Consider the following 144179-nt stretch of genomic DNA (forward strand, 5'->3'; position numbering starts at 1 on the left):
CCCCTCTGGTGCCTGAACAGCATGTCAGAGCCTGGCAGCTGGAGCAGTGCTGCATTCACTTTGGGTTTACTGCCCCCTCATGAGCTGGACAAAGCAATTTTAGGGCTGAGAAAGCAGCTAAATGATGTATGGTGTCCAGGGGAGGTTGTGTTGTCTGTTCCCTTGCTGTCCTCCACACTTCACTGTATGAAGAAAACAGCACCTTCTAGAGGGTTTTTTTTTTTTTTTTTTTTTTTTCAACACACAACTTTATTTCATTTTCACAAAATACAGGTCCAATGCAGTGTGTAATGTTACAAAATAATATTTTGATTTAGTTTGGAACTTTCCATTTTTAAAACTGATACAAAAATTTAATTAAAATTTGATGTAAAATGTGATGGAAATTACTATCTATTTGAAATTTCATTCTATTTATTACATTTGTTGATCTTTGATGGAAAATTCTAGATACAAAATGCAAATGAAGCAAAGAAAAAAATATTCTTACTATTTAAAATCTGGTTTAGTTATACTAAAATGACTTTATTATTTAAAAAATAATAATAATGCAATGAAAGCCCTTAGTATATGTGAGACTTTATGTATTTTTTAGTATATATGTTCTTATATCCGTTTGTTTGTTTGCTTGCTTTTATGTTTTCCTATTATGAGAGCAAACACATGCAGTGCGCAATGTCTTGTGGGTAAGCGGTGTTTCCTAACAGCTGTGTAAAGCTAGAACATGAGACCGCTAGAAAGACATTGTTGCTTTCAAAATAAAGCACAAAGCCAAAAAAGCTGTATGACTAGGAATACATATATTCCTGGTCATACAGTTTACAGCTTATATACAGTATATACACAGTAAATACAAAGTTTCAGACAAAATAAAAACTGTAAGACTTTACGATGGTGGACTGCATTACACGCAAAAACATTGTATCCGTTCATCAATAGAGGTGCTAGTTTTTTTTTTAACTGAAGTAAGCGGAAGTTGTATGTTTTTTCAGCTAACTTGACGTTGGTCACACGCGACTTTGGAGCGGAGCGGACGGGCCGGCAGGACAGGTGAGGACACACAAATGATCATTTTATCATCAGGTCTCTCCAGGAGGAACGTGTCTCTGTGTGTGACAGTTGGAACAGCCGTGGACTGAGCTCAGTTTTTAGCCTGCTTGCAAAGCAGTGAGGTAACTGCCATGCTCGGGTCTTGTTGATGTCGGCTCTGTCACCTTGATGTAACAGCTAGTGTTAAAGCCAACTAACCGCTCGTTAGCTCTGCTGTATGGATGGAGAGAGCGCCAGTCACCGTGGTTTTGCTGTCGAGCTAACTTTAGGGGTGTCCCTTTGGCTCGGCATACACACACGCTGTGTTGGCTAACGTTGAGGAGGACAGTCAGTCCGCTGTTAGTCGCTGCAGCTGCTCCGTGTTCAGGTTTCTGGAGCTCAGCAAGTGTCAGCGCCGGGCACCAGAGCCTAGCTTCCCAGGGGACATCTTCACTGCACTGCCCGGGGTCAGTGCCGTGCTCCGGGGCAGCCCGGTGCTGCTCACCGGAGGGAGGCAGCACTTTTGCCACTTTCGAGAGAAAGACACTGTTTCAAAATACTCATAACTTATAATAACGTAACTTGTAATTAAAATTTTTGATTTGGACTCTAAAGAACTTGAACAAAACCATCTGGCCAACTTAAAATGAAGAGTGACCGAATGGAAGTCAAAGTTAAGAGGCTGCATATAGTAGGGTTGGGACAGTATGCTTATCTCCTGATTCAGTACTGTCATGATACTTGGGTGCCAATTTGGTATGTATTGTGATTCTACAAGTATTGCAATTCGATATTACAGTTTATTGCAATTTTTCAAAATTGTCCTCTAGTTTGTGGCTGTAAAGTTTGATGAGGCTGTGATTATCCTAGAGGTCACTATAGGTCATTTTATATTGTGATGTCCAGTTTGAAAAAATGGTCTGCCTGCAGTGAACTGGCTGCTATGGGGGCCAACATCATCACACAGGAATCAAATGTGGCTCACTGAATCCACAAGAGTCTCAGCTTTCCAGTCAAAGCCAACTGATGCAGCTCCAAGACTGTTTAGGCCCCAGTCTGCACACACACACCATTTTACAACAGGCCACAAGAACACATGTGGACTGCAGGCTTTGGGGCCCAAACTGCATGGGATCAGTCAAGTGATCCTGCTGAAAATAGCCATGCTAGTTTTTCCTTCATGAAATTCTAGCCAAATTTTGGAACAATATTTCACCCGCTTGTTGACAAACTAGCATGACATGCTTGGTAACAGCAGATTCCTTAGGTCATCTAGTTTAATTCAGTTCAGTTCTAAAAAATATCACATTGGTCTTTTTCCATATGAAATTCTGTCCCATTTATCATTGAAAAAAACTGATTCTGCTCATGCAGTGAGCCTTTGACTGGCCATCTCAATTAATGCATGCAAAAAAAACAAAACAAACAAAAAAAAAAACTTGTCACTTATAGTAAGTATAGTAAGGACTTGACAACAATGGAAGGAAGAACTGTTTTAATTCTCCCAGCTGGTGGAGGGGCTCAGCTTCTGCTTAGCTGCCCCTCTCCAGCCTTATATAACATTAGGTGGTGTTCTTATTTATTAATTTATGTATTTTCAGGTACAATGGCAGCACCAATTCCCACCGTAACAGCAGAGGGTCTCATAGCCCCATCCCATGGCTGTCCCATCATGCACCAGGAGGCCAAAAGCACCAGTATGACAACACGCTCCTGAACTCCTGCCTTCTCCTCTCTTTCACCCTTCCTGTCCTCACTTTGACCTCTCCTCTGACTGTAGTCATGGTTTTATTTCAAATATTATCAGCTAACCTATCCCAGTATGGTATGGAACACAGTAGCTTGAGAGCCAGGAGCCGGACTCATGTGTCTGTTTTTGACTTGCCAGGTGCTCCTCCATCAGAATGTCCCATGCACCAATCAGCAGCGGCCTCCTCGAATCCAAACTCCTCCTCCAGTGTAAGTCTCTCTCTTTCTGTTGTGTAAGATCAAGGTCAGGGTTTTTTTTCCAGAAGGAAACACTGTTCAGCAGAGGATACATGGATAGTTTGCTCAAAGTGACCTTGTTTTAAAAGTGTAATATGAGCTATAAAAACCCATCACACCCTGGCAGACAGTGCTGCTCTTTTTGCCCCATGTGTCTGTCGTTATTCCTGGCCTCATTTTACTGGAAAGCACTTGCAAGAAGCAGAAAGACGAAAGCACTGGTATATTATTTAGAGTATTATTTTTGTCAATACTTAACTCCAACAGAAAAAAGAAACTATCCACTAAGTCATGTCTTTTTTGATTCATTGTTGGTAATTTATTTTAGCCTATATACAGTGTTTTTCATTAATTTATTTGATTTTATATATTCCATGTTTTATCTCTTGTGTTATGTTGCTATCTTGGTTCCAGAGCCCTGCGGTCCCAGCTCACCAGGAGAGAGCCTATGACTTTGTTGAATGTCCCATGAAGGCTGCTAATAGAGACAAGTACAAATCTACAGACATTAACCCAGACAATATGGTAAATACACATCTAACACACACGGCAGCATACAACCAAAACCCATGAACGTGGATAATATAAAAAAAAGGCACAAATAAAACAAACACACAGACATTAAACAGATTTGAGTATGGATACCCGACAACGGGCTTGGGCAAAAATTTAGATATTATGTTGGTGTTCGGTCATGTCAGCATTATTTTAGTGAAACTTTAGTGTAAAATAACTAAAAATGATGGACCTTCCTCTGTTCTGGGCAACTTCCTGTATATTGCTGGAGTTTACATGATGACACTGAAGGCAACTCAAAGGATATTTCAGGCGGAAAATGTAACCTATCAATAGAGGACAAGCAAAATCTCAGGCTCAGGTCAGGTTCAGACACAAAAAACAATGCCTGTTGGGTTTGAGTGGGGCTCAGTTACTATGAATATGTGGCTTGATCTGCACTCTGATACAGATACAGTATGCACCAAACAGCAACTATCAGCCCAATAGCGGCCCAACAACAGTGCCGTCCCTAGATGTTTGGGGGCCCTGGGCAAATTAATCATTTGAGGGCCCTTGTGCTTTACTGCAAATAGACCAATGTAGGTCCAAAAGATGCGTGATCATTGTATACTGTGATCATTTTATAGCTTTTTTGCTTGAAGTCATTCAGAGAAACAGTTGCCGAGATAATCAAGCCACAAATGGAGATTTCTCCATTCATAGTCAGATGATCGCCAATGACTTACATAAATAAAGCCACCAATAAAACACCTTCAGCCCCTGACCAATCAGTTCTCACTGCCGCTTCTCTTCAGATGCCTCCACCCAATCAGCAGCCGTCTCCAGGCCAGCCTTTCCCTCTGTCTGTGGGCAGACAGGAGTCTGCGATCCCACGAGCCGGCTCACACCAGAACTGGGTTTACCCATCGGAGCAAATGTTCTGGAACGCCATGCTGAGGAAAGGGTAAGCATCAAGGGTCGAGAAACATTTGTGATCCTTTTTTTATTTTTCCCCCCCAAAAAAAAGAAAAGAAAAAAAAATTGTGAAAACTAAGTATGACAAGAAAACCATATTACTATTACATCTTTAAATAGAAATTATAATATAATCACCAGAAAATTAGCCCAACATTTGAAATAAATAAATACATATAAATAAATAAAAAAATAAATGTAAATTAACACAAAATTACTGAAATTGGAAAAAAAAATGATTAAAATTTAAGGCTATGAGAAGTATTCATATGTCTTGAATCAAATTTTTGGATTTTTTTTTTTTATTTATAATACTACCTGTTACTGAATTTACAAAACAGACTTATGGGAAAGACTGTCCTACTCCATTCAAATCTATGCTCTCATCAGTGACCTAAAATTATCAGAGAGATGATCTGCCAAAAATCCAGGTCATGCATTGAACATCAGTAGTAAGTAAGTAAGTATGGTCCCAGCAGTGGATTTGTGTGTTTAATGATTCATTTCTGTGTAGATGGCGTTGGAATGAGGGAGACCTGAGTCAACAGGACATGAGCAACATCATCAGAATCCACAACCACAACAATGAGGCCGCCTGGCAGGAAATACTGAGATGGGAGGCTCTGCATAAGAGGTACTCACACACACACACACACACACACACACACACACACACATACTATGGCCAAACAGATACAGCACTCAACATAGAGCACCACACTTTGCTCTTTTGGCTTCCTGACAGTGTTTAGTTGTCACCACTGGGTGGCTGCACTATCTGATTCCTGAAAAACATCAGTCCAGCTGGTGTGGACACTGAGGCACTGCTCACTGTGTCCATGTTAACCAAGTGGACTGTTGAGGCTGGGCCCGCCGCAGTACAGAGCTCCACGGGCTGCTCGCCACCTGAAGTACCAGTTTTGCCATCTAGTCTGTTTTTTCAGCGCAGAACAAGTGAATTCACAAGAAAACACACTGAAAATACACGATTGATGCATCCGATGCTGCCAACTCTGTTTTCCTGCCCCTCTCCGATTTACCCTAATTGTCTCCCACGTTTTGATGAAATTTCAAAATCTATGTCATATTTGTTAGAAACAGTAGGTTATTATTATTATTATTATTATTATTGTTATCATCATCATCATCATCATTAGTACTAGTAGTAGTGGTGTTTTTTCATGTTTTTGATTTCTTTTACCTGTAAATTGTATTGAGTTTGTAGTTGGAATAAGTTGTACTGTTCTTGCATAACTCAAAATATTAAAATATTCCAAAAAAAAAAAAAAAAAAAGAAATGGTAGGCCATCACCGCTGTTTCTCAGTGGTCATCAGAATACATGAGAAACCAGAGTCTGCATGGTCTCCTTATTGGCAGGTCTCTCTTCCATCTCCACTGAAAACACATTGTTTCCTGTCAGAGGCGGAACAGCTTCATGACTACAGCTCCAAGAACTGAAATCATGCTTAGAACAGAAGTCTGACCCTGAGAACCATGTGAATTCAAATATTAAATTATGCACTTATTCCTCACATACAACAGTTGTGTCAAAGCTGTCACACACACAGGACACACAGAGAGACAGACAGAGAGAGAGAGACGGGGGTACGGTGGGGTGGGGTTGGTGTTGGGAAATAAGCTTCTGTTGTGAATAGCCAAGCTCCTGTTTCTTACCAAATCACTCAGCAGGGACAATCACCATTAAGATAATCTTATGATGAGCTTATGATAAATTTGTGAGGGAAAGTAACAGCTGTGATGTGCATTAGTTCGGTGTAAAAACTCAGTTATCAGAGTGTTTTTCGTTACTTCACAGAGTAGTTTAAGGTCAAATGTAACCAAGGAACTGTCGGTGTTGGTGGGAACACCGAAGTACTGACCAGCACCTCTGTATTCTTACATTGTGTCCAGAAATAGAATAAGATCATATAAAATAATACACTGCAATAATAGAAAGTATGTTTTCATCCAAAGGGAATGTCCATGTGGTCCATCTCTGCTGCGGTTTGGGGGAAAAGCCAAAGAGCTGACACCCAGAGCAAGGCTCAGACACTGGATGGGGTGAGTGTGGCTTTGTATCTGTGTGTGTGTGTGTGTGTGTGTGTGTGTGTTTGTTTGTGGCTCCAGTTCACACATATGATTAGTAATCTGCGACACAGTGGAGTGTGAACTGACCTTAACTTAGTGTAACTGCCTTTTTATTTATGTTGGAGAGTTTACTACCATTTAAGGATGATGAAATAAATCTTGTTTCATATGATGTAAGTCATATAAAGAACAGGTCCTGGTAGACCTTGTGAAACCTGACTAAATTCATTCTAAATTCATTCTTTCAAAAACATCTCACATTCAAAATGAAATTACTAGAAAATTGCTACAGAGTACCACAAATTAACAGAAAATTACAAGAAAACTACCAGAAAATTGCAACGAAATTACTGCAAATACCAAAGAGAAAAGCCCAGAAAGCTTGCAAGAAATTAGTTACAAAATAAATTAATAACTCCAAGAAAATGACCACAAAATTAGCCAAAAAAGGTCAAAAATAAGAAAAAATTTAAGAAAATTACCTAAAAATTACCAGAACATTACCTCAAATTAGTTAACAAAAGTGCCAGAGAATAGCAAAACATTACCGTAAAATTACCAAGAATTACTAGAAATTTTGCTCAAAGGAATTGTGTGAGAAGAAACAAAATTTATAATCATTTGTAATTATAACAAATACATATTTGAATTTAAATCACAAAATAATTACCATAAAACTACCCAAGGGCATAGAGAGAGCCCTCAGGTGACATAACACCTTGTCCTGTCCTGTCTCCAGCTATGAGCTTCCGTTTGACCGGCATGACTGGATTGTGGACCGCTGTGGGACGGAGGTGCGTTACGTTATAGATTACTACGACGCCGCTTCAGTGGACCAGCGAGACCAGAACAAAACCATCCTGGATGTCCGGCCCGCTCTGGACTCTCTCAGCGCCGTCTGGGACCGCATGAGAGTCACATGGTGGCGCTGGACACATTAACACCTGGCCTCTCACTTTCATGCCTGCTGTGTGTCGGCAGTAACATGGATGAATTCTGAAAGGACGATACCAGTGATCCTGCATGATTAGCGTAATATCTACAAAATGTATAAAATTATGTTTCTGTTAATCTTTTCCCTAAGCAAGCAGTCCTATTTTAGAGCTCCAATATCATTTTTCCACCGCTTTATCCAGCCGTTGGTTTCCACTCATTCCACTGTAATATGAAAATGAACTTTCAGAGAGTTCAACCTTTCTTCACACCAGTTTTCCATCACTGTAATAAAGTCATCCACATCAGTTTTCCTAAAAGCAGCAGCACTGTTGTGTTTTGATGACTTGAAGTTAGGCAGAGAGAAACAGTCTCTCCACCAGGGAAAACAGCCCCTGGGGAAACGTTTGCTTTCCACAGCCAATTATCCGTTCTGTGCTTTAAGAATGTTGATGACTTTGTTAGCCACAGAGGCAGAACATTATAAAGTGGCTGTTTCAACCATAAATTCAAATTTGCAAATCAAGAGAGTTTGACTATATGTTGTGAAATCTTTAGTACCCCTGCATGATTTGCAGAATAGTTTGGTGCAATGTCAAATGTGGGTAAACTGTGGGAAACATTCAAAGTCACTGATGTGGTCCTTCAGTGGGAGCCAGTCCTCTGTAGGCTCAAACCAGGCCTGGGCTGCTCACTGTCATCAGACATTCGGTTATCTCCTAGTCACCAAGAGTGTTTTTCATCACACAGCTATTTGATGTTTCCTTGATATTTGACATAAAGCTGAGCAAGGTTCCAATAGTGCCACACTTTTCTCTGTAAAATGTTCAATAAGACATTGATGATTGGCTAAATAAATTCTAGTCAGTATGTAGAGTTCAACAAAATTCAATCTTGATGTGGTTTCAGTGTATCTGCTCCTCCTTCCTGTCTGAACACACACACACACACACACACACAGCTGCTTTAGTGCCCAACTGCACATTACTCTTTACTGTAAAAAGTCTTATGAACCATGATATTGTGCAATGATGCTTCCAGTGATTAAACATATTTATTTTGGTGCCTCTGGTGTTCAAGTGGTTTATTGATGTTACATCAATAAGAGTTAATTTTTTGGTTGTAGTTATAGGGGCTTGAATAAACATTAGGGTTAAGTTAGGGTATTTTTTCCAGTTTGTACTGATTGTGTTTTTCTTGTTTGGAGGTCGGCAGGGGTGGGCGATGATGATTCAGGTCTTCTTGGAACTTCTTGGGAAAGAAAAATTGCCATAAAATTACCCACACAAATTGTGAAAAAAAAAAAAAAAAAATTCAATCAAATTGCCAACGTTCATTTTTGCACGTATTCATGGTACAATGCAAGGGCTCCCAACTGATTACACACGCATTTAAATTATCTTGGCATTTGAGTTTCATCAAAACTATGAGCAGCAGTGTGTGGTCTGATCCAAGACAGGCGTTGGACTGTGGCACAGAGGTTAAGATGTGGTCAGAGGAGAGAGAGGGAGAGAGAGAGAGAGAGAGAGAAAGTGAGAGAAAGCTTTTTAGGTCAATTATCCCCTGCATGACTGATCCTTGCAGGACCCTGGGCTGCTGGGACTCCCACACACACACACACAGTTTCCATGCAACATGTCCACGTGTAAGAGGTACCACAATGGAAATCAGTTTAATTCACTGCATGCTATCATTTTTGCTCTGATCAGTGAGAAGCAAAAGAGACCCAAAAATTTGCAAGAAATTAGTGAAAGGTCACAAGGTTAAAATGACCTGTAAATTTACAAAAACATTAACAAAGAAGAAAAGAAAGAACACGACCTGAAAATTGGAAATAGAGAGTGAGAGTTATTTAAAAAAAAAAAATGATCAAAGAAAAAAATGTATTTATAATTATTATAACCATATATAGAAATTATGTTACGGGGGGAAAAAAATCTTTTTGGGGTATTTTTATTTATTTATTTTTTTAATTTTCAGGATTTTTTTTTTCTTTAAATTTGCTCATTGCCGTTCTCCCATTAAATCAAATGAATGGGCTCAGGGTGGTATAGGGTTAAATACAGTTTGAACACACTTGTATGTCTAGGACTGCCCAGCCAGAAGTGATTAGTGAGGTCATAGGTTAAACAACTGCTTGATCATACATTTCATATATAAAACATTTCAGAAGTACTTCTACGTGTAGAGGAAATGTATTTACATCTAATCAAGTAACACACAGAAACATTCAGTATATAGTCAGTAAGTGCCTTACACCAAACCCAGGGCATATACATTAAAAGTTAACTACATGAACTGAATAGAACATGGTCTACAATTAATAAAATCATAATTGTATCAATAAGTGTAGCTCTTCTCTTTCAAACCACAGCAGTAGTGCACATAAAAATGGCCGCCACTACGTCCATTCTGGTATGTCGATTTGCATGGGAAAGACTTTTACTCCATTCACATTCTGTCTGCCAGTGGCCAGGAGATGGTGCCCTTGAGCAAGGCCTCTCAAACTTTTTCATGTTCTGAACCTCCAAGTTGACTTTGACAAAGCCCCGCAACACCATTTGAAGTCGTTTTGCTCTATCGACCCTAATGTAAAAAGACAGTATGGTTTATTTGAAGTGTTAAATTGCTCCGATGTTGAACACTGGCAAAAACAGAATCATAGTGGTATACACTGTCTTGAAACATTTTCTGCTGAATTAACTGAGTGAATTTCTTTCAAAAAGACGTGGAAAAGGCAGTTAATAAATGAGAAAAAAACAGAGGGGGAAAAATACAAGTAAATGACCAAATATAAAAAAAAAAAAAAAAAAAAACATTTCCTGAAAATTAGAAAAAAGGATAGAAAATTAGAAAAAGGATATACAGTAGTTAAGTGCATTCAAATTTTTGTGAAAAGTGTCTGAGGTATCTGCTGAGAAACCCCTAGAAGCCCTTCAAGGACCCCTGGGGGACTAGATGGCACATGGTGCATGGTAATGCAATTTTTGAAATATATATGACCAGGTAATCTAGTAATCTACAAATTTAACCATTCTGAATGTATTGTGAATCATGTCAGTACAAAACTAGATTTGTGTTTCCTAGGTTGCCATGTTTGCATGCCTGCTAGGAGTGCTGGACATAAACGAAATATATCACATATTAAATGTAGTCAAAAAATGTCCTGCTTCCTTATCACTCACTGTCAGTGATCATCCATCCCATTATGATGTAACGAATAGATTTATTTAGCACTGGTAAGAAAAAAAAAAAAAAACCAAAATGACTTGCCAGTTTTTAATTGACTGTAGTTTGGTAGCTTTCCCTTTTAATTGCATGGTTTCTCTTCATGGTTTACTGCTAACTCAGTGAAAATAAACTGCTGCTACTCGACCCATAAACTAGGTGCTGGAATAATGAACAGCAGAAAAACAAATGAATTCAGCAACACCAGCTGGTAGACCTGGAAGACATCTAAAGCTTTTATTACACCAACATGTTTCAGCACTTGGTCTTCTTCAGGTTTTTTTTGTTTTGTTTTGTTTTGTTTTACAGAATGAAGAAAAACCACAAATTATTTACTCTACAAGCTGGTCATCTGTCAACTGTCAAATGTGGACAATTATACCCCTCCAAAAAGAACCTTGACACAGGTTTTATGGATTTATTAACCAAGAGGCTCACCTGTGATTGTTTCTGACATTTTTTCTGACATACTGCAATGTCTCTCGCTTAATGAACCCATAAAACCTACGTCAGGGTCTTTTTTTGTCAATTCTTTTTTTCACCTGAGACTGTCCTCCGGCCAAAAACCACTCCATCGGTCGTCGGCACACCAGCTTATTACGAGCTAATCTGGTGAAAACCAAATAAAATCGTGACCATATCATCAGAAATGTTCTGCTGTTCTACTGTTCAGACGCAGCCTCGCTGCGTCTGAACAGTTTTTATTTCAGCCATCATGTAAATCAAAATTACAATATCAACTACACTTTTCTAAAGTTTCTGAAGAAACTTTAAACGTGCTTGCCACCGTTGCCGACCGCGTGCCCATGTGGTAAACCACCAGCCCTATGCTGTTTGTAGGTTGTCTAGGGTTGTTTGCTGGCTAAAAGGCAGTTACTGGGGTCCGGGTATTTTCCAGGGTATTTGCACTTTCCCTTTCCGATGAAGGTTTTGTGGGACACCCGCCCACCATGGGACCTGGAGGAGGGACCAAGCATTTGGTCCCGGCCCGACTGAGCGGCAGCCCGCGGCCAAATAGTTGGTCGGGGCTGAACCAACAAACTTGCACACTTTCTGGCATCGCAGCTCACTGGATCAGTGTGGAACCTGAACCAAACTCTCTCTTTGTGCTTTCTCTTTCCGATGAAGGCTTTGTGGGACACCTGCCCACTGTGGGAGATGGAGGAGGGACCAAGTTTTCGCTTTCTTGAGTGCATGCCTGGAAGACAGGGGAGCAGTGGTTGAAAAAGCAGTAGAAACTGCTATTCAAGTAGTAGTCAAGAAGTAGACGTAACGTTGTAAAAGTGAGAAGTAGATCATTGATATGACAGCATATTAGGACTATTGTAGGGACAAAAAATTACTGAGCTGTAGAGCTGTAGAGCTGTACGGTGTAATATCAGAAGACAAAATGTCAGGCTAGAATTCAGGCTGCCCGTGCTGTAGCATCATCACTTAAAACAGGTAACCGTCATCACATGTTTCCCCAATGTTAGGATCTCATTATTATTCAGAGAGACCATTTCTTCACTTTAGTGCAATTGCTAGTTAGGTAGTTTATTTGTTTGTTTATTAAGGGGCCCACATAATTTTTCAAATTATGTGGAATCAAATCAGAAAAGCAGATTTAAAAAAAAGAATTTCATCAATATTTCACTGTTGTAATAAAACCTAGACTTAGCTAAAGTTTCTGAAGAAACTTTAAATGTGCTTGCCACCGTTGCGACCACGCGGCCATGTGGTAAACCGCCAGCCCTATGTAGGTTGTGTAGTGTTGTTAGAGTTACAGTTACTGTGGTCCGGGTATGTTCCAGGCAGTTTTTATCATCTTTTCAGGGGCCACTAGGATGTCTGTGGGTAGCTGCTATCGTGTATTGGGCGGTTGCTATGGCATTGCTAGGCAGTTGCTATGGTGTTACTGATGGTTGCCAAGGCATTGCTAGATAGTTGCTATGATATTCTGGGTGGTTGCAAAACGGTTGCTATGGTGTTCCTGGTGGTTGCTAAGGCATTGCTAGACGGTTGCTATGGTGTCCTGGGTGGTTGTTAGGCAGTTGCTATGGTGTTCTTGATGGTTGCTAAGGTGCTGCTAGGCGGTTGCTATGGTGTTCTTGGTGGTTGCTACGGCCTTGCTAGGCGGTTGCTATGGTGTTCTTTGTTGTTCCTAGGGTTTTGCTAGGTGGTTGCTATGGTGTTCCTGATGGTTGCTAGGGTGTTGCTAGGCAGTTGCTATTGTGTTCTTGGTGGTTGCTAGGCGGTTGCTATGGTGTTCCTAATGGTTGCTAAGGTGTTTCTAGGCAGTTGCTATGGTGTTCTGGATGGTTGCTATGGTATTCGGGGTGGTTTCTATGGGATTGTTAGGGTGTTTGGGGTGATTGCTAGGGATCTGCTTTGGTGTTTAGGGCAAAGGCTGGGATGTAGTGGCAGCAGTGCTAGTGGCCCTTGAGTATGGTGGCTGAGAGAGGTCACCACACTGCAAACACCACAAAGCAAACAAAAAGCAGTGATGCAAATAAAAGGCAGCAGCGATGCAAATAAAAGCACCACAACGCAAATAAAAACCAGCGATGCAAATAAAAACAACAGCAGCGATACAAATAAAAGAGCCCACAGTGGAAGTGAATGGTCCGATTCTATAATTGGTCCGGGGACTATTATTGCGGATGGACAGGCGGGGAGAAAGAGGAGAGAAGAAGAGAGAAAACGGTGGAAAAAGACGTGAAACCTTGATTTTATAAAACTTTCAGTGTGTTATATTTATATAACATTAGTCGGCCGTTTATCATCAGGTTTGACGTGAAGCTAATTATACGGCCATTGCATTAACCTAACGTTACTTACTTTGTTACTTTGGTTACTACTTTAGTCATTCAGATTAATGTAAATTTAAAGCAGCATGGGGTTGTCAGCGATGTTTGAAAATGTCAGATTGAATCCTAAACTTAACTCTCTTTGCTTTGCCATTTACCAGGTGATGTTTTGTCCATTTTGTGGAGTGAACATTGAAACGATCATTGTAAATTATCATATTATTCCAACGTTTTCTCACGATATCACTTTTTCTTGTAATACTAGTAGTTTTTTCTCATAATATTCTGACTTTTTGTTGTAATATTGTTTTTTCTCGTAATTTTCCAACTTTTTCTTATATTATTTACATTTTCTCATAATATACAACTTTTTCTGCTAATATTAGATTTTTTTTCTTATAATTTTAAGGCTTTTTAATAGCAGAATTCCTTAAACTTTAAATATAAATAAAGAACAAGGCAAAAAACAAGGCTCTCTTTCTGTTTGTTGGCAGCCTCAATTCGATCACGTTTTTATGAAAACAAAACTTATGTGACTTGAAGTCTGCCAATGATATTTGTCCAAATAGGAAGTAAATACAGCTACAGAAGTGACAATAATGCTGTCTGGTAAGGCTGAAATTTCTTAAATCCATAATTTCATGTTGTAGCAATACTCAATTTACATAACTAAATCACTACTGGACCCGCACAAAGCACTTTCATTGTATTTAAATAGCCTACTATACGTTGTCTTGTTACAATTGGCCGTATAGTTCAATGTTTCTTGCATTATCCAATGTATTACATAGTTAAGGGCAGCTTGGCTGCTAAGCAGAGGACAGACACAGCAGGAGCCAGATGTACTTTCTCTATCTTGTTATTTAGGTCTGTTGCATTAGATACACGCCCAGTCAACATTCACACACACAGCATCACACATTCCAGAAACAAGGCATGGACAGTGGTTGGCCTGTCCATGTCCGGGTAACTGGCCAATTATTCTCGGTTGCGTTTAAGTCCAACCTATGTACGGGGCAGGCCCAAGCCCAAGAACATAAATGTGTATCATTTCCTGATATCGAGGCTCACTCTGACTGAGATCCTGCGGGAGCTCTGTCACTCTGAGACCAGCGCTGCCTTGCTTTATATGTGACCATAATAAATGTTGCATCAGAAAATGGAAGACTGACTCCGGTCTGTTCTTGGGCTTTCAACAAAAGAATCGGGAGCTAACAGTCTAATGTAACGATAGCATGCTAGCATGTTGTAACATTTGGCCGTAAATTAGGATCTTTGGTTTGTAGCTCTGTGGAATTAAACTGTGGACATGTCCAGACAAAACCCAAGACTGTATTTCAGCAAAGTTAGTTTTATCCTCACTTATATAAGTGACCAGACAAGACAGAGATTGAAGTGATAAAGATAATATTTGTACACAATTTAACTTCAACTGAATATCACTTAACTCACTTCCTGAGACAGTTCACCTTTCACTATTTCAGCAAACAGAAAAATAACAACAATAACAATCTTAACTGCCAAAAGGCAAAAAAGCACGCCTACACACTATAGGCTTAGCTTGAAATGTTCTCCCTGTCTAAACAAAGACATATGTCTGTGCATGGCAGCTCATTCATTTTGCATGTACATCTCCCTTCCACACATTGTATTTTTTACAGGAGCGGTACACAAGCTCCAAGATGCCAACAGGGGCTGGGGGTAGTGTCATCCAGTCAATCCCAAAGAAGTCTACCTCGATCTTCCAGCCATGGGCCATTGGTGGGGGTATATCTGGCTGACTCTGCAAGCACCTCCTGTATATGGCCGCCTGGTAGTTTGGCTGCAGAGAGTGTTTCTGTAAGCAGTAGCGGTTTTAGGCATGGGCGGAGCGGGCAGCCGCCCGGGGCGGCATATTTTCATGTCACGTGGGGGGCGGCATGAGCGCAAAAAAAAAAAAAAAAAAAAAAAATCATCCTCGCTGCAAAGCAGTTTTCTATTACTGTATTCATCTGAATATAAGACAATATTTTTTTCCATTGAAAATGCCCTGAAAAAACGCCCTCGTCTAATATTGGGGTCTAAGCAAATACACATGTATTGTGCTTGCATATAAACCAGTAGATAGGCTCGCCTGATGCCGCAATTACCGGCGAATGGCCGCATTGCGCCGTCAATAATCAACCATGTTGTCTGTGTCATTGTCTGTTGTGCTGCTGCAGCCACGTATGAACAAAAGTTGATTTATAATGAGAGGATGGCAGTATGTGTGCGCCGCTCACCTGTCAGATCCGGCAGACCTGACCGGGTGGGCGCGGCACCTGTAAGCATCAAGCCGGTGCCGCGGCCGGCCCGCCTGATGCTGACCGGTGGCTTTTTTTTTTTTTTATACAAACAAGATTTTGTCCATATAAAAAGTATTTTTCCAAAAAAGGTATTTGTGCAGGTGTTGGCGCCCCTGCTCTGGGAGGGGCGCGTGTAGCCGCCAGAGGGGCACCGGTAGCGGCCGTTATCGCTTGGAAGTTCTCGCTGCGCGCGCGCGCACGGCTAGAACGTAAGGGCGCAAGGCAGTAATTTCGCCCAGGGCGGCAACATGGGCAGAACCGCCACTGTCTGTAAGGCATCCCTGTTTGGTGGTAGACTTCTGTCTGTGCACTTTCCGCCCTTGTACATTTGACCTCTTGCGTAGTTAACATCTGTACAGCCTTTCAGGTCACAGAGGGCCAGTGTTGGGACCAATTACTCACAAAACTAATAAGTTACAATTACTAATTACTTCTGTAAAAAAGTAATTTTGATTACTACTCAATTACTGCTGCAGAAGAGTAATTCAGTTACTGGGGAAAGTAATTTTTATGATTACTTTTTTCTTTTCTTAAATCCTCTTATTAATGCACATATTTTTGCGTTGCTGTTGCAGTGTGGACATTGCTGTCAAATTTCATCTATCATTGTCAGTGTTGGGCACGTTACTTTGAAAAAGTCATTCATTATAGTTTAAAGTAGTGATGTCAGTTAGTCAGGATGGGGAATTGAACCCGTGGTCTTCTGTACGACAGGCAGCAAAACTATCCGCTCTGCCGTCGGAGAACACAGATGATGCTTCTAATTTGTGCTCAGTCATTCTCCATGCATGTTGCTAAGTTACGAAAAACTGCAAAGTCCGACCGGTTTGAAAATTGACACACCGCTTTTTCTCCACAAAACGCACATTTAGTAGTAAGTAACGGCAAGTAACGGCGCATTTTATTATCAGTAACGGTAACGGCGTTACAACGGGGGAAACAGTAATTTCTTTGATTACTCGTTACTGATAAAAGTAACGCCGTTAGTAACGCCGTTACTCCCATCACTGCAGAGGGCACATGTAAAAGCTTCAGTTGCTTCATACAGTTCTGTTGTGGGTTGAAAAGATGTTCCGAACTTCCAGGTTTCCTCTGATTTCTTTGCAGAAACTAGGGATGCCAATTATCTATTAATTCATTAATCGATAGTTGATTCACCTTGTCGATCGATTATCGATTAATTGACAAGCAGCGTCCCCTCGCTCCTGCAGCACGGCTGAATGTGAGGAATTTAGGTGGTAATTCAGCGAAGTTGTGGACCTGCTGTACTTTAAAGTACAACCACATATCATGCATTTGCTGCCTTTGTCATCATTTATCAAGTTAAAATGGTCCCAAACTCCACTTCGTTTTGACCGCTTCATGTTTGTTTTGTTCTCTTGTGTGCGTCCCAGTACGTCCGGCGTCAGCACTCAATACAAAGGCGCCCTCGCGTGGACTGGTGGGGCACTACTACCCCCGTTCAAATGGACCGCGGAATGTTCAATTAATTGTAATCAATTTAATTTAATCGAGTAAATTCTTATCGATAATGAATCGATAATCGATTAATTGTTTGCATCTCTAGCAGAAACTGAAGGCTAGTACAAACATCAGGAATTTCAACTGTCACTGGTGGATTTACTGATCCGTCCACAAAGTGCATTAATTTGGCTTTGTCTGTTTTCACGAGAGCCATCAATATTAGCAATTGCTGCAGGCAAGGGACCCATACTGACGACCAGCATCTCCTCTGTGTCTATCTTCCTTGCCGTTCTGACCACAATAAGCCTTGCAAAAAGATCTCTGTCTGCTTTGAGGGCTATCTCCCAGTCTCTCACTTTGGTTACACTTGAAGTTCATTGTCAGAGGAGGGATCTGTTGTCATGGCTGTACTCCAGGCGATGAAATTGAAGAGCTTATTTGGGATCAGATTTGAGGCAGCTGACATTGTAAGTTGCTGTGCTGTTGGTGGCCATCTGAGTTTAGGGGTTGTTTTACACATGTCCACCATGGCATCTTTCAGTGTCATGGCTGCATGGTACAAGAGTCTTGGCTCATCTGTGTCATCTGTTTCATGTGTTCTTGTGTCATCTTCATCTGATGATGATGATGAGGATGATGATGTTGAAAAAGATGATCCAGCTGTGGCAACTTCATCTTAGAGCACTTCATGTGGTGTCAATTCCTCAATATAGACAAAAGTCCTGTCCTTCAGAAAACAACAGGACTTTTGTAGTCTCATTTTTAATGAAGAAGACTTATAAGTAGAGTTGTCACTTCCCTCTGTTTCATGGACACATTTCTTGAAAAGTGCATTTAGCTTTGAAAGCTTGAATACCTTTCGTTTCCTCAGAAACCTCTCCTCCACGACTACTGTACAAAAATGATAGTATGCAGTCTGAACTGGTTGTTCCCTGTGCAGTCATGTTCATCTTTTTTGTACAGAAATACAGTGTAATTTCTGTAACATCTGAAATGGTAAATTGCTTCTGAGGCAACAAGATCTATTCCATGTATTTGTCGTAGCAGGTTTTTGCGTTCTTCAGCTGCAAGAAGCAGCTTACCAGCTGTCAGTGTTTCACATTGTTGGAGATTCTCTTTAACCCTCTTCCGGTTATGTTTTTGGGTGAAGTATTTCTCACGTTTGCAGATTATGCACTGCCTTGGAAGGAGATGGGGTGCTCTGTTTAGGTAACTGGGAACTGATTTTTATGATCAGAAAAGTGAATGTGCTGTCCAAAGTAAAATCTATGATGTTGTACAGACCTTCAATCTGCTGTACTGCCCTTTCTTTCCTCTTGCGAGCTCTCTCAATGTTCCTTTTGTTGGCATATTGCATATAACACTCTTGGTGGTAACCAATTTTCTAAAGCTATTGCTGCTACTTGGCTTTCCTTAGCATTACGGTCGACCCACTCCAAAGAACTTTTTACAAATGTTGTCCAACTTTCAGCTGAAAATTGTATGATTTTTGGGGTTGTACTCCCTGCTACATGCATACAGCACTCGATATTCTTCCAGGTAAGGTATACAAGTGTGGTTTTATGGTATGTAGATGAGATGACAAATAAAAATGGCGAAGAAGAAGTAGAAGAAAAACTCGGACTCATCAGTTGTAGGATAGGCTATAGTAGTTTATTATTAAGTCATGCTTCTGAAAAGATCAAGTTACACACCAAAAGCTTATAAACTAGTCAGTTTATGGTCTATAATAAATAAATTACGAAAATTAATCTTGAATATTAGAGCAATATGAGAAGATTACATAGAAAAATCACAGCACTGGCGATTATAAGCACCTGCAAAAGAGTTTACAGTCTGGTTATACAATTATATTACATACATGTATTGATGATGATGATGATGATTCTATACCATATATATATGAACATAGTCATTCATTTTGACCATAGACTGTATGATTTTGACACAAGAAGTAAATAAGACGAGCTGTCAGTCTGCTAACCAAAACATACCTGGGTTACCAGCTATGGCTACTAGTTGCTTCGTTGCTACTGTTAGCTAAATTTATAGCCGCTTTTATATTTTCATTGTTAATTTAGACAATTCCTGCAAGTCATCTCATCATGGCCAAGCCACTTTTTTATACGAGATGCTTGCAGGAATTGCCTAAATTAACCACGTCAGATGTCCATCGCATTAGCAGGGCGACGTCCACAACTCCAGCCACCAAAATGGACAAGGGATTTAAGTTGTACGCGGCCTCCTATATTTTTGACTATGAGGGTATGTATGAGACTGTATCGTTTGTGTATTTCTTGTCCAAATAAGCTAAATGAAAGTGTGTTACGTATGTTACTAGGTTTACTAACTTCGGCTTGGTAACTTAGCTATCTTACAGCCGAACAGGCATCATGAAACCCTAATATGGGAGAATATACTATGATTATATGGGAAGCCATATTATGATCATACATATAAATACATATAGTCAATATGAAAGATGTACTATCTATAATATGGGATAAAATCAGTACAGCAGAACATATTATACAAGAACTTGTGGTGGTAATATATGAGAAAGCATAATCAAACACAACATTATAGTTAGACTATCAGAGGAGCCTAATGCATCATCAGTCTAGTTGCTGGGTATTTTTCAGATTTGCTTTTTCATTTTAATGGCTGAATATAATATAAACACAATCTACTCTGCAACAAAGCCATAACCAGAGTTATGCAGTAGGCACACTTAATATCATATTCCAACATACCTTATATAAAATCTAATATATATAATCTAACCCTAACCCTAATCTGATGCACATGACCTCTGCAGGCTAAACCTTTGCTCCAGTGACAGTTCAGCTGTTCGTTTCTGCAACTCCTCTATCACCAGCTGTTGAGCCTGTATTTCCTCCACTGCCATGTCCTCCAAAGCAGCTGGATCTGGTCAGTGGTCGTAGTCATGGCACTGCACCAGCAAATGGGGCTCCATCTCCTCTTCTGGCTCATTCTCTGACTCAACATTTCTCGTTTTTTTGTCCCAAACACTTTGTCTTACCGGTGGAAGACGGTACTCGTTCCAGTCGAACAAGACAGGCACTGCTCCGGCTACCAGCCACCTGTTCCCTCCTTGGATTACATCGGTCGGGGGGAAGTGTCGACAATAGACGATGGTGCTCCTCTTGATTACTTGGTTCTTTCTTTTAATATTATGTATCCAGATCTTTTTTATTTTGTCGTCTTTTGGGAAAGTGTGGAAACTTACGGAGCTATTGCATCTCCCTGATACAGCGCACTCGGGAACACAACAGAAGCTGTGGTTGCTACTTTCCTGCCTTGACTGGTACTTTAATTTCTTCTCCCTGTCTTTACTTGACATATTAAAAATATGTAATAACACGGCGATCAAATAAAGGGTACATTAGATTTAATCTAACAGCGACAATAATGTTACATTTAGCAACAGGAGCAGGTAGTAGACGTATCTAGTCGGTCTGTTTTGTTTTTACTGCGCAGTCGAGCTGGTCGGGAAAAGCTGAAGTGGGGTTCGCCGTTTACCGGTTTGGTCACGTGACCGTTTTCATAGAGCGTATTCCGACTTCAAACTGGAATTGCGAAAAAATGGAACGTTGGATCGTCTTGAAAATTGACATGCCGCTTCTTTTCCACAAGACACACGTTTTTCGTATTTTGTGCGTTGATGTAGCGCAAAATCTCTGTGCCTGAGAGCCTTGTGAAAATTTGGCCATTCGTTTCCTATGGCCAAATTTTTCGTTAAGGTGGAATTGCGAAAAATCGGTAAGTCAGATTGCTTATAAAAGTAATAGATAGATAACTTTATTGTCATTTCAAGGACACGTGTAAAAAACAGTGCACTGAAACAAAATTTTGTTGCAACTGGCTCAAAACAGCAGTTAAAAAGTACAATTGTCAAACATAAAAGTGCAATAAAAGTTCTTTGTTTCAAGCATGAAAGTGCTTTGTTTGCACATTTTTCTAATTTATCGTGTGGGGCTAATACGAAAGCTGTGGGAGGAGTAGCACACTGAAAAATTTGCAGAATAATAATAAAAATAATAAGTGTGCAAGAGAATAAGATGTGTTGCCTTTTCAAGGCAAGCACATAATAAGTGAATCATCCTGAATATCGGCTCCAACAATCAGCCAGGACTGATAATGGGTCCATCTCTACTCATGTGCACAGGCCATGACATTAAATTGCTAATTCAGTCTAATTATTTTAAAGTATACTGGTACGGGGAAACAATGAATCAGGGATAAATATACAGTAGATGGCAGCAACAGCAGGGTTGATTATTGTAGTTGTGGCAGAAATTCATGTTATTAGTGGCACAGGCTTTAGCTCAGTTGTTGCCATTGGCTGCTCATTTGCATATTCATATGTTTAACTCAGTCCAGGCGCCTCTGCAGGCCCCAGACCAAATTATGTTTAGTTATAGTAAGTGATGTTTTTGTTATTAATATCTTACTCATAACTTCATGTGATAGTCTCATGAGGTATGATATTAAAGTAGCGCTTAACCCTTACAAGTCCATACCTCTTAATGTGACAATAACAGGCTTGCGCACACACACACACACACACACACACACACACACACACACACACACACAGACAGACACAGAGTAACCTTGTCTACTGGGTAAGTATGCCAGTGCCACTTGGTTTCCATGACTACCATAAAACCCTGTCACCACATTAATCTCTTGCTGTATCCTCCAGCGTCAAGAAACACTTATGGAGGAGCAGCTAGGATGTATGAATGTATGAGCTGTCTGCCAAATACACAGAACCACACACACGCATACACACACAAGCACCCACACACACACACACACTCACACTCATACACACACAAACACACTCAGGTAGGTATTCATAGATGTACAGGCCCATGCAAACACAACATCTGCACTGTGATATAGCCTTGTCTATTATGATTAGTTCTTTCCAATTACCTTTAATATTAATATTCTGTGTGTGTACTCTTTGTACTACAACTCAAATAATATCGGTGTAATATCTCAGTAACCTCTGAATGAGACGAAAAGGACCATCCGGGGGTGAAACATTTGACTTCACAACACATAATCATCATCCTCTGATTTTCAAATATGAATTCATGGTTGATACAGCCACCTTATAATGTTCTGCTTCTGCAGCTGACAAAGTCATTGCTATTCATAAGCCACAAAACTCATAATTGATTGTGGAGAGCAAAGTTTCCCCCGAGGACTATTTTCCCTCAAAACATCAAAACGCAACAGTGCTGCTGCTTTGAGGAAGACTAATGTGGACGACTTTATTACAGTGATGGAATACTGGTGTGAACAAAGTCTGAATCAAAGGTAAGAAAAATTATATTAGCGTTTTAAAATACAACTGCTTGCTTTGGGAAAGGATTAGCAGAAATTAAATTCTGTACTCAACATTGCAAAATCACTGGCATGGCCCTTTAATAACCTTCCATCCACTCATCCATTTTCAGCCAGTTTGTCCAGTGCCAGCAGCACAGAGGCAGCACTCTAAGGTGGGCTGCCGAGACGTCTTTTTCCTTTTTCATCTTCTGAAGGCCTTCCCAGGCTAGCCAGGATTTGCAGTCCCACCAGGCACCAGATCTACAGGTCTACTCCAGGGTCTCCTTCCAGCCACACATGTATGGAACAGTTGTTCAGGGGGGCATCCTAACTAGATGCCTGAACCACCTCAACCAGCAGCGACTTTACTCCAACCTTCTCCCAGATATCGGAGCTTCTCATTTCCACCCCTTGTATCCATGATCTCATTTTTCAGTTTGTGACCACAGGTGAGAGCTGTAACAAAGGTTGTCCGGTAAATTGAGAGTTTTGGATTTAGGTGTAGCTACCTCTTCACCATGATGGTCCAGTACAACAACAGCATAAGTGTGGTCGCTACCCCAATTTGTCTGTCAATCTCTGGTTCAGTTTTACTTCAGTTTTACAGATACACACTGGAGTTTTCATTTCCATGACTGCCGAAGATGCAGCCGCTCTGACCTGCTGGCACTTGCTCCAGACCTGTCCGGAGTCCCTAACAAACAAACCTGGAAGGCCTCCTAATTCAGCCTGTCCAGCAGTCTCCTGCACCATCTGATCCGGTTCACCACCAGGTGGTGATCAGTTAGTAGCTGTACACCCGAGTCTCCAAAACATTCAGCTACAGGTCTGATGAAATGATCTGCAATGATCAGCAAATGCTGACCTGAGGAGTAACAAGCGTTCCGGGATGTGAGCTGCCTCATGCTGGAACATGCTGTTCTTTCTGGACAATCCACAACTCGTGCTGAAGTCCAGCAACAAAGCACCTCTCGGATTCAGATCAGGTTCCTCCATTCCTTCCAGTCACCCTCCTCAAAGCTTCTCTGTCATTGCTAATGTATGTGTTGACTCTGAAATGTGATTATTTGGACATGTCATGCAGAAAATTGTGGTTCACATTGCAAAATTACAACAGAAGGAAAGGATGAGGACACATACCTAAGCAGGAGGTGTAGGTTGCCAAGCAAACACAATTCAATTATAAACAGAGGGAAGCCAAACACTCCAACCCCTTTCCTCTGGTTTATTTTAAGCATCCAACCAACATTTGGTTCCTCAGGGCAAAGACGGCTCTGCCCATTGATTGTTCATCATAAACCTAAGAAAAGGAGTTAGAGTTGGTGACTTTTCCTTGTTTCTCACAGTGCACAATTGTCACAATATTGAGGTGATTGGTTCAGTTTGCACTTGGAATCTCAAAACTGCATATTCCTGAAGGAAATGCATATATTGTTCGACCCTGTGTTCACAAAGTCATAAAAGCAGAAGATTTTTGTGTAAATCCTATGTGTGTCCTGCTGTCACCATCTACACTGTGCATGGGGCAGAAATGGTTAATCATCTGAACAAGACTGTATCACCCATTTCCTCTCATGTGTCCTCTGGTTACAGCAGGTCTGTCTATCAATAGCAACATCCACAGTGGCCTCATACGGCTTTTACACCTTGCTTCCACAATAACCGTGATATCAACAGCCTGCTTTTGTGTGTGTGTGTGTGTGTGTGTGTGAGAGAGAGAGAGAGAGAGAGAGAGAGAGAGAGAGAGAGAGAGAGAGAGAGATGACAAGGATGCTGTCTTTGTAGCCTGGTTTTCAATGTTGCCAGGCAACAGTGTGGGGGTTTGCCCACGACAACGCAAACCCTCATAGGCTCTGTGTGCATGTGTGTGTGTGTGTGTGTGTGTGTGTGTGTGTGTGTGTGTGTGTGTGTGTGTGTGTCATGGCACAGAGGCAGCGCTGTCTTGCAGTGCAGCAAGCATGTACTTAATGACTCTCAACACGTTCCCCTGTCTTTCTTCCTCTCCATCTGAGGAAACCACACTAGCCAGTCAAATTTTTGATAGTTGATAAATCATGAGGGGAAGCTTTGCCTCTGCCGTATTGGACAGTGTACATCAGGGCTGAAAGTTGAATGCATTCTCACTCTATCTTTTCAAAGTACAGCTGGGATGGGCAGTAATTAAAATTATTTGAAATATGGGAAATACCTGGGAGAAGTGTTTTGTGTTTTAATACTTTTCAGCAGACTAAACTTGATATAAAAGAAGGGGGTGACTTTCTCCAGCTGAAGAAAAAGCAGTGCTGTTGTGTTTTCTTTTGACTATTGTCCCCTAAAACAATGAGTAATCTAATGATCTGCTGTGTCAGTTCAAAATTCAAGTAACTAACATAATCATAATTCGCTGATGATCACTGATGGTCGCTAATCAATCCGTGCATCCCGCCTGATCAGGACTGTGCATGTGCAACTGTCAACACAGATGGGACGGAAGTGAAAAGTCCTCAAACCCATTTGACCACATGGGTTTGTTTGCTGCTCTAACACGACCCACAGGAGCATTTCCTATATTAGCGCCCCCTACCAGCAGCAGAACATATGCCACAAGCCGTGGTGCACATACAGTACAGGCCAAAAGTTTGGACAAACCTTCTCATTCAATGGGTTTTCTTTATTTTCATGACTATTTACATTGTAGATTCTCACTGAAGGAATCAAAACTATGAATGAACACATGTGGAGTTATGTACTTAACAAAAAAAGGTGAAATAACTGAAAACATGTTTTATATTCTAGTTTCTTCAAAATAGCCACCCTTTGCTCTGATTACTGCTTTGCACACTCTTGGCATTCTCTCGATGAGCTTCAAGAGGTAGTCACCTGAAATGGTTTTCACTTCACAGGTGTGCCTTATCAGGGTTAATTAGTGGAATTTCTTGCTTTATCAATGGGGTTGGGACCATCAGTTGTGTTGTGCAGAAGTCAGGTTACTACACAGCCGACAGCCCTATTGGACAACTGTTAAAATTCATATTATGGCAAGAACCAATCAGCTAACTAAAGAAAAACGAGTGGCCATCATTACTTTAACAAATGAAGGTCAGTCAGTCTGGAAAATTGCAAAAACTTTAAATGTGTCCCCAAGTGGAGTCGCAAAAACCATCAAGCGCTACAACGAAACTGGCACACATGAGGACTGACCCAGGAAAGGAAGACCTAGAGTCACCTCTGCTTCTGAGGACAAGTTCATCCGAGTCACCAGCCTCAGAAATGGCAAGTTAACAGCAGCTCAGATCAGAGACCAGATAAATGCCACACAGAGTTCTAGCAGCAGACCCATCTCTAGAACGACTGTTAAGAGGAGACTGCGCCAATCAGGCCTTCATGGTCAAATAGCTGCTAGGAAACCACTGCTAAGGAGAGGCAACAAGCAGAAGAGATTTGTTTGGGCCAAGAAACACAAGGAATGGACATTAGACCAGTGGAAATCTGTGCTTTGGTCTGATGAGTCCAAATTTGAGATCTTTGGTTCCACCCGCCATGTCTTTGTGAGACGCAGAAAAGGTGAACGGATGGATTCCACATGCCTGGTTCCCACTGTGAAGCATGGAGGAGGAGGTGTGATGGTGTGGGGGTGTTTTGCTGGTGACACTGTTGGGGATTTATTCAAAATTGAAGGCACACTGAACCAGCATGGCTACCACAGCATCCTGCAGCGACATGCCATCCCATCCGGTTTGCGTTTAGTTGGACGATCATTTATTTTTCAACAGGACAATGAGCCCAAACACACCTCCAGGCTGTGTAAGGGCTATTTGACCAAGAAGGAGAGTGATGGAGTGCTGCGGCAGATGACCTGGCCTCCACAGTCACCGGACCTGAACCCAATCCAGATGGTTTGGGGTGAGCTGGACCGCAGAGTGAAGGCAAAGGGGCCAACAAGTGCTAAACACCTCTGGGAACTACTTCAAGACTGTTGGAAAACCATTTCAGGTGACTACCTCTTGAAGCTCATGGAGAGAATGCCAAGAGTGTGCAAAGCAGTAATCAGAGCAAAGGGTGGCTATTTTGAAGAAACTAGAATATAAAACATCTTTTCAGTTATTTCACCTTTTTTTGTTAAGTACATAACTCCACATGTGTTCATTCATAGTTTTGATTCCTTCAGTGAGAATCTACAATGTAAATAGTCATGAAAATAAAGAAAACGCATTGAATGAGAAGGTGTGTCCAAACTTTTGGCCTGTACTGTACATCGAAACATATAGTGGCAGTTTACGTGCCAAAAATGCTTGGTTAAGGTTAGGCTAAGTTTAAGGTTAAGGTTAGAGGACCTTTGGTCATCATGGTAACAATAATAAACAAATCTACCAAAACCCAGAAGTTGAAAGTCCTCTCTAGGGGTGACCCATCCACCACTGCAACCACTCCCCAATGTGGATTTTGTGGCTTGTTATAGTACGGCACGTCACCTCACTTCCTGACACACACATTGTTATTATTTCCACAACCGTAACAGCTGTGTTTGACATATGTTGTAATAAACTGGTTGCATAAACAACCTATGGGGTCATTTTTTGGTGGACAGTCTCAAAATGTCTCATCATCAGCAGTGCACCTTTCATTAAATTGTTTTGAAAACTATTTTTAAAATCATCACCAACCTTCACCAGACTGCACCCAGAATATTTTAAAAATTGTTTTCAGAAAAACATTGAATGAATCATGTTCATATGCAGATGCAGGTCCTAGGAGGTGCTTTCAAGTAAATTTGCATATCAGTGGCCTTTTGGTTTCTAGGAGAAGCAAGAAACATCACTGGTCCTTAAAGAACATAAATCTACCAAACATGGTTTATTTTTGCAGAAATCATTTTTGAGGTGCCCAGATCCTCCTGTGATAAAGCACAAGTCCGGCACAGCGTCTGCTCATAGATACAGATTCCCAGCAAACTGGAGAGGGTCAGTGAGTGGCGTGGGCTGGTGCATTAATAAAACAGCAACTTTCCCTGTGAGTGGTTTAACAATTTATTCTTTCAAATTCAATAATAGTATTATTGTGATGGCCACGGCTACCAGGCAGGACTGTACATCGGGAGATACATCGCTGGCCAGGCCAATCAGCTGTTAGGCCGGTCCGGTCCGGCTGGCCTGGCCAGTCTGACCTTTTATTTTTTTTAAGTCAGAGAGACAGGCCAGGCCAATCAGAGGCCAGCTGGGAAGAGATCAAGACATGATTGGTTTGTTTTGATTAACACCCGCCCCAACAGTCCGAGTGCGCTGAAAACACAGGCAGCATGTTGAGGAGGGGGTGTCGCGACTCGCGTGTGTGTGTCTGACTGTGGAGGAGAGGAGAGGAGGCGGAAGAAGAGGTTGCGTGATTGAATTGAAGTTAATAAATTAATTCCCCAAATCCAGGGAAAAAAAGAGGAAATGTGGTGTGGAAAGGGAGAAAGGAAAGAAAGCACTCGAGAAAGACACAGTCCCACAGTGCACCCGACTCACTCTGCATTACGAAAGAAAACCTGTTTTTTCATGTACAAAGCCTGTCTCCTCATTGTCTTACTACTTAGACCCTAACAATTATACATATACATGTACAAAAAATGTATGAGAAATAACAATGAAGTTGTCTGGGTGGAGGTTTTCCCGCTACTTGATGAGAAGTCATGAGAAGCCAAATTAGTATCAGCTAAACTGATGTATAAATGCTGCAAAGGTCTAAATGGGCCTTAAAGTGAAAGATCGGATTCTTGCCCCCAGATTCTTTCAGCCATCTTTGCTGCTCTATGCAAATCTAATATATCCACAAGTCTGGTCCGTTAATTCCTTCCAAAATGTTGGAAACTGCATTTGTGTCACCATGTAGCAGAGTTCCGGTCCCATATTCCTCCTCTATGTGGAGATTTTTTGACCGTTCTCTGAAATAGTCCAGAGGCCATATTGGAGAATTACAGCCACCTAAAAAAGAACCTGGTCATAACAAAATGTTGACACTTCTGTTATGCAGTGGTATTGAGTAATTAATTAGAAAACTTTGCTCCAGTTCATTATTTACATATCAGGCCATTGTTTCTTTAAAGGACCCCAGCATTGATTTTAGTGATGGTTAGTGTAATATCTACAAAATGTATACACTTACATGGAGTACAGCGGTTTCCAGAAAATAGTCCCTGGGGAAACATTTGCTTTGCACAGCAAATTATCAGCTCCATGGTTTATGAATGGACATGACTTTGTTGGCTGCAGAGGCAGAGCATTATAAGGTGAGTGTTTCAACCAAAACGTCAAATTTGAAATTGAGCCATTTTGATTATATGTTGTGAAATGTATTGACAAAAGGTAAAAGGTAGACAGGGGCAAAGTAACCACAGACAGTCCTATGGAAGTAACAGCTGTGTTTGACAGACACTGTGAAATCATGTGGGAGGCACTTTTAGACTTGATGTGCATCTGTTTTTTGAACCCAGAGCTGCATTAAGTGCCCCTCTCCATGGTGCTGAATGAGCAAATTGCAAGGAACCAGCCAGATATACATTTAACTCACGTTATACATATTCCTGTGTTCTGGTGATGTTATGCACTGCGTCTAACACTATCACAGCCTTTTAGGATACACACAAGCAGCTGTGTATCAGGCCTGCATTATTTTACCCCCTCCCCAGCTCCATAATTTTTATACAATGGCATTAATATGCAGTCAATGCCAATACTAACATGAAACATATGCTGATTTGTCTGAGAGACCCTCTCAGTGCTCAGTGTATTGAAAAATGAAAATGGACAACAAACAGGAATACAAATCTTAAATATTACATTTTTGAAAGCATTAAAATTTAATGAGAGCATAGTGCCGAATATTTTCTCATTGGACCAGTAACCATGTAGTTTCCTATTCTGTATGCATTAAACACTTTACAGCTACCTGTGCTCAGTGGCAGACTATCCTCAGGGTGCTTGAAGGGCAGAGGTGAAAAAAGAAAAATGGCACCTGCTGCATGACACATGGTCCCACCAGCACACAAAAAGCTATGATACATCATGTGTTAAGAAATAGTCTTCATCCACAACAAATAATATTTGTATTATGATAACTGACCATAATTGTATTGTATATTACGCTGTGTTATAACCGTATTACAAAAGAACACAGCACTAGCAGTAGCCCTCTTGCCCTGAATGGAATTAACCCCCAAACATCTCACAAACAAAATATATTCTTCTTCAATTTAAAAGGATAGTTTAGTTTAGTTTTTTGTTTTTCCAAATTCCAGTTACAGAACCCAAATATAAGAATTTAAGGCACTTTTTAATGAGCATTCTTGACTATGTTACTGATACATATGCTCTAGACACCCAGTGCTAATCTAAACTGAGGCTCTGCAAGACAAACCGATACACTGCTAGCAGTGAGAGGACTTGCAGCCATTTATACCTTTGTCTTTCTCTCCAGCCTTACTGCTGCAGCTTTGGAGCCGTCCTGTCAGAGACAAGCTGCCTCTGTTCCTTTTGCATCTGTTTTAGTTTTCTCTCTCTCCCTGGCATTCTGTAACCACAGGGGAGCTCAATACTAAAACCACTCTTAAATGGAAAACCAATTCACACCAAACTTTAAGTCCTATAGGCTTTTTGTGCAAATGGAAGGATTTTTACATTTTCTCACATTTGTACATGATTTCCAAATTGAGGTTAGCACAGAATCAGCTCAGCTGAGGTACCTGTTCAGTGAGCTATGGTAAATGGACTCTGTTATGCGTTTCTCAAAGCACTTTACAGTGTTTGCCTCACATTCAGCACACTCACACACTGATGGCAGAGGCTGCCATGCAAGGTGCCAAGCTGCCCATCAGAGGTGGTTAGGGGTTCAGTGTCTTGCTCGTAGACACTTCAACACACTCTCTGGAGGAGCTGGGGATCGCATCCGGAAACCTCTGATTACTAGACGACCACTCTGCCTGAGCTGCGTCGCCCCACACTGTCCTTAGTAAGCACCTAAGCTAAAAATGGGATAGAGCTATCTATAGAAGCGCTTGCAGTGTATGTACATTTGTCTTGGGTAATTGGTAAGACTGTACCACTTGAAGACAGTCTGCTGTATTGCCTCCCTCCCAGGTCCCACACTGTAGCAGGATGCCAGGGTCACAGCTCAGACTGTGTGAGCCCCTCTGACATCTGGACATTCAAAAGCTTGTGTGGCTAAACCTGAAAACCTGTACAGGTGGAATTGATGTAAGTTTTAACAACTGACCTAAAGGCTACTTTGAAAAATAAAACAACAGGGACAGTGCAGATTACAGAGATTACGTCAAAATGCCAGCAAGATATAAGCCTTATTTCCCAGCCCTTTGGAAAAAGGTATACTGAACACTTTGCACAGTATTTGGTGGCAGCCCCACCCTGTTGTCCCAGCCTCAGTTTGGGAAAGCCTGCTCTACAGGACACCTGGAATGGGAGACTACAAAGCGCTGCATCTCTTTATTCCATTCCATTTCTGTATTTTTTTCTTTCCATTGCACGGACACTTCATGGTGTTATCTCCCTTGGAAGGGCATCTCAGGTGGCACCTTCTGACGGACACCTGGGGAACCTCCCGTTTCTCCCTTGTAAGGGCTCCTGTCCTGTAGCAGCACATCACATCTCATCCATGAGGAAACTTCCACACACTCACACATGTGGAGACAGCCTTTACAGCACTGAGCACATTTTATCCACTGGAGGGCCACTTTCACCTCATTTACTATAATTTATTATTCTTATTCTTATTCTTATTAATTGCGTGAAGGGACATCCTAGGGGGCATTCAGCCTTTTTTGCCCATGTGGGGAAACAATGGGGCACTTCCTCTTGTTTTTGGTACTCGAGAGGGCACTTCAGTATATGCTTTTTCGAACATAGGGGCAACACACACACACACACACACACACTCCCAAGTCCTCCACTCTCTATTTTTTTATGTCATGTTTTATGTTCTGGTAAATGTTTCTGCTGATTTGGCTTTTTTCCTTATGAAAGAATTCAAGTGAATTAGCACAGGTTTCGAAGCGCAACCACAAACCAAAATGTCTTTTTTTTTTTCATATTAGGTTTCCAATCGGACAAGATCACTTCAAGTGGGGGTCCATGGCTTCATGACAGTCAACTTGAGGGTGCGGCACATGAACAAATCTGCATCATCTGACAATCCAATATACAATGGTAGCCTAGTATTGGTACAGAACTGGCACAGGGCTTACAGTCCAGTCTTTGAAATGGTGATTTGTGAGGCCCAGTTCCACAGCTTCTAGTCATGTGTTCCCTACAGATATCTGCAGAGACAAAGAGAGGCAAGGCAGAGGTCAGCACAGAAGCTAACTAATCTTGTTGCCTGTCCATTAGTCTTAAAATAATTAACATCAAACACACACACAGAGGAACACACACAATAGGCCAGATGGGCTATACTGCTGGACTGACGACAAAGAGAGAGAGATGTGTTGGTCGGGATGTTACTTTTAAAGGGATAGTTCAACAAAAAATGTGATATTATGTTATTTCCCCCCCAGCTGTTCTGTAGGACAGTAGTGGTGCTATCTTCCTCTCATTGTTACTGAGTGCTGGATACTGGCTGGATGCTCCAGATGCTAACTGTTAGCCTCCTTCCATTCAGGTGGACTTCCCCCCAGCTAACATTCTTAAGAACAACCACCTGAATTGAACCAAGTGATTAAATAAACAAAGTTTTGCATTTGATGATGTGTGACAGAATTTTTGCAGCCCAAAATGGTGTAAAAATTCCTCCTGCTCCTCTGGCGCAGAGTGATACAGGAAGTACAGAAATGACCAGATCTTTTTGGGTGCTGGTAATAGGAAAAACACAGTTATAAACAGCCATTTGAGCAAACATATCATCTGTGTGTACTCAGTAGTTGTGTGTGCATTTTAATTTCACAAAGCGACTCCTGCATAGTGATGTTAATCCTTCTTTGAGGAGTGGATTAAGGCAGTTATTTTTCAGAATGTTAGCCGGGGGGAAGTCCACCTCGATGGCAGGAGGCTAACAGTTAGCATTTGAAGCATCCAGCCAGTATCCAGCACTCAGTAACAATGAGAGGAAGATAGCACCACTACTGTCCTACAGAACAGCTTGGGGGGGAGTGAAATAATATCACAGGTTTCAAAATGGGTGAACTGTCCCTTTAAGGACACCAACCTCTCGCTCTGTCTCTCGGTCTATACGTCTCTCTGCCTGTCTCTGTAATTCATTTGCAGGCCTGAGTGTGAAGTCAGTTCCATTTCCTCTTTGCAGTGACTGATCTCTTTGATTAGACAGAGTCGAAAAACACACACCACTCCCCACGGGCACACACTTGATCTCATGCGCACACACACACATACACACACACACGCACACATGCAGACAGGCATGCACAATGGTTATTAATTGTGACTACAGATGGAAGGAGGCGATTTGATGAATGAAATCAGTCAGATTAAAGTAACAGGACTGGAAACAATGTTGTCGCTCTGTTTTCCTTTGTGTTTCTGTGTGTGTGTGTGTGTGTGTGTATGTGAGAGGGAGAGAGAGACAGATACTTGATATGGGCTGTAAATTATTAAAAATTATAGCCTTAACTAGCACGTAAAGCCACTGGCTGTTAAGCTTCTCCATATCTCAAACTGAGGATGAAGACTACAGATGAAGCACAGTACGAGATGCTGATATTATAAAACCAACTTGTAGTAATTTCGCTTTTGGCCCCCAAGGATCTATATTTACATCTTTACCTTTTATTTCTTTTTGACTTTCTTCTGTACACCTCTTTTTATTTATTATTTTATCTTGCTATCCTCAGCTTTTATGCGCTTTTAATCTGTTTATCAGTTTTTCTTTTTCTTCCCTCACCCTTTCATTATGGTATTTTATTTTGCTCTTTTAGATTGTTATCCATTTCTCATTGGTTTTAATTTTGACTCCAGTGTTTCCTCAGTTCAATTTGTTGAGATTTACTAAAGTGTTTCCTCTGTTTTATCGACAGATTTATTAACAATTTCGTCTGTTTCTTATATTGTTTTATTGTGTGTAGCATTGTGTGTAGCATTATATGTTGCATTTGCTTGCAAAAAAAGTGCTATACAAATAAACTCTGATGAATTGCTTGACTGGTTGTAAGAACACAGATAAAAATCAACCCAACACACAACAATATGCATGTTGTAGTCTAGAAACACCGAGATCAAATAACAGAGAAAAATGGCCATGGCCAAAATAAAGTTCAGAATCAGAATCAGAAATACTTTATTGGTTCATAGGTGAAGCTGGGCAAACAGAGGAACTGAACATTGTAGTTTTTTAATAAAAACACAGTGTCGTCCTGGCTACTAATCAAAATTGAGGGGTTGCTCTTTCCTATTACCATGATGAATGGGAAGCTGTCAGTGTGATCTGGCCAGCTGTCAAAAGCGAGAGTTGCAGTGGCCCTTTAAGACTGGACGGACCGCTCCATTCACTTCCACAGGGGAAGACTGGCTGACAAACAGCTACATAGCCTCAACTTTCAAAAGACAGCTGGAGAATCATGAGAAAACACCCCCAGCCCGTCCTGATAAACACCTGGCTATTAAGGTGAAAAACTTTAAATGAATCTAAAATACAAAAAACGAAGTGTCACTCCTCCTCCGGCCTCCCGCTGCTCCACTGCAAATCTGTCAGTGCGCTGCAGACAGTGCGTCTGGCAGCTGCGTCAATTTAGCCACAGTTAGCGGAAGAAAAACCGGAAATCTGCAACTTAGTCTTCAAAATAAAAGCGTGGCAGAATTGGGTAGTCATGGCAGTTGTTTTCAAAATGGGGTCCGGGGCCCCGCGGTTTAATCTCACTGTAAATTAAACAGCACGAGAAATCTGACCCCAAAACATCTGACCTTCGGCTATTACATAAATATGATAAATATGATTTTAATCAAAATAAATGTTTTTAAATTTGTGTGTGTGTGTGTGTGTGTGTGTGTGTGTGTGTGTGTGTGTGCGAATATTTTGTCTTTTTAACACGATTTGATTATTTATTATCTTGCCATTTTATAGTAATTTTGTATTGATTGCTTTCTCATTTTCAATTCATTTCTTGCGTATTTTCCATGTTTTTGAATAAAATCCAGTGACTTTGTTCAGATTTCAACGCATTAACTCACCAGACAGCACTACAACACAACAGTATGCACAAATTTAACTTAATGTTTTAACCTAAGCATGCTGAATTTATTTGACATGTACAACACCTAGACAATTCCAGAACCAACACAATCCAATATCTCTTGTTATATCAGAGTCCCGAGAGCAAAATCACCCCAGGAGAGGATCCAGGGCTTCATGAGAGTCTTGATTAGAAAAAAAATGTCTAACGTAGGCGAAAAAGAAGTATTACTTAATGTTCAGATATATGTAGTAAAACGTGTTATGATTGACGCTGATTCAGGGTCAGCATAACAATATAAAAATCATCATATCAAAAAAAATGAATAAAAGTAAAAATAAAATGAGTGAATTGTAATTGAATTTAAATGTAACTCAATTAAGTTAAATTTTATTTTTATTTAACTGAGTTGAATTTTTTGATTTTTTTTTGGAAATTACAGACAAAATACCGACTCAGGATTGATATGTCGATATAAAAAAACATCCAAATAAATAAATAAATAAAAATAACACCTACAAAATTGAGGAACTGTAATTGAATTTCAACATAATAAAAATTTCTATTTTAATTTAATTTAATTGAGTTTTTAATGATTTTTTTGAATGATGAAAATCGAATTTAAATCCCAAACAAAACACTGATTCAGGGTCAACATGACTGTAAAAATCATTATCGTCAAAAAAAAAAAAAAAAAAAAAAAAAATTGCGATCTGCAACTGAGTCGATTTTCTCCATCCCGTGTCTTTACAGAGCCATAAAGCGACACTTCAATCACCACATTATAAATGGGGAATTGATGAAATTTTCAAGTAACAAAATGAAGGGCTTGCTATGTTGTGCAGGGAAACCTGCCCTGCCTCTCTCGTCCTTCATGCTTTTCCTGGGAAAGGTCACGTAGCAGCCGGAGCCGTGGCCGGAAGTGCGGCGTAGCTCCGTGCGGCTTGACGGCAGACAGCGGTGCCGCTGCTCGGGAGAACAGGATGCTGTCAGGCCGAGCACACGCACCGACTAACGGATAGACGCCGCAGCAGCAGCATCCTTTGTTCGCTGGCGCAGGGTACCAAGGTAAGGACGACTGCCTCGGCTTTAGCCGCCATGCTAGCTCGGCTGCCCGCCACACCTGAAATGCTATTTTCTCCGCTGACGATCCCCAGCGAGCTGCCTTTATCCCTCTTTTCAGCCGCGTCGAAAACACGGCTATTGTTCGGCATATTGTCACCCGAAAGCAGCCGCTCACTGCCGGTTCATCTCGGGGACAGAGCGCAGGGTTTGTCAGTGTAGGAAAAGGAAGAAATGGACCGTAAAGTCATGATAACGTGGCCTGCTGTTGAACGAATCGTTAGCCGTTAATGCGTGTTTGTGTGCAGAGAGCTGCCATGCAAGCCAGCACACACACACACACACACACACACGCACTTCATGTTGTACCGTTCACACTGATCACATTGCACCACCAGCACACACACACGCACACACACACACACACACACACACACACACACACACACACACACACACACACACACACACACGCACACACACACACACACACACGCAGGTCTGTAGTTAATGAATGTGTCAGCTGGCCAGGTTTAAAACGTGCAGCTCCTAATAGATGTAATCAAATGGTTATGCAGCAAACAATGGATTGCCAGCATTTGTTTTCCATGTTAAGGAATGGATTTCTTTTCTGTCCTTTTTTGGCTAAAGGGAGGGGGGTGGTCGGGGGGCAAAACAAGGATTTGCAGTCCTATTTTCTCGGCTTTCACCTCCACTCGCATTATTCCTGCTGATGATCTTGCTCATTGGTGTTTTTTATCTCGGTTGTGAGCAGGAATCGAGGGGGTTTGTGTTTTTAGAACAGGCTGGCTTGTGTGCCTCACCGGGATGGGAGATGGGAATGCACCGTCAGCGCTGTTATTATGCCAGGATTATGAAATGTGACATGATTTTGTGTAATACAGGACTCCTGCCGCTCATGGAATTCCTGAGCTATCATGGAATGTGGACAGGTGCAGTCAGGCGCTCTATGGGAATGGAGTTGTAATGTTTGTTCCCTAGTTGTTTCACACGTTGCATTAGACAGGGTTTTCAGGCCAGCTGGAAGTGGAGACCTAGACTGAAAAACATCATTAACGACCACGATGGAGGAAGTGTTTTAGGTGATGGCTGCAGTGTAAGTTAGTTGTGAAAAGTCCTGGAGGGGTCATGTGATTTTGCATCAGAGCATGCACACCAGTAAGCCAGCTTCCAGTCTGCAGCGTTGATGACTAATACTGGACATTGTTGCTGTGGACATGAATCACATTTCCATGGATTGAGAGGTTATGGTTGGGGACAAGGAAATTCACGTTACATTTTGGAATGACTCAGTGATGCAGACGTCTTCATTTAAAGACTTTATGCATCACTAATAAATTCAAGTGGTGATCTCCAGATTCCTCTTCATTTTGCGTCCATCTGTGACGCTCAGTGCCCACTGCTGTGTTGATTCTGCACCACGTTTCCCAGAGTTCCCAGAGAGCTGGAGAGGTAACTGTGACGACAACAAGAGTGGGCATGTCTTAATTTACAAAAATGGAGAGGATGGAGAAATGGAAAAGCACTGGGAAAAAATGCATCTTGAAATTGCTTCGGAGTTGGTGTTGGCTGGGTTTGTTGGAAACAAAGACCAAATGATCAACAAGTTTAAAACTGAAGGAATATAGAGACTCCACAAAGTGCAAAGTGGTGCTGGCCGAGGCAACGTGGCAGTGTTGAGACGTCCTCAGCCAGGGTATCCGCGGGGTCTTGAAAAGTATTAAAAGGTGATAAATCAATGTTGGGAAAAAGTATTAAAAGTCTTATCACGACTTTATAAAGTCTTAAATTTTGAAAGTATTTTTTCAGAATTAGCTGCCCAAGAGTTTGAGTCCCAAAAACATAGTAAAAGTGTGTGAATTGATTCATTTTTATTAGAAAACAAAGATGAACAGGTACATAAAAAAAACTAGGCTATTGTGGGTGCGTTCGTAAATTGTCTCTGAGAGTGCCAGAGCGAGCGGGCGGGTGGAAATTCAGAAGCACAAAGTACACTCTGGCGCTCCCAGTGCATATTATGAACGCACGGAAATGTGACATGAATCTATGCGTTCAACTTAACTAGGGCCGAAGTGCGGATGGAATCGCAGAATTAGCCAAATAAAAAGGAATCTATTTTTAACACGGAATTTGACATAATTTGAATGAAATGTTGTTTTTGTGTGGAATATGAACGTATGTCTGGGGAGAATTACATGGAGGGAAGCAAATCTGAGTGGCACCTTTGATAATTAATTTACAAATTGTTTAATTTAATTGTTTTTAAAACAAATAATAATTTAGCATCTACTCCTTCAAGATAATTTATTATGTTCTACAAGTCATAAACATACACTAACACTACATACCGAGTGTTTGAGCAACATATCTCCTCTGTGCTACAAAAGATCCGTGGTAAAAAAGTACTCTGTTGTTGTGCGGTGAGGTATTAAAAATTATTGAAAGGGTCTTGAAAAAGTCTTAAAAAGGTATTAAAATTAACTTCAAGATTCATGCATATACCCTGTCAGCGGTGTGCTGGGTCTTGGACCTGTGGCCCGGCCTCAGCCATGGTGGCTATCACTGCTCATACCCACTTCTTCTTCGGTTCCTTCCAAACAAAGCCATGCATCACTTGCTGTGTGCCTCCCCACCAGACACCAGGTGTTTGATGAAGCTTTAATGGAACCGACTGTGGATGTAATATCACGTTATAGCCGTCAGATAGAGAGCAGCCAAACAGATGTGTATTTATATGAGAGTGTTGTGAATTATTACTTTAAAAACCTCCGCCAGATGTGGTTTGGTTTTTCGGTGCATGTACACTAGGATTTGATGTGTTTTGTTCTGATTCACTGTAAGCAACTGTTAAAATTGGTGTTTTGTAGTTTTGGACATCTTACCAGTAACTATGCTTTTTTGAATGCAGTCAGTGGGTTTGGAAGAGGTTTTATAGGGCTGACAGTCATGAGTTTTACATTTTGTACCTGACAACAGTGCTGTGTTCAATGCATGGTTATGACACTCATAAACACTCTAAGTCATGTGCATAGCAGTCGCAGTCCTCCGCTCGCAGACATCCAAAATGCACACTTTTGATTCCAGAGGGGTATGTGAGAGAATTTTTCTATCCATCCCCAGCCAAACCATACAACGCAACAGTCTGACTGCGGCCGGATCGATACGTTGGATTGCCATTATTGACCTTGGGCTGTGATCTAATGGAGGGCCCTCCCCAATCACATCCAGTCAACATCATTTTGTTGCTATTTATTATATCAGACGTCTGAGCAGAGATATCATTTTAAACAGTCTGCACAAGTGTCAGTGAGACGTGCTGCTGGCCAGGCTGTTCCACCCTGCTAACAGTGCAGCTCTTACGCTTAAAAGTGGTCTGATAAAATATGAGCACAAAATATTGGGCATTTGGCAGCTTCATTCCAGAAGGATCTTCAGAAAGCCAAATTGTCAAAGCTAACTTTTAGTAGAATGTTATGTAATTGTTGAATCTTTGGTGGTAGGTTTTGGTGTAAACGTCTCTCTGGCATGACAGGAAAGTCGAGCTTATTTCCCCAGGATCAAATGGTTAGATGGTTTCATCATTTATTGGTCCAATAATAGCAGTGATAGTTTTTCACTTTTCCTCATGTAAATAATAATTTTAATCTATATGTTTATTTCTGAATCATGAGCCACACTGGGCAGTTGGTATGTAGGTTAACGTGTATTGATTTATTATATTCTCTTATGGACTGCACAAAAGCCATTAACTCCACCAGCCTCTGGTCCACTGTCTGCTCTCTCTGTCCAGTTGTTACTGACTCTATGATGTGTTTGTGTGTGTGTGTGTGTGTGTGTGTGTGTGTGTGTGTGTGTGTATACTGCCCCCCATTGAAATACTTGAAAGAATATATTTTATTTCAGCATGAATTTTCATGTTTACACACAAACTACTTGAATCAGCTCAACTTGCTGTTCTTTTCACTACCAGCCCCGTCCCCCCTGAGATTCACACAAACACACACGTACGCACACACACACACACACAATCATGCACACACACACAATCACGCACACCTCCACTTGACCAGCTGGCCCCGCCCTGCCTCTTCCTGTTTCTCCCTGCAGGTGTCTGCTCTGTTGACTCTGTTGGTCAGCAGACACTCCCCGGCGTTTGTATTTGAACTTTTGGAAGGAAAAATTTTGCGGGGAGCAAAATCTGTTTCGCTGGAATGCCCGTATTGTATGGAAAACTCTGCAGACCTCTAAATTAAAGTAAATAAAAGGACAAAAATCACGCAAAACTCAAACACAGATTGGACTCAACCAGTCGCCAGTTGCCCATGTATTCATCCAATTGCCCCAGCCTTGTGTGTGTGTGTTTGTTTGTAGGGTCTGCTGTTTAGGGATACTTGAACATGTAGGACATGTAACTAAATAGTTGTTGACACATGTATAAAGCTTGTTATGGGTGACCGACACAACTACAGAACTGGGATAAATCCCACTTCCTACATGGAAAAGGGCAAAGGAAAGCCAGTTAAGTCAGAACTCCGAGTCAGGATTACGTAGAAGTTGCTCCGAGTTTGCCAAAATACGCATATGTCATGTCACTCCAAAATTGGCGGACAAGACAGACAATGATAAAGAGATGTTTTCTGTCTGCCCAGATTTGTATTTGAAATCACGCTCACCTTCAGTCAAGGCTTCTCTGTAGTCTTTATTTTACAGTGCTACAGATGTACAGTGGTCCCTCGCTATAACGCGGTTAACCTTTCGCGGCCTCGCAGTTTCGCGGATTTTTTTAGTGCAATTTTGCATGCTTTTTTTTTTTAATTTTTTTTACTGGACTTCTTTTTCTACGAAGGTTTGAACTTTGAGAGTTTAAACAAGAGAGAAAAGTGAGAAAATGATAATACCTGTCTGAGAAAAGTGTATAAAGTGTGTAGTGAGGGGTTTTACAGCCTTAAAACATCTAGAATAATTGTAAAAAATAAAGCTGACTACTTTGCGGATTTCTCCTATTGCGGGTTATTTTTAGAACGTAACTCCCGCGATAAACGAGGGACCACTGTATAGCACTCTTAGTTTGATAAGCAGACCTAGCACTGACAGTTAACTTATTTAGCTAGGCTAAAGCTAGCCTAGCTAACATTAGCTACTGCTATTGAGTGTCGAGAGATTTGTTGTCAGTGCACAGATCAATGTTTTTCTATCTTGTTGTGGGCTTCCATGTTGGTTGCAGTGGAATGCATTCAGCATGGAAGGGGGGAATTCCATCTTGGAAGTGGGAACATCCGACAGCCAGTGGAAAGCTTTCATGTTGCTCTTCATCCTTTCTCATGTCTTTTGACTCTGGAGCACTGGCAGGGTTTGGAAACTAAAACAAATAGTTTTGCTTTGGACCTGCCAAATGTCTATGTTTGTGCCACTATTTAATATTTTTTAAAATTTGACCACTGTCAGACTTACCAAACAGTACTTAATGTGTCCACCAGAGTTCTATTGGCGTCATGTTGTAAATGTCTCTGAAACAGCGTTTACAGTCATGTGACCCAAAATGTCTCCTCTGAAGCCCAGGATGATCATAGTGGAGGTGGAGTCCACACTGAGGTGGTCTTCTGTCAAAAACATAGCAGTTTTTTCTTGGCCTACAAGCTTCCATTCGGTTCACTGAGGTAGTCTGTAGAGCTGTCTCCATCCCAGCGGCATTAGTAACAGTGATGAAACTATGGGAGCAAGTTTTTTGGCTGGGCTGAGAGTCGGAGCGAGCGGCCGGCACACCACAGATGCTGGCTGTGTTGGCTACCATTGGTGGGCCGCGTGTTTGACTCTCCCTATTGGCTGTTGCTCTTTCAGAACCAATCAGCACACTGTAGCTCATTCCACATTTGCTGAACAGAGACAGGCAGGAGAGAGAGACAGGAAGAGCGACAGAGAGAAAGACGCTTCTGATGTGAACAGCCAAGTCCCTGCTCATCCGTGATTGTACACTTTGTGGTGCGTCTGCAGCAAGACTAACTCCAAATGGCTGCTTCACCTCAGCAGTTTTAGTCTAACTAAGAGATTGACTGATAAAAATCATTTCATACCTGCCAGCAGCCTGTTTTTCCCCCTGATTTCCCAAAGTGTTTTGTGTTGCTGTGTTTCTGTTAGCCTACGACAGGCAGCCAGTGTAGGAGAGGCGCTTGGACAATACATCCTCCAAGGATTAAGCTCATGTTAAGTGAGAACTCCCACAAACACATGCAAAATTTAAGTCCCGCAGTCCCATGATGTCAAATGAAAATAACCTCATCAGGAAACTGGGGAACAAATCTTCTGCTAGCAAACTGAAGGCTTCCACCAGCAAGCAAGCTCTGCTCACAGTGTGGTTTGGCAATGGGACAAAGGCATTGAGGACTGGACGTTGACTCAATTCACTGCTGGTGGAAATTCTTTGCTATTTTTTCAGATTAATATCGTTTAAATGAAGCCTAGTGCAACATCCTCAGGGCGTCCAGAAGTGCATAATAGCTAAGTCCTTTCACCATGGCAAAATGACACAGCGCCTTGTAGCGAAAGATATTTTTAAAAAATTAAGAAATAAACAAACAAAACAGAATTCTTATCTAAAACATTGGCATTTATCACCATTACCAGGGTATGCCTCATAATATTTCCTTCATGCAGTTGTAAGCAGACGGGGATATGGGGCCATATTTCAGGGTAAAACAACATATTTGATAACTTGTTAGCTACCATTAGACAACAGCTAACGTTAGCATTTAACCACTTCCTAGCTAACGCAGTTGATAGCCTTACATGATACGATAGGTAAGACAGAAATTCTTATGAAATATGAACAAACATACTGGACACATTTTTTAAGTCCACTTGCTAAAGCTTGGAATTAAACTCTGTGTTGCAGTGAACACAACATCACAGAATCTCTCTGAGTTGAGCAGAACATTTGTGAGGTGAAAAACGCAGCAGGACAGCTAACGTTACACTGTAAGCCTCAGCACAGCCAGTGGAAATGAGTCCAAGGTGGTCCTTGATATTTCCTAATTAATTTATGTCTTTAATAACACTGTGCTGGCTGTGTACAATTCCCGCCAGCAGGAGGTGCTATTTTCCTTTTGTGTTCATTTTATGTGTGTTCCAATCAATTGCACCTGACTGCAGTCCGCAGATCGGGGTTGGGCTAAATATGGGCGGAGCTAAACATTTTAACGCCATTTGGTTAGGGTTAGGGTTAGGGGTAGGTGAAGGGTTATGTTTAGGGTTAGGATTAGGGTTTGGGTTAGGGTTAGCAACCTCTTCCGGTTGCTATTGAGCAAGAGGACGCAGTCAAACGTTTAGCTCCACCCACGTTGAGCCACTCCTCGATCTGCGGACTGCAGACAGGGCTTACTCGTTCCAATAGCCAATAGAAATGACCGAGGGGAGCCAGGAAACAGGAAGTAGATCCCACATGTTAAGTTGTAGTCAATAGAGACAGAGGTGATTGAATTGTGACTAACCTGCACCCATCCATCTTTGTTGTTTTACAGAAAGCATTGTCTGCAAGTATATCTGATAATTAGGATGTTTTTAAGCAGTATTTCAGACTATTTCTGGGTTTAGAAATGTTTTAGCAGATCGCAGTTTATGATGTGTATACTAGTGGCATACAGTAGGTACATACATGGTAATAGTATGTGATTTCAGAATTTACATCTTTGCTTCTTACAGCAATTATGATAAATATGCGGCTATATTTTGTTTGTGAATATGTTTAAAAGTGTTAATCACACAGCCCTATTCAAGTACTCTGTACTTTGTATGAGCTGCATACATTTTATGTCCACATTTGCACGCTTTTGTAATGCATTTACATATGTTAATATTCACACTACAACCAAGTGTCTGAAAAATGTGTTTTATTATTTATTTTTTTATTTGCAGTTTCACTCTGTTGTCATGTGAAGGAAAACATCATAATAAAGAAGACAACACTCCTGTCTTTTGTCAAAGAGTTTATCTGTCTGCTTAGCTGTGTTCAGCTCGAACAGTGAGAGCAGAACAAACACTATCAAATGGTAACGTTAGCTGGATAGTAGCTGAATGCTAGCGTTAACTGTTGTAACAGCAGCTAAAGGCTGATCAAGTACGTTGTTATACCTTTAAACATGGCCTCATGTCCCTCTGGATTGATACTATCCATTGTCTTTTCAGTTGCTCATTGATTGGGAAGCAGTTAAACAGTAACATTTTGTCAGATTCCCAGCGTTTCTAAAAGATACAATGTGGAACACACCAGGCCAACTGAATGACAGAGCTTGAGTTTCCCACCTTGAGGGTGACATCAGAGGCCTGTGCTCTATGGCATGGTCTGCTCAGGGTGGGAGTGTGTGTGTATCTATGTATTTATGTATCTTAAGTATTTTTTTGTTTGTTGTCTTTGTGCCATGTTTGTGCCATGTATTGCTGCTATGACATTTTAAATTTCCCCTCGGGGATTAATAAAGTAACCCATCTATCTATGTATCTATCATGCTCAGGCCCTGCGAGCTGCACTTCATGTGGCTCCATCCTAACATCCAGTGCCATCACAACACAAGCTTTCCTGCCGCGTCACCCTCTTATCAACGCAAAGCGGGTCGCTGTGCTGAGGGCACAATAAAGTGGACGCATATGGCTCTACTTTGCATTCCTGTTACATTCCATCAAAAACACCGACACCACCTTGTCTGCATGTGTGGATTTGTACAAGAGTGTGTGTGGGTGGGTGTGTACGCTCTTGTTTTAATGGGCTAATGAGAATTCTTTACATTACAGCAACTGCCAGATCTCCACATGTAAGGCTCACCCTGCTCTCAGTTTGTGTGCATGTGTGTAGTTGGCTTTGCAGAGTGCTGAGAGGACAGCTTTGGGTTATCGGGTTTGTTTCACTCACTAACCACATTAAAACACTGAGGGAGGGAGATAACAGAGGTGAACAGGCAAACAGTGACGGAAGGTTAGGATGATTACAGCCTGCCTCTCAAAGCTTTTTCTGTAACATGGTGCTAAATATATGCCGCCTTTACATCCTTGGTGTGGTTTAGGTTTGTGTATTGACACTATTAGAATGCAGTAAATGGTACAAACTGGGTTTCCATACAGATGTTTTTCTGTTATTGCGTACACCTAAAATTACAAATCTATTTAGAATATAGCAGGAAACAGGAAAAAAAAGACCTAGATTTGTATCTGGACATAACTTTTTCCACACTAAGACATCCATCGACCTGCTTCATGATGCCACTGAACACCAGGATCCTTCATATAGATGTGATTCACACTGTGAGGGGTGACTTGGTACTTGTGATGCAGGAGAAGTTTTGCAGCCTTTCTGTCCTGCCCAGCTGTGGGGTCCTGAGGTTCCGTTTTTTTCAGTCAGGCGACTGTGAGGATAGACCCTGTCCTTGTCTGGCTGCTGGCAGGAACCCTACCATCTCACTCACACTTCCATCCTGATAGACACACTTTTAACAGGGTACCCATGGGTCCTTTAAAAAAAAAAAAAAAAACGAGAAAAAAAATCTAATTAGCTAAATATAAGGTCTTTGGAAACTTAAATATCATAAAAAGGCTAGTAGATTAGATGTTGTAAGGCTTTTCATGCTGTATAAATGTGATATCATTTCACTTCCTTTCCTAGTTATGTAGTGGTTCTATCTTCCTCTCATCATTACTGAGTGCTGGATACTGGCTGGATGCTCCACAACTGGTTGCCTCCTGCAGTTAAGGTGGATTTCCCCCTCCGGCTAACATCATTTTTTGAGGAAATTTAATGTTTCTTCGCTTTTTATTTTCCTATTTGAAGTGGAAAGTAGATCCGGCTGGTAGTGTCTGCAGGTATCTTCTGCATAGCAACCTTGTGCCATGAATAATCAACCTAATACTAACTGAATAATGCTTTCTTTAATGATTATAATTACACAAAAAAATGGGTACCGGGGCTTGTGTTTTTTTATTGGCATAATCTGCTTTGTTCACATTCATTTATGTGGCAGAAGTGTTTTTGGGAGCTGTTTTGCCGTGTTATAGAGGTGAAATGAGACATAGAATTAGTATTGTGAATTAGCAGCCCAGGGGAGCACAGAGCAGCTAATGATATTATATATATACAACACTGCCGAAGTTCAGTTTTGCTTTAAAGGACCATCCCATTGATTTTGTTTGTTTGGCCCATTTACTACAATTTCACCACATTTTGCTAAAGATTTCACAACATACAAAATCCCTCTTCAAATATGAAGTTTTGATTGAAACAGCTACCTTGTAATGTTCTGCTGCTGCAAGCTTACAAAGTTGTCAACATTCATAAACCGCACAGCTGATAATTGGCTGCATAAAGCAAATATTTCCTCAGGAACTACTTGCCCAATTTCAACTCATCAAATCACAACAGTGCACACACACAACTGCTGCTTTTAGGAAAACAAATGTGGATGACTTAATTATATTACAGTGATGGAATACGGGTGTGAAGAGTTTTAAGTCTCTGAAAGTTCATTTCCATATCGAAATGAATGGAAACCAATGGCCAGATAAAAGGTAGCGAAAATGATATCGGAGTTCTAGGTTATGACTGCTTCCTTTGGGAAAAGCAAGCACTGGAATAGTCCTTTAAGTCTTGATTGGTGTTTTTCAAGTTGTTATTGGCCTGCGTGATACGTAATGGCTCAGCTAATGATCATACAACCATGTAGGCAACTTAACACATGATAGAAATGACATGTATGACGTTTCTGGAGGTTGTAGTGGACCGATATGTACCAGTAACAAAAATGGGGTTATGCCAGCTAGCTCACAGCATGAACCAGTGCAATAGCATCAGTATGAAGCAACGATGTCCTCCTTCCTCCATCGTCTCCTTCTCCTCCTCCCTCCTGGGTCCCTTGTGTCATGAAGGGTTAGAAAGTGGAACAGTGGCTTTCCAGTGGTGTAGCTCCAGACACAGGAGTGGAGGCAGGGCTGGGAGAGGATGACTGGTTTTCAGACTGCAGAGACTGACCACAACGAGTAGACCGATGTCAGGACCGCATGTCCGTCTTTTAAAAAAGAATGTGATCCAGTTAATGTGGCTGACGTGATGGATAAGATGGATAAGATGCAGGTATTAGCCCCAACTGACTCTAAACATTTTCACCTGACTTTGTCATATTTATGAGTTGTGAGTTGCATTTCTGCAGCTAATTCATAATAGTACATAGTAGACTTTGTAGCTACCAGTACTGATGAGAAGATAGGTTGAATGCCTGTAATTACTGTCAAGTGACGTTACGTAGTCAATCAAGCCAGGGGCAGGTATTGGCCTGCCAAAACTAGAGGACCACTTACATGAAATTGACTAACATTGAAAATATTCAGTAACACAACTTTCCTTGTTCAAGGTCCATGTCAGCTGGACAGGCCTGTCCATTTTGGTCCAGAGATTCTGTTTTTGGAAGCTGAATAGAACTGTCAGAACAAAGAGTTAGTCAACATGGAACTGGTTTCGTTGTAGTTCATATACTATATTCATATACCGTTCATATACCGTTTTGAGCATTTTGACCAAAATTAAATTTGATTGGAACTGGAAAAGTTGGGAACTGAATAAACAGAGCGCTTGTGTTTCCACCACAGTGGTGACTACAAATATAACTATAGTTCCAAGTTTTGTTGTGATCTCAGAGCGATCTTTTTGATGCCACATTTCCAACCAGTCAAATTGAAGTTGTAAGAAAGAAGGAGGCGGAGCATTGTCTAGCTCACTGCTTTGTTTGCTTAGCAACTTCTCAAACAGCAATAATGTATGGTCAAGGTTTATGGATATCTTTATAGTTGTAATTGTAGATGTGAATGATGAGATTCAAGACAAATATGCATTACTATTATTATACTATACTGAGGTTCCGTGAGCTTTTTAGCATCCCATAGTTGCTTTTCCACTCTGATGAGAATATACGTCTGTGGGGAATCAAAATATACTTTCTTTTTTACATAAAAATTGTCAGCTTTAAAGATAGTGATTATTACTACAGAATCTGTATTAAAATATCTAATATCTAATATATCTAAAATATCTGTCTGTATTTTAAAGAATCGTGCAAGCCCACAGATGCTATGTTTTCTGGCCATGAAAAGCATAGTTCAGGAAGCTGATCGGGGGTGGGAGGGCTGGGGTGTGGAGGGTAGTCTACAAATGTCTGTCCGAAAAGCTAACTAAACTGATGAGTGAAAAAAAAAAAAATCACATTCCTGCATGTTAAAGAGAGGGAGGAAGAGAAAGAATGCAGGAAAATAGCTTTAGAGCAAAGAAAAGCGAAATGGAGGTCACAAAGGAGTGTGAAGAGCGAGCGAGAGAAGTTTGAAAGTGATGGGAGAGGGAGCCGCTGAGAGGGGACACGCTCCATGCAAGTTTGGAAGGAAGAAAATCTGTGTGTTTTTGTGGCAGTGATAAGAGAGAGTGAGTGTGTGAGATCAGATCTCTCAGCCGGACTAGTTGGAGGTGTGTATTTGTGTGTGTGGTTTACAGTGTCATGTTTCATTGGATGTGAGTGCGTGTGGTGTCGCTTTTAAAGTGGGGATGAATAATGAATGGAGCGTGCAGGCTAAGCTAGGCTAGCTCTTGTCTGGTTGTGGCACTGCTCAAGTGCTGAAGTCACAGAAACACAAGCTTGCTCATGTGCACAGGCTTTCTCCAGCACATCTCCACATCATCTGCATCTAGAAAAAACAGTTTGCATCTTAACAGTGCAATATCCAAATCGCAGCAGCTGCAAATATGTGATGCATGTTCAAGGAATACTGAAACGTTTTTCGCAAAATCCCCCTTTTTCCGACTTTCCCAGACTGAGACAAGATTTTCCATAGGATTTTCACCTGTACATCCAGTGGCTTAGTTTCTGTGGGTAGCATTTCATGTTAGCATAGCATGAAGACTTGAAGTCTATGGGAGTCGTTGGCCTGGCTGTGTCAAAGTGAAAAAATAAACCTTCGTCTCCAATAATTAATTGCTGTTTTATCAGTGTGCAAAATGACAAACTTGTATGGTGCTCATTTTGCAAAAACCAATCAAAACCTGCCTTGGGAGTCCACACACATTCATTGCATGGGATCAAGTGAAGCAGGACAGACGACCACATGCAGTGTTCACACATCACAACAAGCTGAGCCAGTGGAGCTGCCTGCATGGCTGGAGGAAACAGGAAGTGAACAAACAGCGCCAGGAGACAAAACACAAACACCACCAGCCTCAGAATCGACATCGTCAGGTTTCACTGCTTGACGTGGCTCATCCTCACTGGCATGGAGGCGGTTTGGCTTCGAAAAGACAGATGCTGCTCAAAAGATGCCAATCTGCAGACTTTGCTGGAAAGCGGTTCCTGTTAAAGACAGCTCCACTGTTTCAGCATCTGTGAATTAACCAGCGCACAGAATATGAGGAATATGAAAGCTTCAGGAGTCAGCGGTCAACCACGAGTGACCAGCTGAGGGAGCGGCGAAACAAAAACACTCAGCACAGGAGCCCTGCTCTGGAGCATAAACTGCAGAGGTTGTCATATTTTGCAACAACAACGGATTACGTAATATCAAGTAATATCATTAACAGCATCTAATATACTACTAACAAGAGCGAGCTCATAAAATATAAGGCTTTTACAAACACCTTTTTCAGTTTTTTTTTTTTTTGGTAATACATTTTTGAGGGATTCAAAATATCATTGTTATCAGCAAAGTCCCCAAAAAAGTACAGGTTATCATTTTTTGTCAATATTGCACACCCCTATCACAGTGATCCCCACACCTCTGAAGGTATAGGAAGATCCACCACAAATTAACTTCTCCTGAAACCACTCTTCGTTGTTTTTTTGTTTGTTTTTTTAAATTTCAAAGACATGTATTTCAAATCCACATGAACCCAGATCCCAGCAGAAATCACATTACCCCAGTTTTACTAGTTTTGACCAGTTAAAATGATCATTATGATGGAGAAATCATCACTCCCACTGAAATCGCAAATATTATCACAATTGCATTATCACAATCTGCTCGGTTTTCATTTAGCAGCAGTGAAGTTACCACCACTGCAAGAGAAAATATGAAATTAAAGTAAACATCTTACTGTTAGCTACAGCTAAAACAAAAAAAAAAACAAAACAAAAAAAAAAAGTCCAGTGTCTTTGAAATAATGAAATTAATTACTTAATTAAATTACTTAATTAAATTATGACTCAAAATATTTTTAGCACTCAAGATCATAACTGAGGTCATAACTGAGGGATTTAAATGCATTTGAATACAGTATATGTGATGTTTAAACATATCCGTTTAATAATTTAAAAAATAGTTTTCTTAGTAAATAGTTTAAAGAAAATGGCCAGAAAATGATCAAAAAATTGTTAAAAAACAACAACAGAATTATCAAAAATTGTCAGAAAATGAGGAAGAATATCATTAAATGCATGAATGGAATGAATAAATAAATATTTTTAATAATAACACTAACATAACAATAAATCACAAAATTACCCTTTCATATCAAAAAGTAAATAAATAAATAAAGGGAATAGTGTCAAGAGGGTGACGTAAAACCTTTCAAAATGTTTCCTGGGTATGAATGGGTTTTAAACCAACAACATTCCCATCACAAACATCAGCTCCTCAACTGGCAAAATGATCTTCAAGTACATTTTTCCCTCAAGGTTGGGGTGTGTGTGTGTTTGTGTGTGTGTGTGTGTGTGTTTGTGTGTGTGTGTGTGTGTGTGTGTGTGTTCATGTATCCTCGTAAATCCTATGGGAACAGTTGTAGCCCCATCTGCCGCCTGGTCACTGACACCTCGTTAGAGACGCAGCTGCACAACACACACAACCTGCAGGCACTGTGTGTGTATGTGTGTGTGTGTGTTTGTGTGTGTGTGTGTCAGTCATGCTACCAGTCGATTGTGTCTGCTGGCATAAACACAAACAGCTGATAATTGTTTGAAATTTCTCTCGCTCTCTCACTCAAACAGCAGGGAACCCTGCACCCTGGGGTGCAGAGTTTTATTTATTTTTATTTATTGGAATGTTTTCTTTTTTTTTTTTTTAATAGTTTTTGTTATTTTTTTTGCAAACTTTTTTTTTTTTTTTTTTTTTAATAGAAATTTCTGGGTAATTTTTTGCCCATTCGCTCATTGCCTTTTTACGACGGTGTATTGGGGCCATTGTAGGGTAAAAAACATGATGGAGCTGGGGGAGGGGGTGTAATATTCAGAGAGACAAAACTCAGAATTTCCGAGATTAAAGTAAAAAAATTACAAGAAAAAAGCTTACAGACTTATCAGAAGAAAAACTGATTTCACTAATGTAGTATAATATAATATAATTTTTCATTTCTTCAAAGTCCAGATGCAGATGATAACGTTGTGATTCTGGGCTAAAATCACCAGGATTTCCCTCTTACTGCATCCTAGGAGAAGAAAAACATATTTTCTCAGTTTTTTCGGAATTTGCAAGGGTTTTTTTATACAATAAATTTGTGAGTTTTTTTTCTCGTAAATGTACCACTTTTAGTTTTTTTCTATAACTTTAATCTTGAAAATTCAGAGTTTTTTTCTGGGAATGTTACCTCCCCTCCCCAGCTCTGTAATTTTATTCGGCATACAATGGTACTGATGGTACTGACTACCGTACCTTTTCCCCATGTTTTTGAAAGAAATCAAGTGAATCTGCCTTTAATTCAAAGGGTTAACTCTTTAGACATCACTATGACACAAAATATGTGCAAGGGATTATTTTAACATGATGCTTTAATCTGACCACTTTGACTTTATTTGACAAGTATGACACCTAGACAATTCCATAATGAACACAACCCAAAATATCTTCATCACTTCATGGGGGTTCCTGGGGCTTCATGAGACTTAACTTGGGTTTGAATTTGTTTGAAAATCACTGCAGGGTTTTTTTTTTTTATATTATTATTCCTATCTCTGCTCTCAGCACAGATGCTTTGCAGGTTTGCCTCACAGTATAGGGTTCAGTGAGGGGAGTATGGCAGGTCATGTTAGGGTGGAGGGGTGAGGATCTGGGTGGGGGTGTGGGGTCTTCCAGATGGCTGCCCCAATCAGATTAGACAAGGGGATGATCAACCTTCCTGCTTTGCCACCCCTGAAAACAAAGGCAAGCTTTCTCCTCATCCCCCTTTTCCACAATTCGGGACTGGAGCACCAAATGGCGATTGGAATTTTCCTTTCTCAGGATTAATTATTGGCTCAAACCCAAACACTGCAAATATTCATTTTTTCATGACATGAAGGCACCATAACCTTACCCTACTTCCCCCAAATTATACTGTGACCCCCTCCCTCAAGTGTGGAGCTGCTGGTCTAAATCTGCATCAGGTCAACAGCAGCTCTGATTTTCTGGGCTGTGATGGTTATGGCACAATTAAAGGAGAAGTGATTATGTTAGCAGTTATGGCCTCATAACAACATGGATTAACCATGACATCTAGTTGTCATTATTATAGGTCAAACAACCACTAATATGATAAATTGATGTTATACCTTTAGTCTATGGTGAGCAGTAATGGTGACCACTGCAGTGATAGCTGGGGGGAAGTCCAGCTCAGTGGCAGCTGGATACTGGCTCTAGCCAGTATCCAGCACTCCATAACAATGAGAGGAAGATGGCACCACTACTGTCCTACAGAGCTGGGGGGGAGTAAAATATTGTGATTTTTTTTCCACAGTGGGTGAACTATTTTTTTAATGTCTCAAATTTAGTTCCTGAGACTTGCAAATAGTCCTCACAGACTTGGTTTTCCAGCCTCGCTGCTCTTAAGCGTGAACATGACACATTTTAGCAGATGGGAGATGGGCTTTGCCAAATAAAGCAGCTCACAAAGACAGCAGCATTTATTGCTCCATATTTATGTTGTCATCTGAAAAAGTTGATAATCATGGTGGCAGATGGATTTGAAGTGACAGACCGTCAGTATTATCAGTGTTTACTTACTGCAGTATGTAATGAAGCTGGCATACCAATAAGCCCTGCTGCTGGACCAGCTGGACTAGGGATATAGGGGTAAATCGGGGGGCATTTTATCAAGGCAGGGTTACTTCAGTAACCAGATAACTGTAAACATGATCATGACATGACATGAAACCTCTGAAATGCTGAGAAACTGGACAGCAGTTATTGGTTGATAAAGATGTAATCAACAGTAATGGATACACCCAGAAGCTGGCAGTAACACTTTCCTCTTTTATACTTATAGGATTAGTTGTTGTCTATGTTTTGTGCTATGTATTATATTGTACTAGTGATTTTAATGAAGCCTAATCGCTTGCTCTCAACTTTTTCTGGTGATGTCTATCAAATCAAGCTCTCCTTTTTACCTCCCTGGCAGTATAGTGTGCTATGAACCTCCCTCAAACATGCTCTGGCCATTAAATTTCAGCTGGAGATCAACTTAACAGAGAAGCCGCCAGCTTAGTCAAATATAGCCATAACATAGTTGAACAAGGCTTAAAGGGATACTTCACCCATAATGCGGCATTTTTTACAAAGTGATATCTGTGTGCTGCCTTCAGTCCCCAACAAAGAAAGTTTGGCTAGCAAGCCTTAATGGTAAGCTAGTTCAAAAAACACTAGCCATCTTTGATTCAATGAAAAAAAAAAAAAAAACAGTTCTGCAAGGTGACATAGGGGTGACGTATCCGTTTAAGTGGTCTTATTTATTTGATTTGTTTATGGAGATTAAGGAGATCGACTGTTAATGATCTCTGGTTTGTTAAAAAAAGCATTAGTTCCCAATATCAGTGAGTAATCATGTCAAATCATTATGATTACTTTGGTCAACACTGACCAAAATAATCATGATATCAGTTTTTCTGTAAACATGCAACCCTACTCAAACCACATGCAACGGCAGCTGATGGCCTCTATTTCTTTGCAGGGAGGTGCCTGAACTGTTTAGGGGCTGTTTAGTGGGCTAACGTGGTCAGACTGACAAATAACAACCTTTGCCCCCTGCTCTTAAATATCTCAGCAAGTTGTAGTATTGTTAATGCCATGATGTGACACATTTTTATCACAGAAAAAATAGGGGCAGGGAAAAAAAACTCATTCACATGGGTATCCAAATTTTTAATCACTTTTTTGATTCCTGAATTGATTTAGATTACAAATGTTGTTATCATATGAAACTCGATGACCTAAGGAATCTGTTGGTACCAAACTTGCCGTGCTAGGTTGTCAGCTAGGGGGCTAAATAATACTCCAAACTTAGGCTAATACAATACCTTGCAGTACATACCTAATTTTGCACCCAGGTATCATAATAATATTGAATCCACAGATACGCGTATTATGTCCCGACCGATATGGATTTTTTGGGGCCGATGCCGATTCCGATATTAGGGAATAAAAAATTCCAATAACTGATATCTCGGCCGATTCAATTTTTACATTTTTCAGTTAAAAAAAAGAAGACGAAATACCTGCTTTTGATGGCTTAAATATAGTTCCAAACACTTGTTACAAAGATATAAATTGAAGGGAGAACATTTTACTATTTTCAAATACCTTTATTGTCAGAAATTGTGTGGAACAAGCAGCATATGAACAATTTAAGCATAAAATAAATCAAAAATACGATGTGCAAAAAGGCAGTAAACCTCTGGGAAATAAAATAAATATGCAAAGTCTATATGAATTAAGGCATTTACTTTTACATGCCCCCTCATTACCAGAGTTATTATTCTTGCCAATCTAACAGAGGTAGGCTGTAGTGTAAAAAGTACAACTTTTTTAGTAAACATCTTTGAAAATAAACAATTAAAAAGTAACTGCAAAAGATTGAGGTATTTTGTTATGTGGGGAAAGCACTATAAGAACAATATTAACATAACATTAATTTCGCAAACCCCTACAACTGTGAGTCCCTCTTAATACTGCCAATTCAACAGTGGTAAGTTGTAGTGCAGGAAGCACAACTTTTCTGCATTGTCTCCTTTGAGGGATCTGCGTTTTTCATCATAAATCTCATCAAAAACACTCTCGCTTGGTACCGAGGAAGGTGGACAGGAGAGGTACCTCCTAGCCAGGCTTGACAGTCCCTTAAAGCGTCAACTGTTGTTCTTCCACCACTCCAGTGGGTTCCTATCTATGACAGCCTCCCTCATGTATCTTGTTGAGGTAAGCATGCTGTCACACAGACTGTCAAGAAGATTGTGGGCCTGGCCCTCCTCCACTCTCAGTCTTTTGGGTTCTCCTCCTTCATCTCTAGCAGATTCTGGTGGCATTGTGTCTTGTCTTGTGTCAGGTGGAGTTGTCTCTGCCTCCTCTGTCAGCCAAGCTTTAGCTTGAGCTAGTGTCTCCGGGAACAAGGGTCGCTCCTTGTAACGTGGATCAAGCAGACATACAAGCACCACTTCTTTTGACTCTTCCACCTTGGCGAACCTTTTCTCCGGACTTTCCAGCATGGTCTTCCTCATAATCTTAATACCTGCAGTGTTTGATTTCTCTGACTGTAGCTGACACTTCAGCACCGCAACACAGGGTATAATGCAGGAGGCAGAGGAGTCTGCTTTGCTCATTACAAGGGTTATTTCTTCAAGTGGTATCAGGGTTTCCTCCAGTTTGGCTGCAAGGTCCCACTCCTCGGCCGTCAAACATACAAAATGGCCGTGGTCACTAGAATAAGCTGTAATTGCCCTCTTTTGCTCCAGAATCCTGACGATCATATGAGGTGTGGAGTTCCACCTTGCTGGCACTGCCTGGATTATGGAGTGCTGAGGGACACCAACCTCCCCCTGGATGACAGAGTGTCGTTGCTGAGCTACCACTGAATGATTGAAGTGTGTAGCTATTCTTTTAAGTTTTGCCAGTATGTCCCCCACCATTCTCTGGGAGTTGAGGCCATCATTAATTCTCAGCTGCAGTGTATGAGCACTACAGCTGAGGTCAGGCATCTCTGCAAGCTTCATTCCTTTGACCATGTTTGCGCTGCTGTCCTTCAGCACCAGGTGGATGCGCTGTTTGTCAATGTCCCATTCTTTAAGTAAGGTCAGGAAAGTCTCACTGATGTACTGTCCTGTGTGGGACCCAAACATGGCCTTTACATTTAACACAACCTGGACTCTGTCCCAGTTTTTGTCAATGAAGTGAGCAGTTAAGCTCATGAGAGCCTCAGCTGCTCCAGACCAACAGTCCGTAGTAAAGGAAATGCTGTTTCCTGCATTTTGCACTGAAAGAAGTTGCTTAACTGTTGTTGCAACTTGTGCGTACATTTCTTCCATCAGTTCAGTGCAGAAATACTTCTCACTTTTCTGAGGATACCTATGCTCTGCCTTGGCCAGTAATCTTTTAAAGCCTGCACCCTCCACCACCGCATAGGGCAGGATATCAGTTGCAATCATTTCCATGATCAATTTGTCCATTTTCTTTGTTCTTGGGTCATTGGGGGTCCACTTTGTGGTCCTATCAAAGGCTTGCATGAGTATGGGCTGAGTCTGTGACTTTGACACTTTCTTTGATTGTGCCATCTTACCCTGTGCTTCCTCATAAACATAATTATGTTTAGATTTAAGGTGCTTCCATAGGTTGGTTGTGTTTTTTCCTTTTTGATTGGTGGATCCCTGGCTTACAGAAGCTGCACAAATGTTACAGACTGCTTCATCAGTGACATCCTTGAAGTAATCCCACACTATACTGTGTCCACCTTCTTTTGCAATCTGTAAAAAAACAGTAAGACATATGCATTAGTTAAAAAATGTTACAAATCTGTCTAGTTAGATGAGCCATTTTGAAACTCAGACATTAAGCATTTGTCTTACTTGTGTTCACATGAATATGGCGTGTACACTCCTGGCCACTTGATCAGACTAAACCTATTACTTTTAAAATGTTGTTGACTGTAAGAAAGCTGATAATTCTTCTTAATGGTTATTATTGAGGTGGTAGTGGGTGTTGGTGTGAGGAGCATCATATTGAGGTGTCTGATATTTTGTCAACACCACTTACATGCATCAGAGGGTCAAAACACTCTGAACCCCTCTCAATATACTGCTCTCCACACCAACAGCAACACCCACTATCATCTCTATAAACATAAAGAAGTCTCTCTGACAGTGTCAACATTTACAAAGTAATACATTTATTAGAGTAGAATTCATGGTAGGGCTGTTATTGGTGTGCATTACATTGCACAGTTTCTAATGAAGTGGTCAGTGAGTGTATTTAATAAATTATTATCTGTAGGTAATAGGGCCTCTGATACGTGCATTCACATTTTCTTTCCTCCATGAAGTTATAGCTTCAACCAGAAACGCTTTTTCCTCCTCAACGCCATCAGTTAAAAAACACAGTCCGTGCGCTGCTGTAAATAAATGCAGCCCACAATGTTTTTTGCACGGCGATGACGCATTATCCTAATTTGCTCCGGTCTTATCTAATGTAGTAGCATGCAGCTGCCTGAGTGAGCGTAATATTACTTTGAGGTACTGTAACGTTACCGTTACGTTTATTGTGCCGTTTCTGACTTCGTTAAAGTGTTTAGCAAGGTGATATTTAAGCTAGGTTATCCTAACTTTAGCTTGCTAACATATCAGTCAAGCTTATTGAGTTATTGTGTATTTCACTAACTGTGGGGTGACTGTGGAGCATGACATGAAAGGAGTCGGAGCGTCCTCTACTGGATATGTAATGCAAGGACATCATTTCTAAGAAAAACACCATATTTCCTGCATTTTATTAGTGAAAAATTAGTGTTAACATTGGTGTCAGTCGGCCAACTTTTGGCCGATTAGCAATTAGCTTGTTGCATTCAAAGAAACCACATTCTTCATTACACTTTCTCTACAGCTAAATCCACATACCATGCAGATCTAGTTAGGTCAGGTGAAGGGAACACAAGGGCCCTGTTCTCCATGGTTAACAACAACAACCACTGGACTCTCTTGCTCCTTATCTGTATTCAGCTGCTTATTGTAACTCCTCAATGTCTTTTTTCTGTCTCCTAACACCTCCTACCCTCCCTCTCTTCTGGTTGTCTCAGTTCCTCTCTCTTGTTTCAAACTCCACCTTGTTGCTGACATATCTGACCTCATTCCGAAATTCAAGCCATCTACCTGTCAGTTAGACCCTCTTCCTAGTGCCTTGGTAAAAGCCTGCCTACCATCTCTGTCCTCCCTAATAACTGTCATCATTCATTCCTCCCTCACCTCTGGTCTTCAGTCATCTTTCAGATCAGCCACAAGAACTCCTATACTTAAGACACCTGGTGCAGACCCCAACAGTTTCAATAACTTTCATTCTGTCTCCAACCTTCCTTTTCTATCTAAAATCCTTGAAAAAAACAGTTGCATCTCAGGTTCATGCTCACTTGTCTGACAGTAACCTTTATGAACAATTTCAGTCTGGTTTCTGGACCTTCCATAGCACGGACACGGACTCCAACATCCAAATCACCAACAACCTCTTCATGAGCTGAGTGCGGCCTTTGACCCCATCTCTCATAACATCTCCCTTTGCAGACTAGCCTCCAATGGAATCACCGACACACCCTTGGATTGGTTTAAATCCTATCTCTCTGGCTGCACTCAGTTCATCCAACTCAGAACTTTCAACCAGTGTTTCCCAGGGTTCTGTCCTGGGGCCCCTTCTGTTTATCATCTATCCACTCCTTCTTGGACATATTGTCCACAAATTTAACAACCATTTCCATTGCTATACGGATGACACCCAGCTCTACCAGTCCACCAAACCTACCTCCACCGTCCCACCCACCTTCCTCTCTGATGGCCTACATGGAATCAAAATCTGGTTCTCTTGCAACTTCCTCAAACTAAACAGTGATCAAACCAAGGTTCTCCTCATAGGCACAAATCCACCTCGACAAAACTTGTTCAGACAAAACAGTTTTTCCATTACAATTACTATGGGATGACATTACCATGTCATCCTCGACAGCACACTATCATTCCAAGCTCACATCAATAATGTCACTCATCTCCGCCCGTCCCTTACATCTGACTGTACTGCCATTCTTGTTCACACCCTGGTCACATCGACTACTGTAACTCCCTCCTCTTTGGTCTACCTCTCAAGTGAATCCATAAACTCCAACTGGTCCAGAACTCTGCTGCTCACTTCATCACCAGAACCCCCTCCATTAATCACATCACTCCAGTCCTTCAACAGCATCAGTGGCTGCCAGTAAAATATGGCATTGATTTCAAGATTCTGCTCCTCACCATCCATAACTATCATCATCCTCCTTGAGCTGAGTGCGGCCTTTGACACCATCTCTCATAACCTTGATCCTCTGTACCTCTCTGAACTCCTCCATATCAACACACCCACCTGCACTCTTAGGTCTTCTTCTTCCATCGACTTCACTGTACCACCTTGATTACCATGGGGTTTAGAGCCTTCAGCTGCTCTGCCCGCTGCCTTTGGATTGCCCTCCTACTAGACATCCATAACATTGACTTTCTCTATTTTTAATGCTCATCTCAAAACACATCTCTTCAAACTGGCATATTCAGTTTGATTGTTATCCATCGCACACATTCATTACATTAAAAAGATGACTTTGAGTGTTTTGAAAGGCGCCTATAAATAAAATGGATAGCAATAATAATAATAATAATAATAATAATAATGATATTGTTGTTATTATTATCATTATTATTATCATTATTGTTATTATTATTAATATTATTATTGTTGTTGTTATTATTAAAAGGTATGCCAGTATTATGCCAGTATTATCATAAATTATATGATAAAGCACATACCCATAGTTGGAATCCTCAGTGTCCCATAGATTGTTGTCACGCAAATCTGCTTACATCAAAGTGGCAGTTGGTCAGATATCCAGATCACAGCATCTTTCATAATAACAGCTTTTTTTTTTTTTTTTTTTTGGTCAGTGTATATTTGATGCACTTGTTTACTTAAAGTCAGACATTATGATGATATGCTATTTTTTGCGTCGCTGAGTCCCTAAGCTTACTTTGTGATTTCACAGCAGAGAGTGAGGGAGAAAAATGCTTTCTAATATGGGATCATCTATAAGCTATGACTTGTGGACAGGGTTCACTTCCGTGTGTGTTTATCAGCGCGTGTTTGTGCCATCCATGTGGAGAGTTAATAATATTACATAAGCCAGATTTGTTCGGCAACATCTGCAGTGCAGTCGGGATACTGGGGCTGCTGGGACCATCTGCATTTCAGACTGCTGCTTTTATTCAAACTCCTGCTCTTCACATAAGCGTCCACAGTTTATTTAACCAGCTACAGTTTGGCTTTACTCCCAGATTTTGTTGTGGTGCTTGACCAAAAGTTGGAATTGGACTTTCATTAGTGCTTTTACAATGGCAAAATACCTGTCCAAGGCCATCGGAGTGCCACAGCTGGTCAATTCTTTTATCAGAAGTGCAGAGAAAACATTTTGCAGTGAACATTCAGTAAATCACAAAGTAAACAAAGACAGTGGGTGGGTGGGGGGGGGGGCTTTCTGCCACATTCAGTATGATTGAGAATATGATTCAATTTGATTTTACTTTGCTGGTGTTGAGTCGGGTTTTTCTGGCTCAGCCTGCAGACTGAAGCTATTATTTCATTGCTTACCATTAGTAATGAATATCAGTTAATTTGCCCATGGTTTGGCAAAATACATATCAATAATGAAATCCAGAGGTCATTCCTCTTTATTCAGTGATAAACTATGAGTGCTGGGACACTGTAGTTAGTCATTTCTAACTGACTGAAGTTATAGGGGTAGTTCACCCATTTTGAAAAATACTAATATTATTTCACTTCCCTCCTAGCTGTTACAATAGTGGTGCTATCTTCCTCTCATTGTTACTGAGTGCTGGATCTGGCTGGATGCTCCAAATGCTAACTGTTAGCCTCCTGCCATTGACATAAACTTACCCCCAGCTAACATTTGTAAAAATATCTGCCTTAATCCACTTAATCCACATTGTAGCATGCTACATCGAAAATTTGTGTGTTTGTGTGTTCGCACACACGCGCGTGCGCGCGCACACACACACACACACACACACACAAAGAACTGGGGAGCCTTACCCAGTTGGCTGGAAGGTCAGCTGTCTTGGAAGTCTGAGATGTTTCTTCTTTTTGGAGGCAGTATTTTCTCTCAGCTGTCCCAGTGGAGGACTTTGTTCACTGACTCATATTTATTTTCAGTTTTTGTCCCAGCCTGCTTGCTGCAATCACTGTGTGTGTGTGTGTGTGTGTGTGTGTGTGTGTGTTTGAGAGAGAGAGAGAGAGAGAGAGAGAAAGAGAGAGAGATGTGGAGAGTGTGTGTCCGTCTATCATCTATTGATTTTCCTTAGCTGGACATGAAAGGGTGGTTTTTGCCTGAGTGAAGGAAATTTAGGTTTGGATGAGTGGATGAACCAAGTGAAACCTTCAGATTGGTCTAAAGCTACTGATAAGCTTAACATGCTCTTGGGGCCGGCAACACTAGCAAGAGGCAAGGTATGTGTGCTGAGATAACTCCTTGTGGACAAAGCTGTGCATAGAGCTTCTCCTGACTCCATACTAAATGCTTTACTGTGGTGTCTATAATCATATATCAGGAGTTTAGTTTCCACAAACAAACAAAGAACAGTGGCAGAGAGGCAGTACTGATGCCTGTCATTTCACTCAGAATTGTCTTTTCTTCTAGTTTACAGTGAGAAGTTTTTTTTTTCTTGAAATAATATATTTTTATCTGGAAATTATATATGAAGCAGAACTACATATAGAAATGGAGTTTGCTTGATTTGATCTGGATCATGCTCACCATATTAAGCATTTAGGTATTCAGTGTTTGAGACTGTGAATGGAAGGCCTTCACCAGGATGTAGTAAGTATGGCAAGTGGATTGAGGCCACTACAGCCACAGAGTTCAGCGGGCTAACTGTGACCGGCTGTCTGTAGCACTCTAACCCTGCCCCAGATTAACCTTGCCCTAGCCTCTGATCTGGTCAGCATAACATCCTGTAGCAGCACAGCTAGCATTACCCTTGATCCCCCAGTGCTGACCACAAGACTAACTGGCAGACGTGGCAAGTAATACCGCTGAAAAATAAAACCTCCCTGTTTAGCTGCTGGGAGCCTGTTAACACAGTTATGAAGCACAGTTCCATCACACTTACCCATATATGCAAAACCGGACTAGATTGTTGTCATATTTTTAACCCTATTTTAGTTTGTTTTTTTAAAATAAATGCATACAAATGAGAATATCAGGGAATATATTATCATTGCATTACTCTTTGCATAAGAGAAAAAAAACAACAAACAAACAAAAATCAGATTTCTCAGATTTCTTTACTAGTAAATTAACAATTACTCTAAAGTAACAACTTATTTTTATATTAGCTGTTATACTCTGAATAAAACTGAAATTGTCATCATTGCGAAACATAGTAATATTGTCATAAGGTGTTAAGTGGTGGAAGTACAGCTCAGTATTGAAACTCTTAAATCAGAAAAGACTGATGATGATGGGCATTTGACAGTTTTGTATTTTTGTACAATTTTGCCCACGTACATCACCACAGTAGATGTATTAATTTTAGGTCATGTCCTGCTTATTTGCTCGTCTCCTTTTTTCCCATGAAAGAAATCCAGTGAATTTTCTCTGGTTTCAAAGGGTTAACCCACTAGACTTTGCTATGACACAAAAATATGTATGAGTGATTATTTTAACATTACATAACACTTTGAGTTTATTTCACAAGTACACTCAGAAAATACATCCCATAATTGTACTTTAGAATCTACAAGTGTTGTTCCTATGTTATATAACTACAGTAATGACTGACAATACATACTGGACTGGACTATAGGATGGACAATTGCATTACCTATTTTGCATATCCACAAATCTGTAAAACCTGTGTTTTTATTTCAGTGCTACTCAACCATAGCCTACAATGTAAAATCTACCTTCAACTGATATTTTACTTAATTTATTGATTTACATAATTATTTATTCATTCATTTGTATATTAACTCATTGTACTTGGCCTAACAAACACTGTCTCCTGATTTTGTACCTTAACATTTCAAGGAAAGGGTACATACACGTATCTTTTACAGCTTGGGAACAACAGGTGCTTTTTTGGGGTCTGAAAAGGGTTCACATAATTACCTTGTGGTCCAATAATTAGCCCTGAAGGGGGGGCATTTGTGTTGACTGTACCTTGCGGGATAGAAATAGACTATTTCTGACAGTGTACAACACCTAGACAACTGCATATTTAACATGAACCAAAATATCTTTTCATATCAGAATCTTAACAGCAAAATCACTGAAATCAGGGCTTGATGAGAGTGGGACTTCAGAAGATGAAAGTTTGAAAACCCCTGCTGTAGGATAAGACAAAGGGAAAGTAGAAGTGTGTGAGTAGAAGCAGAATGGAGTGATGTGATGCATCAAAAGGAGAGACGGGTGAGTCCGGTGAGGTTTAGGAGTAAGAAGTCGTGTTGTGTCCCTTGCCAACCCCAGAACCTGTCCAGACAATATCGCTTGCTGTTTGGACAGCTTCTTAGACTGGATTTGCTGTAAATATTAAAGGAAGTTTCAACCCTCATAGCTGGCTGGCTGCAGGCTTATATATTGATTACAGTTACTATCCAACAAATCCAAAAAAAAATGCGCCATCTAACCATTTAATGAACCGTCTAATGGTAACTCGGAGGGTTCTTTTCGTCTGCTTCATGTACAACCACTACCCTGACTAAAGCACTTGTAAAGCTCTCCCTTTTTCTCCTGGTGTAGCATTTCTCTAGCCCTGGAGCAAACCTCAGAGATAAATTGGCTTTTTTTTTTTTTTTTTTTTTTTTTTTTTTTTTAAGTATTTTGACAATATTGTCTCTTCCTGGTTTGTTCCTGCTAGGGATTAGTGAACTGATGCTGGCAACCCAGCTAGCATGTCTCAGCCCTGGAGCACACCACAGGCCTAAATATGGAGCTTTTTCTCCATTCTTGTCTCTTCCTCGTGCTTCTTTCTAGGGATTAGCTTCCCCAATAGTTTCTCCCTCTAGTAGTACAGCTCGCATTTCCTTAGATAACCAGTACTAAATAAAAGAATTCAGACAATAGGTGATTTGATGGAGTTCAATGAGGTATCATATTTTCCCTATTCAGACTAAGAAACAGGTTGGTGGTCTCCCGAAAAGTCGCTACATGGTAAAATAAAATAATAATAATGATGGAAAAATCTCCAAGAGGAAGAAACTTACTTTCCTCCATGGGGAATACCAAGACATTCGCATTTCACTCGCATCCATTTTTGCGTTCATTTATAGATACTCTGATGTCCCGTTCCTGTGAAGGCAGCATGGAGCAACACGCCAAATTATCCAGCTGAAGAAAGATGACAGAATCACTGAAGTAAAGTGAGGAGAGTTGTTGCTATGGAAACGATAAGCCATCTCATCAAGTCTCATTGGCGTAACCCGGGAGGCTTCAGAATGTTGCAGACAATAAGTATTGAGATTATTTTAAGCGTAGATGTACGTTTCATCTCATCGTGAATCATTGGTGCAAACTTGCCTTAATCCATGACAGCGCCCTTTTGTGGCCAAACTCGATATCACTCAGTATGCACGGTATTTAACACTGGTATTAAAATGATCCCACTGCGACAACCCTAGCAGCTAGTGTATCTCTCTCTCTAATAATGATGAGCGCCAAGCTAGGGGTGGGGAAAAAATTGATTGACTGCAGTATAGCAACTCTCAAACACTTCTTGTGATTTTTAATCGATTTACTTTGTTGTTGTTGAATCGTAGAACTTGTAAAATCGCGATATTTAAGAATCACAATGCACAAGCATCTGCATTTGTTATCTTTTTAATTTTTTTGGACAAGCCGACCATTGTATTCTATTATTTTATGTATTCAGTGGTGTTCAATATGGGTTCTTATAACAGGTTAGGAATTGTCTTTCAAAGTCGTGTCCGAGCAGTCTTTTGAGCGGTGTGTGACTTCTGAATCTGCCAAGCTACTAGGCAGCATTAGCACTGCATGTTTAGCATGTTTGACAGGGTTAATCTAGGTACAGTGATTAAGGCAGTAAGGGAAATCTGTCAGTGAGATTTGATCTGTAAGTCTGTATTAAGCTAATTAGCCTGGACAGACTTTACCTCAGCTCCCGTACTTCCTACGGCACACTTCGACCAAGGCTTCCGTGGTAATGCTCCTCTACCGTTCCTCAGGGATTTTCTTTTTTCTCATTTTTATATATTCATTTATTTATTTTTATTCTTTTTTGACACACATGGTCTCTGTTCACTTTGCATTTTTGATAGAACATTCTTTATATTCAGTTATCCTCCCTCCACTATTCGTGTCCTTAACATTACGTTTTTGGCTATCAAACAATACTAGTGGTGGGCTAACACCAAACTAATTGTGGGCTAAGGCTGGGCCACTGTTGCCATGGGCGACAATGTGTACGGTGATTTTGTGCTTCCTTGTTCGCCACCTTGTCAAATGCATGATAAGTGTGTGGAACAGCAGGAGTTGTTCTTGTGGTAAGTCTGTGTGTGTGGCTGATAAATTGTACAAGTGTGCTTTTCTTCACTCTTATCTTCCATTTGATCGGCGTGTCTTTTTAGGAAACCCCACATGTGAAGATTTTGCTCAGAAATGACTTAATACAGGATTACGTAACTGTGAGGAAGATTCATTAGGGATAATGATATCAAGAAAATTGGCTTAATATGTGTTCCTGCATCTAGGAAATGATAGGATAAAGTAAGGTAAGGCTGGGCAATATATTGATATTGTGATATGAGACTAGATATCATTGTGGATTTATTTTTTACAGTTGTAGCTCATTTTCCTGTACCTGCTTGGTCATCCTACTCCACATTACCCCTTAATCAAAATTCTGATTTTGAGAATATGTTGTGAAAGCATCAATATTCATCCCTACAGTATTGTCCCAATATCAGTATTGAGGTACTCCATCAAAAATACTGTGATACGTGATTTTGTCCACATCGTCCAGCTCTACCTCCAGGACTCGAGAATCAGTGGTCTGTTCCAGGACTCTGCTAGTATGTACCCATGCTTGTCTGGCCGGCTGAGTAGGGTCATGCAGGTTTTCATTCCAGCAAGACGCTTCAAAAATCGATTTCACCGATTAACACAACTTCATCCAGAGAGGAGGAACTGATCAGACATATGGTCGTCTAGTCCTGGCCTGATCCACTACTGGTTGGATTGGATTGCTGCTGTCTCTTTATCGTAGTTTGAGGATTTGTGTATAGGAAAAAGACAAAGCAGTTTTTATAATTTAGAAAACACAGAGAATGGCATTGTGTTTTAAACTATTTTTGTCCCCTATTTTTTAGTCCTTTCTTCTAGTCCTTTTAGTCCTTACCAGACATGTTAACTAATGGCACTTTGCTTGCTCTGACTGAGATATTTACCCTTTCCCCTGTTCCTAAGCTGCGAGATTCGAGTGAGCGGATAGAGGGATGTCATGAAAAAATAAATAGCAGCCAGTAGTTTAAAAAAAAATATATCTAAAATTGTAGTGATTGTCAGCAAGAGAAGCGAGTGCCGCTGCTTTGGGTTAAAAAAAAAAATCAGTCGCTTTGCCTCTTATTTCAGTGATTTCATGCTGTGGGTCTGTAACAAGCTTTTAACAAGGCCTGGAGAGAGTTGAGATGGATGGAGAGAAGCTTATCTTGACAGTAGAGAAGTGTCTGTCTGTCTTTGATTTTGCATCACAAGTTACAAGGAAATGAACAACAAAGAGGCATGGGTGGAAATTGCAAAGATGTTAAAGTCAAGTAATTAATATCACTTACATTAGACTGGTGCTCGTTCATTTTTGTCAGGTAGATGATGGGATGGGGAGTTTTGTGATTACCGTGTCAAACCAAACCAAACCAAATGAACATGGCAAAAAAAATACCAATTGTTCTGCAGAGTCACAACAAATGGACCAAACCAACAGGACTTTAGATGGGAACATGCCCTAATAATGCAATCCTGTTTGTGGCAAAGGCCTGTGAGGTGTGAGCTGACCAGCACAGCCTTAGTCTTCAGCTGCTGGTGACTGAGGTCCTACTGGATAGGAGATAGTGCCTTGTTCAGGGGTAGATCACTGGTTACCTGACACTTACTCATTTGATTTGTCGTCAGCTTAAGTATTCAAAGTCACCATTATTTTCTTGAGCGAACTAATTTAGAGGTGCAAGAAATAAAATAAGATGCTACTGTAAGATCCAGATGGTATTACAAAGTTGGTTTTCAGGTTGTGTGGTAGTGGTGATAGGTCGGAGAAAGTTGAGCCAGGTTGTTATCTTGTTCACATAATCTCAGCAGATGGTGAGTTGTCTGTGGAATGAGATTGAAAGGCAAAGAGCTTTGGGCAAAAAAATGGAACCACGTTGCTGTGGACACGAGCAAGCAAAGTTCATGGTCTGTATACAAAAAGCTGTTAAGAGTAAAATGGATTTACTTTTGTAAGGCTTGCCTCTGAATGATTGATTTGAAGAGCTGACCACGAGATGTTGGCACAGAGCATAAGAAGATGATGAACCTGAAATGGGAATAGAGCAGCACAAGTAGTCATGATCAGGAATCAACCACTTATTAATCCTGGATGATTATTCGGGCGGTATTCAGAATTTTTCAGTAATCTGTATCACAGTTGATATGATGGCCGGTATGATTGCCACTCAGACACCGCCGCTGTTAGAAAGACAGTGGAACAAAAAGTGAGTGGTCAGGGCAACATTTCCAATGATATGGTTACAATTTAGCTTTTCCTCTTCACAGGATTTGTATTTGATTCTACATTTATACTGAATATATTCAGTTGTATTTAAACACAACTGATCTTACATTGGTCAGCACCAGTAATCTGATTTTTAAATATGTAAGTATAGTTTTCCTGTATTTTTTGTGGGTACATGTTCAAGTAATTCTTTGCTAATTTTCTTTTTGTTAAATTTTATGACCATTTTGATTTTACTGACATAATAATGTCAATTAAAACATTAACATTAATTCAAGACAAGAATTGTGTTGACTATTTTAATACTGTGACTTTTGACTTGCAATTTTCAAATTTTATGCAAATGAATATCAATGGCAGTTGATCGCTAATATTGATATTTTAAACAAATTGTAGACATGTGTAGGGCTTAGGAGGTAGTCTCTGTGGTACTTAGTTTTTTTTTGTTTTTCTCCTACATGTCCTTCTGTTCATATGAATCCAAGTCATATTTGTCATAGCCGTAACTCTGTTTGGCTGTCAGTATGTTGTACACTTTGTCTTTTTCATCCAGAGTCTAGATAGTGCTTAACTGATTGATTAACTGATTGAACCTTGTCAAGCAGCAAAGCTGATGATGTCTTGTTGTCTTTAAGTGTGCTGGGTTGAAGACTCAGAGAACACAGTTACCTCAATGAACAGTTAGACCACTGAAAGCCATTCAAACACTATAAGCAAAGAAACAGACAATCCAGTCAGTTCAACTGTCCTTTTTTTCCGGAGATGAAATGGCTGCATGCTGACAGTAATGTTTTTAGAGAGAAGATGCCGTTTGAAGTGACTGGTAATGTATTCAGATAGTGGAACAATAGCTGGTGTAAAGGCCACTGCATTGTTTGCAGAGGGGAAAAAAGCTTGTTTTTTTGCTTTTGAAATTGTAATAGTTGTTTGTTTTTCAGTTTTATTAGACAATGAAGTGTTTTAGGAATTTCATAAAAACTGAATGCCCAATTTAGGAGTGGTTCTACAATGTCTTGCTTCATGTCCACACATAGACTAGTACAGAACCGGATTAGTGGTAATTTTCTGTCCTTTTTTCTTTTTCTGTCCTTTTTCTCATTCTGCCCATTTATAAATTCAGAACTTTCAGACGCAGTGTTTAATCTGAAATCAGATAGTATTGCCAGCTTTATTTCTTTATTTTGGATTTTAAATAGGTGTTAAATACAGTTTCATGTGGCATAAAAGGTTTTCCTTGAACATCCTTTTATAATGTTTCTTTTTTGTGTTCAGTTCAGTTAGATCCCATTGAAAATAGATTTTTAGTTTGAAACTCCAACTGACACCACGCCATAAAGTCATGGTTAGCAGACAAGCTCTCTTTATGGACAATAATACACCAGACAAAATGCACTTTAGGTTTGGACCAACACAAATTTTTGAAGGACTGCATGAATATTTTTAGACTGAAGCTGCAGATTGCCAGTATTTTGCATCAGTGCTTGGTATCTGTGATTGTGACTGTGCATGTGCCAGAAATTTACAAGTGTTTCCTGTGGAAAAGTCTCTCAAACAGCATTTTTCACCATCATGGTACATTAAAACACTCCACGCCATTTGATTAAAATTCTTATTGGTGGCTTCACAGCTTCTTAAGGCAGTGTGAGGCAGATTTCTTTGCAGGTTTGAAAGACTGCCATTGACACTGACATATCTGTATCCGATTTCTGTGATGATATCCAGCTATAAACCAAAATATCACTCTAACCAGTTCAGTGTCTTTAAATGACCATCCCAGTGATGGTTTCCCTACATTTTACACTGCAACAAACCATTTTGCGAATCATGTGGGGGGTGGTGAAGACTTCACACCATATAATTAAAATCCCTTGATTTTCAAATTTGAATTTTTGGTTGAACCACCCACCCTATTATGTTCTGCATCTGTTGCTAACAAAGTCATTGTCATTCAGAAACCATTGAATTTACGACTTTACTGTGGTGATAGAATGCGGGTGTGAAGATAGCTGGAAGTCTCTGAAAGTTAATTTTCATACTGTAGTGGAATAAATGGGAACCAATGGCTGGATAAAAGGAAGGAAAATGATATCGAACAAAAAAGGAAAACATTAGCAGAAAAGTGAAGCACATACATTTTGTAGTTTTAATTCTTAAATGCAAAGTCACTGGTATAGTCCTATACATTTGACCACTGCAGTGTTTCCAATACAAACCTCAAGAATGTTATATTCATCAAATCAACACCAGCAGAAATATAAGACTATGCTTTTTCTGCTGAAATGTGAAGATCACACAACAAAAACACTTAAACACTATTTTTTCTAAAAAAAAAAAAAAAAAAAAAATGAAAATGAAAAAAGAAAAAAGTTGCATTCATCATATTCTATTACATGACAGTAACTTTTTTTTAAATTTGAACCACAAATGACTTGATTGAAAGCCTTTCATATCGATTCAGAATGAAGTCAGAGCATTTCAATGTATTTATTTCTTTAAGCAGATCAGTGCAGCTGAATCAGCACAATTCATAATCGATCCATCAGTGCAATGAATGAATCGTTAAACACCTACACAGCACCTTGGATTAGATGACTCAGTCTCTGCAGCAGGAATAAATATATGCTCTTCCATGCTATCCATGTGATACCTGACTGTTCAGATATCCTGCATTTAGTCTCCTCTTCTGTACTGTGTATGCCTTGTTGGTGACATTGTTTTCCAAGGAGAAAAACACAATCAATTTAGGACAGGATGGAAACATAGAATGTGCAAATGCCTGCAAAGACACTGTATTCTCTGCCTTTGTGTTGCCTTCCACTGGTGGAAGTCAGTCTATTCTTAGCCCTAACCTTCACCCTCTGCTACACCAGGTGGCCATGGCATCATACCCACACACACCCTTCCAGTAGTAGGATTAGGAGTGGGTGTGTGTTTGCAGTTAGACGGATACAATGGTTTACCAATACTGGCTTTATTTTGAAAATGAGATCTGATCCAAACAGTGTGGTCCACGTCTGATATGACGGCTGTCCTGCAGTGTGATGGATTACAGACTTATTAGAGAACTTAGAGCACACTGCTTGTCAATGGGAAGCCCTTAATCAGCATTGATTTTAATGAGACTCCTCCATCAGATGCCACACAAACATGCACCACTATTCTCATTCATTTGCATCCAAGTAGAGACTTTTAGTGTTCCATTGTGGTCTGCATGTTGTTTCTAAGGCTTTTCCATCCTGACAAGAATACTGTTGTGGTGGAAAACACTGAATACCTGACATTATTTAGACTGCCACTATGGCAAAGGCCTAGAAACTGGTATGTCACTATCTAACTTAGGGACTTATTGACTTTAAGTGTCAACATAATGGACACTACACAAGCTTTATACTGTTAATAAAGATACCATAATGCCTTAATCTACACAAAATATTAACTATGATATGAATAAAGCTGCCAGGGACGATGAGACGGCGGCTACACACTACAGTGGCTTTTAAAGACCTATAATATGTATGATGAAGAAAAACATAATCTCAACATCAAGAAATCATGTACAAGTACAAACTAACCCCGTGTTGTAACCATTGCACTTATAACTAATTGAGACATAATACAAACTCATTGAACTATCATTATAAAACTACCAACAGCTAAATATCGCTAAAGAAATTACCTTTGACCCCTTGTAGAAAACGTGACTCTGATTGACATTGCCTTCATCCTATAGAGGACACTTTACCAGATTATGGCTAGCTATTTTTGGGGATTTTTAAGATTTACGCTTTGTCACCGAGAAGTAACAGAATCCATCTTACTTGACTTTTCTTTACCCATTAGCACTGTAAGAATTGCAAAAATGTGTCTTCAACTTTGAAAACTACGTTTAAAAGCCTTTTGTTGCAAGTGCATTTTATTATGCCAGCCAAGCTTGCAGTTCTCCTTCAAGCCAGCAGATGGCGCAGTGATCAGCTGTGTCCTCACAGGAAGTCGTTTATTTTAGAGATTTGTAGACCTACTATTACTAATGTTGTTAATAGTTTTGGCAATTTTCTTGTTAGTATTATCATTAACACCGAAATTGATAATAGTGATAATACGATTGGGCTCAGAGAGATGCCAGTTTGAAAGTGAAAGTGTTTGAAAATGAAGAGATTCCACTTTTAAAATGAAAAAGTAATAATAATTTCCATTGTGGGCAAAGAAATAGGTCTGCTGATGTAAAGGACAGACATATAGCCTGAAGGTAATGTTATAATACACAAATGTACATTGTTTTGTTAGTAAAATGCTGAAAAAAAACTCAAGGTTAAAAACAAAATATCACTTATTGGCAACTTCAGTACAAAAATGCCAGTCTTGGTATCAGCTTTGAAATCCCTTATCGATCAAACCCAAGCGGTGGGGTCCTTGCTGTGGGCTCCCGCTCTGCAGCAGGCTGTCCACTGAAAGGCCTGCTGAGATTGTGTGGGAGGAGGAGGGGAAGAGGAGGAGGGATAGATGAACACAGGGGGAAAACAGTCTGGAGAAAGAGAGGGATAGTGTTGAAGATGAATGGAGAAATGAATGGGAGAGATGAGGAAAAGAACAGGATGGAGGGTAAGAGGTGCCGATAGGAGGTGGAGGATAGAGAGGAGAGAGAGGGATGACTTTGTTTTCTCTCTAAAGGTCAACATAAAGTATTCATCAGCGCTGCATGAGTGTGTCTGTGTGTTTGTGTGTGTGTGTGTACAGTGATCATGTTGATGAAATATATCGGGGTACTCAGTCACTACATAAAGGTGATTAAATTCAACTCGTCTGAGCATCTATTGTTTATGTGTATGTGTGTATGTGAGAGAGATAAATATTACAAATTAGCCATCTGCTTTGTACCTTGGAAAATTGCAGAATGAAATGACATTGAGAGATTAAAGACAAAATGCTAAAAGGAGAGAAGAACAAGGTGCAAATAGAAGAGAAGTCAGGGGCGTGGTGAAAGACAAAGGTTTCCACAGGTCATTAAAAAGTCTCAGTGCTGGATACTGGCTGGATGCTCCAAATGCTAACTGTTAGCCTCCTGTCATTCAGGTGGACGTCCCCCAGCTCACATTCTAACTTAGAACTTAGACCTTAGACCTTAGAAGACTTTATTGTCACTGTACATTGTACAATGAAATTCTGTTCATAGTAGATTTTGAAATATCAAATTTGACATTTTGTCCAAGGTAGTAGGGCTGGATAATATATCAATATTATATTGATATCATGACTGTTGTAGCTGTGCTGTTATTTGGCTATCCCTACTCAGTTATCATATCCACATTAATGACTGTTCATCAAGATGTCATTGTGTGAATATTGGGGGTGGGTTGAGGGGGTTGGTTCAAGACGGAGTTATCACTTTCCTAATGCCAAACGTATGTTTTTATTTGCACTTGTTGTTGATCTGTACAAGTAAGAAAGTGCCATTGAATTAATTAACTCTAGTGTTTTTTTTAAATTATGGCCAGTGTTTTTAAAATGTTGGCCATCATGACTGTGAACACACAGGTATCAAAAATGGCAGGTGGTAACTGAATCCTCCAAGAATTGGAATTGAATGTGACCCAAATGGGGAGATTACTGGTGATGCCCACCTCTATAAAACATTTTGTGAAAGCACATGTACTCAACCGTGCAATATCGTCACAATATTGATATCAACATATTAAGTCAAAAATATTGTGATATTTGATTTTGTCCATATCGCACAGCTCTAAAAGATGGTGCTGGAGGAAAATCACCGACATTGACAGGGTCATACCCTGGAGAGCATGAATGTGCTGACCAGATTTCATGGCCATCCACCTAAGATTTGGAGATAAATTTCTTTGGAGTAAAATGTTGAATAGAGGGATATACTGTATAGATGGTCATACGAATGGACTGATGCGGCCATGCCATGCAGCAGGTCTACTACAGGACAGGGAGATGCAGGAGAAAAGAAAGGAGAGATCAGAGAAATAGAGAGTGAAGTCCGAGAAAAAGAAGAGACAAGTAAAAAGAGCTAGATTAGAGAGCTATGTGTCTATTAGTGTTGAATAACAGCAGCCGAGCTAGTCCAGAACACTGTGTTCTATAGGACCAACTACATGCCAGTGATGTAACATCATTGTGTGTGTGTGTGTGTGTGTGTGTGTGTGTGTGTGTGTGTGTGTGTGTGTGTGTGTGTGTGTGTGTGTGTGTGTGTGTCAAATACTGCTGAGTCAGGCTGGAGAAGCCAGACTCCCATTATTACTGAGCTGGAAAAATCACCATCTGACACACACACACACACACACACACACACACACACACACACACACACACACACACACACAGACACACACATACACACACGTTTCTTACATCAGCACACTGCAAGACCCATCACTTTTATCATGTTTAAGTGAGAACGACACACCTAGACTGTGAATGAGGCTGAAAGGGATCAGTGCTGGGCAAATGTTTCTCAGTGTTTTCAGTCTGTAGTTCAGGCTGACCTCCTTCAAAATATGATGAAACTTTAATGATCTCCGTAGGGAAATTCAGCCACTGCATCAGCACATAGAAGTAGAAAATAGCATATAAATAAGATTACAGGCAGAGGCTGATATTGAACACAACACAGCTGGCAGTCCCAGTACCTACGTCAAGGCCATAAAGGTGTGCAAAATAACATTTAGACATATTGAAACAAAGACAAGCCTGCCAAAAATGAAATACACATCTTGTATGAAAAAAATAAAAATAAAAAACAAAAACAAAAATAAAGGAATACGTATGCCATGTGTATGATTGAGAAAGAATATGGAAATACAAACAAACAAATTTACAGCCTGTACATCTGAATAGCAAGTCTACAGACACCTTTCACAAGCATGAAAAATAAAAAAAAAATCTGATAATTATGTTATTTAATAAATCTACATAGTTTTCTTAATGTTTTATGATTTTCTTTGCCAATCCTCTACATTTCAGTCATTTATTACTAATTTGTTATCACCTTTTTTCCATGCATTTGAAAGAAATTAAGTGAATTCACTCAGGTTCCAAAGCCTTTTGACCATGTATATCTCAGTATACAGTATGTGTGTGTGTGTGTGTGAGAGAGAGAGAGAGCGAACAAAAGACAGAAAAACAGCGCACAATTTTATGCAAAGAGCTCTCCTTATTCCTTATTTCACATACAACATATTCTCTGCTCGTTTTCTTTCTCGTGTTCACTTTTGCTTTCTCAGAAACATGCACACAGGGCAGGGCAAATGAATACTGAGCCTCATTTCCTTACTATTCTGCGTCATTTATAGCATGTGGGATGTGGGACCAGTAACTAGCATTGTTTTTTAAGTGGTTATTCTCATCTGTTCTCAGGTGGGCTACGTGGCCAGCTTGCCAGCTATAGGTAACATTAGAGTGCAGCCCTGTTAGGTTTGTGTTTCTAGATGCAGCTTTTATTCATGTTGGGCATGCTGTTAAATAACAGTAACTCTGGTCATTGAAATCCTGAAATATCATGCAATTTAGATTCCAGATAGCAAAAGTCAGGAGATTTTATACTTTGTCTGATGGAGAAATATCAAGGAACTTTACAAATTAGTCACTTTCCAAGAATGTAGTGATGTGTTCCAACATAGTTATGGAAAGTAGTGTAACATTCATGGGATTTTAACTTATGGTCATGCTGGAAACCCTATAAAGGAAAAAATCCTGTTCACACAGTTCCATTGAACAGAGTGAGTCATTAACATACATTCATAACTCTAATGCAGAATTGTTCATTTCGACACACATTGCTATCTTTAGGATAAAAACCACACATCACATCAATAGCATATATATAGACTGTAATGGCAAACAGGTGTTCCACACAATGACAGTCAATGTGGACCTAGACCTAGACAATATATAAAGGGCATATAGCATAAAATAGAAAATATAGAATGGCCATTCATGACCAAAGAACCATATTAACATATCAGTGACATTACAAGGTAAAAACCATCTGTAAAACCATCAGGATCTAAATCAGAAATAATTAGACTGGGTTGTATTTGGGTATTTATTTTTTTTCCTTTTTTTCACATAGCTCTGCAATTTTGGGTGTGTTTTGTCATTGTAACTCGGTGTGTGTGTGGGCATGTGTGTACCGTGTATTTGCAGTGGTGATCCCGGGTCACTTGGTGGAACTCCAGCTCCCACAGAGCAACCATCTGGACAATGGAGCAGCTGCACACATGGGCGGCATGGGTAGTTGTTAATCTAGCCCCAGCAGCAGCAAGGCTAGGTGATGCCAGTAAGAGAGGGACTAGAGTTTAACAAAAGCCAATAAGAAGAGAACTAGACCATGAGTACAACTAGGAAAAAGGGCTTATGATGACTAGCACCAAAAGAATGACTGCATGACGAGTAGAACAGATTGGGTGGTGACTGTAATTAATTTCATGACCAGAGCGGCTAAAACCACTAGGACTAGAGGCTGAATAGAATAGGGAACTAAACAATGACTAGAACCAACAAGAGGAGGACTAAAAAAGTGATTAGAACCAATAGATTGATGACTACAGCTAGCAGGAAGAGGGCTAGACGATAATTACAACCAACAGAAAGAGAAGATAATAACTATAACCTACAAGAAGAGGGCTAGATGATGACTAGAAGTGATAGAAGAGCCAGAGAATAATAAGAACCAATAGAAAGACTAGATGATGACTAAAGCCAACAGGTCAAGAACTAGACAGTGACAAAAACTAATAGGAAGACGATACAATGACTAGAACCGACAGGAAGACTAGACAGTGACTAGAACCAATACAAAACCGATACCGTGCATGGAGCATAGCTGTTCATTTCTCCCTGTTGGTCCATAAACAACTCTTTCCATTTAGACTCAATCGATAAATGTGTGGATTAGGCACACAACTTAATGGTTGCACATTTCAGTGCAATGAAATTCTTATTTTTTTTTTTTAAATTCAGTTAAAATATAGGAAAACAGAAACTCCAGGAGAACAGAGGGGCAAGAAAATCAGACGTTTTGACCAGCATGGGATGCATATCTCACCATCTATAGTGTCTTTTCAGGGTGTTTTCTTGTGAAATCCACTCACTGCACATAGATGAAAAACACTCGATGCCAAAACTATTGCTGCTGATTGCAAACAGTGCAGCTAGTCTGAACAGTCTGATCCAGTAACATAGATGTCAAAAAGAAGCAGTCTACTTTAATCCCAGCATGGAAGTCATGTGGTCTGTCCAGGGGCGCCGTATATGGGGGAAAAGTTAGGACAATTCCAAGGGCCCTTGCCTGACAGGGGCCCCAATAAAAACTATATACCCCTAACCATAGGGGGTTGTTTTGGTTTATTTATTGTTCACTTGACTTCTTTGTTTCTTTTATTTACAGCGGTGGCACCCACTGAAAACCTGCAGCACGTGGAGAAGGGAAAGGCGCTCCATTCTGACTGTCAAAATCAGCAATCTGAACCCAAAAATAGCCAGTAGGCCGACCCGGGAAGGTTGTGCTAGCCACTAGCACAGCCCCAGTCTGGTAAGTCCCACCTGTGGTGCTGGAGTCCAACCTTCCCCATATCTGTATGGGGGTGCCTTTTTCTGTATGTTAACTAAAACTAGCCATGAAAAAGACTATGAAATAATGTCAAAATAAGACCTTAACTTGCTGAAATTTCTGCAACTAGTGAAAATAAATAAAAAATACACCTTTATTGATTAGTTTTTGACTGTTACTTTATTGTTAAGTCAAGAGAATACTCTAGTAATGAATTGGCTTCATCAATCCTATGATAATTATCATACTGTTGCACACTATGTCCATTCAAATGTAAAACAGTTAAAAATGATCAAATTCCATATGCCAAAGCAGATACTGCTGGGACAACTTGAAACTGTCTTAAAAATAAATCAATAAAACTTCAACTAAAAGTAAAACTTAACATTATTTTGCATGAGTAACAGTGGTAGGGCATAATTTTACATATTTCACAACTAGGATTGGACAGTAATATGGTAATACACTAGTCCACAGTTATAAAAAATAGCAGCGTAATCATTTCATTATTGTGATGTCACCAACTCTCTTGGTGACATCACCATTACTGTCCTTCATCACTCTTGTTCATAAAATCATGGTGATACAGTGCCATTAACGGCAGACCTTCTCAAAACGTTTTCATGACACAGATTTGACATGTAATCCCAGAGATTCATGTGGGAATATGTTTGATTTTGTATGCAATTTGAAAACTGCCTACAGATAGTGAGACTGAACCCCAGGTTATTCTTAATATCTACTAGGGATAACTTATGCTCAATTAAACAATAGTTAAAGAACCATACCAGTGATATACAGTGCATTTGTGTATAAACTTTATGTTTCTGCTAATCCTCTCCTGAAGCAGGCAGTTGTACTTCAGAACTCAAACTCATAACAATTTCAGGAAAGTATTTTCCCCAATTTTTTATCCAGGTATTTGTTTCCATTCATTCCACTACGATATAAAAACAAAAAAAAAATTCAAACTTTCTTCACACCAGTATTCCATCACCGTAATAAAATCCGCCACATTAGTTTTCCTAAAAGCAGCAGCACTGTTTTGTTTTGATGATGTGAAACTGGGCAGAATGAATCTGTCCACAGGGATTAGCCCCCGGGGAAACCCTGGTTCATGAGTGGCAACGACTTTGTTAGCTGCTGAAGCAGAACATTATAAGGTGGCTGTTTGAAATTTTGATTATATGATGTGGAATCTTAAGCACCACCGCAGGATTTGCAAAATTGTTTGTTGCAGTGTAAAATGTGACTAAATTGTAGTAAATGGGCCAAACATTCAAAATCACTGGTATACTCCTTTAAATCTTTGCTGGGCTCCTCTGGAAAGCCTCTTTGAGAACCATGGCTTTACAGGGAATAGAGGCCTCACAGTTGGTGTCTGTCCTCGTCAGGCAGACTGTGATCTTACTGTGATCATACGTCTCTGACTGCAGGGTTTTGGTCGGTTTATACATAGTAACAGATGATAGTTGTCAGTGTGAGCGTAGGCGTGCACTCGAGTAAACCAACTGTTGTGTAACATAAATGTAGTGCTGCACTGATTTACCCTGGGTGACTAAATTAGTGGATGGTGTCAGGTTGCTCATAGTACAACCACTAATACTATTCCTGGACAGTGTTTACGTTGGATCTGCCAAGAGCTGATATTGATCTTTGAATGCGGTGGACCATAGATAGCTCACCTGCACTCAGCCACCCTGAATCCCTCATTTCTTGAGTATATTGTTGTTGAGCACTGTTGTCCTTCACTACTATGACCAGTGTGACTGAAGCAGGACTTGTGGATCATCTCAAACTCCTCAGACTTCACTATGGAATATTCTTAAACAAGTACTGAATTAAGCCAGAACTGTAAGCATATTTAAGGAGACACAAAATAAAACAAAACATGTTGTCCAGGTGAATTAGTGATAAATATGGCAACTTGTTCTGACCATTTACAAGATTTACCTTAGGCCAAATAAGTTAATATTTTTTAAAATCCTGGTTCACACTGGCAAGATGCATAATTTGTCCACGAGTCACCAAAATCCCATCAGTAGTGTCCAGGATATCGAATGATGGACAAACAAGGGAACGGATGGATGGGAAGCGATCTATCCAGGGTTTCTGCTGGTCATGAAATATCTGGAATATCATGGTGTTTAGGTGCATCCCAGACAGTCAGACGCTTTGATAAATTATCTGGGGACATCAGGGAAACATCAGGGAACATTACAAATGGGTTACTTTACAGAAAAAATCAAATCAAAGAGCCTATTTATGTATTAGATGATTTTCAGGCCAGCTGGAGTGGAGATCATACTGAAAAATAACATGAACCATCCAGGAAAGACGAGCATGTTTTAGCATTTCCAGGTAGTCATGGAAAGTCAAGTAAACAGAATTTCACATCAAGCTCCCAGTGGGAACCTTGTAAACAGAGCCAACAAAAATGGAAAATTTAAGGCTCCAAAAAAAAGGATGGCTGTGTAATAGGACCAGACTGATGTAAAGCATTTATTGGCCAATAGTTGCCTCATCAAATGGACAGAGGAGCTACCTTTATATAGCTTGCCCTGCCTCTGTTGTAATGGGACCCACAACCACAGGGAGAGAACACAAAAAAAGAAACAGAAAAGGCCTGTGCTGTAAATATTGAACAGCGTCTGCCATATTCTCATCAAGGCAAGGAGGCCAACACTGTAAAGATCAGTTGGCTGTTAAGTCATATTGTGCTTATACAGGTTAATCTGTTCCCATGAGTCTCCTGGTTGTCATGAATAAACCAGTTCAGCACAGTTAACTTATTATTTATTTGACTATATGACTTGATTTTTTTTTTTTAAACTACAAGAACTCTTTTTCTTCCAAAATGTAAATGGCAACAGAATTGTAACATTTAACATTGCGCTAGGTCCAGTCTTTAGAAATAAAATTAGCAGTAACTGTAACTAATCTTATTGTTGCAGTTTGTCCACCCATCAGTTGTAATGGCCACCCAGTCAGCTTCCTACATCTGGGGAATTAACTTTTCACAAAAGAACTGGCTGATAGGGATTTTGTTTCTTGGCTCCTGTGTTGTTATCATCATGAAATCCGGCATTTTTGACAATAAATCAGTGCATACATCTAGCAATACACATTGTGATAGCTGTAGTGTTTGTCAAACAGCAGGAACCTAGCTCTAGCCTCCAAAGCCATGTGGCTGGATAAATTTGCTGTGTTTCCAATGTACTTGATCACCATTTTACAAATCCTACACACTGCACAACTTTTGTCTAGGTTGCCGTTTCTGATGTGGAGGCCAAACGTTTCCCAGATTTTCAGTGACACAATATTGTGTTGTGCGTAATTGGGTTCAAGCATCAACTTGTGCCTCGTCGTATTTTTCCCTATGCCAGTCTGGTGTGTTTTTCTAAGGTTAGCCTGGCTTGAGGACCTCATGAATCACGCTGTAATTCATTGAGGTATAGCCATGTCTCTACCAGAGATGATTTACCGAAGTCATTGTTTTTCCTACCTATGGGCCAAGTACACTGGTCAGTGTTAAACCAGTTATTGTAGGTTTCATCATAGAATTTATCAACCGGCCAATCAGTCATCTCGCACAGCTTCCAGTCAAATCTACCCCCGGGAATGAAAGCTGTTCTGGACCTCAGAGATCACCACATAATTTAAAAACGTGGGCGTGGCCGTTCATGGTGGCTGGGTCCAGGCTAAGAATCAAGAATAAATCGAATCAAAGCACATTATCTTGATTCAGGCCAACATTACCTGATCGATTAATTGAAATTAGCATCATTTAAAATCCATTCATCCAGGGCGCTCTGGTAGCTCACGTGGTAGAGCGCGTACCACTTGTCAAGGCTGAGTCCCTACCACAGCACCTGGGTTAGAATCCGAGCCCAGGCCATTTGCTGCATGTCAGCCCCTCTCTCTCCCCTGCCTTTCCTGTCTCTCTCTGCTGTGACTGTCAAATAAAGCAGAAATGACCAAAAAAATCTTTAAAATCTATTTGTTGAGAAAGCAAATAAATTGTTAGGAGTTCAGCAGTTTCCTCTAACCCAGTCATAATATCTGCTGTTACTCCAGTACAACACATAGTTTGCATAGATTGAGAAGTGAATTCTCAAGTATAACCGCAGCCATTTCCAAACCCTGTCTGTATAGTATATGTTTGAATGATCCGATGAATGTTTGTGTATATCTTACCCAGGCTTCTCTAAATTGGGATAGGATCTTACCTCGGGTATTATAAATGGGATAATAGTGTTTACATGCACCATCTTAGACAGGAAATACTGAAGTATCATGAATACCAATGGGACTGTGGTTTGCCTTGGCCCCTGCCTGGTGAAATCATAGTTCAGTTCCCAGCAGTGCTCTTCTGTCTGCGCTTCACATGCTGCTAACACAGGAAATAGAAAGAGCTACAGGGGGACTGTGTGTGTGTGTGTCTGTGTGTCTGTGTGTGTGTGTGTGTGTGTGTGTGTGTGTGTGTGTGTGTGTGTGTGTGTGTGAGAGAGAGAGAGAGAGAGAGAGTGTGTGCGCACGCACTTGTGTGTCTTGCATTGTTTCTTGGCTACTTGCCCAGAGGTGATGCATGGGAGAAGTGGGGAGATGGAGAGGGATGAGAGGAGAGACTACATGACCACAGAGTTATACAACTTGTGCAGTCCTGTAAAATCCTGGAACTGCCATGGAATTTGGATAAGTTTGCTTTCTAGGTCGTGGAAAAGCTATTGAAAAGGCTTTGAAAATGTCATTCATAAATGCTTGTGCCACTTGAAACAATGTTTTGTCCAGCTCCTGGTAGTTTTAGGTCGTTAAGATAAAATAAAGTAACAGAGTGATGCCAAGAAATCATCACTTACCACGATGCGTGTAGCAGCCATGGACGACAACAGACGTCATCTCCACTTTCATTTTGGCAATAGATGTACATCATATCAACATCTGTTCGACATCACAATGTTCACTGGGTGCACATTAACTCTTTGAAACCCATGACACTTTTGTGGTATTTTTATGGTAATTTAAATATTTAATTTAAATTATATTATACATAATTATATTATTATAATAATTATAAATACTGAGCTTATCTTTTTTAACCAAATAGAGTAATGTTGTACTTTTTTCTGGTCATTTTGTACTAAATAAATAATATCACATTTTTAAAATGGATGACCTATCTAACCAACTATAGACGATATGCTGCATTGTCTTCTGTATGCTCTCTAATTAGTACTCAATCAGGAAATTAACCTTTTGATTTCTTTCAAAAACATGGTAAAGGCAATGAACAACTTAACAAGACATGACCCAAAAATTAGCTTAAGCAAAAATCATAGACACTCAAGGAAATGGCGTTACATTAAGCAACCAGAAAAGCCCTGAAGTTAAAATAAACAAACAAGCAAGCAAACAAGCAAACAAACAAGAAAATGACCTGAAACAAAGCCCACAAAATCAAGCCAGTTTGCTCAGGTTTAAGAGGCTTAAATGTAGATGAAGTGAAGAACAAGAAATCATGACTCATCAACATCATATTTCACTTTAATCAGAGTTTAACACATTGCAGTGTGTCTTGTGTGTCCAGTACTGATTGTGATATTTGGCCACAAAGCCCTACCTGTAATGATACACTGGCCAATATTTTTTTTTAGATTTTATTTGTGGCAAGAAGTCACTGAATTTGGTACTCAGATATTTGTAATAAAGGCATGCACTGGAGGCTCGGTATTTTTTCAGTTGAACAATAAACATCTTAACTTCTTAACACAATCTGCAGCACCATCTGCTCCGCTGTGGCTGGCTGTTCTGCTGGCTCACTGCTATACAAAGTACTGTAAACAATGGACTCTACTAGACAAACTGTTTAATGATAACACTGATTTTAAATAATCTCAAAGTGCTTTTACTGCAGTATGTACCATCCTTACCATCCTCCTTTGCATACCTGCCAGCATACATACCAGGAGTGACTGATAAATTCATGACCTAGTCCTAACCTGACGTTAGAAGGAGATGATATACAGTTATAGATATACATTTTACAGTTGTATGATGATTTTTGTATAATGATTTAATGTATAAAAAAGTTTGAACTTAATAATTTGAGTGGTTTTCCTGTTATGGATAATTAAACCTTGAAAATCAGCGGTTCCTGAGAAAATTGAAACCATCAGTCATCGTGCAGTCATCCACAACCTCAGTCTCAAGGGCTTAACACTGAAAAAGTGGGCTGCTGAGTTACAACATGGCAGGGAGAGCCTGGAAGACAACGCGTGTCCTGTAAGGCCAGCCACCATCACTGCACAGTAGACCACTGGCAAGATTCATGACATCATCATGGCAGACTAACAAGTAACTGAGTGTGACATTGCCATGAAGGTGGGTATCTCTGAGGAATGTGCCCATGCAATCATCTGCAACAAACTCCACATGTCCAAGGTGTCAGCTCGTTGGGACCTGAAGCTTCTTGGACCTGATCAGAAATGGACTCGGCACAGCATGTCAGTGGACAATGTTGCCATTTTTAAAGATTATTTTTGGCCATTTCTGCTTTATTTGATAGTCACAGTGAAGAGGCACAGGAAAGGCAGGGGAGAGAGAGGGAATAATGCAGCAAATGGCCTGAGGTCGGATTTGAACCCAGGACGCTGCGATCAGGACTCGGCCTTAACCTTAGCCTAAGTGATACATGCTCTTACTAGGTGAGCTACCGGGTCAGCCAATGTTGCCATTTATGAGTCGAATCCCACAAGTTTTCTCCTGTGATTGATGAGACCTGGGTCCACCATTTCCAACCAGAGATGAAAGAACAATCCAAGCAGGGGAAACAATCAGGTTCTTGACCTTCCCCTCCACTAAAAAATGCCTTAAATATCTGACCATGACTATGCTGACTTGTATCTTTGACTTGTCACTAGAGAGGTGTTTTCACACTCCTCTACTGAACAGGTGCAGATCTAGACAAATATTCATGGGGTGGCAAGAGGGTGGCATGGAGACTTTAAGGGGTGGCAGAAATATATATGCCGATTTAATACCAAACAATCACATATATCAGTATTTGCTTGGAAAACCCCCAAATGAGGATATTTTATCTTAAAAACATTCCATTATTGTGGTACATGAGTAAAGCATTGAATAGAAAACTAAAAGGTTGCATTTTTTTCATTGAACATGGGCCCATCACTTAGCCTAAAAGGTGGCCAGAACAGTAGTGACATCTCGCTCACTGTAGCCAAAAAACAGGCCAAAGCATGGATAAAATCCACTGAAGGACTGCTAAAATAGGTATATTAAATAACAGTAACTCTCATTTGTATTAATTACTGGTCTGTTACCAACCCTGTGTCCACTCGCAGCCCCTGGCACTACACTGTGGCAAGACTGTTTGCTTATTTCTTATTTTATGTTGATGAAATCAGTTACTGCTAACCCACATCTCACTCCAATCGTCACAACTTATTGCCTAGACTATGAATTAGCTTGCTTTCAGCTAAAAGTTACGTTTGCTAACTTACCTTGCAAACACCGCAAATACTGTATATGGTATTTCTGATAATTCTAATCTCTTCAGAATGAACAGTAAATATTAGCTCATTCCTTTACCGTATGGTCTGCCGACCGCCATTATCTTCTTTTCTCTCTTTGCCTGCCGTTAATGTTGTGCCACAGGTGAGGTGTAGGCCCTCTGAATGCAGGCCAAGTCGCAAGCAGCAATGGCCTCTGTTGGGGGAGGACTAGATCTTCTCCCAGTGGAAGGATGAGTGTCATCTCTTGCTGCATTTACTTGCACTCGGACATTTGAGTTTCGTGTTTGTAAATTTCCGAAGAGCCACAATTTAAAAAAAATAATAAAAATAAACTGTGTGGTGGCAGCTGGGGTGGCAAGGAATTTTTTAGGGGTGGCAGCTGCAACCCCATGCCACCCTGGTAGATCCGCCAGTGCTACTGAAGGGAGAGGGGTCTTTGCACTTCCCTAAAATCTGACATTTCAGGCCAGCTAGATCACAAATAAAAACAACAGGTTGTGGCTGTCCATAGCACCAGCCCTGCCGGTCACTTGAGTGGCAGGGCTGTGAGCTATTCACATCAACAACATTAGTTTTTTTACATGGTTAGATTATCAAATATGACACAAATTACAAAGTACTGTGGCAGTAGGCAGGGACATGGGTGGAGCTAATTGGCATATTTATAATTCCACACATACTGAAGTACGAGTGCTAAGCTGTTTTAAGGCATGAAGAGATGTTTTATCATGGAAAACTTCTATATATCTAATACTGATGAACAGAGATGATTTTAATCAAAGAGGGGTTTAATCAATGGCTAGAGAGGGATTTTAAGTAAAAATCCATTACATTGCATAAAGCCAGAGGTTGATAATAAAAGCCCATTTTTATGTGGGAAGAAATAGGCCTCCAGTCATTTAAGACTGGCCATATTGCTGGAACCCTCTCCCTCTCTCTCATGACTATCATGTGTTTAGAGAGGGTGTGTGTGTGTGTGTGTGTGTGTGTGTGTGTGTGTGTGTGTGTGTGTGTGTCTGTCAGCTGATTTTTTAGCTTTGATTTTTGAAAGCCAGAAGAATGTAGACTAATGAATGCAGTCCTGGAAAGCATGTAGAAACCAGTTTTTTGCTGTGGTCTGTAAGAGCATGTTTTACAACTGATACAATAAATAGACTCTACATTTGTTCCTTTCTAATTTTACATAGATCCATATGTGTGCAGTGATCAGTGCATGTTTCTCTGCTCACTGCATTGCTGTTATTTTTATTATCAGTATAGGTCAAAAATGAGAAGGAACACAGAAAAGGTAGAACAGTGGCTGTCCTCCCCCTCCTTCCTCTGCTTTTTCTCATTCATACTGTGTTCTGCAGCAAAACAGGAGGACACATGGTCCTAATTAAAAAGAAATCAGTCCTTCACTCTGTGTGTGTGTGTGTGTGTGTGTGTGTGTGTGTGTGTGTGTGTGTGTGTGTGTGTGCGCACGCATTGAAGAAAGCTCCAGTTGCACAGCATCAGATGAACACAGCGTGTTCATGTAAACTGGAAACATTTTGTCCTGCTCACTACTGGGATCACTAAGGAGAAACCAGTCAGATCTATAGTTCCTTAACAAGTCCACAGATATCTAAAAGTATCAAAAACTAAAAGCATTAAAATGCTTCACATAGTTTTTGAGGTCCTGTTTATTTTCATCCTGCAATGCAGGCTTATTTTTAATTTTCATTGGGATGCAACTAAAACTTACACTGATATTTAGTCAAGGCAAAGACAAACGGCAAGACAAGCTAACCCTTGAAAATCTGAGCAAATTCATTTGATTTCCTTATGGCTTAAAAGGCAATTACCAAATCAGCCACAAATTACCACAACATTAGTAACTAATCAGCAAACAAAATTAAATGAAAATGAGCAGGAATGAAGGCTGAGTCCTGATCGCAGCGTCCTGGGTTCAAATCTGACCTCAGGCCAGCTGCTGCATGTCACCTCCTCTCTCTCTCCCCCCTGCCTTTCCTGTCTCTCTCTACTGTGACTGTCAAATAAAACAGAAATGCCAAAAATAATCTTAAAATATAAAATTAAAAAAAAAAGTTTTTGAAAGGCTTCACAAGTATTTAATTGAAATGTGAGAAAATCATCAAAAACATGTCATGAGCCAATTATCAAGAAATAGCCAGAAATTAACAAGAAATTATTTTTAAAAAAGAAAGAAAATGACCAGATAATCACCCAAAAAGTTAAAAATTATTATTGCTACTACCATAATAATAGTGATGATGATAACAACAACAACAACAAATTCAGAATATTTTCACAAAAAAGATAATAAAATGGGCGTAACATTTGCAAAACAAATTGTAAAAAAAACCAAAAAAACAAAACAAGAAAATTCAGAATTATTATCAATATATATTTAAAATTAAATTACAAGAAAAATTCCATTCCATTACCTCCCAAAACTACAAAGAAATCAAGTGAATTTGTCAAGTGGGTGCAACAAAGCTGTTGTATGTAAAAACCTGCTCGTGGGCACCTGGGTTTCAAAGTGAACAGCCATCATTGTGTCGTTTCACCAAAACCTGTCAAAGGAACCAGGTAGGCCACTCCTAGATTAATATTATATTTGTACAGGATGTCGAATATCATGGCACCAACATCTAATTTGCTGGTGTCCTTTTTCATATTCTTTCCATTCATAATGTCCAAACTTGAATAAGCTTTCATATATTATATATTAAGTGAATATTTGATACTGTATATTCATATTAAAACTTTGATATAGTCTGTCAGAAAAAGGCCAGTTGTAAAAAAATGTTTGTTTCTCTTTAAAATGAAATCCAGGTAATGCTAGCATGGCTTCAGCATGGCTCCTGCAGACAGCCTGTAATATGAATGTGATTCAGGCTTGGCTCAGCCTCTGTGTTTGTCTTGTTTGGATATGAAATGCTTGTGAAGTCTGTTCACAAGCATTTAACTCATCAAACATCAACTCAGCATCACCGATCTGACCTTTAAATATGGCATTTTAACAATTAGAAGTTAATGTTTTTTGTAATTTTGGGGATATTTTTTTTTTAGCATTTTTCATAAAGTTCCTATTAATACTAGTGTTTGTTTTTTTTTTGCTATTTTGCTGTCACATTTTTTCCCATATCTTGAATTTGCTCAGGTTTTAAAAGGTGTTGATATTGACACCATCAAACACATGGGCACCACTAGACTTTTTCCTAGAAAAGTGTAGATCCAAAGTGCTGTAGCTTTGCACACAACCGACCTCTTTACTTTCCAGTTGCATTTAGAGTCGCACTTGTTTTTCCAAAGAGAGGCACAGCCGTCTTTATCTGTGTTTGTCTGTGTAAGCTATCTCAACAGGGGGTGGCTTGAGAGGGCAGATTAGAATGAGATCTCAATCACACACACACACACACACACACACCATGGATTATGTAGTCTTGTCTAATCTCAGAATATGAAGCCACGCATATTGGATTAAAAAATCTTTGTGACATATTAATTATAGATATGAACATTTACTACTGTGAATGTGTGTATGTTGTATTGCCTCGCACACTGTGTGTGTTGTGGGTTGTGAATGTCATTATTTAAGAAGTAGAACTTCAGATTTAGAATAATCAGATGATACTTGTTTAATGAGAATGGTACATTAATAAGACTGTGGATTCCTTTGTGGTTAGGGCTCAGTGGTACCCTTTACACTGGAACTAACCACAAGAACTGAGATCCATATGTTACGATATTATATATAATATACAGGCCTATATCATCAATCTGCTGCTTTCTCTCCTCTCTGCTCCTCTGTTTTTCCATTGCCATCTTTGTCCCAGAGAGGACAAATTAGAGGAGTTTTTGAAGTGGAGACGTTTTTGCAAACACAGCAAGCACTGCTTTTTGGAATTAGTCTTTTTTAGATTCTTGTAAAACATGGTGTCCAGGTGTGGTGCTGCCCTGGAAGTTTTTCCTTTACTCTCTGTCCTTCCTTTCTACGTGGTTGGCAACTTGGCATTTGCTGTAAGGTGTTTCTCCTACCAGCACATTTAGAGCAGATAAGAGATGCCTGCACTCTGGGAGAGGGGAAGAGGCCCTTCTCCTGGACATGGGATGAAATGGGGTGACTTGGAAATATATTTAATGGTAGTTATCCTTTCAGGTCACTGCTGTTTGTTTGAATTAGGTGTGAAGAAGAACTGCAGCTCCTATTGAGAAACAAACACAAAGAAATGTTTTGGCTTTAGCAAACTTCAGGATGTGTTGCATTCAGGGTCCTTGAGACATTATTGTTTGGGAAATATGCCGATTCTCCAGCACCTGCAGCAATCCCAGATCCTGCATCTATGCTTCAAATTCATTTTCTCCCAATGCTTCCAAGTTCTTCCTGGGTGAGTTAGGCCCGGTGGGTTGTAATACACACAGGGATGGCAGTCTGTAAGAGGTGATAAAAACAGACAAAATATAAACCAAACATGATGCTGAACCACTGTTCCCTTCACACTTTTGTTTGCGTTAGGAAGTTTATTCCTCAAATATAAAATAGGTAGCCCTCCTGTACATATTGTACTTATCTCATTACCAAAACTGAGGATTTCTTGATACATTTGTGGGTATAAAATATTGGCCAGTATACCATTATCAAAATTTTTTACTCCCAAATGTATTTTTGTATAGTTGTTTTTGTATTGTTGTATTGTATATTCTGTATATGATTAAAAATCGTATAATATAAAATATGACGTATGATATAAAATCGTAATTGTATATGCTATTGAAAAGCAAATTAGCAAAGAAATGAAATGAATTTCGTTAAGAGTGCCGCCGCTGGGCTCCTGTGTTTTAAAAAGGATTTTAATAGATGATAGTGATAGAAACATAAACATGATGAACCAATAACAGTGAGTCAGTGTTGCCGGGCAGACAAGCAGCAGTGCTGTAGGATGACTCAGCATGTTAAGCCACCAGAAATCCAGTGGAAAATAATAAGCCGGCCAAATTATAAAGCTAACATGATGTTGAACCACTGCTCTCTTCGCCAGGAGACACTTTTGTTTGCATGACTCAGCAGATTCTGCTGAAAAAAAAGTTTTCCATAAAGCCTGCAAAGATCCTGGTCAGGCCTCGCTGAGTCTGTTTCTCCTTCCTCTCTCTCTCTCTCTCTCTCTCTCTCTGACTGTCTGTCTCTGTCTCTCTTTCTCATTCTCTCTCTCTCTGTTTCTCTCTATCTCTCTCTCTCATTCTCTCTCTGTCTTTCTCTCTCTCATTCTCTCACTCTCTCTCTATCATTCTCTCTCTCTCTCTCTCTCTCTCTCTCTCTGACTCAGTGGTGGAAAACAGCTCACCATCAGTGGCTGTGTCAGCACTTTGTACACCCTCTGTCTTTTTGCCACTTTGTATGTTTATACACATTAAAGGTTCAACTGACATTGATTTTTGAAGGCCAAAGCTGAAACTTTGGGACTGAGGGTGACAACAGCCCCCATCAATATCATATATATATATATATATATATATATATATATTTTAATCTCGAAAATAACCTCTGTTCTGCCTGGAATTATTATTCTCTTGTCATTGTGAAAACAGAACTTAGACCTTCAAAATAAAACTCCCCACTGAAATCCCAGACTAATAAAGTAGTTTTAGGATGAGGTGTTAATTAAAATCCTCCTACACTGAAATGATTTCTCTGGGTCAGACATCTCACTTAAAAAAATATTAATAGGGATATTATGTGTGTGTGTGTGTGTGTGTGTGTGTGTGTGTGTGTGTGTGTGTGTGCGCCTTTTGCCTGCATACATATGTAAGTTATGTGTGTGTGTGTGTGTGTGTTGCTCCTCCCTGCTTTTGCTGCTGTTGTTGCTAGGTGTGTGATGTCACAGCATAACTCTAACCCTATTGGCTGTTTTCCCTTTTGTGTGTGTGTGTGTGTGTGTCTTTTTCAGATTGTCTGGCTGACAGGAGAGGACGAGGCGGGGGTGGAAGAGGAGGAGGAGGAGGAGGAGGAAGAGTAGGGGGAGGGTTGATCCTTGCTTTCCCTTCCCACCATCCTTTGCTGCTCCATCGGCCCTGTGGAAGCACCGATCCGCACCACTGAACTGAAACACAATCATCGCTCTTTTTCTTGTTTCCACTCTATCGCTGCACTGTCCCTCTCTCTTTTTTGTCTGTCCACCTATCTGTCCGGCTAATGGGGCCAGTGGAAACCAGACAGTAGAGACCAATAGAAAGTGCTCAGCAAGAGTTACCAAATAACATCAGGAAAATGAACTGTGACAGCATCAGTTAGTGTGGCTGGATTTGGTGCAGTTTATGGATTTAAAAAAGTCAAAGAAAAAGTACGTTAATATTAGTCGTGTTAATTTCGTGCTGGACTCAGTGAGCTAGTCTGAGGGCTAGTAGCAGATTCTGCCAGGTTGGGTGTCGTAGTTGACTCCTGGTCCAGCAGCACTCCAGCCCAGAGTTCAGCCTCCACCTGCAGGGCAGCCATGCGCCGGGCCAGAGGCTTTACCTGTTTCTAGGCTCCCTCCTCTCCCTCCACCTTGCGTCTTCATGTTTTGGGGGTCCCACGGAGCCCCCGCCCTCTGTCGACCCCCCCGCACCCGCTGCCACCACGGCCGCCCCCCCCAGCCGCCTCGTTGCCATGCCGACAGAGACACTGGCTCCAGCCCTGCCAGATAGCAAGGCCCCGGGTCCCGCTGCGCCCTTCAGCTCCACCGTACCCCTCCGCATCCTCAACAAGGGCCCGGACTATTTCAGGAGACAGGTACTGTTTTAACCCTTTGAAACCTGTGGAATTCACTTAATTTCTTTCAAAAACATTCTATATGCAAAGAAAATTACCAAAACATTGTCACAAAGATGTAAAAAATTACCAAAAAAGAACTGAAAATTGGCAAAAAATGATAAAAATGACAAGGCAGTTCCTTTAGATAAGAAAAACAAACACGCCATACCATGTTGATGAAGATGATGTTGCTGGTGATAAAAATAATAATAATAATAATATGTAAATATGCAAACCCATTTGTAAAAAAGACCAGAAAATTAGATTCATAATTATTGTAAGTTTAAAATCAAATTAAAAATGAAAAAAAAGAGAGATAAAAGCTACTTTAGTGTAAAAGTTTTTTTCTGGGAAAAAAAAGAAAAACAGGATGTGTAGGTATCAGCGGATCCTGAAAAAAATCAGTGATCAGGATCAGCCCAGACTCCTGATCAGAGCTATCCCTAGTTCAGGAGTTTTCTAGAACCCAAGCAGCTGGCCAATATTAGCAGCAGACACTGGCTCATCTCTGTGAGGACTGGTGTATCCATTGGTCAGGATGCAAAAAGAGAGAGAGCATACTGCAGTGAAAAGCAGTTGAGATCATTTAAAAACAGTGCAATCAGTAGTTTGTTTACTATACTTTGTATAGCCTGTGAGCAGCATATCACAGCTGAGCAGATGGTGGTGCAGATTGCGTTAGCAAGTTTAGAATTCTAGTATAAAATATCAGGCCTGTGCATATCTGTATTACAACTTCCTATATTGCAACTTTTTTATCCATCCATCCTACATCTATTTATCTATAGGCTATATCTGTATATCTACTGTCTGTGTATCTAACGTTACATTTCTTGTGTTGAAATGCTTATGAATGGGATCTGAATGCAGCAAACATTTAAAGAATTTGAATTCATTTGATTAACATGTGTTTTATTCATGAATGTGTTTCAGGTTGAGCCTAACCCAAAGCGCCTAAGTGCAGTTGAGAGACTCGAGGCCGACAAGGCCAAGTACGTCAAGAGCCAGGAAGTCATCAATGCCAAGCAGGAACCAATCAAACCACCGGTCTTGGCCAAGCCCCCCGTTTGTCCTGCCCTCCTCTCCAAGAGGGGCTCTGGGCTTGGTGGCGGAGGAGGAAATGGAGGCGGGACATCATTCAAAGCATCCAATAACAATGCCAAGTCAGACACATGTGCAACTACAAGCAGCGGTAGCAGCAAACGGGAGAATTTAAACCTGGAGATCCTTAAAAATCTCCTAAACTCATCCTCCTCGTCAGGGGCAGGATCTGAAGGACTGGCAGGCGGAGCCAAGAGTGCTGTGTTGATGAGGTCATCAGGGGGAGGGGCAAGGAGTTGGACACCATCAAGGTAATTTGCTATGCAGTGTTCATGTCTTGTGGGGATAACTATTGGAAACACCTATCTATAATAAAAGCTGGATGTCTGAAGATGTAATAATAAGTGTAGCCACTGCTACACCAGGTTGGCACGCCCAACTTTGAACACTTTATAACAGAGGCGTTATTATTACTAAATCTATAATCTGTAGCTCTGTCAACCTCGGTTGAAGCTTTGACCCTTTCCATGATTTCACATTACTACAGGATACAGGCAGTTGTGACTGAAGGAAACAGAAAATACACACCGGATTTTTAATTGACCTTTGTTGTTAACAGATAGTTGTTGTTAACACTTGTCATATATATTGAGACAAGAAGCAGAACCACTCTAAAATATCTTAATGCAGTCAGTTAGCCATTAGCAAACTAGTTAGTTAAGCTAGCTTAGTTTGTCTATAGATGTATAACATGTTACCACTGAACAGCAAAACCTCTCAGTCTATAGCCTACAATAATGTCATACCATTACACATTAATATCAAGCTTTTTCCCAATGTTTCTCTCAACGTAAGTCATTTATTCAGAGGCAGGACTCGAAATACCCACCTGCAACCTGCAATTTGCAGAAAAATTTTCGAGATTGCAGAAAAAAAAACAAACAACTTACAATTTTGCAGGCAAAAAAAATCCAGGAAATTGTGTCCTTTTCCAAACAATTTGGCTTGTAATAGGTCCAATAAAGAATAAAGATGGTTCTAAACAGTTTTCAGTGTGATTTCTTCTTAATAAAATCTGCAAATACCTCTAAAATATTTGGTGCGGAAGATGCAGGTAGCGCTCTGTTGACTTCCCTGTTGCAAAACTCCATGGCAATGAGCAGCTCTCCTTCCCGGTATGCTGATGAGTCATGTGACACTTACGTAGTCAGCACACCAAATATGGGAGAAGCCGCTAAACTCAACATAAATACATTGAAGTCGGTGAAAATCTGAGCCCTTCAGAAACTTGTGGCAAGAAAAAAAAGTCCCGAATTTCCAGAAGCCACGGCCACTGTATCCTTGCTGGACGTTTCCACTGAGGACAAGTCCGAAGGTTCTGGCGTGGTTCCTCGGGAAGAGGACTCGGGAAGTTGCTTCGTCGCAAGAGCCACAAGTGGGCCATCCCGGGCCCAAGGAACCATGCCAGAACCACATAATCTAAACAAATATTTGTTTCAAAGAGTGAGCAATAAAGACTAATTCTGTTTTTGCTTCAGTTAACATATCATGTTGATTCAGTCAGTAGCGGACCAATATATATTCGTTTGTTCGTGTATTCCTTATATATATGTATATATATATATATGTGTGTGTGTGTGTGTGTGTGTGTGTGTGTGTGTGCGTGCAAAATATAAAAAGGGATGTAAAACAGACCTGAGCAACTATAGACCTGTCTCCATTCTAAGTGTGATCGCCAAGGTCTTTGAAAGAGTAGTACACGACCAACTTTTTGATTACATAAGCAGCAACAATTTATTTTATGATATGCAGTCAGGTTTTAGGAAGTCTTGCTCAACCGACATGTGCCTTCTGTACATTACAGATTTTATCAAGAAGGACCAAGGAAAAATGTGCGGCCTTGTTTTGCTAGATTTCCAAAAAGCTTTTGACACTGTCAACCATAACGTTCTGTTGTCAAAGATGAAGGCCCTTGGACTAGATGGTTTAGCGATCAGGTGGTCATATTTGACAGGGAGAGACCAGCAAGTTGATGTAGGTGGAGTCCTGTCTGAGGCTATGCCCATATCCTGCGGCGTTCCTCATGGCAGTGTGCTTGGGCCGCTGCTCTTTCTATTATACATCAATGACATGAAGGCCGCCTGCTCTATCTCCTTATTTTTATATGCCGACAACTCTGCCATCCTCGTACCACATAAAGATAAGGAGGTTATCCAGGACAAATTAGCTGAAAACCTAGACAGCGTGAAGATCTGGCTGTCACTACATCTAGGTAAGACAGAAGCACTATTACTAGGCTCAAGGATTAGACTGAGCAGGGAGGACAAACTTATCATTACCACTGGAGGCGTAACAATTACATCCCAGCCTTCAGTTAAATAATTAGGCTGCATTTTAGATGGGACCTTGAGTGGCGCCCCAATGGCCCTTAATGTCCTCAGCAAGGTTAACGCCAGAAATAGGTTCCTGGCCAGGAAGGCAGCACTGCTAAACAAAGAATGCCTAAAGATCTTAGCCTCCTGTTTAGTCCAGTGCCACTTTGATTACGCCATCACCTCCTGGCACTGGAACCTTACTAAAGCCCTGAAACAAAAAATGCAGACAGCACAGAACAAGTCCTTGGTCTTAATCCCAGAAGTCACATAGGGAAGGCTCAGTTTACTCAGCTCCACTGGTTACCAGTGGAAGACAGGGTGAAGCAGCTGCAGCTTACCATGGCCCACAAGATCCTCAACAACAGAGCCCCCAAATATTTTAATAACTACTTCACGAGACCTGACCACGGACACAACACTAGAGGTAGCTTAGGTGATGTATCCCTCTACAGGCACAGGACAAAGGTTGGAGCACTCCTTCAGCTACAGTGGTGCCGTGGAGTGGAATAAACTCCCTCTCTCTACTAAAGAAGTACAGAGCCCTGCCATTTTTAAGATGAGGATTAGGAAGGAACTCTTCAGTGGTCTTCCTCTCTAAGCATGTGAATAGTTCAGGACGAATAGGATGCTTGTGTATTCGTTTTGTGTGCCTTGTTCAATTTTTGTAATGTCCTGTGTTGCCCGTCCCTTATTTATTTTATTGTCTACCTTAGCTTTATGCTTGTCTCACTGTATATTGTCTGTGTCACTTTGTTGCATTGTGGTGTCCTACTTGTCATGTGCTTTTGCCTTGTGCTGTGCTGAAATGTCTGTGCCATGTCTGTCTCAATGTATTGCTCTAACCTACCTTCCTCCTCTATTCTTTTATAAGGACCACAGTGGAAATAAGTCACTGACTTTTCTGTTATCCTTGTTAGTTTTGCTCTTTCTTTTTAAGACCTTCTCTGTGTCTTTTAAACACTATCGAATAAACTAAACTAAACTAAACTAAAATATTGTTTTAAGAGCATCAGAGTGTTTATTTAGAACATGGAATGATCAGAATATGCTTTGAGATTTGAAATAATCAGTCTTTAATTCACACAATGTAAACAAAGCCATGTATGATGCTGTTGTTAACTTTGCCAGGCCAGGTAGGTTATAGTAGGGCAGGAATAACAGCTTGGGTATTTGCAAGATTTTCCAGATTGCAGAAAATTCTTTTGACAACTTGCAATTTTGCAGAAAACAGAAAAAAGTATTTAGAGCCCTGAAAGGATATTATAGACCAGTGATTAGAATCATGAGGGTTCAAAGAAAGGATTTGAAACTGAACATCCCATCCCTACATCCATTTCCTATACTTGTCAGGGTCGTGAGGGGGCTGGAGCCAATCCCAGCATGCATAAGATGGAAACAAACACTAAATCACATAAGGCAGAACTCTTCTGCTGCAATGCCCTCTATGAGCTAAAACTTTCAGGCAAGCTGTGTCTCTGGCCACACCCACTCAGTGATGTGGCAGCAGGTATTTTTAGCAGGTGTCAATGGCAAAAAATACCTGCAACTACATCACTAATTGGTTGTGGACAGAGGTGCAAAATGCCTGAAAGTTTCAATCCCTAGAGGAAAAGGAGTTTTCTGCTAGTCAACCAGTCGCGCTGTCGTGACAGTCATGTTACAGTGTGAGGCATGTTTGGCTCAGTGAACTGATATATAAATAGAATTGTGCTAAATCGATCTCTATTGCTGTGCTAAGAGGTGACATCACATTATGTTTTCTGTCACTCCAGAGACGGATACACTCTCAGCTAACGAAAGTAAAACTTCAAAGTCTTCAGTTTACTGCAAACTGGCAGGTATTGCTAACAGGGTCTGTAAATAATACCTGGATGCTTTTAAGTTGTCCTGGGTGTAAAATTACCTGTCATAGAAATAAAAACCTGTCATATAGAAAGTTAAAGCGATAGGATTCTTGGATTCTTCCCTTACAGTAGTATTTGCTGGTCAATGAGAGTGTAATTCAGCCATCACATTTGGTCCATTAACTCCTTCCCTGTGCTGGAACGAGAGTGTTCTGCTCCAAAATGAATGAAGTGGATACAGACTAGAAAACAATATCATTTTGAATGGCGACACAAAGCTAAAAATATGTTCTGAAGGATGCACAACAGCCCACATATGTTTTGGTTTTTCTTCCAACGCTTGCTTTTCAGCTCCCTGGTTTCCAAAATGGCAGAAGAGCTGGTTTGAATTTGGAGCATCAGCAAAGTAACTATCTTAGATAGCTAAGTATGGCTTGACTGCATATTTATATTAAAGTGACAAGAGCACTACGTTTAATATTTGCTTCCTCGTTTCTTACTTCTGGTGTTTTCAAAACTGTTTCTTTACTCCAGCTATTGAGGTTTAATTGAATTGCATTGAGTTGTTTTTCTGTTTCTAGCATTTTGATCTTTTCTTGTTCTCTGCTCCTAGGATGCCATTAACCTACCGATCCACAATGACGCTTAATGAGCAGCCGGCAGACTCTGCCCCCAGTCCAAGCACCTCCCATTCCCTCCGATCCTTCTCCCATTCACTGAAGGTCCCACCAGTCAACAGCGGGGGGCGTCACAGCCCGCAACAAGGAGGAAACCTTAATCTCAGCAGACGAGTCCTAGATGAGAGAGGAGGTGAAGGAGGAGGAGGGGGTCTTGAGCGTTCTCACTCTCCACTGCCTCCCCTGCTCACCTCCCACTCCTCTTCTGATCTCCTGCGACTGTGCAACGGCAAGCCACTACGCACTGCCCGATCCAGCAGTTCTTCGGCCCCACCCCTGCCCCCTAAACCCAACCCTGCTTCCCTTCCTCCACCCCCTCTCTCCCTGTCATTGCCTCCTCCTTGCGCAGCTCCGTCCCCCTCTCTCTGCGACAATACCACCCCTAAGTCGCTGCCTTGCGATCGTGGAGACCCCGCCAACTCTTCCAATGACCCAAACCTGGAGCTTGAACTTGGTTCCTCTGTGGCCCGTCGCCCCTCTTTACATCGATCCAAATCGGACCTGTCAGATCGGTATGCCCGGGCTGGAGCCGATGTAGAGCGTTTCTTTAACTACTGTGGTCTTGACCCCGAAGAACTGGAGGCCGTTGGGCCGGAGAACTTCGCCCGGGCAAATTCGGACATAGTCAGCTTGAACTTCCGATCAGCATCTATGATCTCCTCCGACTGCGACAGGTCGCGGCGCTCCTCCAATGAGGGGCTGTCAGACGGGGAGGAGGGCGAGGACGAGGAGGAGGAAGCTGGGGAGCGTGTTCCATATGGCATCTCAGCGGTTGAGCGCAATGCAAGAGTCATCAAGTGGCTGTACAGCATCAAACAGGCGAGGGAGACACAGAAAGTCTCACATGTTTAGGAAGACTGAAAATTGTGTGGACAAAAATAAAGGACATTCCTACGTTTCAGAATGGTTGGACCAATCTCACAGGTTTAGCAAGATGGGTCTGGAAGCTGAACTGAAAACTGCAAATAGATTACAAATAGATGGATGTGAGCAGAATGATGGAAGAGAGTCTCACAGGTCTAAAAGAAACTGGATGATTAAACACACCAAAAATGTTTAGAAATGGATGAACAAATGAGGAGATGGACTGAAAATCTCTGTTTTATGTTTAGAACAAATTTAATACAGAGACTTAAAGAATACAAGCTAAAAATATGGACAGTCAGACGAACAAAACGTCTACCATTTTTCAGCCTGAACGGACAGAAAAGTAGAGGGGATTGGTACGAAAACTAGCTAGCTTATTACCTGTTTCTCTATGGACACTTTAAAACTTACTGAGAAAGGCAGCCTACCCTGAACAACTGGAATCAGAACGAGAGGCACTATGACTGTCCCAAGTATCCATAAAGGGACCATTTCATCGTGAGGGGGGTATTTCTCAATGTCGATGTCTCTCTTTAAATAGGCTTCAAAATACAGTCCCAACATCTTTGCGAAACAGATACTGAACTCTGTCCAAAAAAAAAAAAAAAAAAAAAAAAAAATAGCAATCAGTTTGGAAAATCAGCAATGCTGGTACACTGAGTGACCTTACTGAAATCAGCTAAATGAACTTACAGAAGTTTCTTGATGTTTATTGTAGGGGACTGTAAAGGATATAATGGAGCAAATCAGCATTAACTTTATTAGGCACAAGAAACAGGTGAAGCTGCTGACACAGGCTACTAAACTGAAGTGCAAAATGTTGAGAAACCTGGACGTTCTGAAATGCTGATGGCATTCAACTCACTCAACTTAAGCTCTTGTTCAGCTAGATTTTGCAAATGCTATATCAAAGCACTGGAGTGTGTTATGATTGTGAGTGACAGAAGAGACAGAGGACATTGACATGGAGTGGTTTAGACTGATACTACAGAAATACACACACATGCACATCTAACATAGAATGCAATGGGCTTAAATCAGTATTTCGGTTTGTTAATAAGGTGGACCAATGTTAAACAAGAAAAAAAAGGATATCACTCAGTCAATGTCAGTGGAAAGTTTTAGTGAACGATGTTTTAGTTGCTTTTAAACTTGGTCAAGAATAGAATTCCACAGGAAACACTCATGTCTTGGAATTCTGCTCAAATAGTTTGAACATCAAGTTTCTCACAGTTTCATGATGTTTTCTACACCCAGTGATAACAATAAAAAAAAAATATATATATATATATATATTTTAATGAAAAATTGAACATTTTAGTTTACCATCCCTTTAATGCTAATAGAATAAAAAACACATTAATAATAATAGTTGTTAATAATAATAATTATTATTATTATTGTTATCATCATCATCATCATCATCATTTAATAATTTAGTTACAACAGCAACAGCGTTCACAGAGATGGTGTTTGGAAACTGGGAACAGCACTGTTTCTGCCTGTGGGGGAATTGCCTCAGCTTGACACTGAAACTCTGCACAAAGAGCAGTATGAGTGAAAGTCTGCTAAACAGCAGTTTAAACTATGTGACACTAAAACTCTCCACTGAAATCAATTGTAATGCAATCCTGAAACATGCATTCAATCCATACAAATGAAATTCTCTTGGTCAGAATTTAGACGCTGCCACAACAAAACCCTCCATTCAGAACCAGTTCAAATGAAATGACAAGAAACATTTAGACCATATAATCATCCAATGAGACAAAGAGTAATGAAATAGTACTGTGATTCTCTGAAACAGCGTTTAAACTGAGACACAAAGGACCATACCAGTGATTTCCCCTACTCCAAATCACTCTGAGTTTGTAGAGTGAGCTCAGTTAAAGGACCATACCTGTGATTTTGCATGTTTAGTGTAAAATGTATAGGCAAAACAAAATGTTTAAATTTCACCTTTCTGCTAATTTTTTCCCAGAAGAAGCTGTCGTATTTTAGAACTCTGATATCATTTTTCTTTTATCCAGCCATTGGTTTCCATTCATTGCACTACAATATGAAAATACATTTACAGAGACTTCCAACTTTCCTCACTTCAGTATTCCATCACCATAATAAAGTCGTCCACAGTAGTGGCACTGTTGTTCTTTGATGACTTGAAATTGGGTGGAGTAAAACACTGCCTCCGCCAAGGAAAATAGTTCATGGGGAAACTTTTGCTTTTCACAGCCAATTATCAGTTCTGTGGTATATGAATGTTGATGACTTTGTTAGCTGCAGAAGCAGAATGTTACAAGGTGGGTGTTTTAACTAAAAATTCAAAATTCAAAATTGAAGGATTTTATATATACATACATATAATCAAAGATTATATGTTGTGAAATATTTTGTTTCACTCAAGGATTCGCAAAATGGTTTGTTGCAAAATAAAAATTTGGGTAAATTGTAATTAATGGGCCAAACATTCAAAATCACTGGGATGGTCCTTTAAAATACAGTGAAATCAGTACTAATGAAACCACCCTATTCAATAGTATCATAGATACTACAGTGTAATGCAGGGGTGGAAGGGGGAGTTAAGGCTGAACTGGCCCTCTACATTTCCTAAAAATAACAGTTATGTATCAGGACCTTTACTATTACATTCCTGTAACCACACACACACGCACACACACAGAAAAAACTCCAGCAGTGCTTCTGCAGTACGTCAGTCAACACTATATAGCGTTTTAAAAGCACCTTGTCAATGCCCTCAGCTCTTAGTTTTTAAAGCAGTTCAGCTTTCCTTCTGTATTTTTCAGCCTCTCTCTGTCTCTTCTCTCTCTCTGTCAGATTCCTCAAAGCAATTCTTGGGAAGATAACTCATTGCTTTTCACTCACCTATTCACTGAGTATTCACTGATGAGGGGATGAAGGGGATTTCAGAGTTTGACTCCAACCGTCTCCCTCCATCAAACCCCATCCTCTGTCTGTCCGTGTGTCTGTCTGTCTCTGTATGGGTCTGTCCATGGTGGTGACATATCTCAAGGCCTGAAGCCATATTTAGGTGTGAGTGCAACGTCTCACTCGAGCATCTACTGACTCTCTGCGTGTCTGTCTGCCGCACCCCACCCTCCCCCTCCTCACCTGAAATTTCTAGTGCAGCTCTGCTTCAGTGTGTCGAACAACAAAAACACTGCTGGGATATCTTCACTTTCACTTCAGGCGACACCCACTTTACACAGGACATCTGCAGCGCCTCAAAAAGGCTTGAGAAATCTTAAAGGGATAGTTCACCCATTTTGAAAAATGTGATACTATTTCAGAAATCGGAAAAATCCGGCCCCCGCTCTTCACCTTTACATGACACCCCCAATCACAACAAGGTTTCTCTTTTTTTTTTCTCGGGTTGAAATTACTTCTCATCTCTTCACCCCCATTTCGCCCTCACTGATAAACTTGCATGTGAGGAGAATTTCTACCCAGAATTAAAAAAAAAAAAAAAAAAAAAAAAAAAACAATTGTGAATTTGGTCTATCGTCACAAGACATTTAGCTTTGAGTAAGACGCCACGATTATTAAAAATAATCGCTGCGATCACAAACATATTGGCCATCTAGCAAACAGGAGGGTATTCTACCAAGCAGGATTAGAAAGTTAGCCAGATAGCCTGTGTTAGCCTGTGGAAAAGATGCTGCTATATCCTGGTGAATGTGTAAAACAAAGGCTAAAAGTTGGATCTAGAATAATGATCCAGTCGTTTCTTATGACGGTTGCTAACAATAGGCAAGATTTCAGAACACAGTCATTGACACTTTTTAAAGTTCAATTCAGTTCCTTTTATTGTCCCCTCAGGGAAATTGGTTTTGTAGCCAGAGCAATAAACATACACAAGACAACTGACACAATAAATAACAAATGTGACATAAAACAGCTTAGCAATATAGATCATAATAAAGCAGGATTTGAAACCAAGAGCTCATACCAAATGAAGATTCACAAAATTAAAATTAAAATGAGTTATCTGGATAACTCACTAATCCTGCTTGGTGGAATACTGAGGCAAAACAAAATGGAGCATAGTAACTGAGCCCGACCTGAACCCAACAGGCATTGTTTTTTTTTTTTTTATGTCTGAACCTGACCCGAGCCTGAGATTTTGCTTGTCCTTCCATTTACCGCCTGAAAGAGCCTACATGTTGCCTTCAGTGTCATCACGTAAACTCCAGCCCTGTACAGGAAGTTGCTCAGAATAGACAGTAGATCCATCATTTTTATTTATTTTATATTAGAGTTTCACTAAAATAACAGACGTAACCGCACCCAAACCTGAACATGATTTTTAAATTTTTGCCCAAACCTGGCCCAACCTGTCAGGTGCCGCCGGGTCCCGATGGGCTCAGGCTCAGTATCCACACTCTACACCAGGAGCAACAAAGTGACTCCCCCTCCTCTGAGTGTTGTCAGAGGTCATTATGGGAGATGTAGGAAAACTGGAAATATTTTGGAAAGAACTGCAGTGGAAAAGCATCCGCGGGAAGATTTCACCTTTAATGAATCAAACATGGCCCAACAGTTTTCAGAGTTTGACCTCTGATGGGAGTCTTGTCCCTGAGTTCGACTGAGTTGGAAGTGAAGACAACCCAGCCCCAGTAGCAAAACTGTCCCCCTTCTCTTCCCCCTGGTCTGAAGTCAGCGCTGTGGCAGCATGTTCCAGTCCAGCAGCCTGATCTTCTCATCCCCCAGTGTCTCCCACTAAACAGGAAACCCACTGCTTCTCTGTCAGCATTACTATGACAATATTGTATTGTTCCGGCTGCATCATGACCATGTTTTGCTTCAGTTTTGTCTACATGATGTGTTTTCCTTTTCGTTTTTCTTCTTTCTTTTTTCTTTTCTTTTTCATTTAGTTTTGTTTTATTTGGATTGACAGATAGAGTTCTTCTGTGGTACTTGCTTTGTTTTTTTTCTGGAATATGTATAAATGCTGTAAGAAAAAAATTGTGAGTGTGTATGTGTGTGTGTATGTATATACATATACATATATATATATATATATATATATATATATATATATATATATATATATATATACATATACACACACACACACATACACACATATATGTATAATTTCAAAAAGCAATGTGTTGGAATTCAGTTTTTTTCTTTGTCTTACGGTTTATGTCTTACAAAAGATTACGAACAAAAAAAAAAAAGCCTACTTTGGTGTTGGCCCTGGGTGCAGAACTGTCTGATGAAACCAGGGCAGAATCTTTGCGGAGACTTTTCGTGTTGACTGTTTTTTCGACGTGGAAACTGTTACATTTTGCTTGATTGAAAAAAGTGTTCATGTTTAGTTTCTTTTGCATTATTTCAATAAATGGCTTGTTTTGCCATCCTTTGCCACTGAAGTCTCAACTTTTGTGTGTGTGTGTGTGCGTGTGTGTGATACAAGGTCAAACTTGATGGTACTGTGTTGTGTGTATTATGGGACTGTATGCAATTTTGAATCATGTTGCATTTGCTGCCACCTAGTGGTTATAATCAGAAACAACAGCCCACACACTACCAGCGCAGAATTTATATTATTCTTAAGAAGTCAACAACGTATCTATATCTATATGTAGTTGTAGATATAGATAGAGATATAGATATGTTTGGATGAGTCAAATATCAGGAAATAATTATCCTGATCATATGTGCTTTAACAAATACATTTTAAGGACACTGGTGGTGTAAAGTCTGATTTTACAGTTAAGGAGGAATAATTTCACAGATATCGACAAATATGAAATATGAATTGCAGTATCAAAGACACGGCAGATGAACAGAGTCGTTTCCATTGCCTGATGTTTGCCGTCAGTCCGCACGCCTCCTCTGTCCAGACTCCAGAGCAGTGTGTGGCAGTAATGCACCCTTCTAAGCGCAGTTAAACACCATAGAAGAAGAGTCTGCAGCTGAGTGACCAGAGCCACACAGAGAGAGAGTCACGTCAACAAAGTTCAACCTGCGTGATCGTCACGTGACTCATGTAGCCCTCAGCTCGGACCCGGGAGTTCATGTTGGCCAGTTTGAAAGCATGCACTACATATTTCCAGGGCAGTTGTTAGGAATTCTGGGCCCCCTGAAAGAATATCGGTGTGGGCCCCTCTACCCCATTCATTGCCACTTTTTTAACTGTGTGTGGGGCCTAGTTGGCCGTGGGCCCTTAGAATTGTCATTTCCCCCCTATACGACAGCACTGCATATTTCAGGGTTAGTGTGAACAGTTGGTGTTATGCTGTCTGCCCTGTGGACACACTTCAGGCTAATGTTACTTTGGTTAAAATACAGGTAACCCTCCTTGACCAAATCAGTTGAAACTGCATTTGCTACATTCTGAAAATAAGCATACTTACATTTTTAAAGCACAGTGTCCAATCCTATATGAGTGCATCAGATGTCCAGTAGATGCAGAGCAGTGATCCATGAGCTGGTTCAGTAAATCATCAGTGGCTGTAACCAGGAACAGTCTCATGATTTGACAGAACAACCAGCTTCATGCTCTGTCTTCATTATAATAATACACCATCACATGATGTGTATTATGCCAGGCAAGTCAACGTGTTCGTAGGCATGTATACTGAGCAGCTCTATGATTAATTCTGTGACAAAATAAACTATGCACTTGTCAGTATATACACTGACACAATATATATATTCTGTATCTTTTCTCATGTTACTATGCACTTATATACTGCAGTTAATTCACTAAATAAATCTCTAATAAACTCAGAATGAATAGCATGTCCAGCAGTCTGTCTGTGCCTTGTCCTCCGTGTTGTCCCTGCATGCAGTCTCCACCAGGGTGCGCTGTGCTGCATGGGGATGCTGCAGTCACTCTGAGTACAAATGTATGGTTTCTCCACTGTCATGGAGAGGAGAAACAAAACGTACAGTATGTGAGGTAATCATATTCAAACACTGCATTTGCACAAAGACCACACCATTGGGAAGCGTAATGTTTGGTTTATTAAAAAATAAGAGACAGAAAAGAGAGAGAGAGAGAAAGAGAGAGAGAGAGAGAGAGAGAGAGAGAGAGAGCGAGAGAGAGCAGAAACAGTTTGACACATCTATGTTTGGCTGGGATATTTTCATCCCACATCTCTGTCCCTTTGCCCTCAATCCAAACTCAGCAGAGCTGCAACATAACACAGATCATCATCTACATCAAAAACACTCAACCCATAATTTGTGTTTCTCCAAATACGCACTCTAAAGCCATATCAATATCCATATTTTACAAAATAACTCCTGCTTATTGTGTAATACTAACTTTATTATATTTGCAACTAGCTTGTACTCCAAAATGGATTTCCTTATTCCACCTCCTCTACCCACCTCTCTACAATCACACGCCCCAGTGCTTTTAAAAGAGCTTTTAAAAGAGCTTTTAGTTATGCTGGTCAATCTACGTGGAATGAGCTACAAAAGGACCTCAAATTGCCAGGCCTAGTCACGCTAGGAGAATTTTAAAATATTTTAAAAGACTATGAAACCAGTAGGCTACTCTTGGACAATGTAATTGTGTCTGAAATTTTTGCCTATAATTTGAACTTTGTTGTGAATGCTATGTTTTCTGCCTGTTGGAATGTTTTAATGTCGTAACTTTGTGTTTGCTGCCTTGCTCGGCCAGATCGCTCTTGAAAAAGAGGTTTTAAATCTCAATGATGCTTATCTGGTTAAATAAAGGATTTGATTTGATTTGTGTTACATCTTACTCAGATCTACCTCCCCCACCCACAAAAAAAACAAAAAAACACTTTTTATTTATTTAGAAGCTCTTCTCTGTAATTCCACTGGATGAAGTGACATTAAGAGAGACTGGAATAGTATAGTATAGTATAAGAGTATAATAACTTGATAGGTTGCTCATGGTTATCATGATGTGTTGCTCTATGTATCGACGTTCGCTAAATCTACTAATTTAGTGGAGGATAATCCACTAACAGGCTTTAATGCATAATGCATTGAGGCCGCTGCTCCGCCGCAGAGACGCTGTTGACGCTACTCTCTCGCTCAGCGGCTCTGGCCCTGACGTGCTCCCGTAACCCGGAAGACGTACGCTGCGTCACCGGTAGTGAGCCTCTGCTTGTTGTTGTGCCTTCTCTCCGCTGTCAGTGTTCCGTTTACAGCATGTAGGGTGTCGTAGAGAAGGAAAGAAGAGCGCTGTGTGTTCTGACATGCGTCTCTCTACCTTTTATTTCTCCAAACAAGTTCGCCTACGTGTGAATTTACGGAAAATATCAGTGAGTCCTGGGCGCCGCTGATCAGCCTGGAGCCGCGCTGCGGTAAGCCGGAAGGAGGGAGCCTTCACAAGGCGACACTTTTTAACAGTGGAAAGAACGAGCGTCTCGGAGTTGGAGGGATTTTTTTCGTTTTTACAAATATCCTGTTAAAACATATGCATTTTCCTTGTGGTATGTCAGGTTGTCCCCCTTACCAAAAGCCGCAGCATCTGCTAGCAGGGCTTTTATTGTGAAGGTGTGAGCGGATGTGCGGAGTGTTGATAGTAGCAGCAGCTTCACATGATGCCTCTGTCCACTGCTGCTCTTTGAGTCAGGAACCAAGATCACAGCATTGCTTTCAGATAGATGAAGCATTAAGACAGCAAAACACAAAGTAGTGTTGCAGAGAAAAAATCAAACAAACTGTACAAAAAGTAATAATAAAAAAATAAATTAAAAACCATGATTGTATGACAGTAAGCTCATGTCAAGGCTTTGAAAATATTACATAAATTCACTGGTTTGAGAAATAGCTGGCATGTATCGTTGCATTCCTTCATGAATCCAGAGACCGAGCTGCTGCTGCTGTCCGGGTCAGTGGCAGTGTGTGTGCTGTGTCTGACACACTGCACACTGGCTCCGTGCATGGACACAGGGTGCAGTGTTGTTGTTGGTTTGTTTGTTTGTTTTGTTTGTGTGTCCATTAATGTCAGTGCCTGCTCTGACCTGGAGTCAGTGTGTCCTGAGCCCAATACTAATACAGCTGCTGAGGAAATGCTGTTTTACTGTCCTGTGGTCACATGAAACTACTGCTGACTACTGTACTGCTACTGCTACTATTACTACTGTTACTACTACCACTATTACTACTACTGCTAGTACTGCTTAGTGATGGGCGATATGGACTAAAAATTTTATCACGATAATTTCTGGCATTTATTGCGATAACGATAAAAGTGACGATAAAAAATATAAAACAATTCAACTCCATCTTTTTGACTACAAATCTATCACCGCATTCAGTCTTGAGAACCCCACAAATACTGCTCAAAAATAATAATTACTGTAGTCAAATACGCTACTAAACTATACCAATTAAGTTTAAGTAGTACACCTGTACTGCATCCTTTGTAATCACCGCTTTTTTGCAAACTTTGCATATGACAGATGTTTGCTCCACGTCAGACTTACTGTAGCCAAACCAGTTCCAGATAATCAAGCTGGAGCCTCGTTTAGCAACGAGCTCTTCACTATCAGCCCCGCCTTCCGCCATGCTTGTTATTGTGCTACACACGTGTGAGCTGCCGGCTGCCAGCGGCGAGTGCGTTGCGGACGTAATTACGTCATCAACAGGAGTTTATCGTTATTATCGCGAGATGACATATTCTTACCGTGGGGAATTTTTTTGACGATATATCGCAAACGATAACATATCGCCCATCCCTAGTACTGCTACTACTGTTACTACTACTGCTGTTACTACTATTACTGGTACTACTATTATTACTAGCCTGCTGCTATTGGCCTACTTCTACTGCTACTAAAACTAGTACTAATAAGAACCATATTCATCCATGCTGGTGTGGCGTAAGCTTGCCTTCTCTTTCCATGTGCCTTGGTCAGGAAAAATTGCAGAATAATGTAAATCTGGCAACACTACTCTCTTTAGAAAACGCTTGGAAATATGAATATAAAATATGACATATGAAAGTGTATTTGACAGGAAATTTGCTCGTGTTTCAGATGGCTCTGTCCCGTCTTGATTGAGAACTGTGTTGCAGGCTTTGATGTTATATCAATATTTTTCATGTGAAACGTGGCCCGTTGGCTGCCCTCTTGACCAGGACTAAGTGGAAGAAGAGATATCGTGCCTCAGTGGGCTGAATAAATACAAATGAAAAGCTGTCACTGCAGTCAGTTCAGGTTTAAGGGCAGCTAGTACAGAGGATTTATCCCTCACAGTACTGGTGTAACGGTGCTTGTGGCTCCTGCCTGTGTGCTGTCCAGATGAGCTGGAGTGTCCTGGACGAGGAGGGCTTCAGCCGCTGCTGCCGGCTCCTGGTGCAGCAGTCGCAGAGCCTCAGGGACGGCTGGAGCTGGGAGCCAGGCCAGGTCAGCAGCTCTGCACTCAGCCAGCCGCACAGGCCAAGCTGCTCTGCACGAACCTGTTCAGCATTGTGGACTTGTTGTGTGAGTTCAGGGCTCAGCAGAAGGCTACCTGAGGAAGACCACACTGAGGACGGCCGCCTTCACCTCCAGACCAGAGCGGGAGCCGGAGGGATCCGGTGCAGCTCCAGAGCAGCACACTGCCCCCGGGAGAGCAGAGGAACCCTCACAGGTGCAGCACAATGTCACCTCCTGCACTTTCTCCTTTACTGGACTCCTCACACCCTGGAGGCCCTCAGCTAACCCACATTTTATTGGTCATTTTTCAATTAATTGATTAACCCTTTGAAAACCCGTCCACAGACGACCTTCTCTGACAGATTTTATTTAACCCCTGAACAAAATGTCCTTTATTTCTTATCAGAGAAAAAAAAAAAAATCACTACTTTAGCCTATGAAGATGCAATTTTTAGGTTTGAAAGCACAGTCTCATGTAAAAATTAGTAATTGGTAAATTACTATATATAAAAAAAAAAAATTGAATCAAATTAAACAGACCTTACAGTATTTAAGTAAGATAATGTTGAAGAAAAGTAAAAAAAAAAAAAAAAAAAAAAAAGAAGAAGAAGAAGAAAATAAAACTTGAAGAATTATAATCATTTCAAATGTTTACAAGATAAAACAAGATTTTAAATATTCTAAAATATTTAGAAGAAATTGCCACAAGGGCCTGACAAACAAAACATGACGTCTTCTTAGGCCCAGGTAGTGATGTCTCAGTGTTTTTTTATAAATGAGAGAGAGAGAGAGAGAGAGAGAGAGAGAGAGAGAGAGAGAGAGAGAGAGAGAGAGAGAGAGAGAAGCAAATCTTAGTGTCTGTGTAGCTCTAACCAGCAAAGGTTTGCTGTTTTTCTTTGATAAATAAGAAAGATTTTTATTTGATAAATAAAGATTGTAACTTGATTAAGGCTGGGGGCTTCAGTAAGAAATGCAGGTTGTTTGAAGAGCTTTCCATTGCAAGTGGACTTGTATTTAGCACAAGGCTGCTTTTGGCTGCTGCCTTCAGCAGGATGATGAACTCTGAAGGCAGGAGCCAAAACCGTTTGATGCTGACTAATAATTTTTCAAAAAGAAGGACAGTCGTTGAATGGCTTGCCCCTTTCTTCTTTTAAAACAGAGCAGCAAAGTAATAAAGCATAAAAAATCAAACCAGCAGCACTGCTGCTTCACTTCTTTCCATGAAACCTCATGGCATTTCTCATGAATTCATTTGTTTTACATTTGATCTCTGCAGCAGCTAAATATGTTGGAGTGAAGCATAATACAAGAGACATAGAGAGTATGACTAACTACATTTAAGAAGTTGTTAGGCCTTTCAAGGCTTTAAATTTAGACAGTTGATAGTGTTTTGCAGCCTTTACTGACCTGCAGTCAGTGGGATAGTTGTCGTGTTCACAGATGCCTCCTTTTCACCAAAACACCTCTGCCTCTTGCACCACTTCTGTTCAGGGTCCTTGGAGCCAGGGGCCTGACTAGTGAGCTGACCTACTGCACCAGTTTGCAGTGGAACCATTGTGACAGAGGAGTCAGTGAGTCACTGGCCACTGACTCCAGCTCTGCTGTGGCTGAACTCAGGCCCAGGCTGCTGGGCTGCAGGTCTCTGACCCAGCATGCTGTCGAGGAGTTCATAGCACTCTGTCATGTTTCCCTGGCCAGCACCACTTTACATTACGCTCTTTTTCTCAACTCCAGAACTTTGTTAAAGCTTGTTGATCATTTGGCCCTGTATTGTAATAAACTCAGCCTTCACCAACTCCTCAGCAATTTTGAGATACTATTTACCTTTTCAAGTAATCCCTTCCATCTTTTCCTGAAATTCGCTATATGTCCAAATTCAAAGCAGTTATTTTGTTTATTTGATGGTTCAGTGTGCACACTTTCTTTTCTCCATCCTCTCCATTTTCCCTGTAGAATAACACATCCCCGCTCTTGTTGTCATCACAGCACCCACTTCAGCTTCTAGTGTTTTTGGTTCCAGTTGGGAAGCAACTTTTCAGGTGGTGAGGTGATTTAGTTTTGGTTGAAGTGAACAGTTAGCAGGCAGGATCACAAACCAGAGCAGAAGCAGCTCCTTGTCGCTCAGAAAGAGACACAGACTTGATTGTTTTCTGTCTAGCACCTTATTGATTTTCCTCTCCTCCCCCTCAGTCAGACCTGGCTGCCCCGGCTGCCTCAGGTGACGCTGATGACTTGACAGGTGCTGAAGATGATGGTGCTGATGAAGATGACTGGGTTTGCAGGGCACCAGCAGAAAGCAGCAGCCGAGTGCTTCAATATGAATATCACGTTCTCTACTCCTGCAGCTACAGTGTGCCTGTGCTGTACTTCCGAGCCTTCACCCTGGGTTAGTAGTGTGTGTGTGTGTGTGTGTGTGTGTGTGTGTGTGTGTGTGTGTGTGTGTGTGTGTGTGTGTGTGAGAGAGAGGCTCCAGGTGTTACTCTGATGGCCCTCATGTTGTGTTGTGCTCTCTCTGGTGCTGTCAGAGGGGAGGAGTTTGTCTTTAGACGAGGTGTGGAGTTGTGTTCCTCCTCAGTACCGAGCGCGCCTGCAGCAGAGTCCCTGGAACACCATCACACAGCAGGTGAGAGCACCTCCACCATCACACAGCAGGTGAGAGCACCTCCACCATCACACAGCAGGTCAGAGACCCTAACCCTTTAGCAAAAAACGACCACAACATTACTAGATCTTAAAAAAAAAAAAAAAAAAAAAAAAAAAAAGCAGAAAAATTGCAAGAAAATTACCACAAAGTTAGCAAAAAATTACCCGACACTTTGCAAAATATACTTATTATATTTGTAATTATTAAAATGGTACATTTAAACATTAGATCAGTGGGGCTGGATCAGCATTTGATATCTTGTGTTTAAATGCTCGTGAAAGAAACGAGCAAGAAACTCAAAAACGTTACGACCAGAAAACTGCCAAAAAATAGTTTAAAAAGTAAAATGATAAGGAAACTATATTTACCATCAATATATATTCAGAATTTAACTTGGTTTCATTCCTTTTTTTTTTCTAATTTTCAACTCATTTTTTGTAAACTTCTTGTGTTTTTTTGTAATTTTCTAGTCATTTTCATGTGACTTTTTTTTTTTTTTTTTTTTTACCAGTTTCTGATATTTGGGTCATGTCTTGCTAACGTGTTCCTATCCTTTTTCCTTTGTTTCTGAAAGAAATCGAGTGAATTTGCTCAGGTTTCATGCTTGTGACAGGTGTCTGAACACAGCCTGCATTTAAATGCAAACATTTTGTTCAGTAATTTTTTAAGGTGATTTTTTTTTTTTTTTGGCCATTTCTGCTGTGACGGCTTCCCTCAAACACAGAAGGAGTGTGATGTTGATCCAGCATCACTGATCTGGTGTTGTAATTCAAAGTATGATTTTAATCTTGTCATTTACAGTAAAATGCAGATTTTCAAGGAATGTTCTTGTTCATTTGCTCAGTGCCCAGTTTCCCATGATTTTGAAAGAAATCAAGTGAAGTGGCGTGTTATTTCGAAGCCAGTCCACAGTAAGGAGCAGTGAGGAGGCTGTGCTGCTGTTGGCCAGCTGCTGTCTCTCTAACACGTCTGTGTGTGTCTCTGCTAGGAGCATCCCCTGCTGGGACAGCCCTTCTTCCTGGTCCACCCGTGCAGGACAGACGAGCTGATGAGGCCTGTGATGCAGGCGGCCCAGCAGCAGCTCAGGTGGGAGCAGCGCTTAGCTCACAGATTTATGTCACACACACTGATTAATCCCTGTATTATCTACCATTGCTCAGCAGAGTACTAGGAATATTTGTGCCCTGACTTCTCTATTATTTCACTTCTCCCCTACCTGCTGCAGACGATTGAGCGGCTAGCTTGCCTTCATCATTACTCAATATATTCACCATAATTATGAATATATTTGTCTTGTCATTTTATGGTTATTTTGGGGTTGTTGTTTTTTTCATGGTGGTGTAAATTTTTTTTTTTTTTTTGTTACAAGGTTTTGAAGTAATTTTGTGATAGTTTTCTTATAATTAGGGTTAGGGTCATATAATCTCTTTTGAAGGAAATCAAGATTAGGTTTCAAAGGGTGTTTTTGTGTTTATGCATATGTGCGTTTGTGTGCGCGTGTGTGTGTGTGCATATTGTGTGTGTGTGCAGGTGGGTGAACTACGTTGTGACCTGGCTGAGCATGGTGGGGCCACTGGTTGGACTGGAAATGCCTCTGAGCTACGCGGCCCTGTCCCCTCAGAGCCCCACAGCGACAGCAGCAGAGCAGGAGCCCAGCGAGGCCTGAGGAGCTCATCACTCACATTTCCCACAGTTCCCTGAACACATCTCTGTTTCCATAAATGGTTCTTATCCTGACAGCAGACAGTGATGCACACTCACCATTGCACATTGTCAGTTTTTCTACATCATGTTTAATAAGATAAACCAAATCTGCACTTTGTGTACATAATGTTAGCTACATCTGTACAGAGTCACCCATGTACAGTATGTATCACTTTCTGGAGATCTGATGATGATGTGAAATGCACATTTTGCACATCATGTAAATACGCTGTAAATTAACTTATTTTTTTCTATTCGCATTTTCTTCCAACTTGTCATAAATTGCAGAAGATACAGCATATTTTTCACTTAGTTTATCCTTGCTTTACTTTTATATTACAGAGATTTTCATAATTTTCTTTATGTCTCAGCAACTTGTGTGGCTGTAATTCAGTTTTTTCCATGTGTGATTCATACATCTCTGCACAAATAAACCAGTTTTGAAACTGTCAGTTGCCTGTGTTTAGTAACCACATTCTCATCCTGTTACTGTTTGTAATGTCAGCATATTTCACACTGCCCTGATGAATAAATTTGAATTATGTAAAGCTAAATTCTTCTTTGTTTTATTAAAACTGTGTGCAATATATGTGCAAAGTTTGATGGTTGAGTCTACATAGTTCTCATTTTTCAGACCAAACCAGGATTCAACAGTAAGTAACGCTGAGAGGAAGACAGCACCACTACTGTCCCACAGCAGCTAGAGGACGGTGTCTAGGAGTGGTTCCATGTTCCAAATCTGGGCAACACAGAACCCTGGGAACATAGAAATAACCCCACAGCTAGGGGAGAGATGAAATAATATTACATCTTTCAAAATGTGTGAAGTGCCCATTTAAGTGTAATTCAACTGAGTGCTACAGATGGATAGAAAGAGCTGAAGGCTGGGAGAAGGGGGCTTGTGCAGTAACTCTACAAATTGTGTTTAAATGTGTTAATTTACCAGTGTATGCATAGTAAACACAGACAGCAACAACACTGTAACTGCAATACTTTCTACACAAATCTTTTTAAAATGTTTTAAAAGGTACATAGTCACAACAAGGTATCTTAGGATTCAGGTGATGACAGATAGACCATGCTGGTGTTCACTAACAGCACATGTTAAATTCTAAGATGAGATTAGGAATCTTGGAGGATCCAAAAAAGCCCGAATTTAAGACGGCATTATTGTTAAATCAATAAATTTGTATAAAAAACAAGATTCAAGATTCAAGATTCAAGATTTATTCGTCACATGCATGAATGTACAGGTACAGCAGCAGTGAAATGTAATTGCAACAACTTCAGCACTGTGCAAGTAAAAAATAAAAAATAAAAATAATAATAATAATGATAATAATAATAAAAAAAAATAAAAAAAAATAAAAATAAAGATAAAATAGAAAGAATATATGACATTCCTATATACAATGAACAACCTGTATACAAAATACACAAATATGCAAAAAAAACAAAAACAAAACAAATCAAAAAACAGCAAAAGAGGGAGGAGAAGTCTTTCATTTAGAAAGTGCAAACTGTAGGTAGGAGGTTGATTTGCTGAACATAAAGATGACAGAAATGAAATAGGAACAGAGATAGAAGTAGAGGTGGGGAGTGAGCTCTTCAGCAAAAGGTGCTTATCGTTCTCACTGCTCCCTTGTGGAGGCAGTAAGTGGCTTGAACTTTGCGTGGTGTGCACTGGCCCACTGTGTGCAGCCCAGCACCTTGCAAACAGACGGCTACCTGTACATCTGAAATGATGACACACGTCTAGAGGCAGATGCAAGCTCCAGGTGATCCAGGTTTGTTTGCGGAGCCAGAGGGGAGCTGCGGCAACTCATTATCATATAAGAAGTCAGCTAGCTGAGAGAAGAACTTGCTGGATGTAAGAACGCATGGCTTTTCAATCTAACTTATTTGGGCATTTAGAGAGAGGAGAAAGAAGTCGATCAGCCGGTATTGACTGACTCTCTTTGTATGGCACCTCTGGGACTTTGTGAGGCGGGCCGAGGCACTTAGGATATTAAACTAGATGCCAACTTCAGTGGGCCAAAGCTTTTAAGTGATGCCATCAATTAAGCGGCATTGTGTGCATGGCGCATGTCTGGCAGCGAAGTCAGACAGAGGGGCAAGTTAGGTAAGAAAAGCCATCACTGCCAACCAGTGATGTCATACTACTGAATCCCCTCTGGAACTGACAGGAGGAAAAACCTAGAACCTCTCACAGTCTGGGGTGGGGTGGGGGGGGGGGGGGGGGGTTGAGGGGGGTGTAGGAGCTTCTCTGTCCATTATCGACCTCTCAAGTGAAAAGTCCCCTGTCGGACCCTCTTACACTGTTCCATATCACCAACCTGCCATGTTCAGAGCCTCCCCTGAGCTGCTGTGTGGTGAAATGCTGTAATTGTAGCTTTTCGGTGTGTCCACTTCTCCTTAACCAGCTTTGTCTTCTTCTACTTCACCGACTGACCTCATGTACTTCCCAGAAGGACTGTCGGCCTCCCCCCACAGTGAACCTCGCAGCCAGTCTCTTTAGAGGTTTGGGACCAAATTAGCTTTAAAGGGATAGTTCACCCATTTTGAAAAATGAGATATTATTTCACATCACCCCCGCCTAACTAAGTGAGTGCTGGCTACTGGCTGGATGCTCCAAATGCCAGCTAGCTTAATCCACTCAAGGATGGTTTACAGACACGTAGTTCTGCTAAAATGACAGTTTAAATCTGTATTTTTCCTGTTATCAACATCCAGAAAGATCCAGTAACTTCTGCGCTTGCTGTATCACTCCACCACAGAGCAGTGGTAGCCTCCACACAAACCGACTGCTTGACTTTGCTGTTGTTTGTTTTCTTCTCTGAACACATGGACACCTACATGTGGACACTGAAAGACAGCTAGAGGTAAAGCTGTGGCTAGTGTCTTCTATTTGTTTTTGCTTCTTCCTGCTCCCCTCCATCACATGTTCCACGTAGCTTTCAGGCTCCCGCCAGCCTCCACCAGAACTGGGGACCGCACTGAGAACTTAGACCATACCAGAAAATAGTCCCACCATTTTTTGTTTGTTTTTCTTTTTTTCTGTTGTTGTTTATAGGGGAGAGTGGGGTCATTTGTGCCAAGGGGCAAGTAGTGCCACCCCTGTTATCTAGAAAACCATAGAAGAAGTTGGTCATGTGACCACATATTTTTGAAGAGGCATCCATTTCACTCATCCTGCAAAGAAGGGAGACACATGGCTTGAGAGTTAAGCACATTTCAGTTCAAAAAACATTTTTTTGCCCTCCAAAGTAAAATTTCCATGATCGAGGTTTTTTGATTGCTGTGCTTGAACAATTATAGAAAACTTTGAAAACAGTTCACACAGGTTTTAGTACCTTAGTAAGCTACACCATGGGTATGTGTTCATGTGGTGCTGGGCCTTGTTATAGAAAAGTGGCCTGTGATCTTGTTAAAATAAGAAATAAATGTTAAATAAATAATTTTGTATTGAATTTGTTTTGCTTTTATATAGCATTATCATTTGTGAGATTAAAATGATCTGTTTTACTTCAGTTATCAATGGCACAATTTACCCCAGTATATTCTCTCTAATGGCACAATTTACCCTGCACTGGGGGCAAGTTGTGCCACAAAACCACTTTTTTTTCAAAAGCTATATTTCTCAAACAGTTTACATAAGATCCAAAGTGATTGTTTCCAGGGATGCACAACATCCTAAACTATATGTGCATATTTGAGTTGGAGGCATTACTGTAATCCCCTCGCTTTAAAGGCACTTTAAGTAAAAATTGGCACTTCTTACCCCACTCTCCCCTACCATTTTTGGGATGTAAAACTTCTGCCACACATCAAACTTTAACTTTGTTTAACAGTTTGAGTGGATTAAGGCAGATATTGTTAAGGATGTTAGCTGGGGGGAAGTCAGTGGCAGAAGGCTAACAGCATTTGGAGCATCCAGCCAGTATCCAGCACTCAGTAACAATGAGAGGAGGATAGCACCACTACTGTTGTTATCTTAATAATCTCAATATGCAGCATTCAAAAACAAAGATATAATTTATACATTCAGTGTATATCTTGTTCTTTATTCTTTTACTAGAAAATCCACTCATTTGTTTACATTTGTTTACATATTTCTGGCCTCAGAGTAAGACATCAGTCACGTGAGGAAATGCAAGTCGGACTTATTCCAAAACAGGAAGTTGTCAGTGTCAAAATCCATCATTCGTCATAGTTTGATCCAACCCAGGCCAGCAGAGGCTCGAAAACCACGAGTGCAAACGAATGGATGGAAAGACGGACAGCTGGTAGGACAGAGCCCAGTCCATAGTCCCCTCCCTGATCTTCCATCATGGGGGACGAGACAATAATGACTCCTGAGGGCCACTTTTATAATGAAACATGTTCTTATAAATGCACTAATATTCAGATATCCAGACACTTTCTCTTGTGTCTACCAGATAATAGAGGGGAGTCAGCAAAGCATAAACTCCATGTCAGCTTTATGACCAGTCTATTGATTGTTGGTTTTATTGTTTCAATGAGGTAATTATGTGAGATTAGCGGCAGGCTAGCAGAAGGAGTGCTGACTGCTGCTCTGTCTCCTAGCAGCTAATAGCCACAGAGCACCGGGCTGGGCCTTCATACCGCCTTTATACGGTCGCCGTTACGACGTACTTGAGATGAGTGATAGATCAAGACAGTCGACTGAAGTGTCCTTGGGACGCCCCGCACCAAGCAATCATCGCCATCCATAAAAGAGAAATATGATTTCTAATTCCATAGCCATATATCTGACTAAATGGATCCACTCGCAGAACAACCATTCATATATTGTTTATTCAATATTCTAATCATTTTGAAAACGGAGCGTCATGATACATTCACAAGGCAAGTGGAGATGGTGGGGTGGCGAGGCGTCTCTCTGCTGGATGTCATGTGATCACCCTCACAGTCCTCTCCGTCAAACGTCCTTTCTTTCTTGTTTTCAGAATTTTCTGGAATCAAGCGGCTTTCTTGATCCCAGTGGCTGGTAGAGTTTTTTTTTTTTTTTTTTTTTTTTTTTTTTTCAATTAGTTGTTGACGTTGTTGTGAGAGGTGATGAGGTTCAAGCTTTTTGTCCTGCCCTGATCCTCTGAATGGTGGCTAGAGGAAAGATTAGGAAATAGAAAGAAATCTCATTAGTGGCCAGATTTGCCACTAATTCCCATACACATTTCCCATAAAATCCTCTTTTGCCAGTTGTCCAGTGTTGGAGCCTCATGTTGTTCCCACTGGAGGCCTGGATGAGGGATGGTTCAGATAACTTGAAACTCCCCCACAGATGAGAGAAACAATCCAAACCATGCCATGGAGCTGTTGTTGACAAAAGACATACTACTGAATTGTGTATTTTCCGCCAAGCAGAACATTCCCGTTTTTCCAGAAGAATAAGATATCCTGCTGCTGTGCAAAATGATTCCAAATCCTGATCATGTTTAGAATCAACATGAATCAGTGGGTCTGTTTTCTGATGTCAGTGACATTGTGAGGTTACTTACCTTCACATGAACACCATTGCACCACGCCAATCCTGGTACAGACTGGCCAGTTTATTGAGCTGCTACTTGATGTTATGATCTTTGATCAGCATAATTCCAGATGCTATAACTGTGTATTATGGCAAGACTACAGTGCTAATCTCCATGGGATTGATTTCAATCCAGGTACTGCTTTTTCACAGTTCTTCTTCATCCACTTGTGCCTTTCATAAACAGAAGTTTTGATTGCCGCCGCTCACCAGCTACATGTTTTGTAGTTAAACAGCAGAGTGAAAGCGTGGGCAGCATTTGACCATGCTGTTGTTTCTGTCTCGCTCTCCTGCCCAGCAAATGTGATCCTTTGCCTTAATCGTGCTTTTAAGTAGCTTTTCTCAAAATAGTGTAATCTTGGCTCAGCATGCCCATAATAATAAACCATTGTGATACCGCTCAAGTTACAACCAGAGGCAGCCTCAAACCCAGGACGTCCCAGGAGCGGAAGGGCTGCTCTAGGGTCAGTTAAGGTTGCCCTCACTTACCACATCACAGTCATTGTTAAAACAGGCATTGATCCATGATCGGCTCCTGTTCTGTGTTCATGACGGTGTCGGTGGACTTTTGAAGGATATTGTTTCTTCACTTTTGGGTTCATTGCTTTGTTCTTTCTCTAAATACAAACCAGCAACAACAAACAACAACAAAATTCACTTTCTTTCTTCCTTTCTTTCTTTCTTTCTTTCTTTTTGGTAATTTAATGGTAATTTAATCTAAATATATAGTTATAATAATTATAACTATGGCTTTCTTGTCATTTTTTTTGTACTTTTTCATATATTTTCAGGTAATTTCTTGCTAATTTTCGTTTTTAATTTTCCGGGTTTTTTTTTTGTTTGTTTGTTTGTTTGTTCTCTATTTTTTTGTTTTTCAATCTTTTATTACTTTAAACAATCATCAAAAAGTTATTCATGTTTTTATCACCTGTTGTCTGGACTACTGTAATGCGTTTTTTACCTTCCTCGGCCAAAACTTGATTGCAAGGCTTCAGGGTGTACAAAATGCAGCCACCAGCCATTTAATCCAATTGAAAAAGCATGATCCCATCTCCCCCATTTCAGCCTCCCTGCAGTAGCTGCCTGTCTGTTTCTCAGAACTGATTTTAAAATTTTAGTCTTGACTTTTAAGGCCCTGCATGGAACGGCACTGAGATGCCTACACTGTTATTTGCCAGCCCGTACCCTAAGATCCTCAGACAAGACCCTATTAGCAGTTTTACCCATTTACTACAATTTAGCCACATTTTACATTCCAAAAAAACAAACAAACAAACATTCAAGGGTACTAAATAAAGAATTTCACAAGATTTAACAACGTATCAATATCCCTCTATTTTCAAATTTGAATGTTCTGCTTCTGTGGCTAACTAAGTTGCAACCATTCATAAACCACAGAACTGATAATTGGCTGTTGAAAGCAAATGTTTCCCCGGGGACTATTTTCTGGTGGAGAGACCATTTCACTCAGTCCAATTTCAAGTCATCAAAACCCAACAGTGCTGCTGCTTTTAGTTAGACTAATGTGGAGGACTTTATTATGGTGAAGGAATACTGCTGTGAAGAAAGGTTGAAGTCTCTGAAAGATCATTTTCAGATCAAAATTGAAACCGATGGCTGGATCAAAGGTAGGAACAATAATACCCAAGTTCTAAAATAAAACCGCTTGCTCTGGGAAAAGATTGGCCGTAGCGTTAAATTTATACATTTTGTAGATAGTATGTTAAACATGCAAAGACACTGATACAGTACCTAGAAATTAACCTGATGCGACTTAACTAAATAGGCAGATTTCCAGCTCCTTGATGTCCATGTCTGTGAGGTCTCTATGTTCTCTGACGTCCCCAATCAAAGACTGAGGCTGAGGCTTTTCATTCTTTTATTGGTAGAGAATGTTCCTGGTTTCCCTTCAAACAAATGTGAATATCCATAACAAAGGTAAAATTTCTCAGCATGGAAGGTCATGGTGTTATGGGTTTATTAAAGAAAATATTCACACATTCCTCCTGTAAATCACAGCACCTCCATCGAAAGACGGGATGGTCTTTCAATCCAATCAGTTCAAATGGAAACAGAAACTGTAAATCACTTGAATTCTTGACAGGGCATTCTCAATTATCTCTTCGTTATGACACCACTGGCATGCCAAAGAGTTTGTGTTTCTGAGTTTGATGCAGATGTGTTTTCCAAACTGATGTGCTTGAACGGGAATAGAGCCTAGCCTAAACATTCCTGCAGGGCGAGTTACACTTCATGTCATGAAATGCCTTTGGACCACAGCTGTCAGTCAAACAAATCTGAGGATTAAAGCTGCTCTATCTCCCTGTCTCTCTGAATTGTTTAACTTTGCTAAAGGGTTACATTTCTCTCCTCTGTGCTGCATGGCAAGGAACAGGAATCAACAATGGACCGAGCTGCTGAGCACTGGGACAGCAACAAGAATGTTGGTGGGGGTTGTGCGTGTGTGTGTGTGTGTGTGTGTGTGTGTGTGTGTGAGACAATCTGGTGAGTGGAAATGAATGAGCAGCAATCTCATCTCCTTCAGAGGCTCATTGGACAAAATAAAAGTTAAAGACAATGCTCATGAAAAAGATGAACGGTGGTCATTTCTGCCGTGAAATTTTCCTTTTAACTCGTTTGGCAGCTGGTAAAGGTAATCAGAGCACATAATGATATTAAAAATAAGAAAACGGGGGAGAAAAATGAAAAGGCATTGTGAATAACCTGAGAAAAAGGCTTGGAAAGCTCATGTATGGGTGTAAAACCTGCCCTCTATATAGACTAGGTGTGACTCTTGGTGCTCGGTCATTTCTTGTGGGTGTTTCCCAGGTAACCATCACTTCTCGTTATTAGAACTATTTTTTTTTTTTTTTTTTTTTGCTCCTATCTTGTACTTTCTCATTTTCTGGAGTTTAATTATAGACCTCCATTTTGACAGGAAGTAGCAGGTAAAAAGTGTGACTAATGACATGAATTAAGGTTCTGTTCAGTGTGGGTCTAACAGCTGAGTGTGCTGGCTCACTGGAAAGGCTCTGGTTCCCTTAAATTGGGATGGAAACTTAATTAAGGTTTCAGTCTAACCTTCACATAGGACACAATAATAGTACACAATAAAAGCTTTCGAGAAATTGATGTGTTTTGAAATGTTTTAATGCCATCAACTATGACCTTGTCAGTTGTTTCTTCTTTGGCTAGACGTTTCTTCATTCTCTGGTAAAGAAATCTCATCGTCAGACAGAGTGCAGAGCTGGGAAACTTTTTTTGTTTCGGTTCTAGTGATGTGCTATATAGAGCTGGGGAACATAGGACCCTGGGAACATGGGGATGACTTCATTCAGGGCGACCTTGTTTGGGCTGGTCTTCAGGGTTTTGCATGATGCTTGTGTAACCATCACTCATTCATTGAAAGTGAGCTTTCTCTCTTCAACGTGCAATGCACAGTTGCACCTTTGTTGCTTTTCTGACCTCTGATCCACTCATAACTTTATTTCTTAGATGCAGCTTGGAAACTCTCGCTACTTTTTCAGATCATTGGAAAAATGTGCATATTTTGACTGCTAATTGATTTGGTGACAAATTGGAACAGCAGATGCTGCTTGCTTGTCTGATTCAGCCAGGTTTGATGAGTACAGCACGTCCAGTGCATTGTGTAGCCTCTCTCTGTAGGACTGGGTGGTTGTATCAGATATGTTCATATGCAAGTATGGGATGTCAGCGCACTTTCTGAGCAGCCAGTAGCTACTCTCCTTGGAACTGAGTTGGCAATACTGACTTAACTTTAGTATAGCTGACCATGCAAACTGCACATTAGCAATAATCTTTTTTTGATCATTTTTAGGTGGATCTTTTTTTTTTTAAAAAATATGGTGATTGTCTTTATATGTTTTTGTCGGTAAGTGCTCAAGAAAGTATTGTTGTTAGTAGTTAATAGTCAGGACAATTATAGCAAATATGGATTTTTTCCTAACTTTTATGCAGCCATTGAACTTGAACTTTCAGAGACTTCAGACTTCCCTCACACCAGTATTCCATCAGCATGATAAAGTGGTCCAGACGTCCACTAGTTTCCCTGAAAGCAGCAGGACTGTTGTGTTTTGATGACTAGAAATTGGACAGAGTGAAATGGTCACTCCAATGGAAAAAAGTCCCGGGCAAACATTTGTTTTCCACAGCCAATTATCAGTTCTGTGGTTTATGAAAGTTGATGACTTTGTTAGCCACAGGAGCAGAATATTAACCAAAAATTAAACCGAAAATTCTGATTTGAAATTCAGGGGATTTTGATTGTATGTTGTGAAATCCTTAGTGTATTTGCATGATTTGCAAAAGGGCTTGTTGCAAATTAAAAAGTGGCCAAATTGTGGCAAAGGGTCAAATATTCCAAATGACTGGTGTAGTCCTTTAAGTCCAGAGTGAGTCTGACTGTAAATGCAGTGACGGACATTACATCCAACAGAAAGTTAACATTGCGATGAAGCCAGATGAGGTTGTTTGGTTTGGACTCCAGTTTCTGGCAAGCAGCTGTCAGAATGTGGCCATTAGAAACACAGTCAACATTCCTCCACTTTATTCCAGATAAAATACTATTCCTCTTAGCATCCTTATCAGTGGTCATTTTTTTTTGCAAGTAACGTGACTGCAGAGATAATTGATTAATAATGTCCTCCCCTCTCCTCCCTCTTCTCTTCTCCTTACCTTTCCTCTTTTCACCTTCATCTCCTCCCAGGGGTTGCCATGGTAACAGACGGTTTGATCTGACCACAGGAGTCATGATGGATGAAAATAGACCCTGATAAATATGTGGCTTTTGTCTTTCACCTCTGTCTCTCTCTCTCTCATACACACACACAACACACACACACACACACACACACACATTTCACAGCAGTGTGTGGCTTTCACTCATTTCAACCTGTGGAGGAATGTATCGGCACTAGGCCGTTCAAACTCTCTCTTTTCAGGTGTTGCTAAATATCATCACAATTAACATGAGACTTTTTTAATGCCAGTTATAATGACATATAAACCCTATGTCACAATTTGACATAAATATTCAAAATGAATAAAAAAAAATGAATTGCAGCCCTGTATTTGGCTGGTGTGCAACTTAAACCTGCAGGGATTAGAATGACCTGCTGTAAAAAGCGGGGAAAACAGGGAAACTGCTTAACATTTCTGACCTGCTAATAAGGGCTGGGGACAGTGTGGAATTCTGCCCGTCACTATGGATGAAGGAGTCTCAGAACAGCCTCAGACAATATTCAGACTGCCTGGAATTTTCTCTGGTTGGGAATGGTGGGTTCAGCAGACAGGAAAACCTATTTCTGAAAAAGGAATCTCTTGCAAAGCACCAATCACAGTTACATTTGTCTCACAGAAATGTCTGTGCTTAGGCCTCCCTTGCCATTAATTAATGTTTTTAAGGGATAGTTTACCCATTTTGAAAAATGTGATATTATTTCACTCGCCTCCAGCTGTTCTGTAGGACAGTAGTGGTGCTATCTTGCTCTCATTGTTACTGAGTGCTGGATTGGATGCTCCACGTGCTAACTGTTAGCCTCCTGCCACTGAGGTGTGGTGAGGTTGAGGTCAGGTGTTCCACCCAGGAGGTTACTCGTGATTCTGTGAGTTACTGTTTGTTTGGTTATTACTGTAATGTTCCAGTTTAATGGACTATGGAAAATAAATGTACTGAGTGTTCGATTGGAAAGTTTTTCTCGGACTCTGATTCAGCAGACACAGTTAATCAGAGTTATGCCAGCTTCAGTGTAGCACCTCAGTGGCTTAGAGCGTTGGCTGAGCCTCCACTATCCACCCCCTCCATGATGTCACTTCACCACACATGGCGGCGAGGTGAATAAGATGAGTTGGCAACAAGCCACCCAGGCCTTTCAAGCCCCGCCGTCACTGCTCATCATTTCTTTAGCCAATTAAAACATCATAACGCCTTTATGAGGGTAAACATTAGGTGATAGTGCCATGTTGTGGCCTGTGCTGTGTGAACTGAGGTCTGCATCCAGTCACTGAGCAGACACAGCTCACTCTCTAAGGACTGAGGCAACTCCATAAGAGGCTGCTTCCAAAGCCAACAGACAGTTTAAATCACACTGTTACAAGACAAATATTCAATCTTGCAAATTGCCCTTCTACGTGTGCATACACACACACACACACACACACACACACACACACACACAAACACATTCTCCTCTGTCTCTCTCTCCATCTCATTTATTGATCAGTCTTAATTAGAGGGTGGTACTTGCAGCATGTGAGGTGAAGTCATCTCCATTTTTTATCTTGTCTGTCTCAAGTGAGGATGAGGGTAACATTCAAGTCAACACTCATGTTCCTTTGTTCAAAAAAAGATTCTATAGTAGATTCAAAAGATTCAGTATTTTATAAATGTGATGTCAATAAATCAACAATCTGCCTTACTCTGAAGAAAGAGCTTCCACTGGACTTGCTGGTTTACCATACACTTGATGGTGAAGGTATACCATAATATTTTATTTACAACAATGTTTTGTCACACATTTTACCTATACCAAAAAGGCTCCTGCAATGTGGACAATTTGGATATTACATATGGCCATGTTGCGATTTTGCTAATATTTCAATTAGTTTTTCAGCTTTAGTGACACATATGAAAACCATGATGTCCGTTTTTTGTTTTGGATTATTTTGAATGAAGAATACGTTATCATTTTACTGATAATATGGATAAAGAAGCTCAACATTAAACTATTAATATGGTGATTACAAAAAAAGACATAACCATTATTGCAGAAAATAACCAGCGTTGTTTTTTGGTACTTCTCCACTTTGTTTTAGTTTACTTTTTCTTCATTTATAGCTCACATCAGGTTTCTCCAGTGGATGTCACTAGGGTTCGACTGTGGCGTACACTTTGCCTGAATGATTTATTCAAAGTGGAGGCCCTGAGCAAGCAAAGAAACACAAAACTATTAGCTTACTGCCATCATAGTTCAAGTTGACAATGGGTAATTCGTCAGTCATAGTTCATTCATCTTACTGCTTGGCTTGCTATGGGTTTGGACATCATGCCAGTCAAGCCATCAGTGCCATAATGTGCTCAACACTTCACCAGAGCATTACTACACTCAGCTGGAACACAGCCAAATGTTTGTTAAGGTGTATTTGAAAAGAAATGAGCTAGGTGTCAAAGCCAGAGATCAATCCATCATGGTCTGCAATTACAAACTAAATTTTACCTAAGGGACAGTAAAGTTTGAACTGAGTTGCAGCGTTAAGGCTGATGAATGTGTTTTTAACAGATAATGAAAAGGGATTCACCATGTGTGATTACTTATAGCAGATAATAGCCTCACTGTAATTTAACATGCCACGACATGCTTCAGCTAAATGGTGCTGATGGTCAGATATCATCTTGTCTCATATTCAGACAAATACACAGATTATAAAACATTTCGTCGCCACTATACATAGCCAAAGACGAGTTCCTTGCTTCTCTTCAGTGACCTTTGTCCCATGTGTTTTTATATCAGTGCAGAGCCAGGGCCTCAAAGAACCTGTGCCTATTGAAAAGCACTAACCAGCCTGATTCCCCACCTAAGACTCTTAACATAGTTTGAGGATCAGGATTATAAGAAATGCTAATTCTAATCCCAGCATTTTAACAATTCATGCCTTGGGCCTCTGTATTTGTTGTTAAGTGATGTATGGGGCAAGTATAGTCAAGAGTGGCATTTCAGGCGAGAGACAAACCAGTGGCATTGCACAGATTTCACTGGTCACGATTACAGTTGAGATACAGTACATTTGAGTCGTGTCACAGATAGATGCGTGGGAAAATCTCCAAACTCCTACACTGCTATTTTTATGTAGCCTGGTTTTCAGACCCCATGAATCACATTAATTCAGTGGGTTCAATGGATCTCGATCACAGATGCATTACGGAATTCGGTGCTTGTCCCACCTATGGACCAAGACCATTGGTCAAATGCGCCAAATTTAGCTTTGTGGTCGGTAATATCACAACTCTTCATGCCATCTACCATTTGTTTACTTCTCACAGTGCCATCAAAGTATTTGTCCAATCAGACATCTTGCACAGATTCCAATCACATCTACCTGTGGAAATGAGACCAGTTCCATATAATTGTCCCGGGCGTTCAGGTTCTGCCACTTGGTTCTTAGTCTCCTGGTTTCATACTAACTCTCCTTATCTATACAATCTATACAATCATGCATATACTTCAGCGCCATCTGTATATTGTCATACTCATTCCATATGTATATTTTCACATCTCGTATCTCCTTTCCTTAGGTTAGCCCTTATTGTATTTTTTGAGTCTTTAGTCTTTCTAGTCTCTATTGTATATTTTTAGCCTTTATTCTTTTTTTAGTTAACTTTATTGTATGTTTCTACTGTTGCTGCTGGAACACCAGAATTTCCCTGGTTGGGATCAATAAAGTATATCTATCTATCTATCTATCTATCTATCTATCTATCTTGTGGACATGGAGATTCACAAGGGCTGCATCCAGGTTAGCAGAAAAAAAAACTTTGTCCAGCTCAGATCCCGAGGTGCTCCCAGGCATCCTCGGAGAAATAGCATCTCCAACTGGTCCTAGGCATACTGAAAGTTGCAGTCCCCTCAGTGTGTCCTGGTTCTACCCTGAGGTCCCCTCCAAAGGGAGTCTTTATTGAGAGATTTTGGCAGTTATTTTTCCTCCTGCATCATTTTCAAATGTAGTAGTAACTCATTCATCTTCACCATACTGCAAGGTGCCTTGACCCATTGTCTCTCAACTTTAAGTCCATTTACTGACAATGGAGTATATCAAGAACAGATTCAGATTGTCCTTACATCTTTTCCTTGGTCCGAATGTACGTATTATCTTTTTTTTTTTTTTTTTTTTTTTTTTTTGCACTAACTGAAATAGACTTAAGTTATCACTTAAACCTTCTACAAACCTCCTGCTCGGTATATAGTCCTCTGCAAAATATAAGTTAGCATGGCGCATCAGTCTGACAGGTGGGAAAGCTTGCTGGGGGAGGAAGAAATCCTGACTGTTTTACATCAGCAGTGCATTCTCAATCACAGATTGCATCTTTTTGATCTGTATGATGATTTTGACTTATACTTTTGTTTTCATTTTATTTCATTTTAGAGATACAAAAAAAAATATCAGATTTTCAAATAGCGGACTTGCAACAGTAACAGACAGAGACAGTGCACTCAGACCTTCTCTTTGATTGTGTTTGGCACTAAGATATTTCGCAACTGGATAATTTCAGAACTTTGTGAAAAATGGTTAAACCATTTGATGTTGCTACTGCTTACACATTTTTAATGCCACTTAACCTTTTTGTGTGCTATTATTAACATTACTTTAGAAACTGTTTATTTGGCATGAGGTATCTGTTTTGGTTCCTGAAGCAGGCAAAACAGTCTGCAACATTTTAGTTAGTGTCCCTTTTACTGTCTACTAGTTAAGATATAACTTAAATCTCCATGGTACAACAAAGGTGAACAGACAGATAATGAAATCACAATCATTCACAGATAGTATGAAACAGTGCATAACAGTGCAATGCTGCCACGAATAAGCAATTTGCTTCATGTGGACATCTGTGTATTGGAATTCCCTGACCCATGTTCCATATTTTAGCATGGTAGGGTGAGGGGCTAACAAATTTTCCTTTAGTCAATGCTCATCCCAGATGATGCAAAATCCTTTGAAATTCTCAATTTGTGTGTAAAGTACTACAAGAAAGATAAGAGTATTGGTGCCACACCACATCCTTGCTTGATGCCAGTTTAGATGATGAAAGACTCGGCTGCAGATCCATAGAGGATGACAAAGTTGATGATGATTATCAAAAAATAAATAAATAATGAGTAATAAAAAATGACTACCATCTTATCAAAGTTTGCTGATGATGGCTGCAAATTTTGCAGAATAGCTGTACTTAGGCAGGTTCTTCCAAAGAGCCTCACAGCTGATTTACTGAGATTTTTTCTTTAAATCGATGATGGCCATGTACAGCTCTTGGTGTTGTTCTTGGCATTCTTCCTATACCTCTCTTTTGACCAAGACCATGCCAATAATGCTCCATGGGTGCCAGAAGTTTGATTTCAAATAGAATGTTATCTGGCAGAGGCAAAAAGCCGTTCAAGGGATCCCTTGAAGCTGGAAATCACTCCCAAGTAACCTTTTCACCAGTTCCCACATCAAAATGACCTGACCACTATTTTCCTTCAAGAAACTTTTTAAACTGTAGCTAACCAGTGGCATGGCGTGACTTTTTGACTTGGTGAGGCTACGGTCGGTAAGGTAGCTCTGTGTAGCACCAGAGAGCCAACTGCTAGCTGTTGGCCCCAATAGCCCTGCTAGAAAAACCAGCATAGACCAGCAAGGCTGGTCACCAGCAAAACCAGCATGGGGTATGCTGGTTATACCAGCAAAACCAGCATATGTTGTGTTTTGGTGCTGGTGACCAGCATCCCATGCTGGTTATGCTGGTCACCAGCATTCCATGCTGGTTATGCTGGTCCAGCATCCCATGCTGGTGACCAGCATAACCAGCATGGGATGCCGGCCCAGCAAACAGGCCTGCAGTGGCCCTTTACAAGCCCACTTAGGGCAGCCTTAAGGGCCCCCAGTGGGCTGCCCGCGCAGGTCCCCTGAGAATTTGCTCATTGGCAAAATGTTGGCCCCTCAGTGCTGGTCCCACATGGGCAGTCCTCATTAACCCCTAAGGAAGCCTGCACTGGCCCACTTAGGGCTGGCGAGAGGGCGCCCTCGCTAGGCCCACACTGATTTTGCAGTTAAATCCCCCTAATAATCTAAAACAATAAATCAGTTCCACACATAAATGTATTTCAGCTAGTAGTGTAGTTTCTTTTGGGAGTTCCATACATCTGAAATGGATGTGGTCATTGATGTATGCATTGTCAAAAATGTACAATAGTCAAAAGGATTCCAATCAATTCATTTATTAAATACAAACACATTACACTGAATGAAAAATGCTCTACTCTGCACATTGCAGCCTTATTCATTTAAGACAGGGTTGTCAAACTGGTGCCATGGAGGGCCAAGAGGCTGCAGGTTTTCATTCCAACCGAAACCTCCACCAGGTGATTTCACTGATTGGTTCCTCCTTTCTGATACAAGGTGAGGTAATCAGTGAAATCACCTGGTGATCTATTGATATCTATTGTTCGTGACCCCCTAGCTCTTCCTACTAAACATGGTCAACGGAACATGAGAGGAACTGCAGTCAAAATTCAAATATGAATGATTCAAATTCAGTTACTAGTGACACATTTTTCAGCCCATACTTCAAACAAAGAAAAAGCAAAAACTGCAAAAACTCTGACCTCTGATGCTGAAAATATATTCTTGTGTGCTGCTAACATGTCCATACTTCAATTGAGGTGATGTATTGATTGGCAAAGCTCACTCTTCCCCCAAAGTCTCTTGCTAGCGCTCCATTCGTCCACCCGCTGTCTCTTGAATTCCGTAGCCACACCTTAATCTCATCCTCAACTTCAGACTCCTGAGGACTTGGCTGGAGGGAGCATTTTCTTACAGCCTCTGAAACATAAAAGTAAAGGGGCCTATATAAAATAATGTGTAGTGAGCAGTATCTATATGCTATTTCTAATACCAGTGTTACCAAACAGTCATTTATTTTTGGCGGGCCGCCACAATATCAACACTGTCCTCCACATATTAATTTTCTATTTCCAGAGTTGCGCACCATGTTCAATCACTTAGACAGCGTAGCAGTGAATATCATGTTAAATATGCTGACAGAGTGGATGTATTCCTTCTTTGTGTGTGTGTGCTTGAGTGAGAGAGAGATATACCTTAATCTCTCTACTCTGTGTCACAAACCAGGAAGTCAAGATCAACTCCTCTTCTGTCTGTACTTCTTGGTTTTCTGTCTCTGTTCTGGAAGAGAGAGTAGGGTGGGAACAAAGAGGGAGAGAAACAGAGGGATGGAGTGAGAGAGAAGGAGAGTAGAGAAAGAAGGCCAAGACGTGGGTAATTTTCCTTGTGAAAGACAATAAAAGCACGTTACAGTATCTGTTTATTCTAGAATTCACATTGTTTGTGTGAAGATAACATTTGACATTATGAGCATATTTGGGTGTGTCATTTGTTGTCATTTGTTGTACAGGGCTCCAGACTGCGACCAAATGGTCGCTTTTTGCAGCGACCCTTGAGACAGCGCAAGCATATTTGGCAACCACTTGCACGTGTGCAACTTGTAAATTTGCCGACATTTTTTTTATGTCTAAAAATGTCCAGGAACTAGCGGTTATGAAGGGAAGGAGTTTTAGGGAGGTGTCGTTCGGACCTGATCACATCTGGATCAGCTGTCAGTCAGTTCAATAGCTGTTTGTGTCTGAGCACATCAGTGCTGTAATATTAGGCTCACAGCCATCTGAGTTTCTCTCTCTGTACTGTTACCTGATCAACAAACATCTGCACTGAATAAAAACCTGCATGCAGTATTTAAACTGTGCACTGTGTCAGGCAGAGGCACACAAATAAGTTTTACTGAAAAGAAACGTTCATATTTTTGATTATTAGTATTGTCTGTTTTCACTGATGTCCTGATTTTAAAGTCACGGTTTAATAACCCATAATTTTATAAAAGTGTCTTTTGTTCATCACACTTTATTGAGGCTAAATGCTTCAGGAAATTTTTTCTTTTATCACTTTTATCAGCGCTCAATGGTCAGCCTGACAAGTGTTTTTTTTCCCCCTAGCAAACAGACTCATCTACTCTCTCTGACTTAAGTCCATAAAAATAATCCAAATCCATAACAGTTCACATGGGAAGTAGCTACTGATGAAAAGAAAACTATTTCTGATTAATGCAGTCATTTAAAAACTGACTGGTAGTTCTGGAAAAAAAACAGCTGCTTGGTAATATTATCTCTGCTAATACTGACCACAATGCTGCCCATTACAAGTCACTTACACGCATCAGACACCGGCCTCCAAGTATCACTTCATTTTTAGCCAGAAAAAAAGCTGTGTACGTTAAGCCCTGACTTCTAATAGTCTATTTTAACGTACAGTAGCCTTTAACGCACAGTAGCCTACTTGGTACACAATACATTTCTCTCGCTGAGTTTCTCCACTGTGCTTGCCTCCTCACTCTTACACGTACTGAACTCCGTTTTACACTGTGGACCCTCCACGACTAGCATGAGTAAACCGTGAAGTGCCGTGAGGATGCGCAAACCGGCGCAAACAAAGTGGACTTGAGTAAGTAGAGGATGTAAGGCCATGTTTAACAAATGCCCCCTCTGTCTCCTATCCGCAGAAACATAGTACATACGGAGAGACTGTGACGTTAGCTGAAAAAGGCACAGACCCACACCGAGGAGTGTAGGTGGTGTGACCCACGCAGCTGACAAATCATTCCCGGACCCTCAGCCTTCCTCACGCACACACTCAGACAGGTGAACTCTCTCCCCCTCAACATGGATTATTAAAATTATAGTAAAAGAAAAACGTCGGCAAATTCCACGCACAACGACGCGCGTGCTTTGCGAGAGAAGCTGTGAAAATATTGGCGCTGTCTCAAAAACGGCAAAATGCCACGATCTGGTCGCAGTTTGGAGCCCCGACTGTTGTCAGAAAATTAAATACTCTCGCGGGCCACTGAGGTAATCGGACATGAGGAATATGAGAAACAGGATGATAGGGACCACTAGCCCAACCTTATATTTATTTTTCGCTGAGTGAAGCTTAAGCTAAGCCAACCGTCAACGTCAAGGTTTGCTAGCTGACAAAGATAGCTAACATTCGTCAACGTTCGAAAAAATGGCTAATGGTCTGAATTAACGAAAACCATACTCAAATACAATCCCAGGAGAACACACACTATGACAATATTTGCTGTAACATTAAACTTTAAGATGAAACATTACAATTAAAACTCACCTCGGCAAAATACCACCTTCAGCCAGAAGAAGTAACGGTCGCGTTCTGTTCCGGTGGGGATGTGAAGAGGCTCAAGTGCGTAGTGATATATGGCACCTCTTCAGCAGAAAATAGTTCCAAGCACGGACGTAATTTGGGGAGGGGGCAGGGAGGACATGTCCCCTCCACTTTTTCAAAAGGCAGTTTTGGTCCCCTGCAGTTTTTACTGTCCAAAAACAATGTTACGCTATATTAAATGGAGACAGGTCAAGCACTGGGACCCAGCGGAAAACGGCCGCTCAAGCTGAAGCCTGTTTCCCTTGAGACCGCCCACAAGCTCTTCGATTGGCTCTGCCGTTTCTTGCTAATGTGTGATTAGCCGTTCCCGCTGCCACTCACTGGTTGTAAACAGCGCCTGGACTTGCTCTCCGGTGAAAAAAGGGGAAAAAAGCGATGCGCATCACCGGTGTTTAGCTCGTTAGCCAGGAGTCCGTCTTCATCTGCCACTGTAAGTCCAATGATCGACGACACTATGTGTTTGGAAGCTTTGGCTAAATTGATTATGTTAAATGTTAATAGTTAACTATTCTGTGGTCTTTGAGTCAAACTGACCCGTGTTCACTTTTCTTTTATATTTAAAATTATATTTTCTTCCATATAACTGCCTGAAAATGGCAGATGGTTCTCTGTTACACTCACTTCAAATAAAATTGATGATCACTACTTGCATTGAATTATGGATATATATATATATAATTTATTTATATATATATTTTTTTCAGTTTCTCCCCTCCTGTGATATTCCCTGGTCAATTTGATCTGCCCATCACTGGGTGGTGCTGGGTGGTGGTCCAAACACTTGAAATGATTTCATTTCATTTTCACATATACCAGTCTGCGATAATCCATCCATTTATATGCCTGAGTTTAACTATTGTCAAAATAATTCAGAATTTCTGCTTTTTTTTTTTTTTTTTTTTTTACTAAAAAATGAGGTATAATTTTATGTAAATGAGGTCTATTGACCAAAAAAATGGTAAACTGTTAATTTTGAACCCTGCTAAACCTTTTAAAACATCTATTATCTATTATATTATCTATTAAAAATTATAGGCTTTTCTTGTTAAAAACAAAAAATAATATTTGTTGATGAGTTTTTAAGTGATCATGTGTAGACACAATCCAATTCAAATAATGGATTTTTTATGCATTCTGTGCAGAGGCTATAAATGCAGTCTCTCTCTGAATTTCAAATTGCATTTAAAAAAAAAAAAAAAAAAAAAAAAAAAGCCGCCAAAGCGTGGGAAATGACTTTGGGCTGCCTGCACAAAACCAGCATGGGCCCAAAGGTACAAAACTTGCTCTGGACCCAAATGGGCTGGCCCACACTGGGCCAACATGGGCTTTCTGTGGGCAATCCACTATTATGGGCTGCTTACGGAGAGCCCGTGGTGAACTCAGAGCTCTGGGCCTTGCCTGGGCAAGCCAGCACTGGGCCGGTGTAGGTTTGGTCTGGGCTGGCCCTAGCCCACAGTGCCCACAAAAAGCCTGCGTGGGCCCCACTGGGGCATGTTTGCTGGGGGATGCTGGTCACCAGCATGGGATGCTGGTCCAACAACATCCCATGCTGGTCCAACAACATCCCATGCTGGTCACCAGCATGGGATGCTGGTCCAACAACATCCCATGCTGGTCCACCAGCATCCACCAGCATTTCCATGCTGGTCCACCAGCTACACCAGCATCAGACCAGCACTAACCAGCATTAACCAGCATAGACCAGCAAAGAATCCATGCTGGTCTATGCTGGTTTTTTTAGCAGGGAGCTAACTACAGTCAAGGAATGGGCAAGCTTCTGTCAGGAACAACATCTGAAAATTTGTCCACCTAAAGGTATGAACTCACATCTCTTCAGCAGGATTTCAAAAAGTTCTTTCCAGTACTGTTTGGTTGCCTCATAGTCTTTAAGACACTGGCCATCTACCAATCATGGTAGAATAAGCTGCATAGTACTTGGCCCCTGCAGACATCTTGTTGCTTCACTTTCATCTCTCCAGTTTATTTTTGGACTTTGGAAGCTGTTATGCACATGATATTTTGCATAAGATGCCTACCTATCATTTTAGGACCTACATGTCTGATCCAGAAATGCTATGAAAAATCACTCTTGAGTGAACTGACACAAGAAGCTGATGGTGTCCCTTGAGGCTTCTTATTTTAGGTTTTACTTGTCTTCAGTGGTAGATATCAAGTTTATACCTCTAAGATAATGCCTCATGTTTTTTAATCAAAATTTCTTTGATTGCTTCACTGTACAACTAAACACTGTACTCCTCAGTTTGCAGGGAGCAGTGCAATTTAAACCTCCCAGTTCCCACTTGGGGACATTTGACAACTCCAACAAAAAAAAAAAAAAAAAAAAAAAAAAAACACATGGCTGCTAATTTCTGCTTCTGAAAGTAAAAATAAAAGAATAGTGAGTGAACTGAACAACATCAACAAGGAGAGAGGACATATATAAGGCCATTTTTAGTGTGTACATTGGTCATTATATCCCAAAGCATTACCCAAAGCATTTTTGGGGGTTGGATTTTGGTGGTGCACAAAATGAAATTGAAATTGTTTACAGATTTTTGCTGTAGCCAGGAGCTTGCTTTGACATCATATGCTGTTTCTGGGTGAACTCTGGGTCATACCCAAGCTCCCCAGAGGTAGTTCCCATTGGGAAAGGTGTTGGAGAGCACTTTTCCCAATGGGCCCGGAGACTTCCCCCAGTTTGCAGGACATCTCGAATGCAGCATCCAACTGTCAACCCCAAGAGCATTTAAAGCTTGAAATGTAACCCAATGCTTCTTGCTTGAGATGCACAGTGACAGACCTTCTTAAAAAGGTTGAAAACTATCTTCTTTTGAAATTTTGGTTTAGTGGGGAAAATTCTCTGATCCCAGCTCTCAGTTTTGACCACACAATATCTGATACCACTATCCAACAAATATATGAGTACATCCCTGTTGATAATGATAACAAGTAGGCTAAGGGATAATCCACTCCGAGGCGGTCTGTTATTGAAAAATAATGACTGAGGTGGAGGCGAAGAACCTGCGCCAAGGTCATTATTTTTCGATAGCAGACCGCCTCAGAGTGGATTTCCCTGCTTGGTACACAGCTTGTATAGATGGTCTACATACCAACATGACAGTAGAAAAAGCAAAAAAATGACAATACAACTTTTTTTTTGAGGATGGGTGGTATCGTCGTGTTGATGCTTCAGGTTTGCTAGTTGCTCAGTTAGCCTACGCCAGGCAGGCAGCTAGCTAGGAGCAGCAGAGATTAATGCTGCATTCACGTCATACGGAAAGCAAAGTAGAAGCCAGATAGGTTCCCATCACTACTTCATTAATGCTAAATGTTCATATCAGTTTAAAAAGTAAAGTAAGCAGGAAAGTAAAGTCAGACCATGGTCATTTCTTCAAGTCCATACTGAAATGTAACACGATTAAACTGGTGATAGAGGTGATTTGTTAGTTACAAATTTGGATTTAATTACATGTAGCAGGTGCCATTTTCCAGCTACTTCCACGGTATTTATGTCTTTATCGGCTATATTGGAGCTTTCAGAAATGTACAAGAGTTCTAGATATAATAACTAGTTGGATCTTGATGTGAATGCTAAACCTTGAGTTGGTACTTAAGGTAGGAACACATCTTAACAGTGGTAATGTTGTTATGACACTGGGGCTGTGTCCGAAATCACTCACTCACTCCCTCCTCCCTACTCACTATATAGGGAATTCAATGTAGTGAACTCAATAGCGGACCGTTTCGGACACTACTTCGCCCGTTGTTCGGCGCCGTTCCGCAATGCATGATGGGATATATTGTCTGGTTAGTGACCATCGGATGTCCACTACATTTTGCGGTGGATTGTGGGATACATCCAGTGGACTATATAGTGAACATTAATAATCACACACAACATTCGGACACCCCTACAAAATGGCGTAATCACTATATAGTGCCCTATATAGTGATTAGGGAGTGATTTCGGACACAGCCTGAGTGTTGCCAGTCAGCAGCTGAACTGACTTCTCTCCGTAGCTCTCCCTAGCTAGTTAGCTAGCTTGCTAATCCACAACACACACACACAACAGCTCAACAAACCTTCTTTGTTGAGGCACATTAATTAAGGGATAAACAGCTGCTAGGTGTGTGTTAAATGGCTTTAAGGCACTTCGTGAAGCAACTTCTGCTTCATGTTGAATGGTACTTTGCCTCCACATCGTTCCTTAAAACCATTTAACCACACTCACTCGTTGATTATCCTGATTGGTCATGGTCATGTGCCAACATAATAAAGAGCAGGAGACAATATTTCAAAAATTCCACTGGTGTGCTTTCCTCCCTGTTTATCAAGTGGATAGTTGATAACAAATAAGCTCTGACAGCTGTGCTTTTTAATGTTGCTATGGTTACACGCTGGGTAGAGGATGACTTTAGAACGGTGATTAAACTTGAGCTGAACTACCTGTGCAAAACACAGTTTTAATGCACACCTGCCAGCCAATCACCAAAGAGTATTCACATAGCCCATGGTCAGTTGGTCAGGTTCTGATGAACAGAAATAACTGACCTAACAGAACGCTTACATTGACCTGTAGAATACATTAAACCATTATACAAAAATCATTGTACAACTGTATAACTATATATCTATAACTGTATATCATCTCCTTCTAACATAGGTCATGAATGCCAATGCTCCTCCTGCCTCAACACAGAGCTCAGAGGTCATGCCCGCTTGAAAACTGCTAGAAATGCATTGTCTTGCTCAGGGACGGGGCTTGAAGGTTGTTGTTACTACTCTCTGTGCCACCCTGCTGTCAAAGGGTAATGTCAGGAGGGCTTCTAATGTCTCATTTGTGGTAACCAGTGCCAATAGCTTTTTGCATTCTTATCTTCCACCAGTCAGTGGCTCACCTGGCAGAGCACATACCACGTATCAGTGCTAATCCTCTCCACAGCAGCCTGGGTTCCGGACCGAGCCCTTTACCACGTCACCCCCTCTCCCTCTCCCCCGCTGCCTTTCCTGTCTCTCTCCATTGTCCTTATCAAATAAAGAAAAGAAATGCCAAAATAATAATCATTAAAGGAAAAAAAATCTCCAATCTATACCTGATCCCCTATAAAGAAGCCAGATTACAAAAGGTGTTCATCTACATCAGTGCCAAAACCCACAATCAAATATAATTTCCTATCAACTAAGGTGAAAGGAAACACTTCTTGAATGTTGTCTGGTCAAAGGTTAGCCTTTGAAATGTGGCATGAGGGTGAGGTTTTCTTCATGTCCGTGCCATTTCGAGGAACCAACCCAAGTCTAGGCCAAAACAAACGCCACGAGACCGGACAAAAATTTCAGTAGATTTTTTTTTTTCTTATATTAAGTGTTTCTGAGTACAGTTTCTGCTGTGAGTGTGATTTCCATTTGTTTCACTTTCTCTGCTTCTGTGATTAAATACTGTGCAGGGGGCTCAAAGGTTCAAAATGGATGAATTGTTACCAGAGTTACAGACACTCAGACAGACTCACAGACAGGCAAACAGTTGTCTGGCACTTCCATACTCGTTAATGAGCCAGTCTAACTAAAATAAATTTAGAAGTTTTGACTTCCAAATTTGATCCTGTAGTTTTTATCATTATAATGAAGTGTAAAGATCAAGAAAAATTAACATAAATTTATTTGCAAGCCAATGGGGGGATAAAGAAGTTACAACAGGGAGCATTTAGGGCCAAAAATGTTCCCTCTCAGCTGATAGTTTCATCCTAATGAGTGACCAAAAAATAACATCTTATCATCAGTCACTGTCCCTGTAATTTGGTGGAAGTGGACAGGTTTGGAGAAATAATAGATGGGTGTCCTTAACCATACTGTAGCACAGAGTTAAATGAACTGACCCCCCCACCCCAAACTAACACACACACACACACACACACACCTCCACCCCCTCAGCCCCACCACCTCTGCTAACATATGCAGTGGGGCTAGAAACCCCTGATCAACCCGTTCCTCCCTTCCCATCATCTGTGCGCTCAGGGCGGTCAGAGAGACAGGAGAGAGAGAGAGAGAGAGAGAGAGAGAGAGAGAGAGAGAGAGAGAGAGAGAGAGAGAGAGAGAGAGAGAGAGAGAGAGCTGCAGTAGTTATGGCACCTGCACCGGTCTTATTGTAAAGGGGGCATACCTAAAAGAAAGAAAGAAAGAAAGAAAGTGGGACTTAGCCACACAAAAAATTAAAGAAAGAAAGAAAGAAAGAAAGAAAGAAAGAAAGAAAGAAAGAAAGAAAGAAAGAAAGAAAGAAAGAAAGAAAGCTCCCCTTATCCGAGGAAGACACCGTCACATCCTCCGGGACGTTCTCGATGACGGTGGTCCTGATGAGAGTGGTGCTGTGGGTGTCCGCCTGCCTGCTGCTGGCGTCCGGCGGGTCGGCCTGCGGACCGGGCAGAGGCTACGGGAAGCGGAGGCACCCCAAGAAGCTGACACCGCTGGCCCTGAAGCAGTTCATCCCCAACGTGGCGGAGAAAACCCTCGGAGCCAGCGGCAAATACGAGGGGAAGATCACCAGGAGTTCGGACAGGTTCAAGGACTTGACTCCCAACTACAACCCCGACATTATCTTCAAGGATGAGGAGAACACCAACGCCGACCGGCTCATGACACAGGTATGTGGCGGAGGGGAGACACAGAAAGAAAAGCTAGGAGTCGTTTCGTTGGAACCGAATTTGACATAATAACGAAGTGATGAATGACAGTTGGATTTGAAGCGACAAAAGAGCGCAGCGGTCTCTTTCTTGCCAGTGAACCGTGATGCGGACGCAACATCTCCAGTTGGCTCCAGCCGAGCATGATAAATCAAACTGGTCAATAACGAGGAGACTGGCCCAGTCTCTCTCTCTGCTGGGACATGATTTCACAATATGTCAAAGAGAACATGATTGCAAGTGAAATAACCAGCTCGCTCACTCCGTCCGCACGCGGCTTTGACGCACGTTTGCGCCTTCTGGCTAGTTGGGGACACTTTCAGAACGAGATGCGCCAAGAGCAGCAAGTGTTGTGTTCCCCGTGCTTTTTACGTGCTCACATGAGCTGGAAATGAGTGTGTTGAAGGTGGCACATCTTTACAAGTGCTCTCTCTCTCTCTCTCTCTCTCTCTCTCTCTCTCTCTCTCTCTCTCTCTCTCTCTCTCTCTCTCTCTCAATTTGTCAGTACTAAGGGGGCTTTATTGGCCTGAGACAGTATTCCATACATTGCCAAAGCACCACAAAGTGACACAATTTGAACATTGAGGGGGGGAAGTGAAAAAGTAGAATTATAGATTCAGAACAAAAGATAAAAAGATAGCAGATTAAATATTTGTGATACTGGTCTTTTTTTTTTTTGTCATTTTCCCCTAACCTATGACAGCAGCTGATGTGTTTTGCTGCTACAACTGCACACTGTGCTTTCTCTCCACATAGGGGATTTTTTTTTCGAAAATCTCTCTCTCTCTCTCTCTCTCTCTCTCTCTCTCTCTCTCTCTCTCTCTCTCTCTCTCCCTCACACACATACACACACACACACACACACACACAATGCAGTGTCCCCGATCTCAACTCATGCATGTTGTCTCCCCTATATGTCTATTGATCCCACTGAGAAGCATCTGCTCTGATCAAAATAAGAGTGGCCGCCTGCATCACAAAGTCCCATTTAAAGTAAACTGGCATTTTATCTAAAGCCTTGTTCAGTGGTGACATTTCAGATTCAGTGCATTAGCCTGTGTTGCAGCATTGCCCTGCAGGCTACCAGATAGGCTGAAGTGTGCCTATATGTTACTGTTTTTGTGTAGGCGGCCTACACAAAAACACATCATAGTAGGCCTATGATGTTTTTATGGGGGTTTATTTATTGCACTTTTAAAGCTGCATTCTGGTAGCCTAAACTGTAATTTGAACTGTGTATTTATCTCAGGTTGTATGAAACGACAGAAAATTTGGGTTTATAATTTGCAAGCAGATGACTCTGCTTTGTTTTCATATAGCCTACATGTAATGTAATGAGATTAAGCCTTCCGCTACATGTAATTCATTACCTCAAAGCTCTGAGGGGCATGGGCTATTGCCCAGCCTATAGGGGAAAGTATTAGGTCAAAGGCTTTATGAAACACAACTCTGCTGTCAGTTTCCAGGATGAATATAATGGAGAATAACATGTGCCAACATCAGCCTGAATGAATTTCAGCCAAACCAAAAAGCCTGTGCACTACTGTTAGCAAGCTGTGATACCACAGTGACAAGATATTACTCTCATGAAATGAACTCAAACTTTGTACTGCTTTATGGAGTCAATATCTGTCAGGTGGCTTTCCTTTAGTCTAGCTGAAATTTAATCCTGTAATTGTTTAACATTGTTATGGAGACCAAAGGTCAACCAGAAATTTGGGAGCCATATCTTCAAGGAAAAAAAATCAGAGGGTTGAGGATCTTTGATGAGTTTTCTAGGCGGTGTCATATTTGTCAAATATCGTGTGTGTTTGTGTCTTGTACGTTAACCCTTTGAACTCTGGAAAAAAAATACCAGAACACCAGTAAAAAAGTCAGAAAAAGTAGAAATAACCCAGAAACCAGAAAATTAGCAAAAATATTTTTATTGAATGTTTGTGAAAGGCTATGGTCAGATGCCTTTCACATGCATTTAAATTAAAGGGAAATTACACTGTTCCTCATTTTACTGATGACGCCCTGGAAGGCCTTTGGGTCCCCGGACCCCACTTTGGAAACCACTGAACTAGCCCATAGGTCTAGTGATTTAGGATAATGGTGATAACAGTGAGCTCACACTAAGCTAAAATGCTTATTGTTTGAACCTGTTTCTCCCTTTTCAGAGATGTAAGGACAAACTGAACTCTTTGGCTATTTCAGTCATGAATCAGTGGCCCGGGGTCAAACTCCGGGTCACAGAGGGCTGGGACGAGGACGGCCATCACTCAGAGGAGTCCTTGCACTATGAGGGCCGGGCCGTGGACATCACCACCTCCGACCGGGACAAGAGCAAGTACGGGATGCTGTCCCGGCTGGCTGTGGAGGCCGGCTTCGACTGGGTCTACTACGAGTCCAAAGCCCATATTCACTGCTCTGTCAAAGCAGGTGGGTGGACAGGAGAGACCAGGGAACTTCAGTCAGGGATAAGCCTCCCTCTTGTTCTCACATATACAGTGTCACGACTTTGTAATAAACAGCTGCAGATTCCATAGGTGAAAAAGTGATTTAGAGGTATAAAAAAAACTGGACTATGTTTAGGCTATATTTTGATAAACACTGAGAATGCTGGTGCTCAAATGATAAAACAGAATCCTTTCAGGTACATCGTGATGCATTCTTTCCTTCTAATCTCAAAGCAAATTCTAATGATTTCTTTGAAATATCTGTGAGGAAAGGCAATGAGCAAAAAATGTTCAAAACATTAGCAAAAGAAAGCATAAAATACATCAATGAATTAACTAATTATTAACTAATTATATTAATCAATATTAAAAAAAATTCCTCCCTAAAATTGAAAATACAGCGAAGTTTGTCGACAGGATCAAATAAAACTGCCCACAGGCTCCTAGATTTACATTTGAATTTGTTCTTTAGCTAACATCTTGACCACCAGCAAACTGTAAGTTGTTAACAAACCATTTTTTCCTCAGAAAAAGATTTGTAATTCACATTGTGAGGGTTCTTCCCGTTAAAGGGGAGTTTTACCTTGCCACTGTCGCCAAGAGCATGCTCAGGAGGGAATCTGTTGGGTTTCTTGTTTCTCTACTATAATTTGTAGAGCGTGGTCTTTACCTGCTCTACCTGTAAAGCGTCATGAGATAACTTCTGTTGTGATTTGACGCTATATAAATAAAGTTTGATTGAGTTTGATTGATTGATTCTCTTTCTCTCTTTCTTCATGATCCTTCAGAAAACTCGGTTGCAGCCAAGTCAGGAGGTTGCTTCCCCGGTTCGTCCTTGGTGCTCCTGGCGGATGGAGGGACCAAACTGGTGAAGGAGCTCCAGCTGGGGGACAAGGTGCTGGCCGCCGACCTGCAGGGAAACGTGGTGCCCAGCGACTTCCTCATGTTCATGGACCGAGACCGGCAGATAACGCGAGAGTTCTACGTCCTGGAGACCGACGAGCCGCGCCGCAAGCTGACGCTGACCCCCGCTCACCTCGTCTTCGTGACCAACAGCAACAGCAGTGACAGTGGTGACGCCGAGGCCGTGTTCGCCAGTAATGTGACACCGGGGCAGAGGCTTCTCGTTATAGGCGACGACCACCCGGACCGCCTGATCCCCCTGACAGTGAAGCGGGTTTACGTGGAGCAACACGCAGGCTCTTACGCACCCGTAACGTCTCACGGAACCATCATAGTGGACCGGGTTCTGGCATCGTGCTACGCGGTGGTCGGGGATCACACCCTCGCACACTGGGCCTTCGCTCCGGTCCGGCTGGGGCGCGCGTTCACCTCGCTTGTGGGGATGTTGAAGGAGCTCAGCGGCATGCACCAAGCGGACGGCGTGCACTGGTACCCAGACCTCCTCTATCACATAGGAAGCTGGCTTCTGGACAGCAGCTCCTTCCACCCGCTCAGCTGAGATACACACATCTAGAGCTGGATTCACACTGGAGCAGAAAAGAAAAGATTTAATCCCAGCTACGTCCAGGATTAAACTACAAAAATCACATTTCTTTTTTATGCCTGTGTTAGGCCTTTGAGACAAGCATGGGCATCAGTTAGGCTAAGGTGTGGTAGCCTGTTCTCCATTAAAGCAAGTCCAGCTTTGATCTTGTAGTGTTTATCATTATAATGCAGAGTAAAATTCCCTTGAAATTTGTCTGGAAGCTGTATGTCAATCAAATGCAGATGCCCCGCTGGGCCTGCTGGTGGCACTACAGGAAAGGTCATGGGGTCATTAGAATTTTCATGTTTCATCCTCTCGGTAACATGAATGTTGTCACCAAATTTCATGGCGATAGAAAAAAAATGCAACCTTAAGGATTGGACCTGTTGGTGGCGTTAGAGGAAGGTCATAGGGTCACCAAAATGGACAGATATCATCCTCTAGCCCAGTGGTTCTCAACCTGTTGTTCGGGACATCCCAGGCGGTCGCAAGAGAAATTTGAGGGGTCGTGAGATAGCTTATGGCACTGGTTCTCAAATGGGAGTACACATACCCCTAGTGGTACATTGGAGTACTGCAGCAGGTATGTGAGATTTCCGAAAAACGTTAATTTAAAAATATCAGTCAATTATAATTCCTAAAGTAATTAGCCTTTGCTATAATAAGTACAAAAAAGGTAAATGTTAGTTTGGTAAACCACATTTTATATTCAGTATTCCCTGTGGCTTTCCTGAAGGTGTCAAATAAATGTTTGTTTGGTTTAAACCTGCTGCCGCAGTCGGCGAGCGAGGACGTTTGTTCACTATGGCCAAGACAAAAATCCAGAAAATGGATTTGAGGTTGAAATGTAGCAGAGCTACAGCTGAAAACAAGGAGAAAGAGGAGAAATACAAGCAAAAACAGAAATAACAAACGTATGAGGAATGTTGTTGTTGTTTCACACACT

The 144179-nt window shown here is 40.8% G+C and overlaps 4 protein-coding genes and 1 long non-coding RNA gene across 7 annotated transcripts; all 5 read left to right on the plus strand.

Annotated features, from left to right (window-relative positions):
* Positions 1-954: 954 nt before the first annotated feature.
* On the plus strand, positions 955-7807 carry LOC115375754 (cytochrome c-type heme lyase-like). Of its 3 annotated transcripts, none has more exons than XM_030075283.1 (8): positions 955-1050; positions 2631-2726; positions 2918-2988; positions 3430-3540; positions 4329-4477; positions 5003-5122; positions 6464-6550; positions 7317-7807. In XM_030075283.1, the coding sequence occupies exons 2-8, from the start codon at positions 2636-2638 to the stop codon at positions 7516-7518; spliced, it is 831 nt and encodes a 276-aa protein (XP_029931143.1). In that variant the 5' UTR covers positions 955-1050; positions 2631-2635; the 3' UTR covers positions 7519-7807. The 3 variants fall into 3 exon arrangements, with proteins under 3 accessions (XP_029931143.1, XP_029931145.1, XP_029931146.1); XM_030075285.1 differs by lacking the exon at positions 955-1050 and adding an exon at positions 1052-1172; XM_030075286.1 differs by lacking the exon at positions 955-1050 and adding an exon at positions 1238-1431.
* A 27940-nt stretch (positions 7808-35747) lies between these two features.
* Positions 35748-90723, plus strand: LOC115375592 (uncharacterized). The gene is made up of 3 exons (XR_003929726.1): positions 35748-35892; positions 77065-77208; positions 90692-90723. It is a non-coding gene; the product is annotated as an uncharacterized LOC115375592 (long non-coding RNA).
* Positions 90724-90733: 10 nt separating this feature from the next.
* Positions 90734-99087, plus strand: fam110b (family with sequence similarity 110 member B). The gene is made up of 3 exons (XM_030075041.1): positions 90734-91512; positions 92467-92885; positions 97407-99087. The coding sequence occupies exons 1-3, from the start codon at positions 91390-91392 to the stop codon at positions 98320-98322; spliced, it is 1458 nt and encodes a 485-aa protein (XP_029930901.1). The 5' UTR covers positions 90734-91389; the 3' UTR covers positions 98323-99087.
* Positions 99088-106416: 7329 nt separating this feature from the next.
* Positions 106417-113615, plus strand: atg10 (ATG10 autophagy related 10 homolog (S. cerevisiae)). Its single transcript, XM_030075433.1, has 7 exons — positions 106417-106652; positions 108597-108701; positions 108790-108927; positions 110904-111099; positions 111239-111336; positions 112346-112443; positions 112888-113615. The coding sequence occupies exons 2-7, from the start codon at positions 108597-108599 to the stop codon at positions 113021-113023; spliced, it is 771 nt and encodes a 256-aa protein (XP_029931293.1). The 5' UTR covers positions 106417-106652; the 3' UTR covers positions 113024-113615.
* A 25292-nt stretch (positions 113616-138907) lies between these two features.
* LOC115375198 (tiggy-winkle hedgehog protein-like) lies at positions 138908-144042 on the plus strand. The gene is made up of 3 exons (XM_030074580.1): positions 138908-139264; positions 141466-141727; positions 142533-144042. The coding sequence occupies exons 1-3, from the start codon at positions 138962-138964 to the stop codon at positions 143204-143206; spliced, it is 1239 nt and encodes a 412-aa protein (XP_029930440.1). The 5' UTR covers positions 138908-138961; the 3' UTR covers positions 143207-144042.
* The last annotated feature ends 137 nt before the right edge of the window (positions 144043-144179 follow it).

The sequence above is a fragment of the Myripristis murdjan genome, chromosome 17 (assembly GCF_902150065.1).
Source record: "Myripristis murdjan chromosome 17, fMyrMur1.1, whole genome shotgun sequence".
NCBI classification, from domain to species: Eukaryota; Metazoa; Chordata; class Actinopteri; order Holocentriformes; family Holocentridae; genus Myripristis; species Myripristis murdjan.

Coding starts and splice junctions, on each gene's coding strand:
- LOC115375754 (XM_030075283.1), top strand. CDS start 2,636: ATGGCAGCACCAATTCCCACCGTAACAGCAGAGGGTCTCATAGCCCCA. Junction 2,989..3,429: donor ATCCAAACTCCTCCTCCAGT/GTAAGTCTCTCT, acceptor TCTTGGTTCCAG/AGCCCTGCGGTCCCAGCTCA. Junction 4,478..5,002: donor AACGCCATGCTGAGGAAAGG/GTAAGCATCAAG, acceptor ATTTCTGTGTAG/ATGGCGTTGGAATGAGGGAG.
- fam110b (XM_030075041.1), top strand. CDS start 91,390: ATGCCGACAGAGACACTGGCTCCAGCCCTGCCAGATAGCAAGGCCCCG. Junction 91,513..92,466: donor CGGACTATTTCAGGAGACAG/GTACTGTTTTAA, acceptor AATGTGTTTCAG/GTTGAGCCTAACCCAAAGCG. Junction 92,886..97,406: donor AGGAGTTGGACACCATCAAG/GTAATTTGCTAT, acceptor CTCTGCTCCTAG/GATGCCATTAACCTACCGAT.
- atg10 (XM_030075433.1), top strand. CDS start 108,597: ATGAGCTGGAGTGTCCTGGACGAGGAGGGCTTCAGCCGCTGCTGCCGG. Junction 108,928..110,903: donor GAGCAGAGGAACCCTCACAG/GTGCAGCACAAT, acceptor CCTCCCCCTCAG/TCAGACCTGGCTGCCCCGGC. Junction 112,444..112,887: donor GCGGCCCAGCAGCAGCTCAG/GTGGGAGCAGCG, acceptor GTGTGTGTGCAG/GTGGGTGAACTACGTTGTGA.
- LOC115375198 (XM_030074580.1), top strand. CDS start 138,962: ATGACGGTGGTCCTGATGAGAGTGGTGCTGTGGGTGTCCGCCTGCCTG. Junction 139,265..141,465: donor CCGACCGGCTCATGACACAG/GTATGTGGCGGA, acceptor CTCCCTTTTCAG/AGATGTAAGGACAAACTGAA. Junction 141,728..142,532: donor TCACTGCTCTGTCAAAGCAG/GTGGGTGGACAG, acceptor ATGATCCTTCAG/AAAACTCGGTTGCAGCCAAG.